The sequence below is a fragment of the Myotis myotis genome, unplaced genomic scaffold (genome assembly GCF_014108235.1).
Source record: "Myotis myotis isolate mMyoMyo1 unplaced genomic scaffold, mMyoMyo1.p scaffold_m19_p_3, whole genome shotgun sequence".
Taxonomy (NCBI): Eukaryota; Metazoa; Chordata; class Mammalia; order Chiroptera; family Vespertilionidae; genus Myotis; species Myotis myotis.
The window spans coordinates 11,413,273-11,557,451 of NW_023416335.1; the positions used below are offsets into that span (position 1 = coordinate 11,413,273).

Genomic DNA, 144,179 nt, shown 5'->3' on the forward strand with positions numbered 1-144,179 from the left:
GCCTGCTCTGAATATGGACCTCTAGCTCCTTACACACAAACCTTGGTAGAAACCCTAGCCAGTAAATGGATGACTCCTTATGATTGGTCACAGGTTTGTAAATCCTGTCTCTCAGGAGGCGATTACTTATTATGGAAAACTGAATATGAAGATCTTGCTAAGAAAGCTGTAGCCACTCGCGAAAAAACCAGAAAAGGAATAACCCTAGACATGATATTAGGAGAAGGTGATTTTAACACGGCTGAGGAGCAAATGAATATGCCCACAGAGGCACTTACCAAAGTAACCAGTTGTGCAGTAAGTGCCTGGAAATCCCTACCTTATACAGCAGGAGAAACAACCACCCTTACAGAGGTTAAACAGAAGGTCGAGGAACCATATCAGGATTTCCTTTCTCGCCTCATGCAGGCAGTCAAGAGAGTAATCAATAACAAAGAGGCAGCCGATATCCTAATCAAACAACTGGCTTTTGAAAATGCTAATAATACCTGTCAGGCTTTATTAAGGCCGATTCGCAGAACAGGAACTATAAATGATTTTATAAAACAGTGTGCTGATGTAAGTCCAGCATTTATACAGGGTGTAGCTATAGCTGCAGCTCTCAAAGGGGAGACATACCCTCAATATGTACAGGGTATAGGACAAGCCAGCAATAATACAGGTAATAAAAGAAATATGAACTGCTACTCTTGTGGCTTATCTGGGCACTTTAGCAGAGAATGCCCAAATAAAAATAATAATACTCAGGCCAGATGGCAAGCTCCTCGACAGCCTGGAAATACATTAGGGAATAATAATAATCCTCCAAAAACCGTTTGTCCCCGATGTCAGAAAGGATTCCATTGGGCAAAGGAATGTAGATCAAAATACCATAAAAATGGTCGGCCTTTAAACTCTACAAATAGCTCCCAAGGAGGTTATATCCCATCACCTCAATCGGGAAACTTGAGAAGGGGCCAGCCCCAGGCCCCTGCAATAATAGGGGCATCAACCTTCAACCCCTTTGCAAATTTCGATCAGTCAGTGACCTCTTCAGGGCAACCCCAGGCAGTGCAGGATTGGACCTCCACTCAACCACCCATGCAGTACTAACCCCAGACTCGCCAGTAGCAGCCATTCCTACAGGAGTGTCTGGGCCACTGCCTGAGGGAACCGTAGGTTTAATATTAGGACGGAGCTCCACCTCGTTACAGGGGATCTTAGTCATCCCAGGAGTTGTTGATGCAGACTACACAGGAGAAATACAGATTTTACTTTCCCCACCCACCACAACTATACAGATTCAGCCCAACCAGAGAATTGCCCAATTAATCCTGTTACCAATACATAAAATAGGGACAGCTGTTACCCAGGAAGCTAGAGGGGCCGGAGGCTTTGGATCTAGTGATGCAGCATTTTGGATACAAGAAATCCATGCTACTAGACCTACAAAAATTTTACAAATTCAGGGAAAACCAATTGAAGGTCTATTGGATACAGGAGCAGATGTTTCCTGCATAGCAGAGAAGGATTGGCCCTCTTCATGGCCCACGCACACCCCCTCCACTTCCCTAGTAGGACTAGGCAAGGCATCTAATGTAAAAAAGAGTTCTCAGATTCTAACTTGGACTGATGAAGATCAACATTCAGGAACATTCTGTCCCTATGTAATTACGACTATCCCCTTTACATTATGGGGAAGAGATATCTTGTCTCAAATGGGAGTTGTATTATATAGCCCCAGTGATAGAGTAACATCACAGATGCTAGACATGAGATTTAATCCAGGAAAGGGATTAGGAAAGGAAAGTAATACCTCACACTCCTCGACAGGATCTGTAATTGGGGCCATTGCCCTTAGGACTGCTGATCCCATAGTCTGGAAATCGTCACAACCAGTATGGGTTGAGCAATGGCCCTTAACATCTGAGAAAATATCAGCAGCCCGACAATTAATTGATCAGCAATTAGCAGAGGGACATATAGAGCCATCAAATAGTCCCTGGAACACACCCATATTTGTAATAAGAAAGAAATCAGGCAAGTGGAGACTTTTGCAAGATCTAAGAGCCATAAATGCCACCATGGAAGATATGGGCTCCTTACAACCTGGATTGCCCTCCCCTGTGGCAATTCCACAGGAGTATTGTGTTGTTGTTATTGACTTACAGGATTGTTTTTTCACTATACCTCTTCACCCAGCTGATTGTCAAAGATTCGCATTCAGCATACCATCAGAAAACTTTAAACAGCCTTATCAGAGATACCAGTGGAAGGTTCTCCCACAAGGGATGAAAAATAGTCCTACATTATGTCAAAAGTTTGTAGATCAGGCATTGCAAGTTATTAGAAAGAAATTTTCAGATCTATATCTTATTCATTATATGGATGATATTTTACTAGCTCATAAAGATCGGGCTACTTTACAGGAAATTCTTACTCAGACCATCCTTGCTTTAGAAGAACATGGTCTAAAAATAGCCCCAGAAAAGATTCAGACTGAACCTTCTTTTTCATACTTAGGCAGAATATTACATACCTCTACTATCACCCATCAGCCTCTACAATTAAGAAAAGATCATTTAAACACATTGAATGATTATCAGAAACTATTAGGTGATATCAACTGGGTCAGGCCATATCTAAAAATAACCACTCTTGACTTAAAACCTCTATTTGACATTTTAAAGGGAGATTCTAACCCTAAGTCTCCCCGACAATTAACTGTAGAAGGAGAAAAGGCTATAGCAAAAATAGAACAGGCCATCAATAAACAGCAACTACAGTATCTAGATTATTCCAAATCTTGGGCCTTAATTATTCTAGCCACTAAATATACTCCTACAGGATGCTTGTGGCAGGAAGGACCATTAGAATGGATACATTTACCTGTCACTCCTAGGAAGATTGTACCACCCTATCCCTCCCTAGTGGCCACTCATTATCAAAGGTAGACGACGCAGTATCGAACTCTTTGGAAGAGAAGTTACTGAGATAATAATACCTTATAAAAGAGAACAATTAGACACACTATTACAATTTGAAGAAGAGTGGCAAATAGCTATAGGTAACTTCCCAGGACAAATTTTACATCATTTGCCAAGATCACCTATATTGCAATTTCTCTCCCTACATCCGTTTATATTTCCTATTAAATGTTCAAAAGAACCATTATCACCTCCTGCCTCCTTAGTATTCACAGATGGTTCCTCTAATGGTAGGGCAGTAACAATCATTGACTCAATAACCCATGTTCAACAAACTCTAGAGACGTCAGCTCAGAGAACAGAGCTTTTAGCAGTCATTTATGCTTTTGAACAATTGCAACAGGTTCCCTTTAACTTGTACACTGACTCTCAATATATAGTTAAATTATTTCCTCATATTGAGACCGCCTCTCTCCCACAAGGAAGAACAGCCATTTTCTCTTTGTTAACTCAGCTACAAACTTGCATTCACAAACGAGAAAAGGCTTTCTATATTGGACATATTAGAGCTCATTCCTGCCTACCAGGACCCTTAAGCGAAGGAAATTATCAGGCGGATTTACTAACTCGCCCAGTAGTTTGTACAGCTCTAGAAGAAGCCCGGCGGTCTCATGCCATTCACCATCAAAATGCTTCTGCTCTCCGTCTATATTATCGCATATCTAGAGAAGCTGCTCGAAGTATTGTGCGTGACTGCGGCCATTGTCCTACTCATTTTCCTAGCCCTGCTACTGGAGTTAATCCAAGAGGACTTAGACCCTGTGACTTATGGCAGATGGATATTACTCATGTCCCATCTTTTGGCAAACTTTGCTATGTGCATGTTTGTATTGATACCTTTTCTCATGTTATCCTTGCTTCTGCACGTACAGGAGAAGCCTTTAAAGATGTAAGTCAACATCTATTCCAATGCTTTTCCTACCTAGGAATACCAAGGGCACTTAAAACTGACAATGGGCCTGCCTATACCTCTAGAGCTTTTAAAAACTTATGCTCTACATTCGGCATCGCACATACTACAGGAATACCCTACAATCCTCAAGGCCAAGCAATAGTAGAAAGGGCTCACCAAACTTTAAAAACACAAATTAAAAAATTACAAGAAAATGAGTTTAAATATTCCTCTCCTCATCATGTTCTACAACATGCTCAATTTGTAATTAATATACTAAATGTAGATTCTGAGGGAAATTCCCCGATGTACAGGCATTGGAACCCTGATCTAACTAAACCTAAAGCCCTCGTCAAATGGAGAGACTTGCTTACAGGATCCTGGAAGGGACCTGATGTACTTTTAACCCAGGGGAGAGGATATGCTTGTATATTTCCACAGGACGCAGACTCACCTGTGTGGATTCCAGACCGTCTAGTCCGACCTTATGTCTCACCGCCCGCCATCTCTGCCTCATCATAGCACACCTGACCAGTGCCCATCTGCAGCAGATGTGCAGACCTGAGCTGGAACAATCTGTCCATTGGGAGGATCACATGTGCCTCTGTTTTGTCTTTCCACATGTCCCAGCTTTGCCCCACATCTCCTTTCCTTTTTCCTTTTTTTAAAATCTAACTACTTGTTTGCTGGTTCTTTGGCCTTTCTCCTTCTTTCCTGAACACAGCCTTTTCTAGAATCTCCCTACCCTACTGTTCCAGGAAGGGCACCTCCATTTTATGCTGTGACTAGGGGTGTTTGGTATATGCCCCATACATGGAGTTGTCTTGTGCCAAGAGCCTTGGCTGAGAAAGCCCTGTTCCGGGACTCTCCTTTGTCCTGTATTGGCCCCTCTTAACTTTGTGCCAAGAGGGACCCTCTTCTTACAATCCAATTGCCCATAGCTGTTGCCTGAGCTCTCTGTTCATGCTGAGGTTGAAGCCTCATGGTGGCTGGTACCATGGATCTGTCTCTGGCCCAATGGCGTAAGCTGGGCCCCCTCTAGAGAAGAAACCTGAGTTCCCTATGATCAATGCCAGAGCCCCGCCAGCAGGCGAGGGAATCCAAAGGCAGTTGCTGGGCATGGAGGCCAGAGGGACATAGGCTATCAAGGAGACAAAACTGAACCTCACATCACCCTACTTGGCCCAGAGATGGCTGGTAGTCAACGACGGGTAAGACTCCACAGGGTGGGGCAACCTAAGACAGGCACAGTCGGGGGCCAGTAGGAGAAAACTTGGGGTGCAACAAAGGTGGGGCACAGACCCCCCTCCCCAATGGTGCAGGGGCTTGAACACTCGGCCCTTCTGAGGAAGGTCTCCTGTCCCCATGGCTGCTTCCTGCTTCCCATGCCCAGCTCAGATCGGGACCCAGGTAAAGACAGAGACTGGCTGACAGCAGCTGCCCTCTCACTGCAACAGGACTTGTTTCCCATTTCTACCTTGGACCACAGGGAAAGGGGCAGCTGAAGGAAAGGGCTGTGTCAGGATGCTGCATTCTTCCCTTTCTTCTCCCTCTTTTTTCTAAACACTTCCATGCCTTGTAGTTCTTTTGCTTTCTCTTCTTTTTCTACTACCCTCCATGTTCCATATCAGCTGGATCCAGAGGGCACAGCTTACTCCTCCTCGGACATCGACACCACCATCAACCACGGCCCTGATGGACCCTTTGATGCAGCCCTTCAACTTGCTGACGCTTCGGGAAGCCTGTTGCCAGTGACGCCACCCGCTAGCCAGACCAACAAAGACAACCAAACCAACGACTTGAGGACAGCTGAAATCCCTTGACTGAAGAGGCTGGCAACCTTCTACAGGAATAGGGCTCCTTCTGCGCCCCATCCACTATGTTTATAGCTATGCTCACTATCATTGCTTGCCACTCTTCTTCCGAGACTTAAATGGCCCAATCTGAGAGGTGGCCACTGATTTGCATGCGCTATCATTTAAAAAATAAAAAAGGGGGAATTTGCCGGAAGCCGGTCCATCCTTGCTGCTTGACACAGTCACTGCAGGAAAGAAACATCTGCACAGCATATGTTTCAAGGGACCTGGCGTATATAGCATACTGTTCTTAATATGTTTGCTCCCCTTAGCGCTGTGTGTTTTAACCAAGGTCACCTCTCCAAGAAAGGTTGTTTCCCCATGTAGGAATTTTTCCCTGAAGTCAGGGAGGGGATGAAACTCCTTAACTAAGTGCCAGGTGGGTAGTTAATCACTACAAACAATCATGCTTAAGCTACATAATCTTTACTCCCTGGAATGGAGATAAGAAACGCCCTAACCTTTGTAATAGAAATTGACAGGATTAAAATCAACTGGTATAAATACGGATGTAACAAGACAATAAACAGCAGAACTTCGCTGGAGATCCAGACCAGAACTTGGCTGGAGATCCTGGCTGGAGATCCTGGCTAGGCTGCCGATCAACTGAACACTGTCTCCGTGTCCTTCCTTCTTCGCCGACTCCGTCTACACCTTTGGGGACCCCTGGACCTGCTGGGGTTGGACTCCGGCAGATAACATCAAATATTTTTCTCTTTTTCTATTTAGGATCATCAAACAAAAGCTCTGCTAGGATGCAATTTTTCAATATAAATTTCAATGAGGTATGTTTTGATAGTTACATAGTGCTTTATATTCACATAGAGATGTGTCTGTTGCAACATTATTAAAATGTTTAACTCACTATCTAATTATTGCTTTGAATTCAGAGTATGAAAAAATATTATCTTTACAAATTTATCACATAAATACTTGGTATCATCTACCTTACTAGAGGCCCGGTGCATGAATTCGTGCACCAGTGGGGTCCCTCGGCCTGGCCTGCGGATTGGACTGAAACCAGCTCTCCGACATCCCCCATGGGGTCCCAGATTGCGAGAGGGCGCAGGCCAGGCTGAGGGATCCCGCTGGTGCATGATTTGGGCCGGCGAGGGACGTGGGAGGTTGGCCAGGGACCTTGGTAGGGCTCCAGGGAGTGTCTGGCCCGTCTCACTCAGTCCCCATTGGCCGGACCCCAACAGCAAGCTAACCTACAGGTCATAACGTCTGCCCCCTGTGGTCAGTGCACATCATAGTGACTGGTCGACTGGTCGACTGTCTGCCCCCTGGTGGTCAGTGCATGTCATAGGGAGCGGTTGAGTGGCCTTAGCATATCATTAGCATATTACACTTTAATTGGTTGAACAGATGACTAGACACTTGGCATATTAGGCTTTTATTTTATAAGATAACTAATGACCTGTTGCATTTGGGGGCATACAAAAGTATCTCTTAATGAGTGTAAAATATATCTTCCTTTGAGTTCAGAATGCATGACTTACCACAATGAGCCCTATGAGACCTTAGTCAGTTCTTCTAATCCATTTCTCTCTTTGATTGTAAAACTTTATCTGAACACCGGGGATAATGTTATATAGCCTTCACTCTAGACACATATGTCCACAGGCAACAGAAACAAAGTCATTGGAATCCCATGGCAGTAACTGATTGTAAAGCCACTATCCCAATGATCTGGAATATGTCCATGTTTGTAGTTTGTTTTCAATATAACATTTCTGATAGAGACCCTCTAATAATGCATACACTGATATTAGATTGAGAAAAATGTATATTTTTCCAAGATTTGAAATCAGACTTAACTGGGTTTGAATATTAGGTCTGATGACTCATAACTCTACTCTTGCCAAGTTTGCTTAATATCTCTAAGCCTCAATATCTTAATCAGAAAGATGACCTGGCAAAGTTTCTGTGAAATCAAATGAAACAATTAATACAAACTTCCAACTCCTTAGACATTCCCTCTGTTCTTCCAATTAATCATTAAGTTGACTTGAATATATTTTCTACATGGTTCCCTAATAAGGTATCTTACATATAGAAAAACCTAATGGAGAATACCATGTAATATATAATATAATACATTATGTATTACTTTTACACACATACACACACACACACACACACACACACACACACACACACACAAAGAGAGAGACGGGGCTTTTTAAATGCATAATTTCATTTTTGAAGAATGTGGAAGTAATCAAACAGAAGTGGTTAGCATGGTGAAAAGAAAGATATACACATAACAACATTACAGAGACATGCTAGAAATATAGCCTACTCTGACAAAATTAAACCTCATTAGGCTAGAAGTTTGGAAAGTTGGTGCCTTAGCTTATTCCCAGTCTGACTTTTTTAATAATGAAGTGTTGACAGGGGTATTCAAGTTTTAGGTTTTTCAAATTCCAGATTTTTTTTAAAGACCCAAAAAGGTTCATATTTTATATGTACATATAAAATAAGATTTATACACAAATAATTATAAAGGAAATAGAGTGAGTTTGATGTTAGTGTAAGTTGCTCCTCACTAAGAATTTCATGATAAACTTAGTGTGGTTAGGAATAGCCCAATAGCCTATCTGCAGGTCAGCCTTGATCCACCTCAGTGACCCTACTTCTTGTCTGAAGCTACCTGGCTAGACCTCTCTCTCACAGCTTACCTCAGTGTCTCTGTTATTATTACTATTAGCCTTTCACTTGAAACCTTTATAATTTTATTAACCAATGTCACCCCATAAATTTAACTTTTAAAAAGAAGAAAAAAGTGTATGGGACCTGAAGTTAAATGTTTGGATTTGAATTCTGGCCCAACAATTTATAAGGGCAAACCATTTAAACTCTGAGCCTCATTTTCCTCATTAATAAAATGAGGACACCAATAGTACCTATCTCAAAAAATTGTTGTAGCCATGGCTCGGTGGTTGAGCATTGACCTCTTAACCAGAAAGATACGGTTCAATTCCCAGTCAGGGCACATGCCCAGGTTGCGGCCTTCATCCCCAGTGTGAGGTGTGCAGGAGGCAGGCGATCAATGATTCTCTCTCAAAATTGTTGTAAAGATAAACAAAACTACAGGCAAACTTACTATGTGGTTCATGGGAATTCGGCAAATATTTTTTTAAAGAATTTACTATTAAAATGCCAGGTGGATTTGAAAACAAAACAAAACAAAACAAAAAACAGAGACATGGATACATGGGACAGACTGACAGCTGTCAGAGGGAAGAGAGTTTGGGGGACTGGATGAAAGAAAGTTAAAGCATTAAGAAAAATATATATATACATAACACATAAACACAACAGTTTGATGACAGCCAGAGGAAAATGGGGGGTGGGAGTAGGTGGAGGTGGGCAAAGTGGGGGGAATGGGACAAAAAGACTCTTTGCTTGGGGGGTGCACAATGCAGTACGCAGATGATATTTTATCAAGTTGTACACTTGAAACCTGTATGGTTTTGTTAATCAGTGTTATCCCAATAAATTCAATAAAAAAGGCCCTAACCAGTTTTGCTCAGTGGATAGAGTGTCCGCCTATGGATGAAGGTTCCTGTGTTCAGTTCCAATCAAGGGCATATACCTTGGTTGCAGGCTCCTCCCTGGCCTGCGCCCTGGCTAGGGTGCGTGCAGGAGGCAACCAATCAATGTGTTTCTCTCACATTGATATTTCCCTATCTTTCCCTCTCTCTTCACTCTCTCTAAAAGATCAATGGAAAAATATCCTCGGGTAGGGATTAGCCAAAGAAATAAAAAATAAAAAAGGAAGCAATTGAAATATTATCTAATCTTAGAAAAATAAGAATGGCTGTGTGATACTGTTACTTTCTCTCTCAAGCACAGTGCACTGTGCCTGCATTCTTTCTTGCAGGCATATTGTCTTTGGAGAAGATAGCGTTCTGTGGTACTCAAGGGCATGGCAAGATTATTTTGGCCATTTGTGGTAGAAAATATGATCTCTCCCTGTTTAGAGCACTAAGAAGTGCCTATGGAATATAAACTGAACACCTTTCCCCAGAAGAATTAGATCTAAAAATTAGCTTCATTAATGTAATGTATGCCTTTTATGTTTGTCACACTGGAACTTCTTAAATGTGATCAAGCAAATGAGATGAAAACTGCAAACTCAGACAGGGTGGTAGAAGGTGAAGGACATTTCTTTCCTCTGACTCAATGCTTGAGACCCCCTTTCCTGCTCTCTTCTTCTAGGGAAATAAATAATTGGTTAGGTGCTCAAAAGAGATCTGTAGATAATGCCAACATCAGTATAAACAGAGCCAAAGTGAGCATTGTTATATTATTACTTTTACTTGGTATCTGTTTCCTTTCCTCATGTGTTTTGTGTTTGAAGCAGGAGATAAGGATGTAGGGGTGGGAAAGGTTAAGAAAAACAAATCACTTGCCCAGCCCTCATGGCTCTGGTTGAGCATCGACCTATGAACCAGGAGATCATGGTTCGATTCCTGGTCAGGGCACATGCCTGGGTTGTGGGCTTGATCCCCAGTGTGGGTTGTGCAGGAGGCAGCCAATCAATGACTTTCTCATTGATATTTCTAACTCTCTCTCGCTCTCCCTTCCCCTCTGAAATCAATAAAAATATATATATTTAAAAAAAGAAAAATAAATCACTTAAACATGGAATTTTTCATCAAACTTACATTGTATGAAAAAGGATATGATGAGAATCCTATATAATAAAAGCCTAATATGCTAAGTGTCTAGTCATCCGGTCATTCGTTCAACCAATCAAAGCTTAATATGCTAATGATATACTGGGCCACTCAGCTGCTCACTATGACATGCACTGACCACTAGGGGGCAGATAGTCGACTGGTTGACCAGTTGTTATGACATTCACTGACCACCAGGGAGCAGACAGTCTACCAGTCATTATAACGTACACTGACCACCAGGAGGCAGACACCCCGACTGGTAGGTTAGCTTGCTGCTGGAGTCCAGCCAATCGGGACTGAGTGAAATGGGCTGGACATGCCCTGAAACCCTCCCACGGTCCCACCCTGGCTGGCCAACCTCCCGCGTCCCTCCCCACCTTGATTGTGCACCAGTGGGGTCCCTTGACCTGGCCTGCGCCCTCTCGCAATCTGGGACCCCTTGGGGGTTGTCAGAGAGCCAATTTCGGCTCAATCCCACAGGCCAGGCCGAGGGATCCCACTGATGCACGAATTCGTGCACTGGGCCTCTAGTAGAAGATAATAGAGAATAGGAATTTATAGAAGGCATACACATCATAAAAAGGGAGAATTAATCTTCCATATATTCTATTCCTTGTTATAATAACCCCTGTTTCTTTTTCATCTTACTTCTCTTTTTCTTTTGTAATGTCCTAGATGGGAAGACAGATTTAGATTTTGCAAACTTGTACTTTGGTGAGCGTATGATTGAAATGCATTGTTAAGAAAGATTTTCAACACTCAGTGTGTCATTTCCCTTCTTCATGTATCTGATGCTGAAATACTATGTGATAAAGATTTTACATTTCAATTGTAAAAAGTGGGAAGTGGATAAATCAGTTCAGTCGTCCTTAGGACAAACAGTAAAGTAAGTTTATTTTAATGTTTTTCCAAAATTCTATTAATTGTATGTGTCTCCTCTGTGTCTGGGTGTGTGTATAGGAGTGTGAGCTATATATATATATACACAAAATTAATCATTTCTAGTAGATTTTTTATTGTAGCACTAATAATTTGGTTTGGTTGTTTCAATGATAAAAAATAGAAATTTGTTCTAGGTGTTCCATAAATGGAAACTATATGTGTGTACATAGAGATATACATAATATACTAAATACTTTGCAGGTTAAACTGGTAAGAAATTTTGAGCATATAACTGTATATTTTGTTGAACAATATTGGCTTTATTCAAAATATGGTTAAATTCTTTAATTAGAAACATTTCCTTAATTTTCACATTATACTTGTGGCTTTAATTTAATATCTTTTATTAGCTTTACATGATAATGTAAGAACTGTTGGTTGTGTATCTATCTATGCACTTCTCTGGACTAGTCATAGGGAAATATACACTCAAAATATAAAATACAGTTACTATCTTCAGGAATTTTATTATTTAACTTGAGCACCTTAATATAATATGATTAATATAATATAATAAATATAATATAATATAATATAATATAATATAATATAATATAATATAATATAATATAATATAAAAACATATAATTTGGTACCTTGATTAGTGTGAAAGTGTACAGACAACTACTATGGAAATATAGGAGAGGCCAGAATTACTTCAAATAGAGAAAGGACTATTAAAAAAAATGTTCATGAATTTTTTAGAATTTAGATTCATCTTAAAGAATGGGTAAGATTTACACAGCATAAAATAGGGATTAGTGTTCTGAGATAAAAAAAAAAAGTTATAGAACTGAGATTATAAATGCTTTATGCAATAGTTAGAAAGCTGATTTTCTGGAAGTACACACAAATCTAAGCTTCCTCACTCCTTAGTTCTACAACATTAACTAGTTATTCAAACCTTTTAGGTCTTGGCTTTCTAGCCTTGTAAAATGGAGACAGTACTGGTCTATAACTAATGGAGCTGCTGTGAGGATAAAATAGAAAAGGAATTGTTATTTTAAAATAAAGGTGATTCATTTTTTGATGGTTGTCTGTGTACCAGGCAATTTACAAAAATTATTTTAAGTCTTCACAATAAATCTTTAAATTAAAATTATAATCATATTTTAAATATATATAGAAACTGCAATAAAATAAATTAAAATATTTGTCAAAGGTCACATAGTTCAGAAATTGCACAACCAATATTGAATCCTAGACTTTATACTAAAAAAAATGATGCTATTTTTCCTTCACTATCAAGGATGAACTTCAGTAGTACCCGGCACAATATAGTTATGTCCATTTCTTACCTTAATCCCTTCTATGAACACATTTCTTAAGTGTAGAACTATTGGTTTCTCAAATATGTTAGTTATTTTCATTTTATACACATTTTTTAAACTTTTTATGCAAAATCAAAGTTATTTTAATAATAAAAGTTACAAAGTTATTATTTACCCCAAATCTTAAGGATAAAGTTAACCTTAAGAGTTTGATGACAAATCTAAATAGGGATGAGGGAACATTGGGGGGATAAGAACACATTTGTAATATCTTATTCAATAAAGGGAAAAAAAGAAGTAAGTCTGCATAAAATATATATTGCATATAAAGAGTTTATTCATATCTATATAAAGATCTCCTGAGGATGTATAAGCAATTGATACGAATAAACAAAACCCAAGAAGAAAAATAGTTACATGGAAATATCTCTTACAAACTAATAACAAAAAATACAAATAAAAGCCACCCGTGAGGTATTAACTCTTATCAAAGTCAAAATGATTCTAAAGTAAATATTATTGCTGACTAGTGGTGAATTTGTCTTAATATTGTCATACTCATATTTGACTGTAATCTTTGTAAATTTGTATGATCTTTAAAAAGAGCAGTTAGGCAGTAGATACCAAGAAGTTTAAAATAGTTTTTCTGCTAACTGGTAGTTTTATCATATAGGGAATTATCTTAAAATAACATTTCAAAAGAAGACAGATATTATGAAAATATTTACATTATCTATATTAGTAAATATTGTCCTCCAAAGGAGAAGGGAAAAATTAAAATTAAAAATAATTACATTATAGAAAAATGACTATATAAATAAGATTCATATATTTAAAGAGTTATCATGTAGCCCATAATTATAAATTAAAAATTATTTGAAATATAAAATATTGATTTGATGTTAAGGGAAATATATAAGACCAAATGATAATGTCATTATGAATCAACTAAGTAACATGGATATTTTATATAAAAGACTCAAATTTTATATGAAAGTATGAAAGTATATTTTTCTTATATTAGGGCAAAGGATGATAGAAACTTTCCCCCAGTTTACCTCAAACATTGTTATCGTGTTTTTATAATAAGTAAACAAAAGGAAAAACGTAAAAGGCGTGTTTCCAAACAAGTTAGCATTGAAATTCTTTCACATGGATTTCCTGTCATAGCTTCTGTAAACTCTTCACCCACTTTACTAAAAGCTGATATTGCAGAGGAGATGTGTTTCACTTCTCATGAGAACACGCTTTTAATAGATAATACAAACTCAGAAGATTTCAGTCCTTTGTCAGTGCATTGACATTTGGTTGGACTTGTAACTTTATGTGAAGTTACTTTTTTCTCTTAACCCTGGAAATAACATTTAAAGGCACATTTGAATTGTGTAAATTGTTAACTGGCTGCTAACTTCATATGTGTATGTTCTTTAAAATTATTTAAAAATTGCAATAATAATGCAGTAAAGAACTGAAGTAATCTAGTAAATCTAATGAATGAATTTTAGGTAAAGTGGGAACTTTGAGGGTGAAATGTCTTGTTTCAGTTTCCTATTTACACACAATTCAGAGAAAACCTTTTCATTTTCCAGTATATAAAAGAAGAACTTTAAAAATTTTCACAATAGTGAAATACAAACTTTGCTTGAGGCATAACCCTATATATGAAACCTAGTCATCTTGCAAAAAAATATTCTTTCATTAATTTATGAAATTTCTTATAATGTATTTATGTACGTAATTGGACTCTACCAAATGTAAGGAACTTTCTGGTCATTGAACTAAAGAAATGAATCATGGATCTAACTTGGGTGAAAGGAGACAGACAATAGACATGATGAATAAGAAAAATGAATTTCATATCAGTTAGTGAACATTTTTTTGAAAACCAAAACAAAAATTAAGCCAGGAAGGACTTGAGGAAGTAAAAGAGATATGTTGTAATTTTACATACGAGACTCAAGAAATGTCAGTCTGTCTAAGAGAGTGAGGTTTTAATGGGGAGCTGAATGAGATGGGAAGGTGTTCACAGTGGAGAGACACGATGTGACTTGTTTTGTGAGAGGAACACTGTACAGGTAAATGGAGAATAAATAAGTATATAAAATGGAAATAGTAAGCGTGAAGCTGAGAGACCAGTTGAGAAAGATGATGAGGCTCCAACCAGGATGGCAGAAGGGAAAGCGACAATAGATTGGATGTGGAGTATGAGATGAGGAAGACCCCTAGATTTGGGCCATAAGGAAATCCAAGTTGTGATGCTTTAGACCATTGCATATGAGGTCTGGAGTTAAGAGGAGAGTTCTGGACAACAGACATCGGTGTAAGAGTCACCAACCAGCCTTTAAGTTTGTATCTGAAGCAGTGAGGCTAGTGAGAACATCAAGGGGGTGACTAATACAGAAAGAGGACAAGCACTGAGACCTGGCACAGCCAATAAAACTTCCCTCAATGTACTATCTCAGTGCAATCTTCAGTATCTCTTCTCAGTAGAAGAGCATGAACATGACCAGATTTCTGGTTCACACACTCAAGGCCTGTCATTTTTACACATTTACTGTTTCTTGATTTCTCAAGAATCTGCTTCTTTATTATACAAGCCAAACAGCTCAAATTCCATGTAGCAAGCAGCCTCTGGATGTCCTTGCATGCTTTGGAGTTCTTTGTCCTATTCCTTGACCCGGCTTTCTTCTAGCATAGTGTCAAAAGTTCTTCCTTACCTTTAATGCTGATTCTTCTTCCTTTACTTGCTCATTAAATATGTTTGTTCTCAAGTTTATGTTCTCCATATTATGTTCTCCATTTTTTCCTGAAACATATTTTCTGTTTTATTTTTTTCTCCTAGTATTTGTTAAAGTGCTATATTTTGATGCTTGCTCATCAAGTCTTAATTTCCTTCTCTTTTTAAGTATCTCTTGGATTCTCCCCATTTATTGCCAACTCCATTTCTACTACCCAAAGAGCCTAGCTGTGGTAGAGAAAAATGAGCTGAAATGGGAAAAAACACACAAAACTGGAATAGAGTGGAAGGAATGGAGGAGGAAGTCAGGAGTTGCCGTGCAATCAGATATGGGTCTGGTGGATTAGAGTGAACTAGAATAGACCCTGACCTCTGGTTGATGTGACTGTGCTTGGCTAGCATCTCTATTTACCTTTACATTCGACTTTGCCCTGTGTGTCTCTCTGCATAAAAATAGAAATAAATGATTATAATAAACAGATGATATAAATAGATATATGCCAACACCAATAAATCTGGGAAAAATAAAAATTAGGTTGATGTGGAAAACACACTGTTGTAGCTAATTGTATTATTTAAAGAAATGATTCTGAGCTGGATCAGAAATAAGATCAGAGCTGGAGATTATATATATATATATATATATATATATATATATATATATATAATTTATCTGGTGATAATTTACATATTTTAGTCTTTTATATTGGTGCATAAGATCTTTGGTGCTTGGTGTTCTATACACGTTGATCTTGGCTGCTAGTGACTTGCACGGTATGTGAGGTAATGATACATAATAGTAATTTGTTGGACTAGCCTACATGAAGGAATAGGTATTTCCGTCTTAAAGTTATTGATTGAAAAATATCCCATTACTATATATATATATATATAATGATGGAGCATCTAGCATTCTAGATCCACCTTTAAAAAGAAAGGGAGAAAAAAAAGGAATTCTTTCTTTCTCCCAATAAAAGTTCTTTAAACCAAAACAGACCTGTAGGTTCTAAATTGCAAATTTATGAAAACACACATGTGGGAATTCTGAGCAAGTATATGGATAAAAAATAACATTCATTTTGAATCATTGAGGCCAAAATTAGATCACTGTATTATCTTTCTGGACTTGCTACATTTCCCCCCCTTTAAAATACAACTAAGACCATCCTTTAAAAAAAAAAAAATTGTCCCAACGAAAATGTTAGTAACGTTCTCTTGAGAGCTGCAATGGGATATAGCCATAGCTAGATGCCAGGTGGGCTGACAAGAGGAAAGTGATGCTTGTTAGGAACAGGTGATTGGCAGTGCCTTCATAGTGCACCACAGTCACCCAGCCCTAACATTTGGTTCATGTTTAAGGAGGCCATAAAAAGAATAAGAGTGTAGAATAGGAAAAAAATCTGAATTAAGGTCAAAACCTATTTACCCAGAAATTCTCTATCAGCAGAAGCCCACTTTTCTGGTTCCCCTGTCTCCAAACTTCTATCTTGTTTAAAAAATAAAAACAAAACTAATATATGAGACTAATACCTGACCAAACACAAATCAGATCATTTATTTAACAAATATTTATTAAGAATACTTTATATTCTAAATTTATCAATCAAATGAACTGAACTGTTTCCAAGAAAAAGTAGTATAATTTATTTTCATGGAAAATGTTTTTAAAACGTGATCCTCAGATTGCAAGCTGTAGGATTACTAGAGAGAATTAGTTGGATTTGCAAATTCTTAACTCCTCCACCACAAACATTGGAAACTCTGGGGGTAAAGCCCATCCATCTGTTTTTAATCAAGCCTTTAAAATGATTCTGAAGCATCTTCAAGATACATAGGCACAGATTGTATCATAGAATATGGACTGTACTTTAAATGGTACAAGGATAGCCCTGCCAGTGTGGCTCGGTGGTTAAGCGTAGGCCCATGAACCAGAAAGTCATGGCATCAGTGTTCCTATCTCTCTATTCCTCACCCTTGCCCTCTCTCTGAAATCAATAATTTAAAAAAAAAAAGGTATAAGGACATATTTATGATACTTCCAATGTATATAATGAGGAGTCCTGAAAAATAAGTAAATAAATACAAGTAAGAAAAGAAAAAACAAAACAAAAACAAAACTAAGTTTTTTCTGTAATTCCTAATCTAGTGATTAGATTTTTTTTCTGCCCAAAGTGGTAAACAGATGCCTTGGCAAAAGAAAAACTGGCTCATCAAGTTCTGATGAAAGACTACAGGAAATATTTGCTTAAAATTTTGCACAGCTATTTTTTCTAAGGGATTTTTTGTTGTTCTTTTCAGCTAAACTACTGTTTTCTGTCACTTGGAAAAAATATGTTTTAGCTAAAAAAGAAAAGCTACCTCTCTCTCTCAAAAAACACACACCTACAAACACAGATGTACATGTGTGCGTATAAAGATACATGAGTAGGTCCTGTGCGAGTCTGTCTTACTGTTACAATTAAAACTTATGGGTAGGCATAATATATATATATATGGTAGATATGTAAATTTAGTTAATTGTATTTTCTTGCTCAAATTGAATTTTAATTCTAAAATTCAGTTGGAAACATTATGCCAAAGGGTCCTAACCATTTTGTATGTAATTAATGTTTTTCCATGTGTTTGACAGAGGTATGGCACGGTGGGATAGCTTTCCCGATCAAGATGGGGACACTGACAGCTGTTCAGAATCTGTGAAGTTTGATGCTCGATCAGTGACAGCTTTGTTACCTCTGAGTAAGTAGAGGAAGGGTGGGATGCCCGGGGAGGTTGTCCTTAGAGTTATTGACACTATGTAAAATTAGTCTTCTAACCTACCTTAAATATGTATGAATGTTAAAATAAGACTTATTGGATAAGCAGGTCTCTCCCTGTCTTGAGAGAGAATACAAAATAAATTTAAATTGAAGTAAGGAAACATTATAATAGATTAAATTAATCCACAAGATTGATTGAGTTATCTGATTTCCCAGCCACTGGACTAGGTCCTGGAGAGGTCTGTGATTGTAGCACCATGAGGGAAGGTAGGGTGGGTGAGAAGAGATTAACCAAAGAATTTATATGCATATATGCATAACCAATGGACACAGGCAATAGGGTGGTGAAGGCCTGGGGTGCAGGGAGGGGATGAGCTAGAAGGATCAATGGGGAGAAAAAGGGTACATCTGTATAACTTTCAACAATAAAGATAAATTAAAAAAGAAACTCATAGGTGGTTGGTACTTGTATCAGTTTCTTGTGGCTGCTGTAACAAGTTACCACAAAGTAGGTGCCTTAAAACAACAAGACATTTATTCTCTGACACCTCCAAAGGCCAAAAGTCTAAGTCAAGATCTCCACAAGGCCATAGGCCCTTTGAAGGCTTGAGGCTCAGAATACTTTCTTGCCTCTTTCTAGCTTCTAGTGCAGTGGTTCTCAACCTTCCTAATGCCGCGACCCTTTAATACAGTTCCTCATGTTGTGGTGACCCCCAACCATAAAATTATTTTCGTTGCTACTTCATAACTGTAATTTTGCTACTGTTCTGAATCATAATGTAAATATCTAATATGCAGGGTGTATTTTCATTGTTACAAATTGAACATAATTAAAGCATAGTGATTCATCACAAAAACAATATGTAATTATATATGTGTTTTCCGATGGTCTTAGGTGACCCCTTTGAATGGGTCGTTCGACCCCCAAAGGAGTCGCGACCCACAGGTTGAGAACCGCTGTTCTAGTGGCTCCTGGTTATCTTTAGCACTGCCCCTTTGTTTGTAACTTCAGCACTGCAATCTCTGCCTCCATCTACATGTGGTCTTCTCCCCTGGTGTCTCCATGTCCTCTTATCCTAAAGACATTAATCAGTGGATTAGGCCTCACCCTAATGCAGTATGGCCTCACTTTAACTTGATCATATCTACAAACACCCTATTTCCAAATAAGTTCACATTAGTTCTCAACAATATCTTTTTGAGAAACACAATTCTGAACATAACAGTGCTTTAACAGATGTTTGTACGGGGTACTAGAAGACTTCAAAAGAAGCAGTATTTGACTGTATTTGGAGAGGTCCATTTAAGGTGTGAGGACAGAGGTGCTTTAATTCTGCTAATCCTTAAGCATTTATCAGGAGTTGAGGTGGGTGGGGAAGGAGCCATAGAGATATTTCAGTTAGAGGAAGCAGCAAATGCAAAGTTATAGGATCTTATATAAATTCATACATAGAAAAACCTGAAATACAGACCACAAATGCAAGACATGATGGATCTTATATGGTGTGTTAACAGTAGATGGTGGATGAGACACCAATGAGACAAGGAAAAAAGATAACAGTAAAAGCTTTTAAAGGTGGAGATGTTAAGAGATTGAGGAAGGAGAACAGAGTCAATGGGAACAGAAAAAAGGCCAAAAAAAACCCCAAAACCCCACAAAACACACACACACACACACACACAATAACACATTTGAGGGTTTTTAAATTGCAGCCTACAGATAATTTGTGATTGTAAATTGGAGGTAAAGGAGAAGATGACTCCTGGGTTTCAGGCTTAGTCAATCTGGCAGATAGAATACCCCATCTTGCTTGTATTGTGGTTGTTCTTTTTCTTTTTCCTTAGATCTTTCCTTATTGTTTCCCTTTATTTTATTTTTCTTATATTTCTTTTTTTGCTTTGTTTTATTTTGTTTTGTTTTGTTAATCCTCACTTGAGGAAATCTTTCCATTGATTGTTTTTTAGAGAGAGTAGAAGAGAGGGGGAAAGACAGAGAGAAATACTGATGTGAGAGAATCACATGGATTGGTTGCCTCCTGCACAAGCCCCACCCAGGGCCTGGGCCTGGAGGAGCTGCAACCAATGTACATGCCCTTGACTGGAATCAAACCTAGGACCCTTTGGTCCGCAAGATGATGTTCTATCTACTGAGCCAAACCAGCTAGGGCTTATCTTTACCTCTTAATTTTTTTTCTCCTTTTACTTTCATTTCCTCATAGAACATTATTGAGCAACTAGAGGCCCGATGCACAAAATTCATGGCACAGGGAGGGAGGGGGTCCCTCAGCCTGGCCTGCACCCTCCTCCAATCCAGTGTCCCTACACCTTTTTCTTATCTAGCTAACCTCTTCACATTTAAAAAAAATTAACTGAAATGCCACCTACTTTAGGAAATCCTCTTTGAACAAATCTCTTTACAATCTGTATTAAGTATTTTCATAGTATACCATTCTTTTTCTTTAGCAGCAACTGAGAGTGGATGCAATCTGCTTCTCATTCTTGGCTCTGAATTCTTTCTTATTGCTCTTGTAATAGCAAAGCTTATGCAGTTTACATTTGCCCTTCAAGGGCTTATATTTGGTTCATTTTCTAGTGGCTCCCTGCTTTTTTTTTTTAAGCAATAAATTTGGGTTGTGATAGTAAACCTCACTTGCAATCAAGCCTGTAGGTCTCCCTGTCTGAATATTTCTATAATACCTATCACTTTAGCATACCAGAGATTGTGTTCATTTATAGAAAATAATAAATGTCACCTGATCACTTGATCTTCTAGTAATATTTTATAGCAAGATGTATTATTCTAGTAATTTAACTATTACAAAACTTAGGCATACAGAAATAAATCACACTGAACAATAAAGAATGTCTCAAATATCAAAGCATAATCCACTTAGGGCCTCCCTTGTTCTGTGTCTCAAATATCATAGCATAGTACACAGTTCACATGGAACTCAGCTTCCTTAAAATAGGAAGGGATCCCATACTCATGAAGCAGCTACTTCCACACATTTTTTAATTTAATTCATAGCACATATTCTTTGTACTAATTGTTGGAAAATCACCCTAGCATTTGCCTCTGTTCCTCTCTGTATTCTGATTCATTACTGCGCTTTTATCATCCAATCGCTCTAATAAGATTATGCATTATTTAAGGGCAGAGATCATGACTTGAGCTTGTGTTTCTCTGTCATGGTGCCTAGATAAATACTCAAATGCCATCCAGTCTGACTGTGATGAGAGAGGCCCACTGGATCAGTTGCTGGAGATCTCTAAGTTTTATTTAAGGTGCCTCACTTGTTCTTTGCCTTTACAGAGGGGTGAGTAGGGGCTGAGGGAATTCGGGGAAACCCAGACAGAATTCTCCTCCTGCAAGATTTTGCTAAGCTGGTGCCCGGAACCGGAGGCGGCTTCACCCAGGACCAGGGGTGGCTTTGCCTGGGCCGGCTGCAACTGCAGGTACCTGTGCCAGCTTTGTCAGGAAGGACGCCTGGAAGACGTCTGGTCTAATTAGCATATTACCCTTTTATTAGTACATAGTAGGTCCTCGGATTATGTCGGAGATCTGTTCCTAGGGCGCAACATAACGCGATTTTTGCCATAAGTGGGAACCCACCTAATAAGCACCTATGTCACTCACATGGAGCACATACACAGCAGTAATGAAGTGAAACAGTAAAAAAATTTAAAAGAAAGATAACAATTCCTGATGTTTACTTGTGGTAAATAAATAATAAAAAACATAAAGCACATATGTACGTACATCGAAATAACGGAACTTATATATTTTCTTTTTATAAATAAATGGGAGATGGCTATGTAACCACGAAACGACGTATGTCGAGTCCGACGTAACCTGAGGACTGTCTGTAGATGTCTGAACTTTTGTTTTTAATTTTGGAGTTTACAACCTGTAAACAAAATTTACTTTTTAAAAAAAAAAAATGAGCAACAAGAGCAATGGCCATAGGAAAAATATTTTAATAAGTGGTTTTATTAATCTGAGAAATTTCTTCTTCTTTTATTGAGATTCCTTGTACATCAATTTATCTTTTCCACAATGAGTATCCATTATGTGAATCACTGTTTATTATAAATTAATAATACTGAAATGTTAATATGTTCTAATATATACAGAGGATGGACTTCATTGATTCATTCCAAAATTTAGTCAAAATGAATTTTTTTTAATTTCTTATTTTACATTTTATTCACATCGTAAAAGGTATCCAAATACAAAGTTATAGAGATTGGTTATAAAAATAAAATTGTATAATCATAGAAAATAAATGTTTCTCTTATCTGACTTAATATAAGATAAAGATCACAATTACATAGTTACTTGAGGGTCTTTATTTTCACCCAGAATATATTCCCATATGAAACAGAAGAATAAAATTGTTTGCATATGTTGGTATGAATATTAAAATGTATCAACTAATGCCCCCAAATGAGACAAGTGCAAACTGTAGAAGATATATCTTATATAAATTAAACATAATTAAAGCATGTTTCCCACTATCTGAACTACCTTTACATTATATGTGATATAAATGCATGAACTTTTTCATGCATGCTTAGTTCATGGGTAAGTAAAACAAATGTCCACAGTGATGCCTATCTTGGCTTAGTCTGTGATTGCCCAAGTCAGGTCCTACTGAATAAACAAGGACCTATCCCCTCCCCCTTTTTTTATTTCAGTAGGCTTGGTACTTACAATATAACTGCAGATCATAACAATTGTGATTAAGTAAGATTAAGTTTTCTAACTGTAGTTTGGGCTTTTGTTTTTTAGGTTTTAAAAATGGCCCTGCCTTTCCAAAGAAACTGAAGTCCGTCAAAGCTGCCCTGATTGCCCTTTATCTCATTGTGTTTATAGTTCTCATACCCATCCTTGGAATAGTGGCAGGTACAGTATTCTAGAGTTCTGAAACCCAGCAGCTCAGCATGTGAATTAGTTACTGTAGAAGCAAAAAAGAAGCACTCAGTGTTTTGTATTTGGGAGATTCATAAGGTAAACTTCATATCACAAAGTGTTCCTCAAATTTATCAAATGAAAAAATAGATTCTTCAGACTTACTCAGTGAAAGAATGGAAACAATGAAATAGAATAGAAAATGAAATATTAAGATAAAATATAGCTGTAGGAAGGATTATTTCAAAAATATAGTATCCTCTGAAGTCCTATAGATGTCTAGTGGTGGGTCACAAATTTCAAGTAAGTATTCTAGTTGCCAATGTGAAAATATGAACATGATCATTTACATTAACAATGCCTAAAATATAAAAGCAAGCCAATTGTTCAGATAAAGATCTACTCCTAGTATTGAGAGCAGAAAGAAATATTCCTGTAAGTCTTAAAAAAATAATGGCCTATACTTCAGTAATATCTTTACAGTTTATATGGCCACATATTTCATAAGGCCATTATTTAAAACATCTCTAAAAATTAGAACAGTTTACTTGGGCTCAACATAATATTTTCCAGGTACATATTTCTTTGGAGAGTCTGACTTGAATTAGGGGATAGATCTGGGGGTTTCTACAGGGGTGGCTTGCATATAACTCAGTGAAATTTGTAAGTATTATTCACCTCAGCAGCATTTTTTTTATGTATTTGATTGGCATTTGCGTTTATATACCTTGTAGCTCTCCTTTCTCTATGACTGACAACATGTCTGGGCATATGATCTACTAAGAGATAGGCTGGGAGTAAGATACATTTTTTGTGCACAGACTAATCAGCTTAAAGAAAAAATGCTCCTAAATACAAGGCCAAACCTTCTCTGCTAAGAAGCAATCTAAAGGGATATTCCAAGACAGAGCCAAAATTATGCTAAGAAAGAAATGATAATAAAACAACAATTATAACTGTAGCTTTCAATTTTAGGCATTCACTATGTTCAGGAACTGGGCTATAAATTTTCCACAAATTGTCTAAATACACCTTTCCAGTTACCCCTGAGTAGACGTAAACTCACCCTCATTACCCACAAAAGGAGCTTGAGACTGTCCAGTAGTGGAGTTGCAGTTCCCACCCACAATACTTGACTCCTAACCTCTGTGGTCTACTGTCTTCCAGGGTAATTGGGTTTTTAGAATGAAATATGATTGACCAATAAAAACACAAAAAAGAGTTGCTGTAATTTCAGCCAGGAAAATATTTTTCCCAGATAAAGATTAACTCCTATTTTGGCCATTAGAAACAAAATAAAAAACAAAAACTAATAACAAACGAAACCAATCAGTCACTCAAACCAACCACAGCCATCTAAGAACCTGATTATCTCTCATGAAACTAACTTCCTGATGAACTCAGGTTATCTGTATGGTTTATGTACATGCTTATCTGTAGTTTGAAAGACACAACTGAAAGATATTTTATTGTTTGGGATTATTAACAATAAGCCAGTTATGATTGGGTTAATTTAATTGCCTTTATACAAAACATGGTCTGTAGCGCCAACCCAAGAGTACAACTACTTTCTAATAGGCCAGTGCAGAACGTGAACTGAAGTTTGAAAAGAGCTCAGGGTTCTCAGCAAGTTCAGGATCTCTGAATTATTAGAAAATACTACCGAGTCAACACATTTAGTTTAAGGTTTACAATGATTGATCTAAAGTGGTTTTGTTTATTAAAACTATAATAGTACCTATTAAGATTGACAAGAAGTTTAAAATGTTTAAATCAAATAAGTTCATGTTAGCACCCAAATTCATCAGAATAAGGAGATCTAGCCCTAACTGGTTTGGCTCAGTGGATAGAGCGTCAGCCTGCAGACCCAAGGGTCCCAGGTTCGATTCCGGTCAAGGGCATGTACCTTGGTTGCGGGCACGTCCCCGGTAGGGAGTGTGCAGGAGGCAGCTGATTGATGTTTCTTTCTCATCGATGTTTCTAACACTCTATCCCTCTCCCTTCTTCTCTGTAAAAAATCAATAAAATATATATCAAAAAAAAAAAGAATAGGGAGATCTTGCCATGTTTATCACTCTTGAATAATGAATAATTGATCATCCATTTATAACTTTAAGTTGTGGATCAGAATATATTACAAAAAAAGAACTAAAATGCAATACATATCTTTATTAATACCAAAAAATTGCAATTATAGGCCAAATATGTCCCTGCTAAAATAATAGTAATCACTTTGCTTTGGCAAATATGAGTTGGTGGGTGAAGTACAATGTTGTACATAAAACTCTGCTTAAATTTAAAGTGTCATATCCATGAAAAGATATTCCTTAATTTTAAAATCTATTCTATATGCTCTCTTTTCTTAAAGAACCTACTAGATCGCTGCCTTAGTAGAACAGCATAATGTCTGTGGACAATCCTATCTAATAAAAGAGTAATATGCAAATTCACCATCACTCCAACACACAAGATGGCCATGCCCATGTGGTCAAAGATGGCTGCTCCCATGTGGACACAAGATGGCCACCACGAGATGGCCATCGGGGGAGGGCAATTGTGGGCAATCAGGCCAGCAGGGGAGGGAAGTTGGGAGGGACCAGGCCTGCAGGGGAGGACAGTTGGGGCCAACTAGGCCTGTAAGGGAGGGCAAGTTAGGGGTGACCGAGCCGGCAGGGGAGGGAAGTTACGGGCAACCAGGCCTGCAGGGGAGGGCAATTGGGCCGGCAGGGGAGCAGTTAGGTGTCAATCAGGCTGGCAGGGGAGTGGTAGGAGGTGATCAGGCAGGCAGGCAGGTGAGTGGTTGGGAGCCTGCAGTCCCAGATTGTGAGAGGGATGCCGGACTGCCGGTTTAGGCCTGATCCCAGTGGGCCTAAATGGGAAGTCAGATATCCCTCGAGGGGTCCCAGATTGGAGAGGGTGCAGGCTGGGGTGAGGGACACACACACACACACACACCCATGCATGAATTTCATGCACCGGGCCTCTAGTCAAATATAATTCAATATTAATATATATAAACTGTCACTGAAATACTGCATATTCTTGAGCTCAGAATAATATAGAGTTTTGGTAGGAAAAGGTATTACCAACATGAAAGAGTAAATGTGATCCATGGAATCAAATATAACTCTCTCCCTAGGTCTTTACACAAGCCCTACTAGCGTGTCTCCTTTAGATATAAATAGAAAAGTAAAAAAATGCCATCTCTCCAATGATAGTGAGAGAAATGAAGATCTGAAAATAGGAACTCTTGGATTTATGATACAGAGATAAACATTCTTAAAAAAGTAGGGATCAAATTAGTTCTCATTCAGAATTTGGGGAAACAAGAACTGTTTTGTTTTTAAATCTATTAGTAAAATGTAACCTTTATTGTCAATCCATGTTGAATTTGATGTCAATTAAAAACCCTTGGTCATATGACATTTTGTTATATCAGGTGTCTCTTTTATATTGTGAACAAGAGTTTCTTTACCCATATAATATAGAAATTGTTTCCAGTATAACTAAAATTATATGGTTGAATAATTATATCCATATGCCTAGTAAAATAAAGCACAGAGATTACTGTACTTATTGCAATATGGAACTTCCTCCAATTTTTCATATTACACAATATTAATTGCTCCTAGCAATCAATGATGTGCATATAGATGCACAAATCACAGATAGTGAATCCAAAATATTAACAATAACAAAAAAAGCTGAAACTTACCAAATGCTTATTATGTGCCAGGATATATTCTAAGGACTTCACATAAAATAGCTCATTTAATTATTTGAACACTGACTATTAGTATCCCATTATCCCATTTATATAGAAGTGAAATAGAAGCATTGACACCTTAATTTGCCCAAGGTCACAATTTGTAAAGGAAAGAAAGAGCAAGAATTGTTAATCCAAGCAGTTCTAATCCAGAACCTGAATTCTTACCTTCTAACTAAAAACAACAACAACAAAAATCAAAAAAGCAATAATCACCATAAAAGGAAATAAGGGACACTTTGAATTTCAGTCTATCTTATTCCCAGTGTTTTATACTTAGTAGGTGCTTAATAAATAAATCATAGCATTGATGAATTCATAAATGAGGCTGTCAATCCAAAAAGTATTTCCCACACTTAATTTAATAAATGGGATACAATCTTAGTAAGAAATATACTTTTCTTATCCAATTTGTTGATAAATTAAGAAGTATAAAGTTATGCACACTTAAAATGGCCTCTGTTGTGGATCATATAAAAATGTAGTCAAATTTAGCTTAATTCTGTTAAGCTAAATGTAAAGAGAATGTAACTAGGAAAATAGGTTATAATGTGTGTTTTTAAAAATTGGGATTTAAGTGCATATATAATTTAATACCTAATATAATAATGGCTACAATAGCAAACATTATCAACAGCTTCTTTAAGTACTAGTAAAGGTGGTAAAATCTGTTTTCTCTATAAGTAACATAACATTTTTCATGGATAAGGCACTTAAATTTGAATAGAGTTTTCATGTGTGCCATCTGTGTGCTATGAGATTTATATGCCTTATCTCATTCATCCTTAGCACCACTGTTGAGATAGTTACTATTTCTAGATCTTTGTGAGGACTTAAGCAAAGAGAAGGTAAGTAACTTTCCCAGAGTAACCCAGCTAATGATGAGGAGTAGAGCCAGTTTCCAGAATCAGGCAGCTTGATGCTGTGTAAACACCAACGTCTTATTTATATAACAGGTACCCTGAGCTAAGGGTGGAAACTAAATGTTTTTTCATGTGTATTTCATTTAATTCTCAAAAACCTATAAAGATGGTACTATTGCTATATCATCTTTACTCAGAAAACTGACAGGTCAGGTATAGCTGATTATGTAGATATATTTTTAAACTATGGGAAGTTAATTATTGCTTAATAATGGTCAGATATGGAAAAACTTATATAATAAAACTAATATAAATAAGAGACATATACTAGTATATGTAGATAAAAGGTATAAATGATAGAGAAAAATATATAGAGATATGGAAAAATAAGAAAATCATAACCACCGATTAGTGGTAAAATACTATTTAATGTTTTCTTTATTTTGTATAAATATGTATTATTTTTATCTGCAAAGTTAATGATTTTGCTTTTCATTTTTTGAAACTGTAAACATATTATATTGTTCTAGATCATTTCAGAAGAATAATTAGCTTGTTTAGAGAATATATGTCTATTTGGAAGTACAAATCAGTAGCTCTGTATATCCCCAAAATATAGTCTTGCTTTTGTAATAATAATATGATAGTGAAAACAGAGAGTCAGATTTGATATACGTTCACCAAAATGTTAGCATTTAATTTGGAAGAGATTAATGGTAAGTAGTTTTTCCCTATTATTTATCTTCTCTAAATTTTTGCTATGAATATATATTTCATAGTAGACAAAGACCAATCTTATAAAAATAATACCTTTTAAAGTAAGAATATTATTTGCCCAATTTTTTGTTCCACCAACTATAAATTAGGCCTGTGTAAACTGAAAATGACAATTCTTTGCCAGATTAATGATAGAATGAGGAAGATGAACCAACAATTTATTCATACAGTGGATAACACTAATACTTCTATTTTACTACGTATTTTATTATTATCATCATCATTTATCGTGATGAGAACTAATATATTCAACATGCTAACTTCAGATACTCTGTTATCTCATTTTATCTTAACAACAGACCCAAGGAGAAGGGTACAGTGCACTTTATAATCTGTGGAATCTCTCTTACTGCAAAAGCCAAATGCAACGGTCCAGGAGATTCTTATACACAGCAATTCAGAAAGAATGGCTTAATCCTGGAATAAATTCTAAAGTAAAGTGGGAATAGGAGACTGTCACACTCTCAGCAACATGCTACTGTGGATCATACATTTTCTACTTAAATACCTAATTTGGGAGAGCATTCAGAATGTTAGACTGGGATGATATATGCATCTAAGGAGACAGGCCATGACTCTGCTTATTTTTGCTTAAATATGCAGCTCAACTCCTAAAATGGGAAAGGATGAATTGCACAGTTGGTTCAATTAATGCCGATGATTCATCTCAGAGTCTCATGGGAAAAGGAAATGACCGTGAAGAGGATATAAAATTTCGCGAAGTTGTCACAGGAAACCTGAGCAGCATGGAGAAAAGAATCCAGTATATTTCAGATACACAAGCCAATCTCATAGATTCAGAGCATTTCCAAAATGTCAGTATAATGACTGATCAAAGATTTGATGATGTTCTTTTCCAACTGAGAACCGTGGCTTCCTCAGTCCAGGAACATGGAAATGAAATAGACGAAATCTCCAAGTCATTAATAAGTCTGAACACCACATTACTTGCTTTGCAGCTCAGTATTGAAACACTGAATGGCAAAGTCCAAGAGAATACAATTAAACAACAAGAGGTAAGAACTTTCTTATTAGAAGGACACATGCTGCCACTGAATTCATTTAGCTCCTGTCTCCTCAGAGGAGCAGGAGAGCAAACATTGCAAACCCTGACTGAACATCATCCTACCTACCCAGATTCCTTTCAGAATATTACCAGGTCTCAGATAGATTTATCTAGTTCCTTTTCCAGATTCCCAGCAAAAAGGAAAATACTTTTCCATTGGATATAGCCTCTCAAGGTATTTTAGTATAATAAAACCTGGTATAGTATCTCTTGCGGCTGCCTAAACCAATCCTGAGTTTTAGATTACCTTAGCAGATCTGGGGAGGTGGGCACTCTGTAAATTTTACAATAGACCCCCCCCAATTTTTTTTTATCCTCATCCCTTACATGGATAACCTTAAGAATCTAGTTTAAAATAGTTAGTTTGTCACTCCCAGGAAGTATACATAACTTTTATGTGTAAGTTAAGTATAATTTAAAAATGAAAATTTGAATAATGTATTATATGTATTATCATAATAGCATCAAATATACAAGACAGAAGAGCAAGATATATTCTAGACCAGTTGTAAGCAAAAGTTTCTTTTAAAGGGTCAGGTAAATATTTACCTTTGGGACTACCTGGTCTATGTCGAAACTACTCAACTCAGATAAAAGTAGAGCAGAGAAACAAAACATTATCAAAATAGATAAGAAAGTTTGGTACATCTGAAAGAGAAAAGGCCAATGCACAACGGAAAAACCAAGAAAAGACTTGAAAGGAAAAGTAATAAAATATAAAAAAATTTATGATTTGGCACTTAACCTTATCATGGTTTGAAAAGCAAATTAAGTATCAAGAATTTATTGTGTCTATTTTACTCTGCCAAGTTAAATATATTGATAGTGCCAAGAATTTAGGTGCAAAAAGTAGGCACTAATGTACAATTAGTAAGATTTTAAGATGATATTAAGTATTTGGAGGACAGTGTGAAAATACTGAACAAAAAATTTAATATTTACACCCTTTGATCAGATTCACTTTCAGGACGCTGTCCTATAGAAACACACACACATATATAAAATGATGTTCAGCCCAGCCAGTGTGGTGCACTGGTTGAATGTTGACCTGTTGGCCTATGAACTAGGAAGTCAATGATTCTAATCCCAGTCAGGGCACATGTCCGGGTTGCAGGCTTGATCCCCAATAGGGGTTATGCAGGGGGCAGCTGATCAATGATTCTCTCTCTCCTTCTCCCTCTCTGAAATCAATAAAACAATTTTAAAAGATGTTCATTATAGCTTTATTTAAAATTATAAAATATGTGCAGCTCAAAACTCTAATAGGAATCAAATAAACTATGAAAAATATATGCAGTATATTTCCATTAAATTATTAAATATAAGGCAGCCTCTAAGTATTATAATAGGTAGATATATTATTGAGTAAAAATTTAAATATATTATTGAGTCAAAAATTAAAGCATGTCCCAGATCAAATAAGTACTATCGCTCTTGTTCACAATCTCTCTATATATGCATATATGCATGCAGGCATATAAATGCCATTAAAAACAAAATAATAATGAAATCTCAAATACAGAGGCAATAAAAATTAAAAATAAGATATTGTTAATATGCTAGTTGAGATTGTATTGAATATGAAAAGCGATCCTGAATATTCATTTCCACTGGAAAATATGGCATTAAACTTTGTTATTGATATAAAACAATTCTATATTCAACCGGTCACATTCACAGAATTGGAATACTAAATTTTACTATAAGTACAGTATAAAAAAGTTTTACTTCAGATAATTAAAAATATCACAAGTGTTTTAAAATTATTTTATTTGTGTTTTAACATCTATATATTTGGAAATAGAAGAATACCTTAGATATATTCAACTAAGGGGGGAGCAGGGCAGAGGGTGTGAATATTCAGCTGTTCAGTCAAAAGAGGAAATGCTTCAAAACCAAATAATTAATCTTTTAAAATAGTTCTCTAATTTTTGTAATCTTATTCCATAATATTCTTGTAATATTATATGTATTTTTTTTAAACCTGGCTTCCAGGGTTTCTTAAGCTTACATATTTTTTAAATAATGGTGTAACAAAAATTGTGGATGCTTGGTTGTGCTTCACAGGAGATGAGTAAATTAGAGGAGCGTGTGCACAATGCATCAGCAGAAATTATGTCTATGAGAGAAAAACAAGCACATTTGGAACAGGAAATAAAAGGAGAAGTGAAACTATTGAACAACATCACTAATGATCTCAGACTGAAAGATTGGGAACATTCTCAGACACTGAAAAATATCACTTTAATTCAAGGTAAAATACCTTCTTTTCTTCCAGAAAATGATATATTAAAATGTAATGATACACATGAGATTTGATCTTCAAAATCCTATGACTTAAAATAGTTTTTGAGCATACATTTACTACAAATATCTATAGAAAGAAATCTTCAGATCATATTAGGACATGGTCAGGTAACAGTCTCCTGGTATCCTTTAAATAGAAAGGGATAAAAAAAAGAAATCTTAAATTCTAATGAGTCATTGTTCCAAGTTTTCTGTAAGGCACAAAGTTCTCTATCTGTCTATAAATCAAGCTTGTTAATTCTCTTTTTCAAAACTTCCAGATTCTTTCTTATGTTTTACCCTATTGTATTATTAATTAGAAAAGTCTGTGAACTCTCCAAAATAAATGAATTTGTCCATTTCTTTTTCATTTGTTTATAAGGCAAGGTGAATTTGCAAATTAGTATTTTTATACTAGTTTCTAATTATTTACATTTTTAGTATTTTTCATATTTACTTTCAACCTTTTGTATTCTTTTGTTTAGGTTCGTCTCTCATAAAGAACAAGTCTCAGAAGACTATATAGAGTACATTTTTGTTTCCAATGCTTACAATTCAGAAAAAGTAAATAATGTTTATTTATAGATATATACATATGCAATAAGAAAGCTTATTTTTTAAATGTAGGGAAATGAGACACACAAACTTCATGTTATCTTTTTAACTATCTTTGAAAAGGAAGTAGATGAATGAGTCTGGTAGAATGTAGATTAGATACCTATTTCTTGGATTGCAGGGATGTTCTCTTTATTACTGTGCAGTATAGCTTACTTATAGAGAACACGTATATATTCTTTAATTATTACATTAAAATAGGTGATAAAGAAAATTTTCATTAATCAGCTTTCTCTCTAACTACACTTTAGATTTCAAATAAAGATCCTAAACTTTACAAATCTAAATCTAAATCGTTGATTCTTCAGCATCTCACTCTATCCACCCCCAAATCTGTTGCTTTCCCGGTCTTATTTGTTGGTTGTATCATTGTTCAATTTGTTACTCACTCAAACATCTTGGAGACTATCTTTGACATTTTCCTCTCACTCCCTACATCCAATCCATCTATGAGTCCTATTAACTCACAATATTTCAAATAAAATTCATTTTCACTATTTCATCTGCTACTATTCTAATTCAAGCAACTATACTCCAGTTCAATGTACTCCATCAGCTTCCCAATTGTTTAGCCTAACTGTACTCTTAATTCATTCTACATAATTTAGAGCAAAAGAGTGCTATCAAAAAATATCCTTAGCCTGGCTGGGGTGTCTCAGTGGTTGACAGTTGGCTCATGTACCAGGAATTTATGGTTCGATTCCAAGTCAGGGCACATTCCAGGTTGCTGGATTGATCCCCAGTAGGGGGCATTGCAGGGGGCCGCTGATCAGTATTTCTCTCATTGAAGTTTCTATCTATCTATCCTTCTCCCTTCCTTTCTCTCTAAAATCAATAAAAACATATCTATAATAATAAAAGCATATTATGCTAATTAGACCAGATAGCCGAGCGTCCTTCCAGACAATCTTCCGAACGAAGCCGGGGGCTGTGAGGGCTGAGGCAGCCGCCGCAGTTACCAGGGCTGAGCCCCTTGCATGAATTTCGTGCATCAGGCCTCTAGTTTAAAAATATCATTAGACTTTTCCTCTCTCAAGCTAAGATGCTCCAATATCTCCCTATTGGACATGTAAGAAAATCTAAACTACTTGGTCTGGCACCCATCTCCTTATCTGCCCTTATTTTCTAATTTTCCCTCTGTCTAGCTTAGAAACCTAGAAGAATGAAAATGCCATTAAAAGCTGTGAGTTAAGCCCTGACCCTGTGACTCAGTTGGTTGGAGGGTTCTCCCATACACCAAAAGGATTCCTCATCAGGGCACATACTTAGGTTGCAGATTCGGTCCCCAGTCAGAGTATGTGTGGGAGGAAATCAATCAATGTTTCTCTCTCACACCCATGTGTTCTCTCTCTCTCTCTCTCTCTCTCTCTCTCTCTCTCTCTCTCTCTCTCTCTCTCTCTCACCAAAAAGTGTAAGTTAATAAGGAGGAAGTGCTAGTTTCACTTGTTGCTATCTGCAATGAGCACTAGACTCTCTCTGTCTTGAAATGTCCTTCTCTTACCGCTCCACTCCTTGGCTCCACTCAAAATCACCTTTTTAGAGATGAGTTCTCCCTTCCTCATTCTCATTCTTCTCTCCATCTCTCTATCTTTATTTTCTTTAAGTTTCTCATAGTACCTATGGCTATATGAAATTGTTTTCCACTTTCATTTGCTATTTGTTTATTGTATATCTTTCAATAGAATGTGAGTCCAGGAAGTTGGGTCTTGTCTCTCTCACACTCTGTCTTTTCTAGCACCTGTTAGAGCGCCTGATATATAGTGGGTGAGCAACTCTGTGTATTGAATGACTACGTGAAACTAGAACTTTTATTTCTTTTTATTTTTAGTACTATCTTGTCAAGTTACACTTTGTAATGGCATTTGGCAATGGCATTCTTCCAAGGTTCCGAGATAGAACATTTAATTGTCTTTTATTCTTTCTCCCAAGGCAGTTGGTTCTTATGTTCTACCCTTTATATTCTCGTGTAAGCTGTTTTTATCACTGCTCTGCCAGACTAATGAAATAGTCTCCCAATCATTTCCTGCCTCAATCCTTCACACTATAATCCTTTCTACATTCTTGTTAGAATGCAGTGTTCCTGAAGGAAACCTAGATTACAAAAAGCCTTTCACTGCCTCCTCATTAGACATATAGTATATGTCTCTTTTTAGCATTTAAAGGATTGTGTAATGTGTTTCTTAACTATTTTTTAATGTTTCATGCTCTCCTTTTCTCGTTTTGATCCTAAATATTTCAATTGATTTTACTGTGATTATAACATACTCAATACTTTCATACATCCTGCCTCGGGTCTTTTCCTTCACTTGAAATAATATCTTTCCTCTTCTATTAGTATCTGAAAATAGCTACCATTCAATGTCCATCTAATACGTGAGCTCTTACATGAAGCCTTCTCTGGTTCCACCATAGTAATACTGCTGCTGACATTTATATTTTGCTTAATATTGAACAGTATTTTTTTCACAGGAGTATTCTTAATATGATTGTCATATATAAAAGTATCTCATATTACCTTGTAGTGAAATGTTAGATCTTCTTGGAAACAATAAGTTCCTTATAATGAAGGACTATTTCTATATTCTTTGTAGCATCTAGCCATAAAATACATTTATAAATAGATATTTATTAAACTGCAACCCAGAAATATACACTGAGTGGCCAAATTATTATGACCACCTGACGTTTGTAGGCAAATTAGCTATAATTTCACACTGACGTTGCCAGAGGGCCAGATCATTTTAAATAGGGAAGCAGGTTGTTTACCAGTAGAAGTAATTTTTTTCTGAATATATGGGTAAACAACGCGATTTAACAGTCTTTGAACCTGGAATATATTTGAACGTGAGTGGCCAGATTATTATGACCACCTGACATTTGTAGGCAGATTAGCCGTACACTGCATCATATGGGATATGGAAGCCGAAGGCCTGTTCGAACACCTTTGATGTCTGCAGTTACCAAGATAAAATGTCTCCAATTCACACAGGAACACAAGGATTGAACAGTCAAGCACTGGGAAAAAGTCATGTGGTCCGATGAATCACATTTCCAGCTGCATCATGCAGATGGCAGAGTGAGAATTTGGCAGAAACAGCATGAAAGCATGCACCCCACATGCATGATACAACTCTTCAAGCTGGTGGGGCAGTGTTATGGTTTGGGGCATGTTTTCCTGGCATGATTTGGGCCCTTTAATTCATGTGGAACAAAGTCTGAATGGCACAACATACCTAAGTATCATTGCTGATCAAGATCATCCTATCATGTTGATGGCGTATCCCAATGGAGATGGCTTCTTCCAGCAAGACAATGTGCCATGCCACGGTGCTCGTATGGTGCAGGAGTGCTTTCAAGAACATGAGGGAGACTTTACCTTGCTTAGGTGGCCCCCACAATCACCAGATCTCAATCCAGTTGAGCATTTGTGGGATGAAGTTAAAAGAGCCATCAGGAAGCTGGTTCCACAACCATCAAATCTCACAGAACTGGACAGGCATGGTGTCAGATTCCTCGCATCACTTTTCAACATCTCGTGGTGTCAGTGCCAAGAAGAATCGCTGCAGTATTGAAGGCAACAGGTGGCCCAATGAAGTACTGATGGGGTGGTCATAATAATATGGCCGCTCAGATTTATATATATCCTATGTTCAAAGGCTGTTAAATCGCATTGTTTACCCATATCTTCAGAAAAAAAAATTACTTCTGTCGTGGTAAAAAACCTGCTTCCCTATTTATAATGGTCTGGCCCTCTAGCAACTTCAGCGTGAAATTATAGCTAATTTGCCTACAAACGTCAGGTGGTCATAATAATCTGGCCACTCAGTGTATATTTTATAAATTAATGAGTTCTTTATCATTTGTGGATTGTAGGATCATATCATTACTTTCTGTCCTTTTCTTTATATTAACAATTGCTAAATAACTATAAAAATAAAAGAAATGAAAATGTTTTAATACATTTCTCAGCTAATTATAGTAATTAGAGTTTAAAGGACTAAATTATTAAAATGGTAAACAGTTTGGTAGGAGAGTGGGGGACAACATGACTTAAGTAGGTGAGCACTGAGGCAGGAAGCTAAGAGAAATAAAATATGTCTCAGTAGTGAAAAAAGATAACATAATGCTCACTTGGGAAAATGTTAATGTATTTTTCCAGCACCTAAAAGCAAAATCCAAATATATATATTTCATGGTATGGAAGAAGAATAAGCAATTGGTGGTATTTAAATTTGGATATTTGTGTGCAATTAATTATTGGAATTTGAAAATAGATTGATGTGTCTTTAGCCACTATAGAGGAAAAATTAATCTCAGAAATAATGGAAGATCAGATGTCAAAAATGAAGTCAATTAAATTTGGAATACTATAGCCTAGGCCAGTGGTCGGCAAACTGTGGCTCACGAGCCACATGCGGCTCTTTGACCCCTTGAGTGTGGCTCTTCCACAAAATACCACGTGCGGGTGCGCATGTACAGTGTGATTGAAACTTCATGGCCCATGCGCAGAAGTCAGTATTTTGTAGAAGAGTCACACTCAAGGGGCCAAAGAACCGCATGTGGCTCGCGAGCCGCAGTTTGCCGACCACTGGCCTATGATGTCAGGAAAGAAGGGTTCTAGTTTTGGTTTTACCCAATTAGCTTTAAGACCTTGAATAACTCACTCTCTCTGACCCTCTACAAGTATGTTTGACTAAACAATCTTTAAGGCTTTTCCAGATTAAATATATCTAACTTGGTGAGCATGAACACTGGAAGAATATAAAAAAGGGGGCAGGTGTAAGTAGTTAGAGCCTACTTAACATTTGATATCAATATGAGGCAAGATTGAGAACAAAGTAAATAACTTATTATCATAATGATTAGGACATGAAGCATAACTACAAATTTCAGCAGATATTGTTAGTGCTATTTTATCATCTAAGGATTTAAAATAATGATATGCCTGCATTGAGTGTCTACCCCCTGGTGGTCAGTGCATGTCATAGCGACCAGTCATTCCTGGTTGGTCTGCCTTTAGGGTCAATTTGCATATTACCCTTTTATTATATAGGACTAGAGGCCCTGTGCACATAAATTTGTGCATTCAGCAGGGAGAGGGGCATCCCTTAGCCCGGCCTGTGCCCTCTTTCAGTCTGGGATCCCTCGGGGGATGACCACCTGCTGGCTTAGGCCTGCTACCCGGGGGATTGGGCCTAAGCTGGCAATCAGATATCCCTCTGGCAGCCTGGCAGCCCTTGGGGGATGTCCACTTGCCAATGGGGAGCAGGCCTAAGCTGCAGTTGGACATCCTTAGTGCTGCTGAGGAGGCGGGAGAGGCTCCCACCACCACCGCTGTACTAGCAGCCATCAGCCTGGCTTGTGGCTGAGCAGAGCTCCCCCATGTGGGAGTGCCCTGACCACCAGAGGGCAGCTCCTGCATTGAGCGTCTGCCCCCTGGTGGTCAGTGTGTGTCATAGTGACCAGTCATTCCCAGTCTTTCTGCTGTTAGGGTCAGTTTGCATATTACCCTTTTACTATATAGGATAGAGGCCTGGTGCAGGGGTGGGGGCCGGCTGGTTTGCCCTGAAGGATGTCCCGGATCAGGGTGGGGGTCTTGCTGGGGTGCCTGGCCAGCCTGGGTGAGGGGCTGATGGCTGTTTTCAGACTGACCACACCGCCTTTAGGGTGGAGGTCCCCACTGGGGTGCCTGGCCAGTCTGGGTGAGATACTGAGGGCTGTTTTCAGGCTGGCTGGCAACTAAAGCTCCCAGCCTCTCCTTTTTTCCTTTTTTGTTTTTATTCTGGGATTTATTTACCTTCTATAATTGAAACTTTGTTGCTGTCACTGGAGCTGAGAGCCAGGCTCCTGCTTGCTCCAGCTCTGTGGCCACAGCCTGCTGAAAGCAGGTATCTGGGGTTTGTTTACCTTCTATAATTGAAACTTTGTTGCTTTCGGAGCTCAGAGCCAGGCCACGGCAGGCAGGGAACCTGGGCTTCCTCCATCACTGGAGCAAGCAAGCCTCCTGCTTGCTTCAGCTGCGTGGCTGCCGGCTGCCATCTTGGTTGTGTTAATTTGCATATCTCACTGATTAGCCAATGGGAGGCATAGCGAAGGTACGGTCAATTACCGTATTTGTCTATTATTAGATAGGATGATGCATCTGGTTTGTTTCTTCCTCTTGGAGCTGAAAAAATTGCTTAGTGTTTTGCTTTAAAGGTAGGGAATGGTATTTTTGCCCTGTGCACTCTGTATAGAAGAGATAATACTAGTTAGTATACCTTTAGGTTCTAAAGACATGCTCAGTACCATCATTCTAAAGAAGTGATCACCACATATCGTATATCTGTTTTACTGGGCACAAAAAATTCAAATGACTGTATAAGTGTTGCTCTAACTCAGTACTGAGGGATACCTTGGTAATTGTGAGGCCAACTAGTCATTAATATTCCCTGCAGCCCCTCCAATTATATATATATATATATATATATATGGATCATACTTAATATTTTACTTGAAAAACTATTCCTTTATTCATTTTCACCTGCCTGCCATTCCCCACATCTCTCCCACTTACCCAGAATTCTCTTTCATGTCATTCTATTCAGTGTTCAAAATATCCTGCAAATCCCACTCCCTCAATAAAGCCTTTTCAAATATTGCTACCCATGCTGATCTGAACCTACCAAATATCTGAGTTTGTCACTTTCAACATTGTTTAGGTTGTCTAGTATGTGTGGTTTTGTTTCCCTTGAGGGTATCTGTCATGAGTTATAAGTCCTTACTTATACATTTCCCACACAGTATGGAACTCAATACAGTGAATTATGCCAAGCATGTGCATAATACTACTGTGGGTTTGCGCCATCATTGATTCATTGTCTCTTCTCTGCCCCCTGCTTCTGAGAACCTGGAAAAGTGCTAGGCACACATAAATATTTATACATAATTAGGTTGTCTAATTTAGGGCTGGCTCATTTTTACCATAATAGGGCATTGCATTACTCAATATGGGTGTGCTTCATTCTTATTTATTCTTCATTATTGTGTAACAAATAACAGACTCTGGATTTACTTATACAATTGTCTTAACAAATAAGTTCATTTTGCCTGTTTAAAAACTATGATCAGTAATTGTAATTTCTTTTTTAAAGGGCCACCTGGACCCCCAGGTGAAAAAGGAGATAGAGGCTTCATTGGAGAAACTGGTCCACCAGGCCTTCCAGGTCCAATAGGTATGATAATAGAAACTACTTAGTCATATACATGTCCATGTATGTGTGCAGTGTGTGTATGCATTGAAGGGCACATTACCTGTTCCAGCAGCCTAATCACTATAATGTACTGAATGGCAAACACTGATTCGGAAGAAAGTTAAACGCTTTAGCCAGAGCAACCACATGGGGTGGTTCATAAACCTCATAAATGAAGGGAGTCTCTGTACCATGGGCTGAAGACAGTATATGGCAGTGATCTAGGTTTAGATCACATGTGAAAGAGCACATGAAAATCATCTTCACTTTAAATATATTTGCAAGTTATCTGCTTTTTGAGATACAAAAATATTCATTAATACAAGTCAAAAGCAAGTTCGCTTACATATCTTGTGTAGCCCTTAAGTGGAATATATCTGCATAAACCTATGAAATCCAAATGTAAATATTGACTAGAATGCAGGTGATTTTTTCCTGTGCTGACAGACATTCTCTGTATTTTAGTTAGAGCAAGACTGTTTCAAATGATTTTTCTCTGTCTATGTTATAATATCAAAAGCAATATTTTGAAAGAAGATAGTAGAAGACACAAAAGGCGAAAGAGCATAAACTTTCTTTGATCTCAAGAAAATAAAGAAGACAGTAACAATAACATGATTGTCATGTTATTCTTGGCTAGAAATCAAACACCCACATGTTTTTTGAAAGTGGGGAGTATATTGCATGGTCTAATTATAACGAGATGGTTTGTGCTGACAAAAGTGTCTAAATATCATATACTTCATCTTATTTTTCTGTCTTCTGATTATATGAAATACTATTTTTTCCAATCAATGTATTGACCACCCCAGGTGACATCAGAAAAATAATTTTTAAAAATGAAAAGCATGGATTTTACACCTGCCTGACCTTTACATCATTGTGTTAAAAAAGTCGCTGTATGAGGTTTATGTGAGAAAAATCATTTCAAAGAAATAAATACCTATTATATATATATATATAATGGGTTGTTTGTGTGCATTTGAAAGTACTGTCAGGGAAGATTCTTTATTCAGAAAAGTCTTTCTACTTGACTAGCATTAAGCAGATCTTAATAATGGTGCATTAATGGCCTAAGCAGGTGAAATAACCAGTAGTAGTCAGCTGCCAGAGCTGCTATTGTCAGAGGCCTGTCAGCTCCTCCATCACAGAGTACAACTGTCACAGCTTTATAATTCAGCCATAAAAGTGGAGAATGGGTTACAACTTGCCCTGCAAAGCCTCATCTGGGAGCATCTTCTGCAGCTCTTTCTGAACTATGGATGCATGAAACACAAAGAAGGATTTACAAGCCTTAGCTCTAGTTAATACCATAAACAAATGCCATGGCAAAGCTGCTTTGATTCTTGTAGTGAGAGCTTAGTCTATTGCTGTTGGTACTGCTCATTTACCGGTACACAGATAGGCATTATCCAGGCCCTCATAACAGAAAGATTTCATTTGTTGGGGTGATAAGTGGACTCTTTTAGATGGTTAGGTCACCACTTGGTTTGGTGTACTGTTGCAGAAGTACCCAAGTCATCAAGCATCTCTCTTAATGAATTCCTCCTTCCGTAATTGCCGCATTCTGTTTTGTCCTCTGCCAAATTGCCTAACTGGCCATAGTTGGTACTGGAATAAAGAAGTTAAGAATATATAATGGACTGTCAGGATAATTCTACTTCCTGATTTGAGCAAGTTTATTAAAATTCCACCTATACATCTAATGAAACCCACTAAACTCAGCTTGACAACGTCAAAGTCACTTAGACTCACACCAATAATATGAAAATCTGAGAAACTTAAGTGGTTGTGCTGGTGGTCTTAAGTAATCAATACCATCACAATTTTACTCATGTACAGGGTGGATATTATGCTAAAATATGCTTTACCTCAAAATAATATGATAGAAATTTATTTCAGAGTGTCATTTCCTCGGAGTTATTCCAGGGAGAAGGACCTATTATTGCCTTTTACTTGAGATACTGTTCTTTCCCTGTGCCTGGTGCTTCATAGGCCTCTGTGGATCCCATGCACAGAAATGCAGTTTCTGCCTTCACAGAACTTACAGTATGATAAGTAATTACATAAGGGTGATGAGTGTCATGATCAAGGATTCCTGATCTCACATGAGATTTGGGGGGGCCACTTTTAGAGTGATTTCATCACATTGGGAATGCTTTGAAGAACACCTCCTAGTTCCTAAAGAAACCTCTTGGTAGCCTTTCTTCCCATTATGAGATCACAGGGGAGCCTGACCTGTAGGCACAGGAGGTATGACCTTCATAAAATGCCTTGAGGGAGAACCAAAGACTCATTGGCTGCAAAATTCTCCTCCACTGGGGCTGTTGACTTTCCTTATGTGGTCTGTATTTTCCACCACGGAATCATGCCTCTGGAGGATAAATGAACCCTAGCCTCATGTTGTATATTGGAGTATGGGAACCATGTGGTATCAGACTTTATTTCCAGGCCTGTCTTTATTCCAGCCCACTCCTACTGCCGGACTGATCTAGAGGCCCCGCCTCAGGCTTCCTCGGGACAGTGCTTGCTAAATATACATGTTGTGCCAATGAATTAAAAAAAATGGCACTGCTAACTATGTACATATCATTAAATAAAACTAAATTTAGCAGTCTTCACAAAAGGCTGGTGAAGTAATAATTATATTACTATAAAGAAGGAGGAGGAGAAGGAGGGCGAAGAAAGCATTTATCATAAGGCAGGCACTTTTTCTAAGTGTTTTACATTAATTAGCTCTTTTAATAATCACATCAACCTTGTGATATAGGGACAAATAATATACCATTTTATAGATGCCAGGAAGGTTAAGTGGCCTGCCAGAAATCAAGCAGCAGCTAAGAGGCAGAGCCAGTATTTGAACCCAGATGGATAGGACTACAGGTTCCGTGTTCTTAACCAGTCAGCTAGACCACAGAAAGAAGCCACAATGGAGAGCTAGGGACCCAGGATGTGTGAATCATGGTCAGACCAGCGTTATATAAATAATTGGATCTCTCTGTCTTCTGTTCCTGCCTCTATAAAATGACAGACGTGAATCAAATGAGGTGTAAGGCCCCTTAAAAGATTTCATAGCTGAGATTCTGTGTAAAATGTACTTGTGTTGCCTGTGGATTAGAGGCAGGTGCCAGATCCTTTCCTCTTGCCACAGATTATTGCAGAGAATTAGTTAATTGCTACCTAAAAGGATCAGAGAATCTGATCTCTTGGAATAAAATTCAATAGTGGTACTTTTATGTAGGGGTCACATTTTCAGACATCATTAAACAAACCATTGGGCTATATGGAGTCGGCATAAACATCCCATAATAGAGGCCTGTCAGTTGAGTAATTTCTAGTATCACATGTGCTTTTTTATGGATTCATTTGTTCACTTATTGAGAAGGTAACATACTCTCTGGTTGAACAGCTGTATTCTTTTTTTTTTTTTTTTTTTTTTTTTTTTTTTTTTTTTTTTTTAATTAAATCTTTATTGTTCAGATTATTACATTTGTTCCTCTTTTTTTTCCCCCCATAACTCCCCTCCTCCCAGTTCCCGCCCCACCCTCCGTCCTCACTCCCCACCCACTGTCCTCATCTATAGGTGCACAATTTTTGTCCAGTCTCTTCCCGAATCTCCCACACCCCTTTCCCCCCAGGAATAGTCAGTCCATTCCCTTTCTATGTCCCTGATTCTATTATAATCAACAGTTCATTCTGTTCATCAGATTATTTATTCACTTGATTCTTAGATTCACTTGTTGATAGATGCATATTTGTTGTTCATAATTTGTATCTTTACCTTTTTCTTCCTCTTCCTCTTCTTAAAGGATACCTTTCAGCATTTCATATAATCCTGGTTTGGTGGTGATGAACTCCTTTAGCTTTTCCTTATCTGTGAAGCTCTTTATCTGACCTTCAATTCTGAATGATAGCTTTGCTGGATAAAGTAATCTTGGTTGTAGGTTCTTGGTATTCATCACTTTGAATATTTCTTGCCACTGCCTTCTGGCCTGCAAAGTTTCTGTTGAGAAATCAGCTGACAGTCGTATGGGTATTCCCTTGTAGGTAACTGGGTTTCTTTCTCTTGCTGTTTTTAAGATTCTCTCTTTATCTTTTGCTCTTGGCATTTTAATTATGATGTGTCTTGGTGTGGTCCTCTTTGGATTCCTTTTGTTTGGGGTTCTCCGCGCTTCTTGGACCTGTAAGTCCATTTCTTTCACCAGGTGGGGGAAGTTTTCTGTCATTATTTCTTCAAATAGGTTTTCAATATCTTGCTCTCTCTCATCTTCTGGCACCCCTATAATTCTGATGTTGGTACGCTTGAAGCTGTCCCAGAGGCTCCTTACACTATCCTCGCATTTTTGGATTCTTTTTTCATTTTGCTTTTCCGGTTGGGTGTTTTTTGCTTCCTCACATTTCAAATTATTGACTTGATTCTTGCGCTCTTCTGGTCTGCTGTCGGGAGTCTGTATAATATTCGTTATTTCAGTTCGTGTATGCTTAATTTCTAGTTGGTTCCCCAATATAAGATCGAGGGTCTCATTAGTTTTCTTGTAGATCTCATTAAGTTTATCGGCGGCTTCTAAACAGTTCTTGAGAGACCTTAAAAGTGTGGTTCTGAACTCTATATCTTCCATTGACAATTTTGTCCTGTTTCTTTGTCTCCGCATTTTGTTATGCTTCCTTGGTGCACCCCCTAGTGGTCTTTGTTCGCAGTCTTATAGTTAAATCTTGATTGTTGTAGCTAATTCCAGGGAGGGTTTGACCTCCAGGCCAAGTGGCTATGAGAATCAGCTGTGTCAGCAGTGAGAGAACTTCTGTCCTCTAGGGAGGTGCTAATCTGGCGTTTGCCTGAGGCTATCCGGCAAATGCCTGTGTGCAGGGCTTGGGCGGGGCGGGTCGAACAGGATCAACAGGGTGGGCCGGAGAGAGCAGTTATGGCGGCTCTCAGTCCTGTCCCCAGGGGCTCTGCCTCTCTGAGTCCCAGCACCCGCTGCAAAGCTCGGAGAGAAAGCTGCACTCGCTCTGACCGAAGCCAGACAGTCCCGCTTCTCCCGTTTGAGTCTGGGTCCCCAAAGACTCGCCCGGATCTGGAGCTCAGAGTCTGCGACTCCCTCCCGATTGAAAACGCCAACTGCGCCCTCCGCCGCCAGCCCGCTCCGAGCACTCCGCACCTCAGAATTTGACTTCAGCACTGCGCCTCCTCTGAGTGTCCGTATGCGTTTCTCTTTCCTCCTAGTTGTAGGACTTCCACTCAGCCAGCGTTCCTGTGGTTCTGGGTGCTGTCCCTTCCGTTTTTTGGTTTCACTTTTGAAGTAGTTGTTCAAAGCAGCAAACTCCGGCGTTAACCTATGCCGCCATCTTGGTTCTCCCCTGAACAGCTGTATTCTGAAGGTCACTCTGATGTACTCAGTGGGCCGTCATTGGAGAGGCTCTTTCTGATCCCCAGAGGCATTCTCTATTACATTTCTTTGTTTTCCTAAAATTTTAATCTCCAAAATTACCTCCTATGTTTATCTGTTAACTTTGGTACCATCTGTCTCCACACTGGAAGATCTGTTTGGATAAGAGCCTTTGTAACTCCAGAATGGGCAGGGACTGGAACAATGTGCATGCTCGTATGTTATGGTTGGATTAATGGAGAAAATGGTCAACATGGGAGTCACCAGTGAGTGGCACGCTATAAAAAGTGGAGAATGTTCTAAGATAAAGAAAAAAAGAAAGTTCAGAGTCAGTTTTTATTTGTAAATTTGAGAGACAGATCTTAATACTTGCAAGTGCAAAGGTCTGACTGCCTTGCTTGGAGAATGAAGAAAGGTATAAATATTAACCTATCAGCCTGTTTTAAGAACTGATATCAGGTCTTTTTTAGGCTGTATGCTATGTATACAACTGTATATATGCATACTGTGTATACACCATATATATATATACAGATATATATCATTATAGTTATCATTAATAGTTACAGCAAATCCTGCCATTTGAAGATTCCTGATTAGGTAACATAAACCCTCTGGTTAAAACGCCAAGACTTTTTCCCCCTGATATGTTTTTATTTGTAATAACAATGTTATTTATTGAAAACCTACAATGTACTAATAATGTTACTACCTACTATTTAGATGTAAAATGAATGTTTCTACTTACTGTATAGATATAGTATATGGAATTTTAGGAAAGATACTATTACTTGGAGAGTTAGCTATATCATATTCACTAATGAAACTATATTGTTTCGTTATACTCTGGAGTCTAAATGAAAAATAAATTATTATTTATTTATTTTTTATTCATTAACCATGCAGGTCCTCCAGGTCTTAAAGGTGATCGTGGATCGATTGGCTTTCCTGGAAGTCGAGGATTCATAGGACCAGCAGGAAAGACTGGGAGGCCAGGTATTACGATAATGTATTTTCTTCATAGAATATGTAAAATAAATACTGGATCATAGGTATTTTTTCAGCTTCTTACATAACAATGGTCATCACAGTATGAATAGTAGCCCTCAAATGCAGTATATTTAGTGGTCTGATACATTTTGAAATTATTATTCTCCTGAGGAAAGTTTCTATGTCCCAAAGGAAAATGTTAAACAACAACAACAGAGGATTTATAAACTCCACACAACCATAAATCACCATGAAGAATGGTATCTATTTTAGAACAAAGAGAGGGAAAAGACTGGCAAAGACAAACAAGCAAAGTGTAAATATTTCTTTAACCAAAACCAGCCAAACCCTCTCAAGGTATATTTAGAAAAACACAGATGAGCCTGAAATCCTATCCTATGCAAGATAAACTGCCTGCTATTACATATTACTACTTAATAATCAACATTATTCCTGTCATTTAAGATTTATATACATGATATTATTTCTATTCCTTACACTAGTCAGTAGCTTAAACTTGAATTATGAACTTTGCACAGACATTTAGACTTGAACAGGTTTATTTTTTCCTAATTTAAAGTAAATTATGACCAAGAGAATATGATCTTTATCATTTTTAAAAAATAGAGTATGTTTTTTAGAATAGTTTTAGGTTTCTAGAATAATTGCACAAAAAATATATACTTTCCATATGCCACCTATCCACGTACAGTTACCACAATTATTTTTATTTTTTAAATATATTTTTGTTGATTTCAGAGAGGAAGGAAAGGAGGAGGGAGAAACAGAAAAATCAGTGATGAGAGGATCATTGATCGGCTGCCTCCTGCACACCCACTACTGGGGATTGAGTCCGCAACCTGGGCATGTACCCTGACTGGGAATCTAACTGTGACCTCTGGGTTCATAGGTCAAAACTCAAAAACTGGCCAGGCCAGTTACCACTATTATTCATAACTTGCCTTAGTGTGGTGCATTTGTTACAAATGACAAACCAGTATTGATACATTATTACTAATTAAAGTTCACAGTTTACATTAGGGTTCACTCTTGGTGATGTTCATCCTATGGGTTTAGAGCAGCCGTGGGCAAACTACGGCCCGCGGGCCGGATCCGGCCCATTTGAAATGAATAAAACTATTGAAAAAAAAAGACCGTACCCTTTTATGTAATGATGTTTACTTTGAATTTATATTAGTTCACACAAACACTCCATCCATGCTTTTGTTCCGGCCCTCCGGTCCAGTTTAAGAACCCATTGTGGCCCTCGAGTCAAAAAGTTTGCCCACCCCTGGGAGGCTGGGGACTGAGGGGACTGGGGACCTCCAGAGGTAGGCCTACTGCCCTGACGAGGCTGAGGGGACTGGGTACCGCCATCTTGTGGCTGTGGGCACCACCACATTTGAAGGTGTAGCAGTCAATTAGCATATTCCCTCCTTATTGGCTGTGGGCGCCGCCATCTTTGAGGGCATGGCAGTCAATTAGCATATTCCCTTATTGGCTGTGGGCACTGCCATCTTTACAACGGTGTGAGGGTCAATTAGCATATTCCCCCTTTATTAGATAGGATCCTGGGCAAATCATGGTAATATTTTGTTTGGGACTCTTTCTGGTGCAGTTTATAATGATTAATTTTATGATGAACTAATTTGTCTTTCTAGAAATTTATACAAAAAGAGGAAATGACACAGAAATTTTAGGAATGTTAAAGAGAGCCAGACTGTTCTCCCAACAGTCTGTTAACTTTGCACAACTTTCCTGTGTAAGTGGTCAGGGAAGAAGTTAGGAATAAACCCCAGAATAACTATAGCACAAATTGCCCTATTAGAGGAGAAATAGCTTACCTCATTAACTGAGTGCCTACATGGCCTCATATACTGTGCTTGCAGGCGAGGACACAAGACAAGCTAGTTTCCCACCCTTGAGGAGTTATCTTCCAGAAATTTCCTCACAATGACTACACTTTTTAAAGTTTGTTTAGCCCTGGCTGATTTGGCTCAGTGAATAGAGTGTCGGCCTGTGGACTAAGGGGTCCCGAGTTTGATTCCAGTCAAGGGCACATGCCCAGGTTGTGGGCTCGATCCCCAGTAGGGGACATGCAGGAGACAGCCAATCAGTGATTCTCTCTCATCATTGATGTTTCCATCTCTCTCCCTTTCCCTTCCTCTCTGAAATAAATACAAGAAATATATATATTTTTAAAAAGTTTAATTAAAATGATTATTCTGTAAAGTTTATGTGAAATATCTAATCTTAGATTGTTCATTTGGGGGGTTAAACATTTGTCAAAGTGGCTTGGTCTTGAATTGCATGGGGGCACATAGTTATTCCATGTATAATATTTTCTTTGCCCTTTTGGGAAAAACAGGGGTAGTATAGTATATATTTGTATCTTACAGAGATAGTACATATTTGAATCCTATAACTGAATCCTACCTCTCCACACACTTAGCCTCTCTGTGCCTCAGTTTTCTTATCTACAAAACAGTGCTAATAAGAGGACCCCATGTTTTAGACTTTCTATAAAAAACAAATCATGGTAAGATTTTGTTTGGGTCTCTTTCTGGTACAGTTTATTTGTAACTTCCTATTAACATTAAATCATAATGATTAATTTTATAAATGAATATATACTATGAACTATAAGTAATAAATAGATTCCTTAAAGTGCTTCAAACAATTTCTTTCATAAAGCAAGCTGTGTATACATGTTGGTTTTTAGCTATAGCTTTTACAAGTTTTAGGCATTTTTCTACTTTTAGAGCCCTAAAGTTAAACAAATGCCCACTAGCACAAGTACTTGGAAGGGCATTCATTCATTCATGCACCCAGTCAACACAATTTTGTGAGAGTTTACTGTGTGTTCAGGATAAATATAGCATAGTCGCTTCCGTCAAGGATCAGGTGACAGAGAAATGCAGAAGCAGTTAGCTCTGATGCAATGTGCTAAGTCATAAGCCTGTAGGAAGCAGGACAAAATGCTATGGGAATAGAGAGTAGAGAATGATTGATTCTGTACAGCAAAACATGTTAGTGTTAGCACAGACCTGAAATATGCATGGAATTTCTTTGGGTTTGTGGTTCTCAAACTTGAGCAGACAGCAGAATCATCTGTAGGGCCTGTTAAAACAGCTTGCCAGGCTTGACCCCCAGCATTTCTGATTCAATAGGTCAGGGATTGCACTCCCAGAAATTCATTCACAGCCCAGTCTTTGGGATGTACCAGTCTAAGGAGATAGAAAACAAGACAGATAAATTCTAATGGGAATAGAACAACACAGTTTAGACTGAGGTGGAAGATTCCAGGATTCCTGGGGTAGGGAGGAAGGCAAAGTCAAGAGAACAACTACGATGAATACCACCAGCCAGCATGGCTCAGTAGTTCAATGTGGACCTATGAACCAGGAGGTCACGGTTTGATTCCCAGTCAGTGCACATGACTGGGTTACAGGCTCGATCCCCAATCGGGGCATGCAGGAGGCAGCCAATCCATGATTTTCTCTCACCATTGATGTTTGTTTTTCTCTCTACCTCTTCCTTTCTGAAATCAGTCCTATATAATAAAAGCCTAATATGCAAATCGACCTAATGGAGGAACAACCAGTAGAATGACCAGTCACTATGATGCGCACTGGCCACCAGGGGGCAGATGCTCAACGGAGGAGCTACCCCAGCCCGCAGGCCCCAGGCCAGCCAAGGAGGGTGCCAACAGGGCCCCCAACCCCCGGTTGCCCTGTCAGTCACCCCACAGAGGGAGGAGACTGGCAGCTGCTGTGGGGGGATAGTCTGGCAAGCGGGTGGTGCCAGGCTGGCCAGGGCGAGTGCCAGCAGAGGCCCCCCAATCGCCCCCTGGTTGCCCCACAGATCGACCCTGATTGCCGGCCAGGCCTAGGGACCCTACCCGTGCAAGAATTTCATGCATTGGCCCTCTAGTAAAAATATATTTTAAAAAAAGAAACAGGAATATTTATTTTTTAAAAAAAGATGAATAAGCCCAAACCCAGTTGATTATACCTTAGTTTTGCCTGCTTTTAGGAAAATGGACATTTAATGCCCTTGTACATTATTTAAGATAATGTGTGCAAAGGTTATACCCAGAACAGTGCCAGGTTTGTAATAGGGCTTCTCAAATAATATCATCATCATCATCAACATTAGCATTATATTTGAATTCTCTAGGTTGTTATAAAGTGATATTTTAGATTGCTCTGTAATGTTCTGTCTCCATTTAAAGCAAGCATTGTGAATTGTTAGAATTTTTAAAGTGTTTTTTTATTTTGTTTGTTTGTTTGTTTTCTTTTTCTATTTTCCCCCAAGGAAATCCTGGACAAAAAGGCCAGAAAGGGGAAAAAGGGAGTAGAAGCATGGCATGTAAGTTTATAGTTTCTTGTTTTTCTGTTTTTTTTTCTGCGCACCTCTGTAATAAACAAGCGTTGATAGTAGTGGTCTGGGCTTGAGGCAGTGCTGAGGAAGAGCTTCAGCTCTGATCCGTGGAGCGTCTGTGGAAGTCAGCCCCCGTTTTCTACAGTCACACTGTGCTAATTGGAGTAAAACAAGTAGATTAAAATTGTACAACACGTTGAATCTCATTACCCATTTGTGTTTTGGTTTTGTGATGAGCACAATTTTCTAAAAATTCCATGTAGAAAATTGTTCAATTTTCAAGCCAATTCCTATCCGTTGAAGGAACAATTACAGCCACCTTACCTGTTACCTGAGCTAACAGAAATATTAATATAGGAATCTGGACAATCTAAGAACCCTGACAGACTAACTCTCAGGTGGCTGGGGGTTTTGTGTTTTGTTTTATTTAACTAAAAATGTGAAAGGTGGTATTCTATGTAAGAGTCCTTCAAAACTACAAAAGAAGAGATTTCACAAAAGGAATCTCTGTTCGATGGAGGCTAACCTCATATTGCAATGTAGAGAATCTGTAAATTGGGCCTTCCAAACTAATATTAGACGAGATGTCTTCCATATGCCATAGGCAATCATTGCCTTCGCCAAATCTACACAGATATAATAAAAGGATTATGGAAAGGAATAAGGAATCCCTACTTCTCAGAATTCACGGATTGCTCCCATGTATTCCCAATAGGAGCTACTTGCGATGTGTGTGTATATGTCTGTGGGAATAGCTGGTACACATACACATGGATCATAATCTTTACCCATGTCAGTAGTATATATGACTACATTTTTACTCTCAGTGGCTACACATTATTCCATTGTACAGCTATACAACAATTACTATAATATGTTATTCAATCCACTAGTCATGAGCACTTGAAGATTTTTGCTTGCTTTGATTTGGGTTTAATAAACTATGCTACATAGAGCATTCTCATACATGATTTTGTGGGAATATTTTTAATAGAGAATTTTCCAGAAGTAGACTCAATACACAGATTATGACAAATCCTTTAACATACAAACAGAGCTAGCTAGCACTTTTCCATAATAATTTTAATTTAAAAATTCAGTACCAGTTTCTCTGCATTAACAAAAGTAATTATTTTAACCTAATTCTGTGTGTAGATGCCACCTTTAGACAATTTAGAATCATTATTGTGAATGCCAGGCATTAAAGTATGTGTAACAATATGGCCTTTCCATCAATGTTGCATTTTTGATCTCTTTGCCCTTGAATTAAGTAACACTAGCATTGTGTGTCTCCTCACAGTGCTTTAGTGTTATTCAATAATTATTGGTGGTGTTATTATATTAAGATAGTGAAAACATTAGTATATCTTTTTTCCTTTGATCACTTTGATCTACTGTATACTTTCTTCCACATTTTCCCCTTTCTCCTTGTCATCCATTTATTTTCAGTTGAGCTCCTTGTATAACTCATTCTTCCCTATCTTTATGTTTTTCTCTATCATTATCTCTACCTTTGTCTTTGGTTCTTTTTTATATCCTTTTCTCCTTTCCTTGAGACTTTCTCTGAGCTACTTAACTATGACTGGTTAATCTTGGCAAATACAGGACTTCTTTATTTTGTAGTCTGTAAATCAAACACATTCACACAGTGTTCTTTCTGTTGCCTCCGGTTATCAAATGCTTTTTAGATGTGTTCAGAAATGTTTTCAATTTTAGATATTTTCCTGGATGTTTGAAGTTCATGTGCATTCTTTCTTTGAGAAAGCATTAAGAGAGATATTTCTGTGTATAAGTATATATAGCCTTCAGACTCCACAGAGAGTATATAACTCTATGATGTTTCAAAAAGAAAGAATCATATACACAAACATCTATACAGTATGTTCTGCTTTTCACTTAAAGTTAATATGGCAGTCATCTGCCCATGTCAGTACATATGGCTCTACCTTTTTGTTCTCAATGGCTATACATCATTCCATTGTACAGCTGTACCATAATTATCATAATATTCAATCCACTAGCCATGAACACTTGAAGATTTTGTTTGCTTTGAATTGGCTTTAATAAACAATGCTACATACAGCATTCTTATACATGATCTTGTGGGAATATTTTTTAATAGAGAGAATTTTCCAGAAGTAGAATCAATAGTTCAAAAATGACATGCATTTTGCAATTTGATGGATTCTTGAAAATGGCTCCTAAAAGATTGTACCAATTTATTCTATATGAAAGTGCCTGATTCCCCACATCTTCAATTAATTCTGATATATAAAAATGTATATTAAATTATTTTAATATACAGTCTTATGTTTTTTCAGGCATGATTTAAATATAATACAAATAATAATTGATTTCCTCTTTTATATACGTGTCAGGACCGGTATCACTCCCTGATCATATTAGGGCAGGACCCTTTTAAGATCAGGTGGGTTGACGGGACACCTTCTGCTACCATCTCCTTAAAAGGCCCTTCACCTCTGGACAAGTCACCACTACAGCTGACTCCAAGATCCCTTTGTGGCTCCTCCAAACGACTTTGGTTCCCGCGTGGTGCCCAGCTTCCTCACGGCTTCCTCTCCTGGTCCTGGGTGCTGTTTGGGCCTCTTTTATGAGCATAAGCTCATACCTCTCCCCACTCTAGTATCCCACCATCGCTAGCATCCCCTAGTATCCCTAACTGGTATCCCTTCCATTGTACTGACTGGCATGTTTTCCAACCGGCCCTCAGCGCCAGGCAAGGAATCCTCTGCCACCCACTCATCAAGTGCTTGCCGAACCAATTTAGCCCATTGGGTTCTAAGAGAAATCCCGTGGGTATGGACTAAATGTGGGTTCTTTACTTTCAAAAACATGCCTCAGCCAGTAATAGGGATAACATAAAAGAAAATCCATTCATTCATTCATTCATTCATTCATTCATTCATTCATTCAACGTATGTTTATCCTATACCTCCTGGAGCTGAACTTCACAGCTAATAAGTTTGCTGTTGTAGCTGGCCTTACTCAGCTAATTATTCCTGAAAGACATAGACATGTAAATAGGCAATTATAAAATACAGTGGAACTGTATTGGAGGAAGAACAGGGCTCTATCGGAGTTTAGAGGAGATCAGGATTTTTTAATTCCTTAGGATATTAAAAAGATAAATTGATTTTGATTTGCTTAGTGTACCTTCTTGTCTTCTTACCAAATTACAGCATTTTTTTTTCAAGTTTTATAGTGAGGTAACAGTTCATTCAACACATTTGAATAAAAACCAAAACTTGTTTTCTTAAATTACCTGGCCATTTCAAGTAAGAATTTTTTTGTCATTAAAAAATAATGCTGATAATTTTTTTTTTTAATTCTAAAAAGCTCTTTATATCTTGTGCTATAAATATCCAATATAGATCCTGGAGAAAAGAAATATTTCAGTAGAACTGGAAATATTTTGTGTAGGTGAAAAAAGGGCTAAAAATGAGAAAGGAGAAAAGGTTAGAAAAGGATGATCAAGAAAAAAGAATAGGAAATATGTGAGATTCCATGTCATTCTTGACTCTCTATTAACAGGTCACATTTTCACAACTCCTCCTTCCTTCAAGATTTAACACATAGTCCCAGGATTCACAGCATTAGGATCTAGAATTCTGAGTAGTGTGCCTGTATGTATCTCACCACTTCCACTCCCTTCCCTGTGAAATGGACGTCTGGACACCTACCTCACAGGGTTGTTGTGAGGATCACATGAGACACTGTGTGTGTGTAGGTGCTCTATATAATGATAAAGTGCTTTAAATACATAAGGTATAGTTCACAGTGTTCTCTTCTGAACTGATTGCTATTCCTTGTTGGTATAATGTAGACATCTCAAATCTGTAATTAGAAGGAGTGAAAGCAAAATGAAAATTCAAGAAGCCAAAGAAATGTCATGGACAGAAAGAGAGATGCTAAAAAATAAGATAAGATTTCACATTAGATAGAGCAATGCAGGTGTGACCAGATCACAAATCAAGGAGTTTGAGCCAAGCAGAAGACCATAAATTATAAATAAAAACAGCAACTAACCTGAGTGCATGCAGGGGGCCAGAGGCTGTCAGTAGAGGTCAGAAAAAAAATGTCAGGCTCATAAAACAATAGTCCAGGCTCTGAAAGACAAAGCATGAGCTCAAGACACTGCTGATGAGGAAGCTGCTGAAGTGTTGAAATAAATCAGGGTTGTCAGTGGTGCTCTGAGTCTGGGCCTACATGACACCAAAGTCTCAGAGGGTAGGAGTGGGAGAAGGAAGACGAGGGGAGAAATTCGCCAATTGTCAGGATAGTCCTAAATATTACTACTAGCCAGTTAGTACAAACATCTGAAACTAGTTGGATCTCTTTGTCCATGCTTTAATTGGACAGGACCTCCTCCCCTGCTCTGCACTGGGGAGCAGGTAGAGCCCAGGCAGCCTATTTACTAGCCAGCAGGCCTTGGTCCATATTGGCCACAGAATGGCTCAGATCCCAGAGATCCCGGGAGACAATCCCAGGGGGTTCCATTCATAAGTTATCTGACACCTCCAACTACAAATAGATTCTTAGTGTGTGTAATACTCACCTGAATCTTCCAAATTAAGGGAGAAGGGCTTCTCTTTTTCAGACAAAAATAGATGCTAAATGCCCAGTTCAAATGCACAAATTATACCAACTTTAACAATGTCTAATGAAAAGAAAGCAAATCTGAACCAAGCTCTAATGCTAGTCACATGGTTTGTCTGCTATGTTCTCACCCTGACTTGGAAGGCTATGTGTTTCAGGCAAGCAGAAGAATTCCTGCCATAAAATTAAACACTGTGTGAGGCTCTGTCCTAAACATACCTATTACTAAGATGTGGGTTGATAGTATGTTTTGCTGTGCTTCACTCATGCCCATGAGACTATAACTGGGATGTGATTTTGGATTATCTTATTTTGAAACTCATACAATGATATGAATCATCAACTTGTCTTTCACTTGATGTCTACTGAGGACTCAATTCAAACATAAATGAATTCTGGTCTTTCTCAAAGTATTCAAGTGACCAAAGTAAACCTTCTTCTCCAATCACTAAATAATTATAATAATGAGCATTTAGAGAACATTTGCTGTGCACCAGGAGCTTTTGGTACATTATCTCACTTAACCCTCAGAAGGGTGTTTGAGGTAAGTACTATTATTATTCCCATTTTATAGATTAGCAGCTGAAGCTTCCACTGCTAATAAGTGGAAGGGCAGAAACTCAAAGCCAAGTCTATCAATCTCCAAAGTCCCTGTTTGTCACTACGACTCCATTCAACACTCCCACACTGGTTTTATGTATCTTTTAATGTCAATACCACACATGTATTATGGAGGGTATGGAGAGAGGAAGGAGGAAGAGAGACAGGTTTGTCATGAGTGTAGTTTTCCAGAATGGGCTTAATAATTTGAAGACCTGAAGGGGATAAAAATTCATACAGCATGACTTCCATTAGGTCCACTTCCAACAAGCACCCTCAGTGAATCTTTATTTGTGTATGTTTCCATCTTCATCTACTCCTCCACCCATTGTCTGCAGTTTCTCCCCCAAGAATATTACCGAGAAATACAGTCTCCTGGGATGCGCACAGAGCTTCCATTGTCAGCAGTGAGAGTTACTTATGTGCTGGGGAAGGAGCCACCTGTTACTATTCTATATTTCAGTTACTGGCTCAATTTTAACATTTTCCAATATAATTTGGCTGCTTTGATGTCCCTGTTTTATTGAGTCTCCTTTCCATCTCCTCACTTTTCTCAGTAGCCACAGTTATGACTTAGCACAGCAGAGTGTACCTGAATAGCAATGGCGCCAGGTCACTCAGACAGGTGCTGCCCATTCTCCACAGTGATGGAATGTTTAAAGCTTTATGTGATTCCACAGATTGTTGCTAAACACATAAGTGTTCCATTAGCACAATAGACGCGTTTCCGGATGGTGTGTGTAACTAATCCGTTTTGTAAGGGGAAATAGAGATTTCAATCAGTAACAGATCCAGCAGTTAGCACTTGTCCTGTTTAGTCCTTAGCCCGGCTGAATCTCACAGCGGCTCTCAACAGAGCCACTTAGAAGGGGGAAATTCATTCCAGCTCCAGCCAGGTCTTTTACACCAGCAAAATCTGAAATTCATCCAGTTATGTGCCGGGATGCAGTTGGAGTAGAGAGATCCAATATGCTACTTCCCATTCCTCCACAACCTCAGAGGACCAGCGGGTCTCCTGCCCTTCAGAGAACGGGGTCCTGCTTCCGATTCTGCATAAACATGTCTCAGACTAGCACAGGGTCATTCAGTTCATTCCAAGTAAAGCACAACCTGCATAGAGGTTCACAGCCTATCACTCGCCCCCTCACCCTGGCCTCTGGAAATGCACTGCCCTGCAACATGAATCTTAAGAACAAATTCCCTAGAACAACACGGTTACTTCTTTGCACATGAAGTGTCCAATAAACACCACCCACCTGTGGACTCCTGACCCTTTCCTGGGGTGCTACAGTTATCCCCATTCCTGGTTCCCCAAAATTCTTAACTTCCGGCTTCATCCCTTGCAAAGTAAAGTAGGAGCATCCCAGCGACCTTTCAGATGCTCATTCCAGGGAACTATTTAGATCAGTGGTTCTCAACCTTCCTAATGCCACGACCCTTTAATACAGTTCCTCATGTTGTGGTGACCCCCAACCATAAAATTATTTTCGTTGCTACTTCATAACTGTAATTTTGCTACTGTTACAAATCGTAATGTAAATATCTGATATGCAGGATGTATTTTCATTGTTACAAATTGAACATAATTAAAGCATAGTGATTAATCACAAAAACAATATGTAATTATATATGTGTTTTCCGATGGTCTTAGGCGACCCCTGTGAAAGGGTCATTCAACCCCCAAAGGGGTCGCGACCCACAGGTTGGCGACCCACAGGTTGAGAACCGCTGATTTAAAGGAATCCTCATGTGAATCTGTAGCAAAAGGAAAAACACCGGCATTTTTAATGATGTTTTGCATAATTTAAACATTTTATTTTTAAAATAAAAATTGCTATGCTTCTTGCTATGCTTCTTTACACACCTACCCTTGTCTGGGAAATAATGCCACCTCTTTTCCTTCCAAAGAATTCTTCTTCTTTCTGCTTGGATCCTGAGTTTTTCCTTGACTAACAATTTTAGTGTCTAAAGAAGGGCACACTCATTGTCCTATCAGATGAGGTAAATGCCAAGTGATAGGATAGACAGGAACACCTCTTCTGAATCTCAGGGTGCAGGCAAAAGGACCCTGAAAACATGGATTAACCTCGTTGTGTTGTCCAATAATATTTAGTAATACTCCTGCTAATTGCTATTGGACAGCAATATACTAGGTGAATTTTTCCATAATGTGAAAGACTTAGAACTAAGTAACCATTCTATGTTCTAGTATTGTTCTAGCAGCTATTCGCAGGCTATGGAGATCATCTAAATGACCTCTACAGCTTTTGTCATATGCAGATGGCTGGAATTACCAGTAACATTCAGAAATTCTGATTTTAGAGATTTAGGTTGTGGTCAGATATACTTAATTTCCAAAATCTCTCCTTAGGATTCCGAAGGGCAAAGTCATTAAGAAACTGTTTTTAATGTCTGATTCTTTTGTGCTGCTATCACCCATCCCAATCATTAGGCCAGAAATCTAATTTATATTATTAATAACAATAACGCTTATAACACAGAGGGTAACCCCTGTGTGCCAGATACTTTGTATACCTCCTTCACTTAAACTTCACAGAAAACTATCACTTAGTTTTACCCATGCGGATTTAGTCAGTTGAGCAACCTGTGCAAAATCACACACCTAATACTATATATGTGGCGGGTCTGCAGTTTGAATCTTGGTTAATCTGATTTTAAATTATATCTCTTGGTTCAGTATCGTATTTCACCATAGCCTAACTTTCCCTCTCAAGCCTCTTCAAAGTACATTTGTGAACTAAAGCAATTCTCACAAAAGTCCTGAGAGGGAATTATAGGAGGTATCATAAGAATGAAAGAAATAAAAGTGAAAAAAAAAGGCAAAATAGTATGGCCAGAGTCATACGGGAAGTTTGTCGCTCAGCTGGGACTTGGGCCCCGGTCTCCTGATTCTAGTCTAGAGAAGCATGCCATTTTCTGATAAGGAGCCTGCCCCTTCTCTGAAGAATAAACCCTGAGACCCTCCCTTTTGAAATAAAGTAGTAGCTCAACCTCACTAAGAACCCACAGGTTGAGAAATTCCATATTTTACAGGTTTTATTTTTCCTTCTGTTATTACCCAAAACAAGATATGTCATCCATGTTTTCTTTTGAGTTTCTAAGAGTATCTAAAAAAAAAAAAAAAACAGTCAAGATTTAAGCTAAGCAAATGGAAGCGATGTTTGCTGGAGCATTCTTTGCTGAATTTCTGTTGGGTTTTTGAGGCATCAAGTGATCTGTCCTTAAATACCTCTGGGCACAGCTGCTAGACACAAGTTATGGCCTCTCCTGTCCAATGCAGAGGTAATAAAGACCACGCACACTATTGTCTTCTCACAATTCCAATAAGTCAACCTGGTAACAGCTCGCAGAACTCTGGACAGTTACGAGCATAAACAAAACATAGCGCACAGTGCCGAGGAGAGTAGGTACTGTCTTTTCATTTACTTTCCAGTCCAATTCAACGTACAAACACTGAGTTCCTTTGGAAAATTATTTTCTCTTCATAAAAAGTCAGAAAATCTGTACTGAGTAGTCAGTCCTGCCAAGAACCGGACAGATTTAATGTTAGTGGGCCAAATTGGGACATTTTTCTCCACAAGATCCACAGCTCAAATCCCCTACAGTCTATGCTTTCACAGGTTCCTACAATCACTTTCAGAATTAAACGTAATGAATAATTCTATCACTACCATTTACATAGTACTTTACAGTTTAAAATACAGTTTTATACATATCGTCATATTTGAAACCTCAATCTTAGGAAGTAGGCGTTATGTTTGTTTTTATAAATGAGCAAATGAAACCACAAAGAGTTAGGTCACTTACATCTCAACAGCTTATAAAGAGGAACATGAATTCTTCCATGAGGTCTAGCTGAGGCCGACGGTTTCAGAAATCAGAAAGAATAATGATGTAATTTATGCTTTTTTATGATGTGGGTTTTCTAAATTAGCATTGTTTCACATATTGATGGATGGCTTGATTATTTTTATGACCTAGGGTTTTAAGTGGAGAGCAAAAATTTAAATACCCTACAAATGAGTAAATAAAATTCCCCTTTATAAAGTTTTCAATATTTTCCTCCGTAACTCCAGAAACTAAGACTCACTTAGAAATGACATATTACAAATAATAAGATTGATTTAAAATTATGGCAAATATTCCAGTAAATGAACACTGTCCCTTGAAGAAAGCAATGCGCTTTTTGAAATGCAGACCTTTTGATTTCATTGGCATTTTGAAAATCCAGTGGTAGGAGCAGCTTATAGCTCATGACACTCCGAGGAGAACTTACACCAATGACCATGCTCTGCTTTTCTGGTCTCCCTCGATCTTTCAGTTTTGTTTGTTTTCCACACATAAGCTTATTCTTAAACATCACATTCCTATGAGAATCTGTCCAACTAGAGAGGTCTTCTTAAACACCAAGTTCTTCTTTCATCTTAAATATTTACCACTTTTTTTAGTAATATTTTGAAGTCCTATCTGATGATTCAATTCAAAAACTGACAAATTAATATTGAAAATAATAGCCCTCTGCTATGTTTGAACTGTCATACATTGAAGTAATACACTCTTATTCATGATTAAGTTCGATTTACTCAGTGTCATGAGTTTAGTACAGTTTAATTTGAAGCCACAAATTCTCAAACTTTCGTTTAGTTATTCAGCAGTTGAACTATGGGTGTTCAGTATAATCATGGCTGACTTTGCTAACTAATTTGCAGTGTAACCAAAATATGTACTACCCAGCTATTCTGCAGTCTCAACTCTTAGGGGTCAGTTTGTGCTTTAATATTGAAATGAAAGTGTTTGAGCACCAGCCTCATGCTCTAAAGCAATTTGAGTGATTTCCTGTCTAAAATAGTTTGATGAAAACATAGAAAACTTATATTCCTCCATATATCCTCATTCAAATCCCTGCCACCTATGTGACAGTGGGTGTATTCGTGCTTCTAAAAACTCATGGGCACCTAAAACCTCAGAATGTGACCTTCTTTGGAAAGAGGGTTTTGCAGATACAGTTAAGTTAATATGAAGTCACTTGGATTCAGGTGAGCCCTAAATCTAATGACTGACATCTTTATAAAAGAAGGACACACAGAGACACAGTGATGATCCTGTGAAGACAGAGGCCGAGATTGGAGAGTTGCAATTGCAAACCGAGAAGCCACTAGGAGCTGGGAAACGGCAAGGAAGGATATGATTTCAGACTCTGGCCTCCAGCACTGTGAGAGAATGCATTTCTGTTGTTTTAAGCCGCACAACTGTGAGCATTTGTTACCACAGCCCTAGTTCCTCCGTTTTATTCTGTCCTAGGATTTCCAGAATGTTTGTCTCTCTTAACATCCAGAGTCAGATTCAAAATCTGTTACTTTCCTTTTCCAGAGAAATGTAACTTGTTTCTCCAAACCTCTGATATCTGGGTTGTGGCTTTCATAGCTAAGTCGCTCATTCAGATAATGATCTTAAAAAGAAAAATCAGCCGAAACTGGTTTGGCTCAGTGGATAGAGCGTCGGCCTGCGGACTGAGGGGTCCCAGGTTCGATTCCGGTCAGGGGCATGTACCTGGGTTGCGGGCATATCCCCAGTGGGAGATGTGCAGGAGGCAGCTGATTGATGTTTCTCTCTCATCGATGTTTCTAACTCTCTATTTCTTGCCATATTGCAAGGACGTCCAGGTCAACCTGCAACCATTGTTTTAAATGCCTGTTGCTTTTGGAGCTCAAATATAAAAATTACCATTGTAATATATTTAACTCTAAATCCCAATTTAAATAAATGATATAAAAAGGACCACAAGGTTAACAATATCATTATTGAAAATGAATTCCACTCCTCAAGTCATTTTTAACCTCAGTTCTTCACCCAAGCAGCAGTGATAGACACATGCAAAAAGCCCCAGAATTCACATTCTTACCAACTTCTCTTTTCAAATTAGAATGTTATCTGTCTAATAGAGGTTAGCAGATCCCTAATAACCTTTTCCTAACTTATAAGGAGAGCCCTACCTTTATAATTTATTTAGGGTTCATGTATGACTCTATCAACATCTCTGTGAATGTGTTGTCTTCTTTAAATAAAATATATTTCACACATAAAGGAAAGAAGGAGGAACATTCATAACAAATAGCTAATAAATAGTCATTTACCTGGGTTTTAGAGATACTGAAATTTTACCACACAAACTGTAGGTATTTTTTTTTTAAGATACATAATTTTAACTCACATAGTTGAAGCTCTAGTTATGCCTGCCTCCCTTGCTTTTCCAAGATAAAATGTTATCTTGGAGTTCATATGTTTCTTTCCATTCAGGTTTTCATACATTTACTACATATGTATGTATGCATAAACAATAGATGGTTTTGTGTTGTGCATTATCTTACATAAATAGAATTATCTGTCATTCTGGCATTGTTCTTTCCCCTCAATTTTATGAATTTCAGCTTTGAGTCATAGACCTGTTATAATAGTAAGCATTAATGAATATCCAGTCACTACTTATGTTATCAAATTAATCTTAGTTTTTTGGTGTTTTTTTTTAAATATATTTTATTGATTTTTTACTGAGAGGAAGGGAGAGAGATAGAGAGTTAGAAACATCGATGAGAGAGAAACATTGATCAGCTGCCTCCTGCACACCTCCCACTGGGGATGTGCCCACAACCCAGGTACATGCCCTTGACCGGAATCGAACCTGGGACCCTTCAGTCCTCAGGCTGACGCTCTATCCACCGAGCCAAACCGGTTTCGGCTAATCTTAGTGTTTAAAATAATATAATTATATACAATTAGACAAAGATTACATATTCAATTTCTGTCCCAGAATTACTGTTAATATGCTTAGATACTTTCTTCCAGTCTTTTTATATATAAATATTTTGCATAATTGAAATAAATTTTAAATATTAATATAGTCATTTAATATTATATCATCATCTTTTCCCCCATTCTACATGATCTTTTTGAGAGTTGTGCTTAATGTTTCCAAACTATCCATCTACTGTATAACTGTCTCCCTATTTTGAGATATTTAATATATTTCTGTTTTACTTCCCCTTTAAAAATAAATCTGCAATAATAAAATAAAAATAACCCCTGAACTTGTTAACTTTTATTATATTTGGTGTAATTTCCTCAGATTAAGTTATAAACCATTTTATAAAATATCTGCTCTATTACATATTTTTATTTGGTATCATATGGTCATAGAAATATGAATGTACTATTTAAATAAATATTGTATATATTGTTTTTTAATATATTGTTTTTATTTTATATACAGACTTTAGAAATTATCATACTACATTCTTCCCTCCAGATCTAGGAAGTAGGAATAGTAAGATTGCCTTTAACAAGTTAAATTGCAATGAATCAGAGCAGAGATAAATGTCAAATCACCTCACTTGATTGAATGTATTAACATATATAAAGGAAAATGTGTTAACCAAAGCGCTTGCTGTCCAGTCCCAGAGGCAAAATCTCACTGCTATGTCTCATTGTAAATTAATAAATTAATTAAACGAAGAATTCACTTATTGTAGTTTGACTTCCTATAAAGATTGCCCATGGGGAGAAAATGGCCTTGTCAAGCAGATACAAATATTTCAGTTTTTGAGGCAATTACATTTCTCTTTATAAATTGAATTGACATTTAGTCCCAAGATTCTGTTTAACATTAGTCTGCCACTGAGAGATAAATCCTCTAACCCTACAAAATCAGGTTTTGGAATACGTAAGGCTTTTGATCAGACCTTCCCACCAGACCCTCCTGCCTTGGGGACTTCCAGTAGACAGCCATGTCGTTTTTCTCCATAAAAAAACCTCATGATTAATTCAGTTAAATCAATCTTTTCCTTCACAATTTCCCTTATTGCTTCTACATATAGAGACTATATTCCCTCTAGAGACTTGTAAAATACTAAATTTTATTGCTTCTATTGTTTGATATTTTAAGCATTTACCAATTTAATTCATTCAGTTAATGCAGTTTGCATATCAAGAAGAGCTCACCATTCATTCATTCATTCATCCATTCATATCATAACTCTTTATCAACTAACTACTAAGTGAAAATCTAGACTTTGTCAGGTGCTAAAAAGATAATGGCAAGGATTTCTGTCTAGTATAAAATAAACTAGTTTACAGTGTTTTGATAGGTCAGCTGTGCTGTGGGAGTTAGAAGTTGGAATCTTGTCCAAACTGGGGGGTTGAGGGGAGAATTGAGAGTGTAGAAATGGGAGGTTTGTGTGTGGGGGGGAGGGGAAGGTACAGGGAGGTGGTGAGGGGGGATTGAGGGAACATAACAGAAAGGGACAAAAGCTCCAGAAATTAAGGAGAATAAGGCTTATTTGGGCAAATTGAAAAAATATATATACATATATACACACACACACACACACACACACACACACACACACACACACACACACACACATATATATATATATATATATATATATATATATATATATATATGTATGTATATATATGCCTAATACACAAACTGTCCCCACAGGAGTTTGACCAGGAGACCGATCACTTGCTATGACATGTGCTGACCACCAGGGGGTGGCTCGGAATGAAGGGAGGCCCCAGTTGGCAACCAGAAGGCCTTGATCAACCCTGATCGCCAGCCAGGCCTAGGGACCATACCCCTGTACAAATTTTGTGCAACAAGCCTCTAGTTATATTATAAAATAAAAAAGCAGAAGTGAGGGGCTGAAAGGTTATCAAAGGGTTCTATTAGAGAGGAAAGCAGAGATGAATCATAACCTTTATTATTTCAGGGATCACTTGGCAGGAGTATCCCTACTGAAATCTTTGTCTATTGTGTTTTTAACTATAAGAGGGGTTGCCAAACTTTTTTATAAAGGGCCAAAAAGGGCCAGATAGCAAATAAGCCAGAAGGTCTCTGTCACAGCTATTCAACTGTGCTGTTTTAGCCTGAAAGGAGTCCTAAACAACATATAAATGGGTATGGTGCATTCCAATAAAACTTTATTAGTATAGCAGACAACAGGCTGAAATTGGCCCATGGGCCATAATTTATTCTTCACTGTAGAGAAGACTTTCTTCAAAATAATAGATAATCATGTTTGTAAGTAACAAAGATCAAATAAACTTACATCTGAAACCATGGGGTAGGTTTTGTCTCTTTACAGAAGCTTATCCTAGTTGATTAAGAACTCCTCTTTGAGGAGCATACTCATTAAACAGGGAATTAGTAAAAAAAAAAATTAATGAATAAGGTGATTAATATCACATACAACATATTTATTCCAATGCTTTCACCAGAAAATGATAACCTCAAAATTTTCAAATCTTGTAAAAATAAAAACTTTGCACTTGTATACCATTTTAAAGAATGCACTATTTCTTCCAACTTTCATAATGATCTCAAAAATACATGAATCTTGAAGGCAGGATTTGTATATTATTCAAATTTTTCCAGGAACCCATTAAAATGCCTGGTACAGAAAAATTATGTGAAGACACATTTAACTAAGAGCAAATATCATTTTCCCTTTTAAGCAGCTGAAAAATTTGGTCTTAGGTTAAATGTTCCAATAAGGCCCATAAACAAACAATGTCAGAGGCAGAACAAGTGTCTAGTAACCTGCCTCCTGGATTTTAATTTCAGTTACACTCTACAGTCACAGATATGAAAAAGAACACAGGGCTAAATAGGCAGTATAATTAATATTGCATAAATACACAAAGATTATTAAAATGACTTTTATGGAATGAACTTACTGTCTTTGCTCAAAACTCCCCTTCAACTAGGAAATGCCTCTGACCCTCACTCCAGAAATACCATGTAAATACAAGTGACACTGTCTTTGGCCCAAGCTATTAAGACTATAGATGGGCAATATAACTCAAACTAAATCAGAGGAGGACTTCCCTGGACATTTAGAACTGTCACTGAGAAGGAGACTGTAAAATAGAAACCTGGGCATTATTAACACACGTTTTAATATGTGGACTGGGGAACAGAGATATCTGTATTGCAACAAAAGAAAAGAATGAAGCAATTTACAGAGAGGCTTTTGTATAAAACTTGGAGAGAGATTATTGAGCAGAGTCGAGTTAGTGCAGCTGTTCTAGATGCCTACATATATATATTCTTATCCCTGGGATCATAGGAAATCCTGTGGTTCCTACATACATTATCATTTCCACTTTGGTTTGTGTTTCTGTTTTTAGCCAATTACCAAGTATGACTAAATACAAAGAGTCATTAAAGGGACACATGGTCAGTATTTATCTGTGTTTACCTGATTTGAATCTGGAGAAAATCTACATTGAAAAAAAACAAAAAACAAACATTACTCTTTTCTGAAATCTTTAGATGCAAGGTAAATATTCCCCAGTGGAGAAAATCTGTCTGACTAAATATGTTAGCTTGATAGCAAAGAAACCATAGCCATTATTTACATCCATATAATGAGCTGGCTAAATTCTAAGGAAATTCTGACCTGCAGTCTGACAAAGAAAATGCTGATTGTGGATGTTCAGAATGACAAAATGGACTTTTCTCCATCAGCAAAGCAGAGTAGTTGAAAGAGCCTGTTGGCCTGCCACTTTTCTCTGTATTAGTGCATAGATGATCAAGGATTGGCAAAATATGGTAACACTTCTGTAATTGATTTATAATTGAAAAATATTTAGTTGACAGATAGGCATCCCAAACATATTTAGCCCAAAAATATTCATTAGAGGACTTACGCCCCTTCAAAATCACACAAGCATAGGGAATTTGGAAGTAATATGCAGCCATTCTATCTACACTAATAAAAGACAAACATGCAAATTGACCATACCTTTGCTATGCCTTAAGCCACGCCCACCAGCCAATCAGAACAACTATATGCAAATTAACCCAACCAAGATGGCGGCCGACAGCCACAGAGCTGGGGCAAGCAGGCGGCTTGGTTGTCCCAATGATGGAGGAAGCCAAGCTTCCCAACTGCCACGTTGGCTCATAGCTCCACTCAAAGCAACAAAGTTTCAATTATAGAAGGTAAATAAACCCCAGATACCTGCTTTCAGCCTGCTGTGGCCACGGAGCTGGAGCAAGCAGTAGTGGGTTGCCCCTGGCGATGGAGGAAGCCAAGCTTCCCTCCTGCCGCTCCTCTCAAGGCTACAAAGTTTCAATTATAGAAGGTAAATAAATCCCAGAAGAAGAAAAAAAGGAGAGGCTGGGAGCTTCCATCGCTGGGGGGGGGGGGGGGGGGCCCACGGGGGGGCTTGGCCAGCCTGAAAACGGCCCTCAGCCCCTCACCCAGACTGGCCAGGCACCCAGGTGGGGACCCCCACCCTAAAGGGGGTGTGACCAGCTGCAAACACCCATCAGTCCCTCACCCAGGCTGGCCAGGCACCACAGCAGGACCCCCACCCTGATCCGGGACACCCTTCATGGCAAACCAGCTGGCCCCCACCCATGCACCAGGCCTCTATCCTATATAATAAAAGGGTAATATGCAAAGTGACCCTAACAGCAGAAAGACTGGGAATGACTGGTCACTATGACACACACTGAACACCAGGGGGCAGATGCTCAATGCAGGAGCTGCCCCCTGGTAGTCAGTTCACTCCCACAGGGGGAGTTCTGCTCAGCCACAAGCCAGGCTGATGGCTGCCAGTACAGCGATGGTGGTGGGAGCCTCTCCTGCCTCCTCAGCAGCGCTAAGGATGTTTGACTGCAGCTTAGGCCTGCTCCCCGCTGGCAAGTGGACATCTCCCAAGGGCTGCTGGGCTGCCAGAGGGATGTCTGACTGCCAGCTTGGGCTCGATCCCCCAGGGAGCGGGCCTAAGCCAGCAGGTGGACATCCTCTGAGGGGACCCACACTGCAAGAGGGCATAGGCTGGGCTGAGGGACCTCCCCCCCCCCACCCCAGTGCACAAATTTTTGTGCACCGGGGCTCTAATTTGGAATAAATATACATTCTAAAGGATTCTATAAAAGCATCAGCAGGTGTGTCTGATTAACATGTCTCCTCATTTAAATATGTAATGTGATCTTGTAGGTTAGTGGTTCTCAAAGTATGGTCCCAGAAATAACAGCTTCAGCATCATGTGGGAACTTGTCCCACTCAAGACCTACTGAGTCTTGTGGGGACAGCCATCTGTGAATCTAATGCATACTGCTATGAACTGAATTATGTTCATTCATCCTCCTCTCCCTATGTTGAAGCCAAAAAACACCATTGTGATGATATTTAGAGGTGGAGTTTTTAGGAGATAATTAGGTTTAGATGCTATTATGAGGATAGGGTCCTCATGATGGAATTAATACCCTTAAGAGATCCGAAAGCTTATTGTCTCCTTTCAAAAATTGTCTGCTTTGTATCTCATTCAAAGAAAGAAAAACATGTTGGGACAAAATCCAGTAGCCTTATAATAAGAAATATCCAAGTTATCTTGTACCTCCTACTAGGAGATAGGATGTTTGGTCATCTATTTTTGTGTTTCTGATATTATAAAATATCTTCTCCACCTCCTATATCATTGAAAGTCACTGGATTGTGTTTTCCAATTTGTGTGTTAGTGTGTCAAGAAAATAATAAATCGTTTTGTTATAAAATTTTCTAAATAGTATGAAAAATCTATATAACATTAAAAAACTCGTAGCTGTTGAGTTTTAAAATCATTGAGATATAATCTTTGAAGTGTTCTCATATACACAACTTACATAAATGTTAAAACAGAATAGATTTTAATCTTCACCTTTGACTAATGCCATGCTTGTAAACTAAACTCTTAAGTGCATGATACTAGAAAGTTTAAAATGTATTCCAATAGTTGAGCTTATTTTTAAAAAGTGCTAAAATGATTTTTTAAAATATATTTTATTGATTTTTTACAGAGAGGAAGGAAGAGGGATAGAGAGTTAGAAACATCGATGAGAGAGAAACATCCATCAGTTGCCTCCTGCACACCCCCCAGTGGGGATGTGCCCGCAACCAAGGTACATGCCCTTGACTGGAATCGAACCTGGGACCCTTCAGTCTATAGGCCGACGCTCTATCCACTGAGCCAAACTGGTCAGGGCAGATTTTTAAAGCATTATGAAATGGTGTTAATATATAACTAACCCCTGCTGACTTTTGTTACAGCCCCACCTCGGACAGTACGACTGGTCGGCGGTAGTGGCCTTCATGAAGGCAGAGTGGAGATTTTCCATGATGACCAGTGGGGCACAGTTTGTGATGACCACTGGGAACTACGCGGTGGACTGGTCATCTGCAGGAGTTTGGGATACCGAGGTGTTCTTAATGTGCACAAGGGAGCTCGTTTTGGACAAGGTAATTTTTTAAAAAATATATTTTATTGATTTCATAGAGGAAGGGACAGGGCGAGAGAGACACATCAATGATGAGAGAAAATCATCGATAGGCTGCCTCCTGCATGCCCCCTCCTGTGGATGCAGCCCGGGCATGTGCCTTATTGCATGTGCCCTGACCAGGAATCTAACCCTGACCTGCTGGTTCATAGGTCAATGCTCAACCACTGAACCACACAGGCTGGGCAGACAAGGTACTTTTTTAAAAAAAAATTATCATTATTGTTACAGATATTTAAAATGTTTTTTTTTTTTAAATGAAGCATAGGCATTCTCTAATATGTAGAAGCAAGTAGAGATAGAAACTTACAGCATAGGAAGAAAAATTGTGTGTAGGATTTTTTAAAATGGCCTTTCCTAGAAAGTAGAAATGAAGAGAAAGGGACATTTAATTTAAAATGACATATGCTCTCAACCTTTAATATGTAAATTTTATTTAGATTTAATTGGTTAGTTGCAGAGTACTAACATAGAGGAAAACAGAGTGATTGACAAAGTAGGACAAGCGAATTAATAAGGTGACTTAGAATCTATAAAGTGGACAGCTCATTTCTAATAGAAGGCATACAGCTGTCATCTATGCTGATTACTCACCTCGTAAGTGATAGCTAAAAACTCTGCAGTTTTGGAAATACCAGTATGTGATAAAGATCTGAATTCTTAGGATGTGTCTTTGTTGAAAAAATGAAATATAGTTTGCCAATTGTCTAGATAATTCAATCAATATGTACTGGCTGAATAGCTCAATCCAAAAAGAGAAAAATACTCTAAAATAGCTCTTATCAAGATGACTTACACTTTACGTTATCCAAAGAGTTGACAACTCTGCATTTAGCTTTGTATCTCTAAGGAACAAGCCTGGTGGTACAATTTATTAATTTCTTCTATCCCAGATGGTAAAATCACCACTGTTTGAACATTGCATTCATCTTAAGGCCTAGTCTCACAAGTAGAATATTCTTTGCCCCACAGCTTTTATTCATTCCTGCTTATATCTCGAGGGAGTTCTGGTCTAATGCACTGGCAAAAAAAAAATATATATATATATATACACATATATAGTATAGAATACTGGCAAGAAAATGTTTTCTATTTAAATAAGTAATGAAACAATAGAGTTTAGTCTCATGTGAAATTATTATTATTATTATTATTTTTGGCTACATGGAGGCAATTTCCTTCAGATAGCTGGCCACTTCTCTAAGATGAATGTTCATTTTTACTGAGGCTGTGCATTTAGGGTAGTCGGTGGTGCTATATGTTATACTAGAGTGTTATTGATAAAACAGCAAAGTATGCCAGAATTTTGTTTCCTGTTTACATTTTCAAGCACCTGATGAAGTGAATCAGAAAGAACAGGCATTTGATAACGAAGGAGATATGAGTTGAAACTTTAGTGCTGATACTTATGTCTCAGATTTCAATCTCTTATTTCAATAAAATGGGAATAATAATAATAATAATAATACCAAGCCAGGTTTATTTTGAATCTTAAAAGAGCTGGCATATAAAAAGTGCCAAGCCCTAACCGGTTTTGCTCGGTGGATAGAGCATGACCCTGCGGACTGAAGGGTCCGGGGTTCAGTTCCAGTCAGGGGCATACACCTCGGTTGCAGACTTAATCCCTCACCCTGGTCGGGGTGCAGGAAGCAACCAGTCGATGTTTCTCTCTGTCTCTCCCCCTCCCTACCACTCTCTCTAAAAATCAATGGAAAAATACCCTCAGGTGAGGATTAACAACAACAAAAAGTGTCCAGTACAAAGCCTGCCTGGTGGCATTGCGCAACAGAGGCAGAGAGCACCATCAGCTGTATAATTATAGGTTAGTTTCCATCCTCTGGAAGTTAGAAGGGCCAGACCTGTGTTGTATGGTACAGTGGCAGAGTGATGCTCCAAAGCTCAGAGTTGAATGTGACTTCTTATTGAGCAGAGAGCGTGACTGCATGTACTAGATAGGAACCCAGATCATCTCCCCGCTCCACCCAAGGAGACCCAGCTCTAGTCTCTGCTCACTGAGTGGAATCCAGCACCAAACAAGTGAGGAGTGATGGATTATGAGAAATTTAAAATCGCAAAGCAAGATGAGCTGGGAGAGGTAATAAAACTCAGGTTATTTGTTCTGAAGAACAAGAGTCTGAGAAATAAATTTCACGATCTGCTTCGTTGTATGTTTTATTTTAAGAAACAGGCTTACTTTGTAAGCTGATTTGGGATTAGACACAGCAAACAACCTTTTTATGTAAAGCTGCTTACACTCCCCCTTACTTTTCCACTCCACCTTAAATTTACAGTTTAACTGGGGGGCGGAGGGGGAGAAAAAGCAATTTTGAATGCAGCATAGAGACAAAAGCAGAAATATGAGTGGAAGGGTTGGGGAGAGAAAAGGATGCATTAGAATTTTAATTATTTGTCATTTTTTAGTAAAGTAAGAAAAATTAGATTAATACTTTATGTATATATACCAGTACATTACTACCAACATTCAAACAGGAAGGAAAAACACTTGCATTTGTCTTCTTTGTATAATTCCCCATTAAAGAAAGAATACAATTTTCTCCATGCAGTTTCTCCCTTCTCTCTCTCTCTCTCTCTCTCTCTCTCTCTCTCTCTCTCTCTCTCTCTCTCTCTCTCTCTCTCAGTTTTGAAATGGCAAACATGGCTTACCAGAGAGAATCCTTGTTAGCGTTAAGAAGAATTAGTTTTGCAGCTGCAAGGAAAATGACTTATAGGAATAAAGCTTAAAGCATTCTCCTTTAAATAGGTTCCTCCATTTGAATGTGTCTTTTGCTAAAGTGGAATGTTCTCTCTCCACACCCCCGCCCTCCCTCCCCCCCCCCCCCCCCCCCGCCCCCGCCCCAGTGGACCAAAAGGTTAACTTAAGGAAGCACTGAGAAGCATTTTGCCTGTCACTGCATGGGGTCAGGGAAGGGGGAGTGAGTCACTCACTCCCTGTGCAGGCTCTCCAATCCCTTGTCCCAGTGGCCTCCCTGCAGCAGCCTGGATGAGCTTTGTCAATGGCTGTACTCTGGAAATTTGTTCCAGCCTGTCTGAGCCCGTGTGCTAATGCGGGAAGCATAAACTGGGCCTGGAGCAGCCAGCTATCTCCTCTTCTCTTCCGGTTTTACAGAAGTTTGTGCCGAAGCCCCAAACTTGAGAGCAGAAACAAAAGACAATTCTAAGATAAATGTCATCTTCTATTCATTACCCCTTCCCCATTTCATAATCAAATTTCTAAGTGGAATTTAAAACAAATACAAGAATAAACTGAAGGCGATCAAAGATATAACTATACCTCTGAATTAAGCTTCAATAAATAGGAGTAAAAATAATCTCAAAGATAAATAAAATATCTCAATGGATAGGAGCTCAAATTCTTGCCTACTGTACCTTGCATGTAAAAGACGTTTACATGTTGGATCTTATGGAACCTGATATGGAGCCTATAGAGTTCTTAGCACATCTATTTTGTTACTATGGTTAACAAAGACAGGGTGAAGTAGGAATAATATTGTTTAGCAAGTGCTGATTATATGATCTCATTTAGTGCACATTGTACCTGTGAAGAATAGATATTATAGTCCCAATTTTTCACAGAGAAAGTAAATAAAACTGTCAGCTGTCACAAATTTGCCCAAGTTTATACTGCTATTATGATGGGTTTTTTGGGGGGTCTAGATTATTGTCATAATCTGTCTCTGTACTAGACAGAATGTTCTAAGTTCTTTATGCTTAAGAACTTCGTGTCAGAAGAGCTTGCTTCTTCAAAATCTTAGAATCCTAGATTTTGAGAGGTAAATGAAATTTTAGAGGTACTTTAGCCATATCCCTTTATTTTGCATGTATAATAAAGTAGGGAAAAGGAGTGGCTTCTTTAGGACCACAAAGCTAGAATCCAGAACTTTAGTCTGTTTCACCATTCTCTATTCTGATTCCCATTCCATTTCAACTTTGATCTGAAAACACAATGATTTTCTTGAGAGGCTGTTGACAAAGCACTTCCAAAGGCTTAAAAGGGATACAAATTCATGTCACTCAGCCGTAACTGGATTTAATTCACCTTCATGCAGAGATTGCTAACTGTGATTTTTACTTCCACAGAGATCTATTCAGCAGCTAGTTGAAAAATCTCATCACTTTGCTATGTATCTGGCTAATGTATAAAATCTGATTCCCTTTTTCCCCATAAAAGTCGTGGGTTAGTGGTAATTAGATTAAAGAAACTCAGAGTCCCTCAAAGAACAACACTGTCTGATTTCTTTTAAAAGAAGAGATGAAGGGAAAATGGTATAATCTGTCAAACATACTCTCAAGCATCACAAACTAAGCTCATGAACCCCAGAAGCCATGGACAGTGCCTTGATCATGTCTGCTTTGGGAACACCAAGTCGGTTAGTCCCGACACAGCCCTAAAATGTTAAAGGAATTGAAGCTGTGTAGATGATTAGGTAGATGACAGGCAGACAGATAGATAGATGATAGATAGGATCAGAGAATGAAAACATCTAAAACATACTCATCAATTTTGCATAAGTTTCCACTAAGTAGAAAGGATAGTTTGGAGGCAAAAAAATAAAAATGACAGCATCAGCAACAAAATCCTCGAGTAACAGTTATTACCTGAAGAAATAAAAACAAATTTTCTTTTTTATCTTTGAGGTTCACATGAAGATAAAATTGTATTAATTTTTTGCCACCTTAGCATTAATTTTTAATGCAGAAACCAATTTGGAAGGATATGGGAAATGTGTATTAAGTAAATTTTTCCCTTAGGCTCAATAGTCCTGACTATATTAACATAAAAATAAAATGACAAATCTTTGAACATTACTTTTATAACTCTATTTGGGCTCCTATGTAGTCAATAAATATCTCCAAGCTGTAAAGGGCCTTATGTTCTGTTGCTGGCTCTGTTCTCTTTGAGAAAGCCATACATGCTTTCTGAGTCTCAGTTTATCTACGCATGAAATGGAGATAATTGCCATTATTCTACAAGATTATTAGAAGAGTAAATTTTAAAATCATATGTGAAAAGACTTAGTATGTTCACTGTGTCTGAGTCATTCCTACATAGGAAAGACCAAAGTTACCAGTAGCACAATCTGCTTTGCACAATAGTGGGGTCAGAGTTAGGACTTCCAGATGCAGGTGCCAGCCCTGCCGCTGATTACGTATGTGAGCTCAGTTGTTCCATTTGCCTAAAGCAGAGGTCCTTCCTGGGAAGTCAGTGCAAGAGAAAATGGATTTTGATTTTGTTCACTCATGTAGACGCCCAAAACATCTGCTGAACAACCCAACTGAATAATGCAGAGCACTGCAGTGAATCACTGATTAAAGCCTGGCTCTAGGCGGATGCAAGGGAATGCGCCACCATGCATTAGCTATGTGACCTTGAGCAACGTTACTTATTGTCTCCGATTTTTACTTTACAGTAAAATGGCATATAGAAGCACTTAACATTTAAGGTTATTTGAGGATTCAGTGAGATAACAGATCAAAAGTACTTTAAGTGTTTCTGCCTACATTGTAAATTCTTCAAAGAGTGGGCTGAGATATTCATTATTATGACTCCAGAATGGTATTCTAACATTCATGGATTCCGCTACTGTGGTTTCTAAGAACAGACAATCCCGGTATGAACATTTCAAGCTCATGTGAGCTCTCCAGTTCCTCATCTTACAATTGATCAGTCCAGGATAGCTTTAGCTTTTCCAATAGATTGTTTGAATCCTAATGATTTAATTTCTGTTATATTAAATGAAAAATACAATGTTCCTAGTTACCTTGGTGATGTAAACCAAAATATAAATTTGTCTTATATTTGGATCTTTCTAGCGAAGGCACAAATTATACAAAAATTAAGTGATTGCACTAATTTATTTTCCATGTGGAAATCAAAATTTCTTGTCTAATTCAAAAAGTAAATAAAAACATCAGTCATCACAGAAAATGTCTACATCAACATCCTATTAACTTACAGACTCTTCAGTTTAACTTTCACATTTCTACTAGACACGATTCTAAAATGTACTTCTGATTATGTCATTTCTTGTTGTGACTCACAATATAAAATTCAAAGTATTTTAGAGTGTGGTCCAAGCTTCCTATCAGTCTTCCTTCTTGCTCATTAATATGCTTTGTGTTTGGATGCCAGGAGACTACTCACTACCCTAATACCTCCAACATGTTCATGCTGCCCCCACTATATGGAATGACTTCTATTTTATGCATGGAAACCTCTATCCACTTTTTAAGATTGGGTCAAATTTTATCTACATTGTGATTACAAAATTCCCAACATCTGCTAATTTATTCTTATATTATACATATATATGACTATATATTTATACATAAATAATCATGCACGTATTGTTAACTTATGAAGCTAACAGAATATTTGAAAAATCAGGAAGAGCGATGTCATTGTATGTGCTTTACATATGCCTCTGAAAAACAAGGTTTTATTTAACTCTGTTTTACAGTGACCCAAAGATCTCGTATTTCAAAATATGTTTCATATAGCTCTTGTGACAGAAAGAGGACCTTTTAACATATTGATCCAAATGAAAAAGCCCTCCACCACTTTGCAAAGGTGTTTGCTGAAATTTAGATGCTAAATCAACAATTTCCTGGTGGCATGAAATGTTCTTGAAAATTCATTAGGGGGTTTGCCATATTGTACTAGTATGTTTAACAAAACCCAATGAAATCATTCATTTAGAAGTTTTCAAAGGTTCTATTTCTAGCTGTCATAAGCGTAAAAGAAAGGAGAACTTTAATAAATGAAACACTTAGGAAAATTTTTAGAAAATATTCTAAAGACATTTCCAAACCTTTTTTAAAGTTATCTTTTCTTGCAATGAATTCCTTCCAAAAAAGCAGTTGTTTTCTTATTCATGATTAAAATAACATCCTTATCTTAAAAGTGGCAGTTTAGTTTGTTTATTTAGATGAATATCTTCAAGGCAGCCTACTGCTGACAGCCATTGTTTTTCCTTCTAATGTGTTTGAGGAAGAATCAGAAAAGGGTGTGAGCTTTGCCATTTTCTTGTTACAGTATTTGCCTGCCCTTGCAAAGAATGCAGCCTGGTGCAGCCACTGTGGAGGACAGTATGGAGCTTCCTCAAAAAACTAAAAGTGGAAGTCCCATTTGACCCAGTGATCCCACTTCTACGAATATATCCCAAGAAACTAGAAACACCAATCAGAAAGGATATATTCACCCCTGTGGCAGGCCAGCACAGCCAAGGGTTCAGTGGGCCTGAGGAGGAGCATCAAAGGATTAAAGAAAAGACAAAGAGAATAAGCTGGGTCTAGGTGGATCTCCTGTGCCTGGCTAAGGCCACAGAGAAAGATGGGAAGCTGAGCCTTTATTTTATAGCCAGAGGTAAACAAGGTAGTGGTCACCATAGTTAAAATGTTCTTATGAGTTTTACTTGTTTTGGCAGCACTTGCAGCACCTCCCACAGCCATTAGCTACCCAGATAGGATCTGGGAGCCTCATAAGGTCAAGCCTAATTATGCTAATATGGCTGTGTCCTCTAAGCTGGGACTTGTTTGTGGCTTTGCCAACAGGTCAGTCTGAGGCTTAACTCTATAGTCGCTCCCTACACACCCCTATGATCATAGCAGCACAATTTACAATAGCTAAGTGCCCATCAGCAGATGAGTGGATTAAAAAACTGTGGTACATCTATACAATGGAATACTATGCTGCTGTAAAAAGGAAGGAACTCCTACCATTTGAAACAGCATGGATGGACCTGGAGAGCATTATGCTAAGCAAAATAAGTTAGTCAGAGAAGGATAAATATCACATGATCTCACTCATTTGTGGATTATAATGAACAAAATGAACTGATGAACAAAAACAGATCCAGAGACAGAGAAGCATGGATCAGACCATCAAACCTCAGAGGGAAGGTAGGGGAGGGTGGGGTAAGGGGGAGAGATCAACCAAAGGGCTTGTATGCATGCATATAAGCCTAACCAATGGACACAGACACCAGGGGAGTGAGGGCATGAGTGGGGGTTTGGAGGGACAAGGGAGGAACAAGGACACAAATATAATACCTTAATCAATTAAAAAAAATAATCGATGGTCTTCTTACAGGACAGTTTGTAAGACCTTCACTGGTAGTAGTGGTTTTAGGTTAATTAAAAATAGATAATATATTTGGGAAACCGGGCCCATGTAAATTAAAATACTAGAGGCTAAGAACTCCAGGATACCTTATGATCCAGGTCTACCCCATATCCATACACTTGAATCATCAGGTCATTGCCTATATCATTACTACTGAATCTTATTTCTTTCCTTATTTTTAAAAATAAAAATAATTTTCTAAATGCTTAGAGGAAACCAACCATTCTTTAATCTGTAATTTTGTAGAACTGTGCACCTTTGTTACAGCTCTTACACTTTGGATTTCAGTATTTTACACATCGACAAAATATAAAGTTTTCTGGGGCTGGGGATTGATTTTTGAATCCTAATAAAGAGCACAGAACTTGTATATAGACAATGATCAACACGTTCTGTTAAGTTAGTGAGTAAATAAATGGCTTTGTTCCACTCAAATATAAAAACTAAACTATACTTCCTAATAATGCAATTGTATCTGATTTCTGTAGGTACGGGTCCAATATGGCTGAATGAAGTATTTTGCTTTGGGAGAGAATCATCTATCGAGGACTGTAAAATCAAACAGTGGGGTGTGAGAGCCTGTACGCATGCTGAAGATGCTGGAGTCACTTGCGTTTTATAACGTACTAGTGACCCGTTGCATGAAATCGTGCAAGACCCGGGAGCCCTCCCCACTCCCACCTCCTGCACCTTGGGACCACCCCAAGTCCCAGAGTCCCACCCTGCATGGCCGGCACACCACGGGACGGCCCCAAGTCCTGGAGTGCTACCCCGATGCCCCACTCCGGGCCATGCGGAGAGGCTTCCAGGCCCCACCCCTGCGGCGCACATGCAGGGCTGAGGAAACCCTGACAGAAGCCGAGTGAAGTGGCCCCCGGGACCCCCGCCCCCCCACAGGGCTGCAGGAACCCTGGAAGAAGCCCTGTGGAGCGGCTGCCGCCCCCACCCCCCACTGTGCTCACATCCATCTTGTGACGGTGTTACTGTGTGAGGGTCAATTTGTATATTAACTCTATTACATAGGATTATATTTCCCTCACATTTATGTAATTGCTGCAAAATGATTTTTATTACTTTTATCCATTAAAATCAGTTTAATGAATATTTAAGAGATTAAGAATATTGCCCCCAAATAAGGAATATTTAAAAGTCACTGGATAAGCATATTAACAACCTTCATACTTACTATATGTTTGTTTTTGAACCATTTTAACATCTAAGTTGTCAAATGGAATTTTATGATTTATACATTGAATTAAATATACTGAAGTTTAAGCCTTCTAGATTACAAATGTCAGTAATATGGAAACAATTTCCATCAATGGTTCCAATTATATCTTCACCATGAGATTGCAATTTTTGTCATTTTTTTTGTCTTCTTTGAAATCTATTTAGTTGATTTTAATTGAATTCCTTTCTGAATAATGAGAAGGTTGAGAAAACTTCTTTGGTGCCAAGTTTGCAAAAGCTTTAATTCCTGCATATTTTTAAAAAAAGAATCTTATCCAGCTGTCACGATGTTAGATGAGCAATAACTTGGCTGTAAATGGTAAGTTTCAGTCATGTACAATTTTTATCAGAAGGTTTTACAAGCTCATGTGTTAACATGAGAAATGACACGGTTAATAGCATAGTTATCCTATATAATAAAAGGGTAATATGCAAATTGACCAAACAGCGGAATGACCAGTCCCTGTGACGTGTACTGACCACCAGGGGGCAGATGCTCAATGCAGGAGCTGCCCCCTGGTGGCAGCACTAAGGATGGCTGACTGTGGCTACTCCCACCCCCCACAGGGAGCTGGCTTAAGCCATGAGTCAGACATCCCCCAAGGGCTCCAGGCTGAGGGACCCACCCCCCACCCTGAGTGCACAATTTTTTGTGCACTGGGCCTCTAGTTAACAATAATAATGTGGTTGTTTTACATGGGAATGTATTGACAGTTTTTTTTTTTAAAGTATATTTTTATTGATTTCAGGGAGGAAGGGAGAAGGAAAGAGAAACAAACATCAATGATGCGAGAGAATCATTGATTGCCTGCCTCCTGCACACCCCTGACTGGAGATAGACCCCTCAACCCTGGCGTGTGTCTTGACCTGGAATCAAACTGTGACCCCATGATTCATAGGTCGACACTCAACCACTGAGCCACGTGGGCCGGCTGTATTGACAGTTTTTACTGAATCATAAAGTTAGTTGAAAGCAGGACGTAGGACAGTGATGGCGAACCTTTTGAGCTCAGTGTGTCAGCATTTTGAAAAACCCTAACTTAACTCTGGTGCCGTGTCACATATATAAATTTTTTTGATATTTGCAATCATAGTAAAACAAAGACTTATATTTTTGATATTTATTTTATATATTTAAATGCCATTTAACAAAGAAAAATCAACCAAAAAAATGAGTTCGTGTGTCACCTCTGACACGCGTGTCATAGGTTCACCATAACTGACGTAGGAGAATAGGCCCACCTTTGCCAGATTGTGTGTAAGTAACTGATGAATCAAAAGTGTCGTTTTTAACATGGAGCTCAGGTTGTTATGCATTTAACTTAAGTTGAATAATTACCTGTTGCAATTCTAATGCACTGTGTTTAAAATGTAAATGCATCTCCTTACTCCATCTAAACCAACAGCATGCTAATGTCTGAAGTGCAGAAAGAAGTGTCAACTATCCTGTGTCTTTCCATGAAGTCCCTGCCTCCCACCACTATGCTGGGTTTATATTACATCCACTTAGCTATGCTAGAGCTACATTTTTCCAACATTCCCTTTCCTGCATCATTCTTGCTGTCATGGACCACAGAAGACCTGTTGCGTGGGATTGAGAAACCGTGTGTAGCCACAGCCATCGGTATCTTTATGCTCAGAATGTCGGGCAGGGGCCGCAGCGCACCCACAGCACACACAGGTTGTCCCTGCTCTGCTGGCTGACCTGGTTTACCGGACAGAAGTGCCTGTAGCTCCCCAAGTCCCCCAGGTGCCTCCTTCCGTGTCCCATACTCCTAGGCCCGGTGCATCTTTAGCTCACTGGTGAATTCGCTGCCTTCTCCTGCGGCCACTGGAACCAGCAAAGCTGGAGGCAGTGAGAAACTAATGCAGGTTCCAGCGCATCCTCATAGCTTCCATTTTGTCCCGGCTGTCTCCACGTTCATGTCCATCTTCCTTGCTAAACTCCCACCCTGCTGAACTCAGACGACCCAGCAGCAGGCATCAAACCAGCAAACATTTCTCAGACTGCTTAGTCAGCAACCAACATGCACAATTGCACAAGACCTGATGTGTTGAAGAGAATAAAGGAAGCGCTGCTCTGCACCGGGAGACATGAGGGGCCTTAGACAGGAAAGTGGACAAAAGAACATGGGGCATCCAATAACTGCATGAGCCTGATATTGAGAATCTTCTAGTTTATAAAGAAATGAGATTATTTTTAATTATTTTGGCGGTTTAACTGTGCTTTCTGAGGTTGAAACACAGGGCCCAGGTTTTTAGAATTACATCAAGTATCAAACTCTTCTACTGTAGGTTTTTCTATAAAAATGTCAAGTACACAAGTGATTTTTAAAAAGGAAAGATACCATATTATTGTTAATAACTCTAGAATTGAATGTGACCCTTAAAGCTCTTTGAAGTTCCCTGAATGAAAAACTCTATTACACTCCTAGCTAGAGTAATTTTAGGTAACGGAGGAAAAAAACAGACTGAAATACATTTGTTAATCACCCATTAAGAATCTCCCTAGGGCCAAGTAAGTTCAATCAAACCTGTGAAACATTCCAATTACTTTCAGAAAAGTCTTTGATGCTTCATACTTACCATAATTCCCTAAAAAGACTGATGCAGTTAATGACATAAATTATTCTTCTATTTTCTTTTGTTAAATTCATAAAACAGTCCTGTTCTAAAGGTTCAACGAATAAAGTGAAAACAGCTACTATTCTGAATTAGGGCTTATAAGGGAAGGCAAGCTGGCTTTCAGAGAACCAATTTGTCTGATATCCAGGTCAGCTGCCAGAGTGATCAGAGGGTGAAAAGGAATAACCTGAGAGAGTTCAGATTAAAAATAAAAAATAAAAAAACAGGAAGGGGGCGAGAAGGGAGACGGGAGAGGAGGAAGGCGGGAGGAAGGAGGAGAGGAAGAAAGAAGGACTGGAAAATGGAAGAAAGGAGATTCAAGGAATAACCAATTTGCTAATTGTCACTTAACCATGCGTCACAGGTTCTGCATTAAAAGGTAGGCCAGTCTGCGATATTTTTAAACATCTATACTGAAGAAGTGTGGTAGCAAATCAATTGGGGGAAAGTGACTTGGGATTGTAGTAGGGTTACCAGGGGTGGGCAAACTTTTTGACTCGAGGGCCACAATGGGTTCTTAAACTGGACCGGAGGGCCGGAACAAAAGCATGGATGGAGTGTTTGTGTGAACTAATATAAATTCAAAGTAAACATCATTACATAGAGGGGTATGGTCTTTTTTTTTTTTTTTAGTTTTATTCATTTCAAATGGGCCGGATCCGGCCCGCAGGCCGTAGTTGCCCACGGCTGGGTTAGACAGTTCTTTCTATGTTAATAATTCAAATTCTAAAGTTGACTTCCTACTCAAAGCAGAGTTTTATTTTGTATCACAGGTGGTAAAGGAATCCAGGCATTTAAGAGAACCAGTTTGTCGTTTAACCGGTGGCTGTGTACTCAAATTGTAACTGAAGATCACCGCCTGTAGACTTGACTTACGTTTACGTAGAGACAACAGACCAAACATTCCCTGTGCTAGGACACGTCTGCTCTATTTTTCATTTTCAAATAGAATCACAATGTTATCAGTTAATCATTAACATTGAGAAAAGTTATATTAAGATAAAGCAAATGTATAACATTCTGTCTGTGGATTATGCTTTTCCTACAGAGACAAAAAAAACCCCACAAAAAAAACTTAATTCATTCTTATTTCCTTTTTTTAAATATATTGTATTGATTTTTTTTTTTTTTTTTTACAGAGTGGAAGGGAGAGGGATAGAGAGTTAGAAGCATCAGCTGCCTCCTGCACACCCGCTACTGGGGATGTGCCTGCAACCAAGGTACATGCCCTTGGCCTGAATCGAACCTGGGACCCTTTAGTCCGCAGGCTGACACTCTATCCACTGAGCCAAACCGGTTAGGGCTCATTCTTATTTTCTATGTATCTTCTCCATGGACGGGAGAGCAGCGTCATTTCACAAAAAGGCTAATGTTGATCAGACAGCCATGGGAGGCGGTCAGTGTTCTGCGCAGGCAGCGGGAGACCCGGGTTTCTGTCCTGTGTGTGCCTCTCGCTTGCTGCGTGTGCTTGAGGGAAGTCATTTTACCTCTAACCCTCAAACCCAGGCAAACAACATAGGAGCGTGACTTAGCAACCCAGGCGTGATGGCGAGGACCAGAGGTGAACGTCAAGAACCAAACAGAAGTCAATTCATTTTCTCGTACCTGTAATGTTTACTAGCCACCCCCACATTGGGTAGTGTCAATGCAAGTAAAGACACTGAATTACGCTGAAGTGACTTTTGTTTCCTAGGCCGTGTTCTTTTCCTTTTGATGTGACTTTGAGGCCCTCACACATTAGAGCTTTATTGGGGCTAAAAATGATAGTGCTCTCTGAATTACGACGGGAAGGTAGTTGTGTATCCAGAACTTTTCATTGACCCGGGTCCTTCGGCAGGGAGCATGCTGTGTGACTCGGGGTAGTCTAAGTCAGTGAGGAGATGATTACCTTGTAAGCAAAAAACAAACAACCCCAAAAACATAAAGAAACAGTAAGGGGGACATTCCCAAGGCTGCCCGGGGCACGTGGCTTGTCCGGTGCGGACAGCAGCTCTCGGCCTCCCTGGGCGTTCAGAGAAAGGGAAGAGGAACGTTCACAGACGGATCCTGAGTGGAGCCGCAGCGGAAATCTCAGGTCAGGAAGCAGCGGCGGCCCGGGTGAATCGGCTTCCCTCCGCCTCCCAAAGCTCCAGTCCTTTACTCGGTGCTTCTCTCTCTCCCTCCATCAACGCTCTCCTGTCTCCACTGAGTTTTGTTTTGTTTTCCTCTCCCCCCTCACTTCCCAAAGGGCCTGGGGTTTCATTTAGACGCTGTTAGGTAACACCTGTTAGGTAACACCTGTTTGGTGAAACCTGTTAGGTAAAACCGGCTGGTCCTGGAGAATGCCAGCCAGGACCTGATGCAAACCCCTTGCTGGTGCAGCCCGTCAGCCATACCTGCCACAGCACCATCCCGATCGGTCAGGCTGCGGAGTGTTACTGACAAGCAGGAAACCAGGAAGAAAGAAGAGGATCCTGGGCCCTTCCTGGGAAGTGGTTATGACCCAGAGAAAGAACGTGGTTTGGCCCCGAGGGGCTTTTTATGTCAGTGCCACAGAAGGATGAAACCAACAGTTTGCTGGAAGAACAGAAACTCCAAGTTAGGAGGTTTTAATTGGATTTAAGAGGCACCCTAACACCATAGAAGGGAAAGTAGTATCTAGTGAGGAGGGTGGCTAGAGAAAAGGTGGTGATCTGCAGGCTGGAGGGACCGGCGATGCCTAATACCAGGCAGCCGTTTAGCTGGAGAAAGGGCCCCTTTCAGCTGAAAGGGATACTTCTCTTGATCCATAGCAATTTAGAGCAGGTCACAGAGTGAGGACTGAAGGGTCAGGATGCCCCTAATGAAATTAAGCAAGCCAGGAACACTGTCTGTGCTTGACGATGTCATCTTTAAACAAGATCTTTACATCTCGACACTCTTAGTTCACAGAGTCACTGTTGTGATAAAATTAGATTGATCGGAAAATCTGTGTAAGCTGCATAATCTACTGTTTAAACTAGCCGTATTATTATTGCTATCTAGGAAGAAAAGGTGAGAGAGAGGCTGAGGAAATGTCTCTAGTTTCTACTCAAGGAATGAGTCTGGCTTAGTGTAATTTTGAGTATGGAATTAGACGTGTGTAGGATGAATTTTAATATATGGTAATATTATAAGTTTCTTAGTAGTTTTGATTAATCATTTGGGCATAATTGCCTTGCTTTATTGTATAATTCATGTTATGACATTGCCAGGTGCCAGCATAGTTAGTAATAGAGTCTCTGCTTTAATTTCCATATTTTTTTAAAAGGTTTATGCAAGGTGCACCTTGGCGTATAAGAGGCTCAGTGTTCCGAGGAACATTTTAGGGAAAGAATTTGGGGCACAGGCTGTACTCCCCCCTCACTTATCGGTCACTCCTGTTCTTAGGTCTCCTGGTCAGGTGTGTTTGGTGCTGGTTCCACCACATAGAAGTTTAAATTCCATAAGCATCAATCAATGACCATCAATTTTCTCATCCGTGTATGTGGGAATAACAAAAGTACTTACAGGTTTGTTACTAAAATTAGTAAAATAATTCGAGGACAATTGGAGGTATGCTGGTGTTATATAAGAATCATTCAGAAGGGAGGTTTTCTCAACATTGAATGACAATACTTAGGGGAGCTGTATTATAAGCTTTAGTGACAAGGACAATGAGCAGAGTTCTTTCTGTTTGTTCACTTTAAATCTTGGATGTTGACATTCTAGCTCCCCACCCCTGGAATCTTAAAAATAGACTTTTAGCTCTGGCCAGTGTGGTTCAGTGCTTAGAGCATGCCCCATGCACTGAAGGATCTCAGTTCAATTCCTGGTCAATTCTGGGTTGGGGCACATGGGGGAGGCAACCAGTAAATATGTCTCTCTCACATCAATGTTTCTCCCTCCGCTCCCTTCCACACTCTCTAAAAAGCAATGGAGAAAAATATCCTCTGGTGAGGATTAACAATAAAAACAAACAAGTACTTTTGTAATATGAAAGTCCACAATAGAATGCTAATTTAAGAAGTTCGTCACTTTGAAGGATTATAAATGTATTTTTGTAGTAATCAGAAGTTTTTTTTTAAAATATATTTTATTGATTTTTTACAGAGAGGAGAGGAGAGGGCTAGAGAGTTAGAAACATGGATGAGAGAGAAACATCGATCAGCTGCCTCTTGCACACCCCCTACTGGGGATGTGCCCGCAACCAAGGTACATGCCCTTGACCGGAATCGAACCTGGGACCCTTGAGTCTGCAGGCCAACGCTCTATCCACTGAGCCAAACCGGTTAGGGCAGTAATCAGAAATTTTTAAAGATCCAGATATATATACACATATTAATGCCAGATCCATACTGAATAACAAAGTGGAAAGATAAGCTGTGTAGAGAATTAGAGAATTGTTTTCCCTTATGGACTAGAACAGGGAAGTCTTGTAAAATTAACAGATACCTTAAATTTAAATTAAACAGATTATTTCTGTCTCCCCTCCACAGAAGGAGGCCTAAGTCCCTTCCAGTCTCTCCAAGAACTTCCCTGGAGTGAACAGTCAGAACAAAGGATTTAACCTGGTCAATCTGAGACTCCTGTTCCTCCTCCTCTAAGTTAGTTAAATTTAGGGTTCATACTCATGTCCCAAGTACGAACCCTAAACGTAAGTTTCTTTTCCTGCACTGCCTCTTGGGCACTGCTGAAATTCCATTATGCCCAAAATATCACAGACACAAACCGGAGAGTTCAGAGAACCATGAGATTCCCAATAGCATGAGCATCTCAGGACCAAGTATTAAATGTCCTGTTGTCTACCACGGGAACAATCTCATTGGTTGATTTTGCTTCCCCTTTGCTTCTCAGTTCCCTACCTCTCCTCAACCCTTTTCCTATCTTCTCGGGCTGTCAGTTAGCATCCAGTGCCTAGTAATTGCTTGAGCATCACAGGTCTTCATTTTATGCTTTTCACTATGTCCATGACTCAGGAGTCTTACTTTCCTCCTTCAAATCTGCCAACAGACGGTGACCTAATAGTTATTATTCTCTCTAAGAAGATCTGTTATGCGCAATTAAAACAATATGTCCCCCCATCTTATGGGCTGGTTTCAAAAGGAGAGCATTATCATACATTCACTAAGAAGTCACAATAGGCAGGCATATAGCTACATACTGTGGGAAAAACAAAAGTGAATAAGATATAACTGGTAAATAAGAGGTGAACAGAAAGAACCACCATGGATAAAGAGCTATTGAGTTTATGATTCATAATCTGCAGAAGGCTCTGGCAAATAAATAGTCTCTGTTACTTAATGACTCATTCTGGTCAGTTCTTGAAATAAGAGTGAACACGTGTAAGAGACCCAATCCCCACCAAGCAGGTGTGATCTCAAATCATGAGCACAGCTGTAATCCTGGTATCCATCCTGTTTCCTGAGAATGCTGCGTCCCTGCGGCTGGCAAAGCTGTCTTCTTATTACTCCTGCTGCACAGGTAGCCAAAGCACCAGCTGTTTGCCTCAGTGCCGATTGTCACAGGGCTTCCTGCCTGCCTGGAGGGCTTCCTGGGGCCCTGCCCAGCTTGCTAGGGTCTTATGGTCCCAAGTAGCCCATGCCAACTGGGTTCTCTGGTCCAGTAAACCCCAATGTATCTCTGCTCATATCAAGAGAGACCAAGAAAAACTATGCCCCCTTCTGGTGTTGTGACTTATTATTTCACCCAATTAAAGTACCAGCCCTGCTTATGTGCCCTAGTCAGCAATCAGAAGGGGTGGAAGTGGTGGAGCTCTCTTTACCCGCTGCCTGTCTCTCTTACGCGGCCAACTCATCGATCCCATAGCATCTCTCCAGCTATCATTCCAAAATAGTTCAATTCCTTTATCACTTTATTCCACTGGTAATGTGAGGCATATTATTACAGCCCAGTGCCTCTGAACAATGCTCCATTTAGAAGGTAATGCGAATAACTGCTACTTCACGCACAGAATTGTCAATAGACCATAAAAAGGTATTTGTTCATATAAAGTATCAGTCATTGCTTTCCTATTGTACCCTTTAAGTACCATGTTGCTATCCCTGAACAGTAATAATTTCATTTTTGAACTTTAAAATAAGTCTTTAAGTGACTTGCGCATCTGCTTAGCTGAGGAAGCATGACCTTCCCTGAGTCTTGATGCCAGGGCATGTCAGCTGAGCTCTCCGGACATTTTTCTGACCTTTCAAGACACATTTTAGAAATTAAAGCTAATGGAAAACAATTTCCAACTTAAGTAGTTGAGAGAAAATATAATAATGTAGTTATAAAACTTTTCTGTAGCTAAATAGTCTCTCAAATAAGAATGATGGCATCCCTGAATCAGTAGCTTTTATAGACTGCAAATAGAAGAAACTGGAAATTTTAAAAAATGTTATAAAATAGAGAAAACTGTTGATTTCCCATCATTTGTAATATTCGAGGATTTATCAAGAAGGCAGAGTAGGAGAAGGTGAAGGACACCTCCCCTCCCGACTCTGGACAGGGCACAAGGGACATAGAATGGGGCTGGCTGAGAGATTTGTCAATATTTAGTTACACACTGTGCTGAGACATCTGAAATAATGCAGTAAGATGACCCAGCTTGCAGATTGAACATGGAAATGAGAATTTAAGTGCATGGCATGCTAGGTGAAAAGGCACAATGGGAGGAACAGAGCATCTGGGTTCAAATCCTGCCTCTGCATTCAGTGAGTTTACTACTTGTAATCTTAGGTAAATCGGTCAACCTTCTTGGACTCACTAGTCTTGTCTATCATATTAATGTAATAATTATCAAGAAGAAACATGGCAGTCTTCTAACTCATTGGCAGCCTCGCTAAGTGTTGTACAGAGCAGCCCAGTGATCAGCATATGTTCTCATCAATAATAGGATTGAGGCCTCCAGACCAAAGGGAAAGCAGAGAGGGGACTAGCAAGAGGATAGACCTGTTGAAACCGGTGTTAACAGTGCACTAAAACAGATGACTCTGGTCCACCTTCTTAAAAGGACTGACTCTTATAGGAAAGGAGTAAGTTCTGAAATAAATAGGAACTTATGTCAGGAAATTATTCAGGCAGAATCCAAGTGGAATGAGCTAAATCACCCCAAGTGTGGGGAGCCACCTGGGGTGCTAGCCTTCAGCCTTGGGACAGGATGAGATACAGAGCTCTGCAGTAATGGGGACTGGAAGCACAGCGCCCCACAGGAGCCAGGAGTTGGAGCTGCTGCCGTGTCCCAGCTTAACTAACAGAGGCGGCAATCGAATTCTAAGAGATTTTTCTATTCTTCTGCCTGGAGGTTAGATTGGTGCTCCAACTAAAAACTGTTCTGTCAGCAGGAAGAAGAGATACTCATTCTTGATTCCCCTCATAGATAGATGAACAAACTCATCCGATAGTTCACCACATCCTTAGAAAAGCGTCTCCATGCTTAGGGGCCAGTTGTTAGGAGGTGTCTCCTAGACTCTGTTACCTGCAGTGGTTTCCTGTTCAGACAGCTGGTTGTGCTGAAGCGCCACCTCCTGAATTTCAGAGATGTCATTCAAAGGCTCCGGCTCACTATGATAACACTCAAAACAAGGCTAATATGTTGAGAAGCTGAGAGACTGGCTCTCAAACTATGGTTTTTTAATTCCAGGTTTACTAGATTCATATGCCATCTCTGAGCTCAGTGGTTCTATTCAATTCATTCCTGAGTCTCTCTCTCTGCAGGCAGGAGTCTAGAGTCCTGCTATTTTCCATTTATTATCTCTCCCACCTGAACCTTAGCAATGGAGGTTGATAGAAGATGGCCAGTGTGGTTCCCTATATCCACAGGGAGTCTAACCCAGCATGGTCATGATACTCACTCTTTCTGCAGCTTTTCTATGTATATATTACATAGGAAATAGCATGAACAATTAGATCCTGGAGTAGTCCAACATGAATATGAAAGTGTGATATATGGTAGAAAGTTAGAAAAGATATTCTCTGTTATACTGAGAAGACATGGTAAAAAATGAAATCAGTTCCTGGTGTATACCAAGCACAAAAATCAATTCCTAGTAAATTAAAGGTCAAATGTTTAATGCCAACCTGTAAAACTAGGAGGAAAAAAAAATAACACAGGAGGATTTCCTTCTAACTTCCTTATAAGGAAATATTTCTTGAATGGGACTAAATACATAAACTACAATGAAAATATTGATGAATTTGCTACATTAAAAAACTTTATAGGAATCTAAATACATAAAACACAGAAAAGAAGACAAGGTAAAAATTGAGATAGGATATTGCAATACACATAATAAGAAAATAATTGGTTTTCATAAAACAAGATCGAAATAAAATGAAAATAGAAAAATAGACTTAATAGAAAAATGGGCAAAATATATGACTTAGCAACTGACAGAAAGCAAGCCAAGTAGTAACTAAGAAAGCTAAACCACAGTAAGGTATCATTTAACTGTTTCCTGCCTTGTATGACTCACCTTAAAATGCCCCATTTCTCCCAGCCCCATTTCTAAAACTCCATAAATATCCTTCCTTACTTTCTGCCTTCTAAAACACTTTGAAAACTGTCAGTGCTGTGTTCTTTTTTACTGCAGTAAGTTAATAAACTCTACTTGATTAGCAAGTTATTCAGGTGATCTTTTGTGCAGTCAACTAAAGTATATTTCATTTATTTTTTATATATTTATTTTTCTTTCAAAATTGAGATTTTATTGGTTGTTCTGAGGATAAGTACAGATATTTCAATTTGTACACAATTCTTAACAATGAATATACTATATTTAGACTAAGAAGAAATACCCTATTGCCATATATACCAATATAAATAAATCTCTGACAAAAATATGATTGACTTGAAAACAGTAATACTAAACAAAAACTACTATAGAGAAATACAGTTTACCTCCATTTATTTAAAATTTAAAGAATGCAAATCAATAGAAGTTATTTAAGAATTTGAAAAATGGGGATTGAGAGAAATGGGATTGCAATTAGAAAACATTAAGGAAGTTGGAACTATGTTTTTAATGTTTTCACTTGGAAGATAGATGATGGCCTCATAGGTGCTCATCACATTATTTAACTTTTTTGCAATTTTAATTATTTTCTACATTTTAAAGATAAAAGTAATATAGGGGTACACTATTTGAAGACAGTTGTTTTCAGAGGGGATGATAGTGTCAAATGGTGCAGAGTGTTCAAAATTTAAAAAATAACATGAGTCCTTTGCATTTTAGGACCTAGTAAATTTTTGTAGACGTGGAGACAGGAGAGTGGAGTGGTAGGAATGGAGGTTGAGAATAGATCGGAAATCGTGGAGGTAGAGACAGGGATTATAGACAATGTTTATGAAAGATATGTTTATGCCAACTGAACATTGTTAAACTGTGCCCAGTCCAAAAGCAACACACCATGAGAAGTTTATCTTGTATACTTTTCTTTGTGTATTCTCCTGTCACACTTCAAGCCAACAGACACTGTAATCAGTTCCTCTGCTGGGAAGCAGTGAAAGCACAGAAATTTGTAGTCATGCAGTTTGCATTTTTAGAGACCTTAATTGCCTTGACTACAGACCACTTTACATAACTACCAAACAGCCAGAAAAGGTCAACAGGATGGGTTGCCATGGAATACATTTACCAATGAGTTCCCATTTGTTGACTCAGCTTTAGGGATAAGAGGCAAAGGAGAGCTGGAGAGAGAAAGATCTAGGAATCAAAAAGAGACAAGAGAAAAACGGGAAATAAAACCATACGAGAAGAGAGGATTAGGGAAAGCCTTCCTCAATTTGCAAATACTGACTCATGAGAACACATTTAATACTTCCATTGCCTTCAATAAGTACATTCACAATTAAAAATGCCTTATCTGTGAAACAACACATTGTAAAACTACATGCTCTCTTCTTGAAGCAGCCAAGCTCCAGTATATAACTTAATGCTGATGTTACTGGCCATGTTGGCTCTCAGTTCTTGAGTTCCTTATATATTTTGGATATCAGTGACAGGTGATTAATGGAATTAGTGGGGTGATCACATTTTATGGTATAAAAATTTGGAACCACTATATTGTACACCTGAAACTAATATAACTAATATGATATTGTATACCAATTATATTTAAATTTTTTAAAAATTAGAAAGTGGGGGGGGGACAGAGATTGAGTGTTCTTCATGAATTTGCTCATGAGTACTCTATATGAGTTTTATGGAATAACAAATGAAATGTTAGGTATGACATAGGTAATCAATCTATATCCACCACCCCATAAAGACAATAAGAGATCCCTTTTGGCCAGGTTCCCTTGGGTGTAAATCTGTATCAAAGGTTGTGTCCTATTTATGTGTGTACTAAGGGAGGGTGAGAATCCTTATCAGCCAAACCTCCCACCTGCACTCTTAACAGCTTAGGACTGAAGAGTCTCTATATTAGTATCTCTAAGGACAATATAAACAACACATCCTCAGTACTTGGGCAGAATATTAAAGTCTGCAGGTTCAATGAAATCTTAAAGCATCACCTTGATATACTGTTCTGATGTCTGAGTCGATTAGTGCCAATATTGGCTGCTGCCCCAGATGCAAAAATAATGGTAGGGTCCAATGTCTTATTTCTAGGGAGTCTTGTCAACTTATAAATCTTTGTACACTGGTTTGTGCATGGGAAGAATGCAATCAATGTTTGGCAATTAAATGAAAACCATGAGTGAGAATTATTTCTGGAATTCAACTTTTAACACAATATCAATTTATATGAGCGTATGATTTTGGATGCGAATTGGTATTTTTGCTGGCAGTTTCTTAAATTTTAGAAGCTTGTTGCTTTCCTACACTCTACGTTATTCTTTAAAAAAATCAATTTCCCTCCCTTAAGTTATGCTAATATTTTAGCTGGAAATAAGGTCCAGAACAATGGACCATGTTCTGCAAATTTTATAAAGTGAGAGAATACTAGCTATTGAAAGAGCTAAAATTTACCTGACTGGTTTGAATGATATTGAAACACTTTCCTTATTCTTCTGTAACTTGGAAAACATGTTTTCAACTTTTTATAGTTGAAAAACATTGATATTATTTAGAAGAGAATTTTAAAGGTATTCCTCTCAGAAATAATACCAGTTCCTTTTCAATATACATATTTAAATATGTTTTTATTGGTTTCAGAGAGAGGAAGGGAGGAGAAGAGTCAGAAACATCAATGAAAGATAATCATTGGTCAGCTGCCTCTTGCACGCCCCCTACTGGGGATAAAGCCCACAACCCTGGCAGCATGTGCCCTGACTGGGAATCACACCATGACCTCCTGGTTCAAAGGTCAACGCTCAACCATTGAGCCACTCTATATATATATATATATATATATATATATATATATATATATATATATATACATACATACACATATACATACATACATACATATACACACACACACAGCCAGGCTCAATATATATTTTTGTCTTACCTGTATGCTTTTCTTATTTCTCAAGCATCCCTGATTGATTTACAAGGTTTTATTTATAAGTACTATTTTTTTAGTTCTAGGGTTAAGGAGGTAAATTTTTTCTTCTTTAGAAAGAACACATTTGTTTGTTTCTATCTCTGCATAATCAAAGCTCATTTTTAAATTTCCTCTAATTTCTTTCAGAACTTACTCCTTTCCTATGAGTCAATCCTTGAATTCTTTCAAACTTCTCTCGTCAGAATGAATTGGTTTTTTTTCTTTCTCTTTCCTTCTTCCTTTCTATGCTGTTTTGCTTTACTTTTAATAGCATTCATATCTTCTCTCACCTATGCTTCTGTGTATTTCCCTATATTGCATTATAGTGACTATTTTAAATATAGCCCTCTTTGGGGGAAGATCACCATTTATATACTGGAAAATATGATTTATGTTTTAATCTACTTTCCCATTGTTTCAGGGAGCTATTTAGCTACTCCTATCACATAAAATTGAAAAGTTTCATAGCAAATGAGAATAGAAATTACAAGAGAAATAAGGAAATAAGATAGGTAAGCTTATAAGAAAATCTACTTTTCTGGGTTATATATTAAATGTATTAGAGTATAAACAAATTTCTTATCAAAATACTTAACCTTGATGGGACATTTTTAATAATGAATATACCAAGTAATATCTGAGGGCTTGGGGAACTAGAAAAGAACAGCATACATTTCATGCTTCCTGAGTGCTTACAGTTTATTGTGAGAAGACCTACAACACAAATAATTGCACCAGAATATAAGATATAATGCAAGGTCATATTTGATTAAGAGGCAAATAAGTAGAGTAAATTATCACAATTCTAAGTCTGGAGAGGAGAATGGAGTTTTATTACAAAGATTATAGCCTTCATACTATTGCATTAATATATTGTAAAAACTCTCAACATAATAGTGCAAACGGACCTATAGGTTAAAAAATGTATGTAAATTTTGGAGCCAATAGCTCTTATTGATTATTAAAAACCAGTCATCTGATACAAAGGGAGATTGGAATGTTTGCAAGAAAAGTTTGAAATGTTTGCAATTTAATCGAAGACAAAACAATCACAAAATATGTGTGTAAAATGGCAGTCTTTTTTTAAACTTTCATTGTTGAAAGTATTACATAAGTCTCTTCCCTCCCACCCCCATTGACCTCTCCCTGTCTGCTCCCCACCCCCAGCACATGTCCCCACCCTCCTACTCTCTGTGTCCTTTGGTTATGCTTATATGCATATATGCTTATATGCAGTACTTTGGTTGATCTCTTACCCTCCCTCTCTCACCCTCCCCTGCCTTCCCTCCCAGGCTCTACAGTTTGTTCAATGCTTCTGTGACTCTGGATCTGTTTTAGTTCACTAGTTTATGTTGTTCATTATATCCACAAATGAGTGAGATCATGTGATATTTATCTTTCACTTAGCATAATGCTCTCCAGGTCCATCCATGCTGTTGTAAATGGTAAGAGTTCTTTCTTTTTTTTGCAGCAGCATAGTATTCCATTGTGTAAATGTACCACTGTATTTTAATCTACTCATCTGCTGATGGGCACTTAAGCTGTTTCCAAATTTTAGCTATTGTAAATTGTGCTGCTATGAACGTATGTGTGCATACATTCTTTCTCATTGGTGTTTCTGGTTTCTTGAGATATATTCCTAGAAGTGGTATTACTAGGTCAAATGGGAGTTCTATTTTTAATTTTTTGAGGAAACTCCATACTATTTTCCAGTGTAGCTGTACCAGTCTGCATTCCCACCAGCAGTGCATGAGGGTTCCTTTTTCTCTATATCCTAGCCAGCACTTGTCCTTTGTTGATTTGTTGATAATAGCCATTCTGACAGGTGTGAGATGGTATCTCATTGTCGTTTTGATTTGCATCTCTCAGGTAATTAGTGACTGAGAATGTCTCTTGGCCTTCAGTATGTCAATTTTAAAAAGTGTCTATTTAGGTCCTTTGCCCATTTTTTGATTGGATTGTTTATCTTCCTTTTGTTAAGTTGTTTGAGTTCCCTATAAATTTTGGAGGTTAAACCCTTATTGAATGTAACATTGGCAAATATGTTCTCCCATGCAGTGGGCTCTCTTGTTGTTTTGTTGATGGTCTCTTTTGTTGTGCAGAAGCTTTTTATTTTTATGTAGTCCCATTTGTTTATTTCCTCCTTAATTTCCATTGTCCTAGGAGCTGTATCGGTAAAGGTATTGCTCCGACATATCTGATATTTTGCTGCCTATAGATTCTTTTAAGATTTTTATGGTTTCCCGTCTTACATTTAAGTCCTTTATCCATTTTGAGTTTATTTTTGTGTATGGGGTAAGTTGGTGGTCTAGTTTCATTTTTTTGCATGTATCTATCCAATTTTCCCAACACTATTTATTGAAGAGACTGTCTTGACTCCATTATATATCCTTAAAAATGGTAGTCTATAATAACTATTTATCACCATTTAGAGCTAGACATTTGAATATGTACCTAACTGCTCAGTACCTGGTAATCAGGGGTGAGTAAATACTCAGTTGGGATGCCAGATGCAAGGGGCCAGTCTTCACGGAAGGAAGAAAATCGAAAACAGAATTTAAGCCAATGACTAAAATTATAGATTAGCAGAATTTGAGGCAAAGGTCATCAGTAAGGGTAAACCATTTCTACTGTTTTCTTTTTTTACAATTTTCTGCAATTTTCCACTTTTTCTACTAAAGCTGCCAAAGAGATGACTGCAATTTTGTATGTTATGTGCCACAGTTTTTGTAGGGAATTGATTAAAACTTAATGGCAAATATTCTGAGCTGCCCCACGTCCACTTGAAAATGGACCACAATCACAACAGAATAACTGAGATCTTCCTCAAGAAGCAGTGGGATGCCCTTAGGAAGCATGCACAGATTCAATGCCTTCATTCTGATATTATTTTGGATCCCCCCACTTGCCATAACAGGTTTTGATAACAAAAATTGGATGTACTCAAAATATATGCTGAAGAGAGGTGACTGGACCTTTGAGCAGATCCTTGCTAGAGGCTCAGGACCAGCTGTGACTGGATCCTCACAGACCACCCATCTCCTCCTTGATCAGCGCTGGGCACACAGCCTGCCTCCAAGGGGGAAGCAGTCAGCACCCCCCTGGCAGGAGATGCTCCTGGGTTCACAGTTTCAGGCTAATTGCTTATGAAATTATTTGAGAAGGGATCATAGATAAGAGTTTCTGTTGATAAATTTCCTTGAAGGGTCTGTAATCCACTTCTATGATAAATGATTTTTGGAAATAGAGTAAGCCACTCTGCTTACTCTCTTGAAAACCCTGTATGGAGTTCATTGACTATAAGATAAAATTCACAGTGCCTACCATGGAATGGAGGGCCTTTAAAAATCTTTCCGTACACCTGCTGCTTGCCTGTCACTTCCTCTCTTTCTACTCATGGTTCTATGAACACCCTGAGCATTTTCATATCTCTGTACACATTTTTATTTTCCCTCCTGCTTGAAATGTCCTCCTCATTTCTCTGACAGACTCCTAAAAAATTAATACTTGAAAATGTTCCCAGTTCTTCCCCTCAGTCCCTTACCCTCCGCGGAACTGCCCCCTTCTTTCTTTGGGTTTTCCCGTAGCACCTGTACACATTCTGCTATTGCCTTATCAGAGCAGCACTGTTTTAGTTTGACCTTCTCATGAAAGAACTGTGCTTGTGCTACTGGAACCAAGAGTGACTGACACAGAGTGGAAACTTACTCAATAATTATAAGAAGAAGCAACCTAAAGAAAGGATAATAGAAGGGTGGGAACGAGAGGAGGAAATAGAGAAATGAGGAAAAGAGAGATGAAAGAAGAGAGGGAGTGAGAGAGGAAAGAAGTGAGGAAAGGAAGAGAAGGAATAGGGGAACTGCAAATTAGAAAATAACTCACCAGCCATCTGAGTGAAATAAACATGTGATGACTCATCAGAAAATAAAAAACCCAAGCTCAAAATGTGTTGACTTATGAAGTAGAGAAATCAGAAAGTAGTTGGTAAATACCTACAAGAGATGTCAGGGCAGGTGATACCTAGTCAATAAATGTGAGATTGATTTTATGAAATTTGAATCCAAATTTTCCTGTAGTCAAAGGGACCAATTAGTAATTAGTTAAGCTTTTTCCAACATTAATCTACTTTTATTAGAATCCAAAGTAAAAATTGGGTCACTGTCACCACTGAGAGACAAAGAAAAAACATGAATCCAACTAATTCTGAAATAAACAACCTTGAGAAATATCTTGACAACTTGTATCCTTGACTGTCTTGTAAGAACCAATAATGTATATTCTATGCCAACCACTTTTTAGAATTTGCTGGCAAACATGGAGTGATGAAAATGAAATAATAGGGTATAAAAAAGGAATAGAAAAGGAAAAAGGCAAAGATACATTACCCTAATATATGTACATCTGTAAGTTGTTTATTTAAAGTACTATATATATGAAACCTGTATTGGTGCATATCAGGAAAGAAAAATATGTCAAGTCCATTTGGTGGATGCAAACAATTTGCATCAGCATGGTATATTTATTGTATTCCAGTAAGTTTTATTGTATTCCAGTAGCTTTTATTTTCATTGCCTTGGGCTGAGGGCTTTATAGAACTACTAGAGGCCCGGTGCACAAAACTTTAGGCCTGTGGGATTGGGCCTAAACCATCAGTCAGACATCCCTCTTGCGATCCAGGACCACTGGCTCTTAACTGCTCGACTGCCTGCCTTATCACCCCTAACCCCTCTGCCTGCCTGCCTGCCTCATCACCCCTAACCACTCTGCCTGCCTGATTGCCCCTAACCACTCACCTGCCTGCCTGATCACCCTTAACCACTTCTGCCTCAGCCCCCACTGCTGTGGCTTCATCTGGAAGGAGGTCCGGAATGATGGAAGGTTGTTCAGCTATCCAGTCTAATTAGCATATTATGCTTTTATTATTATAGATAGTGTCAGATTAACAGAAGAAATCTATTTGTCTATCACTACAGATGATTACTTATGGGTTAATTTTGTTAAAATAGATTTATTTTTTATTGATTCTTTTAATCTCTAATCTCCAGCCCCCTTCTCAATTTTTACCTTATGTACCAAAGTGACACACTTTATAGAGCTTGATTCACCAGGGTGTGTACATCTTTAACCTTCTGTCTGTGGTTTATGTGGTGTCAGTCCAGTTCCCTGCAATAGGTCTGGTCATATTTTCACACTCTATCAAAGTATAATGACATTTTTGCTCAGTTGTGGTCATATTTAAGAAAGGAAAACAATGAAAGGTGAGTGATAATGCTTGTTTTCCTTCTTTCTTCTCGTTCAGTTCTTCAGCCTTTCAGTAGGTTGGGTTGGGAACAGGCAAGACTGAGCCAGCTGGAAGAAAGAAGCTTGACAGGCAATCTGAATTACGCAAGGGGAGGGAATTACTTCTAAAACACCTTGCTGCAATTTTCTGCCCGGCCAACACAAACTTCTGTTTAGAAGCCTATTTAGGAACCACATTCTGTTTCCAACATTTTCAAACAGCTGCCTTCTTCTTTAAAGAAGCCAATCGCCTACAACCAGTTCTGGAAACTGTAATAGCTTATGACTGTCACTGGAATCACTGTTAGTGGGCCGTTGATGGCAGGTTTTAGACAATTCTCAGGAACCAAACAAAGCAATACCTTAAGTATTATTTATAACACTTCTGTGGATATCTCGAAATTCAATCTGTTCTTTGTGACAGATGTTGCAAATAGTTTTATCAAATTATACTGTGAAAAACATGTTCCACACCAGCAAGGTCTCCTGGGAATTAATTATTTTAATAACAATCTCGTTTTTTAAGTTATATTTTACAGTGAACTGCAGATTCTTTTATTAGAAGCCAGTTATAAGCAGTATGCACTTGAATTTGTTTGCTTGATGCCTTCATTTATGGTTTAAAAAATAATCTACTCATTTGTTGAGTGTTTCCTCTCCAGGAACTAGAAGCAGAGCCACACACAAATGAATGAGAAGACAAGAGATAATTTGGGAATATTGGGGGGCCAGGCAGGCAAGTCCAACTCAAGGGGAAGGACTTCCACCCGTGCTCAGGCCTCAGCAAGCTTTTATTGATTCTGGGATGCACCCATAGCACCATAGCATAGCCCTTAGTCTGCAACAGGCAGACTAGCCCATCAGCAAGGATTTACATAATAATAAATGGGGGAGTAGTTTCAGCCACCACTGCCTGGACAAACAGAAGTGGCACCCAGCTCCTACCTCTGCTAGGGCTTCAAAGGCACCCAGCCTTGGGGGGGGGGGGGGGGTGTTCTCTGTCTATGCTTATCAGATAGTGAAGACAATAAGCTGTTTCCCACACACATTCAATTCTGATAATGGTTTTTTGTTGTTGTTGTTTTCCATCTTAAAATATCTGGGTTAGCAGACCTCAGGTTGATGGCAGGTCTATCATTTCTGGAATTTTTACTTTGTCTCTACCACTCACTCTCCCATTAACTTAAAACCAACCAACCAAACAAACAATGTTTTTAACATGGAAACAATTCAGTATATTTGGGAAGGCCTTTACAATTTTTAACATAAAAGAATAGAAAAACATAAAATCCAAGGCAAGTTGTCATGTGCCCATGAGAATCCTCCAACTTTATTACCCAGGGCAATGGTTGGGGGGGAGAGGGAGGAAGGGAAGTTGGGCTGAATGATCATCAAATGACTCCATCACCTCATTTTTCAGTAGGCTAGCTGCTTCCTCACCAATCTTACTCACGGGCTACTAAAAAGTAGAAAAATTGAGGGACTTGAGTTTCATCTTTTTAATTTCCCTGTCCTCTCCTTGATGCTGCTGCTAATAATCAGTGAGAAGGTTCTAAGGAACAAACATGTGGGTTGTACAGGTGAGGGAATCTCATCAAACTACAAAGCTAGGTAATTAGACCCTGAATAAATGGGCTTTCCGGCCTCCCAGTGAGGTCTCCACACCCCTTGGAGCTGAATTTAATGCTTTTATTATTCATTTCTTCTTATCAGTGGCAGTTAAAGGCTGGGGAAGAAAATGCCTTTTGGACACAGTATTAGCAGAAAAAGGACCTCATGGTCTCTGAGCTGCTCAGGGAAAAGACTGCCTCTTGTTAACTAGTGCCTGACTTTCCAGGTACTAGAATGAGTGATAAGTGAATAAATTATTGATTAGGGCAGCGGTCCTCAACCTGTGGGTCGTGAACCCTTTGGCGGTCGAACGACCCTTTCACAGGGGTCGCCTAAGACCGTCCTGCATATCAGATATTTACATTACGATTCATAACAGTAGCAAAATTACAGTTATGAAGTAGCAACGAAAATAATTTTATGGTTGGGTCACAACATGAGGAACTGTATTTAAAAAGACAGAAGGTTGAGAACCACTGCACTAGGGCAATGAGCAGCAATAAGAATTGTACTTTCTCTGCATGGCCTTGGATTCTCTCGGTGAACATGAACCTGCCATTTCACTTACTTGATACCAGTCTTCTTATCTAAGAAATAGTAGCAGACATATGAGTTCTGGTTATTTAACAGTTTTTCTGAGCATCACATGACATGATGGATGTGCTTTAGCACTTTTTAACCCAACCATTACTATAAGAATGTAAAAAAATATGTACCCTTTCCCTCAGGACCTGCTTACATTATTTACATAGATATTCTTCTCTCCATAAACCTTTCATTTACCTTGAGCCCAGCGGCCAAGCAGGATCAGCTTGGCCCTTATTGAAGCTACAGTAAAGTCCTGCAAAGCCAGTCTAGAATGCCCTCACCGTCTCCTAATCTGTATAGGTCTGTTATAAATGGCCTGATACACCAATTGATCAGAGTTTTGATGACTGTGTCTCATTCCCCTCTGCTCTGATAGTTGCATCCTCAACCTCTGAGCAAATCTCTGACAAGTAACTTTGGGGTCCTGCCGTAGAGCTGCTCTAACTGGGGATCGTCCCTCTATCTTTGCCCTCAAACCCGACTCACATCTCCGACCTTTTTTTATACCTACAGTGTTGGGCTGGCCACCACCTACAGCATTAGTGCCCACAAACGGGACCTCCAGAACCTGGGTCTCAGAGCCTTCCTATGGCAATCTCTCTGTAGTGGGGAACTTCAGATCCCAGAAGCCATTCCCATTGGATCTGAAGTGGAAAGCCCTGGGCTGCCTCTTCTTTAAGAAAAAACAACTTACTTTTTTGTGTAAAGCCAAAACTGCATTAAAATATACACACAAAAATCAAATTTTATGCCTCATACCCACCATCTTCCTCTGTCCATAAATAAATATTTGTTTGTTTACCTTTCCAGTGTTTCCACTCAAATACAAGCAAATATGAAGCTCCAACACATATTCTTGTTTCACTCACATTCTGATATGAAAGTCACATACTCTTAACTTTTCTTCCCCATGAATTTTCACTCAATAATGCATACATATCAGCATATGACTATCAATACATAGAAACCTCCAAAACTTTTTCAACTGTTTGATCCATCAATTTCCAAAAAGTAGGACTTAAAAATCCCAAAATACATTGGGATTCATTTTTCTTTCCTGCTGGAATTTGGTCAGGAGTTCCTTTTTATGTTATCAGACTATATTTTCTGGTGCAAAATTTATGACTAATTTCTTCTTCATGGAATATCACATTTTTTCTGTATGGAGCTTTCCTTTTTGTTCCTTAGGATTTTTTTCTATTAGTTCTATTTCACGGGCTACTTAAACAGCTGCTCGGTTTGCTTTTCATATAAATGTCCACATACATGCACAGGGACTCCAAGGAATCAGGACAACATCCGCTGTAGCATTAGAACGGATCCTGGTGTCATCTCTGTGTCAGGAGGTCCCCAATGAGACGGTGTAGCTGGGGTAGTAGGAAAAGGTGATTTCCTTTTTTGTTTGCCTTTAAATTATTTGTTTAAATTGTTTATTTTGGGGCCTTTCTCTTATGGTCCTTATGCTTCTCAGGGACTTTTAGCTATGTAGTCCCTTGAATTCATATTCTGTAATGTGTTATTGGAGGGAGGGAGGTAGAGAGATAGGATGAGGTGAAACCCCAGGTCCTACCTTCTGCTCTTTCTGAGTATTTGGAGATTGTGGTAGAGTTTGTTTTAGGGCAGAAAGTTTCTAATATTTAATATATTCCTAACACTTTCCCCATTACACTTTCTCTTCCACTGACCAAGCTTGTCTTTCAGGGCATCTGTTAATATCTCAGTTCTAGGCAATGCTCTTTGCAAAGGGTTGATTCACCTAGCAGTGGTAGATGAAGACGAATTCATAGTCACCCGCCTATGAACACAATGTGGCATTCTCTTATAATCCACTCATTAGTCAGCACGTTGCTGATGCTACCCCAGTGACTCCAGTCAGCACTGAACTGCTCCTGATGATGTTCTGCCCCATGCAGAGCTGGGACAGTAATCGGTCCAACCAGGCACAATCAGAAGAGCTGCCAAGGGATTCTAGTTAGTACCCATTCCTTTCTACCCAGACCATTATTTCCTTAACTTACACAAGGACTAGCTGATCAGCAGATTCTTGCCATTTAAATATTAGGTTCTGAGGTAAGCCAAGTGCTCTCTTGCTTCAAGATACCAGCAGGGTCATGTTTGGGGGTGGTAATCGGCAACTGTTAGTTCACCCTCTTATCATGAAGTGGACTTTTCATATCCTCTCACCTTTCCTAATAAATGCATATAGCAGTTTTCAATTAACTTCACAGTATCCACCCTGAAATCATGGTAGAACATATTTTTTAAAATCTCGAAGTCTTTACTGCATTTCTATTTTATAAATAATTCAAACACATAGGCCTCTTGAAAATTGAGGCCATATATGATTGATTATTGCATGTTTCCAAATATCCACCGAAGTGCTTTGAGACCAATAAGTTCACTATAAAAGCTATTTGACTTAATGAGCACTTTCAATGTAACTGAAATCTAGAAGGATAGCTTTCACACAAGAATAAGAGGTATGGGAATGTATGGCATCTTAGATAATTTTGCATATTCGGATATTGCCCATCATGTGGCTTCGGAATGAAATGTTTCCATGGAGATTACAGCTTGAATTAACTCCATTTCATTAGTTTTAAAAGCCCAAAGCAGAAATCTGGTATAAATATTCTTCACTGCTTACGAGCTGTATTCTCTGTTTCCTTTGTGATCTGAAACATAACCTAAGCACATATTGAGCCCGGAAAATGCAGGTTATAAACTTGGCTTTTGGAGAAGAGGTTATATTACATAATGTTAAAATCATGAGTTTTAAGACAGCTATTCTGTGATTGTATGTTTTCTTTAAGAAAAACCCGTGGAGGGAATTTCAGCTGCTAGGGGGAAACCCAAGATAATGGATGATCATGGATTAAAAAGGGGATGTGAGAGAAAAAGCAGAGTTCAGGATAATTCAAAGGTTTGGGGCCATTTGTAGTATTAAATTTTTAAAAAATTTTTGACCACACCTGTGTCACTGGGAAACCTCCAGATCATAGAAGGTGAACAGCAAACAGAATTGCTGGTGGAACCCTAACACTTAGCATTACTGGGAAATCAAACCTTTATTGACAAATATGATCATTTCTTGCCAATAATTTAAAGTCCCCCAATACTTAATCCTTTATTCAGGTCTGGCCATAACACATTTATAATAATAAAAGCTTAATATACTAATTAGACTGGACAGCCGAACGACCTTTTGGACGTCCTTCTGGACAACCTTCCAGATGAAGCTGGGGCTGTGAGGGCCGAGCCCCTTGCACAAATTTCATGCATTGGGCCTCTAGTTATTGTATAAAATCATTGCATACATCTTGGTTGCAGTGTCTGGGTAGCTAAATACAACTAGAAAAAATTATAAAAGATGAATTAATACCATTATAAATGCATAATCATTAGCTCTCAAAACTGCTTACTATGTTTATCTGGTTAACTCAATCTTATGCTACTTGCTATGACAATTAGAAAACTTTTTATAATTTCCTCTAAGTGGGTTACCTACCATTCTGGGCTACCTCCATTCACATTTACAAGCCAGGAAGAGAGCTCTCACCAGCAAAAAAATCAACTAGCACATTTATCTCGTATTTTTCAGCCTCCAGAACTGTGAAAACTAAATTTCTGTTGTTTGAACTACTCAATCTATGTTATTTTGTTATGGCAACCTGAAGAGTTTTGTGAAGTACTGTGCCTTTAACTTGTGGGGTCTTAGCTATTTCTGGGTAGTGTCAGAATTTAATTGAACTGTAAGATATCCGGTTGATATCAGAGAATTGGTGTTGGAATACAGCATCAAAGGTGACAATCTTAAATTTTCTTTTTCTAATAGTTTTGAAGTAAAAAATAATACAGTCAATAATATTGGACCTCTAGACTTCCTATCTGCTAAAGTATAAATATCACATGGGTAACATTTCAGGCTGCTTTAAATTCCATTGTTTGCATCAGTAGCTGTATCCCTGGCACCTAGGACAATGCTGGCACATAGTAGATGCTCAATAAATACTTGTGAAAGAAATGAATGAATAAACTAATAGTTCTTCCCCAGAAAATAAACACCAGTGCTATCAGAGGCTTTAAACATTATTTTTTTGCCTACACATTTTTCTAAAGTAGATTGCATGCTTGCTAGTTAAGTTTAACCAAGATGTAATATGGGGTCTTCTCAGTTCATTAAATCTAGATAGGATTACCTCAAACCCCAATTTCATAGTCTGGCAAAGCTCTAAACTCCTTTTCCCCCTAAATTGTACTAATTTATAAAAGTATGCCCATAGTTCCCTTTAATTTCTGTCTCATTTTCTATATCCACCTTTTCTGTTTTTTGCTGATCCTTCCACAAAGCTTAGTCCTGTTTATCAGGATACACGCACACCCATACCACACATCTTGTAGGGCAGAGGTCAGAGGTGGTCACATGACACAGCAGGATATGCTTTGCCTTGTGCTACTGCTCCCCTAGGTCCTCCATCTCCGAAGTCCTAATGCCAGGTCATGTCCATGCCTTGCAGACACTCATTTACCCAAGTGGCCCAATCAAGGCTTGCTCCAAACCAAGGCAGCTTGATCCCTAAGTCGTTTTTTCCTACCAGCTATGAAAACTCAATTTTCTCCCTCATTACATTCTCCTGTGAGCAAAACAGTTATAGCTCCTTCCAAATTTATTTCATAAATTCTCTCTTCAAACCTTAGGTGAGTAAAAGAAAATAAGTACGGGGACAAACAGTCCCACTGTCTTCATCCAGCCTTTCTTGTTTCTTTCTAATCTAGGTTTCTGCAGGGCTCTTCTTTGAGGTCTCAGTAGAGTATTACTCCCAGCATTTTCCTGTTGCTCACTAGCTTCCTCTTTGGGCATTAACTACCCACAATGAACCTCCTCTTTACTGAAGCCCAGCAACAGTTCCCCTCTCCCTCAGCAGCAGCCTGGTGGCCTGTAGGCTGCTGCAATCTGAGAATTGTGCAGATGTCTTTCATTCGAACAAGAGAGAGAGCACCTTTAGATTTAATTAAGAAAGAAAAAAAGATAGATTCCCATTTAGAGTCTTTATTCCTAAAGCAAGGCCCCAAAACCCCTGTGTCCAACCCCCAGATGTGAGGAAAGTATATCAGGAATGGGATCCTCCAGCCAATAGGAACAACAAAGACCAGCTTTCCCTGACCCATCTTCTGTCTCCAACCCCGCCATCTAGATCTCACGATGGAGATTTACCACGGGAGCCCCTCCTCTCTGTAACCAGGGCCCCTGGTCTGTGCTTTTCCTTGTATCTGCCCCATACGGACTGTAGCCTGCTGGATGCCAGGACATGTGTATCTATTGTTCCTGAAGATTCTGTGCCTCATGGTATTCTCCATAGGAAGGCTAATCAATGGGCATAATCTCAGACCAGGTCCCGGGGCTCATTCTAGAGAGTTCTCTGGTTGAAGGTGGAGAGCTCCTTACTTTCACTACCTGGATCTTGCTGGTTGTCAATTGAACCTCAAGAGGATGAATGTATCCATCACGTCCAACTCCCGTGTCTGAGTGAAGTCACCGCAGTCCCAACTCTACTCGGGCTCTTTCCCTGTGTGGAAGTTAATGTTGCTTTTCTTCCTTCTGCCTCCTCAGCTAATTTCACTAATGGGTGACTCTGCATATGATTTATTGCAAAAGTTTAATTTAACCACATGCAGATATCTTTTCTCATAGAAGAGAGTGGTTAGAACCAAAGTGTCTACCAGGTAAGTCCCTGGGAGCTTCTATAATTGATACCAGTGGTAGCTGGCCAGATATTCTGCTCAGAAAGAGCTGGACACATTTCTAATTTGTGACCGATCACATGACTCGTAAGCATACTTTCTACCAGCTATCTTTATTCTCCAACTCTGAAGCCTGACAATCCGGTAATATTTTAGTAGTATATTCTTCCCAACTCAAAATCTCTCTCTCCAATCTTTGAAATAGTGTGAATGTCCCCGGTTTCTCATAGAGAAATGTTGTAAAGAATGCTGAATAAACAGAACCATGGTAGGTAACAGTATTCCAGGGGATTCTTTCTTGTCTTTAGAGCTGAAAAGGGACCATTTGAGAATCTTATATAACAGCCATAGGCCGTCTTTCTTGAACAATAAATACATATTTTCCAAAGAAATAATTATGTATCTCTCGATGCACAATGCTTCTTTACCTGCTTCTTCATGGGAAAACTTTATGAATTTTATCACTCTTGTAAGTTTGTGTAATACTGACCTACTTTATATATCCCATGTTCAAAGGCTGTTAAATCGCATTGTTTACCCCATCTTCAGAAAAAAATCACATCTGTTGTGGTAAACAACCTGCTTCCCTATTTGTAATGGTCTGGCCCTCTAGCACGAACTTTAGCACGAAATTATAGCTAATTTGCCTACAAACATCAGGTGGTCATAAAAATCTGGCTACTCAGTGTATATCTATAAATCCATCTCAAAGCCTGCAGATCCAATAGGCAGTATTCTCAGAGCCATAATAGCCTATTAAGCACAGATATTCCTCTGTTTTGGAGTCGTGTTGACAGTGTTCTTCTGCTGAGCTGGGATTTCATCTGATGCAAATCAGGAAAGTGTACTTGAAGTTTATATTTCCTGGAAGAGCTTCCAAGCACATGTAGGGGTGGCTGAGGCCCCTTCAATCTTGAGCAGAAGAGAGTGTCTTGAGCCACTAATTCTATAATGTGGGGAGATTCTAATCTTCCCCACCATTCTGCTCCATCCTTGTTCTTGTGGGTCTCCTTCAGCCTTGGCTCTGGAACCCTCATATGTTGCTTCAGGTTCACCCTATGGAAATCCAAATGCACAACTTTTCCTTCTTCAGCCGTTTCTACACACTCGTAAACCCACAAAGAATTCTACCATCTTGATGGTGTGTTTCAACTTCTGAGAATTCACAAGGAGCTTCATACTATCGCATATGCAATCTTCTGAGACAATGCAAACCAATTCCTCCTCTTCCCTCACTCCCGAGGCATCCCTTTTATACCCTTCCTCCTACTCCTACAAGCAAACAAGTGACTGTCATTTCCTTAAACCAAGTCATTTTGTTCTCTTGTGTGACCACCATGATCAACACGTATTCTCAACACAGCATTTTCCAAAGTCAATTCACCCCTTAAATTTAAAAAATATTAATCATCTATTATAGGTAGAAAATACATTTATTTATTATCTGCAGAAAAGAACAATGAAGAAAGTAATTATTAATAAAAATCCCACCAATCAGCATTAGCTGAAGTTAACATTTTGGCAAATATATTTTGGGATTTTTGAAAAAATACATCTTTCCACTATAAATTCCACTATATGTTTTTAATTTAATTAACAAATACTTAATTTTTGCACACTTATTTTTTAATTCTAAATTGCTATAAGCGATGCTATGGAAAATAATGACCCCATAATTATAATCTTCACATGCAAAGACACTTTGATGGTGATTTTTAGGTTTAAGCTGAAAAATCAGCCCATTTGGTTTACTTTAAGCAAGAATAGATAATTCAAAAAGTAACGTTAGAAGAAAATATTTACAAGTTGAATATCTTCAGTATGGACTTAGGGAATGCCTATGTATTTTTAAGAAGCCTTATTTTTTTTTCTAAGTACAGCCGAGAAAGAATCAGAAAACATGATGGATTCACTGACAAATTTTATTTGAAGCGTGACAACTAAACCATCTATAGATATTCACTGCAAACCAGTGGCAGAATTTCATGATCCTTGTTTTAATAAAACAGGAGACAAGATTCCCAGAAGCAGTTCTTTTCTGAACTAAAAGAGGTTCAAGGAAAAGAGGTTCTTTCTAAAACAACCAGAGAATTCACCCTTTTAGAGAATCTAAACATTAAAATCTTGGAGAATCTAAGGATTGAAAGAATAGGGCATCCATACTCTCTGTTTATATCCACAAAAATGTCGCCACCCAAAACACCTTTAGAAAAACCATTGAAAAATAGTTCACTAGTTACTTCGGGGATCTTCCGCTATCTTACTATAATTGACTGATATAAATTACTTTCTTCAGTGTGGCAAGACAAAATACAATGTGTGTGTGTGTGTGTGTATGTGTACTGCCCACATTAGAGGCAGATATTAAATATTCACAGACATAAGTATGATTGTGAAAGAGCAATGTAGAAAACTTGAAGTATCTATTCTTATATAATAGGTTTTCAGACAATAAATTCATGGACAATTGAAAAGTATATTTATAATATAAAATATATGGAATGATATTTTGTAAGCATTTTGTACATAAATATGCACAAAATATCTTATTTTTCTATATTAAAAGAAAATACTGAAGATCAATAATATATATTAAAATTTTAAACTATTTAATTTTTACCAAGGAAGAAATAACATTTTAAGATAATTTTAGGAAAGTTTAACATTTCTCTAAGGATTTGGTTTGCTTTTTCTCTCTCCCTAATTGAGAACTTTAAAACAAATCAGGTTTCCCTTTGTGTAATAATTTTGAGGAAGCTCAGATCCAAATTTAAAATTATTTTGAATTTCATGGCTAGCATTTGTATCCCCATAGTCCTAGGTTCCGATTTTCTATTTCTATTGCATTATTACTTGTATGTATCTTTTATTACAAGCCATTTAAGAAAACTTTGTAATTAAGAATTGGAATCCTATATAATAAAAGCCTAATATGCTAAGTGTCTGGTCAACTGGTTGGCCGTTCAACCAATCAAAGCATAATATATGCTAATGATATGCTAAGGCCTAAGAACGCTCAGCTGCTCACTATGAAATGCTCTGACCACCTGGGGGCAGACGCTCCGACTGGTAGGTTAGCTTCCTGCTGGGGTCTGGCTGATCGGGACTGGGCGAGATGGGCTGGACATGCCCTGGAGCCCGCAGGTGGTCCCTCCCCAGCTGGCCTACATCCCGCGTCTCTTCCCGGCCCCAATTGTGCACTGGTGGGGTCCCAAGCCTGGCCTGCGTCCTCTTGCAATCTGGGACCCCTTGGGGGATGTCAGAGAGCCAGTTTCAGCCTGATCCCACAGGCCAGGATGAGGGACCCCACTGGTATACAGATTCCTGCACTGGGCCTCTAAGTATAAAAATAATTTCTTTAAACAACTAAAAAAAATTGTAACTATGTGAATATGTATTTATATATATCTATAATAATAAAGGCATAATATGCTAATTAGACCGGACAGCCTTCCAGACAAAAGCTGCCATGGCTGGCGGGGGCCCAGGCAGAGGCAGCTGCTGTGGCAGTGGGGGCTGATCCCCTTGCATGGATTTTGTGCATAGGGCCTCTAATATATATATATATATAAAACATAAAATTTCAGTCATGCAAATAAAATTTATTAATCTTCTATTTTGGAAATGATACTATGAATAAAATAATTATTAATAAGAGAAAATCTATGATAACCCTCCACCTCTTCTCCTTACCTTTATCATATAATCTAGAATAGAAGCATTTAAATTAGCAAATGGTATTATTTTTCTTCAATCTATTAATGTCTGAAAATTCTACATGATTTTCACAGAACACTTTTATATATTTTATATTATGAATATAGGCCTCATTTGTCAACAAATTTGTAATCTGAAAACCTGCTTCAATAAGAATTTACACTTGAAGTTTTCTACATCACTCTCACTGCAGTCATGCTCGCTCCTGTGGTTATATAATACCTACATCTAGTCTAGTGATGGCAGGAACTGCATCTACCTTGTTCACCATCAGTTTTTATGTTCCTGTAGAGTAGGGGTCAGTGAACATTTTTTTGTATAAGGTTACATGGTAAATATTGTAGGCTTTGCAGGCATAAGGTCTCTGTCACAATAACGCAACTCTAGTGTTCTGGTGTGAAAACAGCCACAAGTACTCAACTCTAGTGTGAATGAACGGGTGTGACTGTGTTTCGATAAAATATACTTTACAAGTGCTAGTGAATGGCAGGCCATAGTTTGCAGACCGCTGCTATTGAGTACAGTAGGCACTCAATGTTTTTCAAACCGAATGAATGAAAATCAAAATCAACATGATAAGATCTGGAGAGAGGATAGATTTCATGTTTAACAGTACTAATGGTGGAATAGCTATTTTTATTGCATATTTTTCTTGAGTAGAAAACAATATTAAATATTCCAACAGAAATTAGGGCCAAGGTTAATATGCTCATTGTTGGCTAACTCTGGATGGCAATATAATCTGAAGAAATATTATTTCTGTTATTTGTAATGTAATTTCGGTGGTTTGTCATGCTTTTTTCCTAAAAGAACAGAAAATCAAATTGTGTATTATTAAATATTTTCAAATTTCAAAATTTTGATTTATTTTTGCTTTCAATTATACCTCAAGCTATAAACATCATATTTATTTATTTATTTATTTATTTAAAAAATATATTTTATTGATTTTTTACAGAGAGGAAGGGAGAGAGATAGAGAGTTAGAAACATCGATGAGAGAGAAACATCGATCAGCTGCCTTCTGCACATCTCCTACTGGGGATGTGCCCGCAACCAAGGTACATGCCCTTGACCGGAATCGAACCTGGGACCTTTCAGTCTGCAGGCCGACGCTCTATCCACTGAGCCAAACCGGTTTCGGCTAAACATCATATTTAAAAATAGATTTAGCAAGCTTTAAATAAATAGTACTTCTCTTAAATTATCTTTTCTCTTCTAGTTCATTTGTCTAAAACAAAATCTATAGTTGCAAAGATATAAAAACAAATAGTGGAGCTAACGCTGTAATCCCAATAATTTAACCCAAAACAGCACCTCGTCATTTTGTGAGAAAATATTGGTTGGCCTGATTTATCAATGTAATAAAGTTGATGACTATCTTTTTTCTGCTATATTCAGAGATAGTTATAAAACATATACATATTGATATGCAGGCTTGGGTAAAATAAAACTAGGTCTATAGTTGCTTGTATGGAAACTAAGTCAATACTTAATATATAATAATATAGGAATAAACTCTGTGTACTTACAAGTGAAAACCTATTTTGGCCCCACCCTGTATGTAAAGAGTGTCATCAAATCAAGAAATCACTGTAGTTAAATGAATTTTAACAGTGAAACTTCTTGAAGTACTAGCTATACTACTGAGCTGTGTTTCCAAAGGGGGAAATGGATTTCCTGAAAGCGTAAAAGACATTTCAGACAGGCCTAGTGGATAATGGATGCATGGTGGGACAAGCCTTAATTGTCCACTAAATTTTGCTAACTTAGGCCTAGCCTAAATAAAGAAGTATTAAATGAGTACTTCCAAGTCATTTAGCTCTTAAAAGTAAGGCTAATTTGTCCTCAGACACACAGCTTTCCAATAATTCTCCTAAAAGTAATTTCTGCTCCTCTCACACGGACCATAACATACTATTGATTTTTGTAAGCTTTGCAATTTCTGTTGTTTCTGTCAACCATCTCTTTCATGCTCTGGTTTGGAACTTTTCTTATCTGCTGGGCACACTGCTGGTGGAAACATTTAATCTAAATTTCAGCCATTTTCCATCGAGATCTCAGAGAGGAAACAAATTGTTCGATCTCTGTTTTATTTATTTACTGGAAAAAAATGTTAACTCATTGCAGAAAGAATTAACTTAAACTGAATTTGGTGATATAGCAAAACAGATCTTGATGAGGTACCTACCGTGGTGCTGCCTTCAGATGCTTTAAGGACTGTGTGCACAAATTTGTTCCTTTGCAAATGGTCCCATTGGACTTAGAAACTGAAGGAAAAAATTGAGATTTTTGAGAGTTAAACAACACTTACTTTCAAAAAAAGGAAATTTTAAAGAACTAGAAAATAATTAGTAAAACAGTTAAAAAATCAGAAAATGAACTTCGATATTGACCTAATTTCTGAAGGTTGTGGTATGATGCAACAGTGAAAAGAATCACCTAAATTTTTTTTCATATTAAAGTAAGCAGACTTCCCTGGCCAGGTAGTTCAGTTGGTTAGAGCATTGTCCCAATATGCTAAGGTTTTGGGTTTGATCTGTGGTCGGGGCATATATAAGAATCAACCAATGAATGCATCAATAAGTGGAACAACAAATCTATGTTTTAGTTTCTAAAAAAAAAAAAAGAAAGGAAGGAGGGAAGGAAGGAAAGAAGGAAGGAAGGAAGGAAGGAAGGAAGGAAGGAAGAAAGAAAGAAAGAAAGAAAGAAAGAAAGAAAAGAAAGAAAGGGACTGGAAAATACCCTTGTAGATAAAACAAAAGTAAATGCATTTATTGTGTTCTTTTTTTAAAAAAAAATCTTGGTTATCAACCAAAGGACTTGTATGCATGCATATAAGTCTAACCAATGGACACAGACAACAGGGGGGTGAGGGCATGAGTGGGGGGGGGGTAGGGGGCGAATGGGGGGATAAGGACACATATGTAATACCTTAATCAATAAAGAAATTTTAAAAAATCTTGGTTATTGAAAGTATTAGATATGTCCCCATTTTCCCCCCATTGACCCCTTCTAGTCCATCCCTGCCCCCTACCCCAGGCATTTATCCTGTTCAATGAGAAGTTATCTGTAGAGAGAGAGAACCATGTAAGAACCAATATATAAACAAAAAGAAAGGAAATTCATGAACAGAAAATGTACAGAAGACAAATAAAACTTGATAGCAAATATAAGGACACATTTCAACACTGGAAAACTAAGAACAAAGATTGCCATGTGGAATCATTTGGTCAAACTTATTTATTCATTTTATGGGCACTCCCCAATGTTGGTAAAGGTGGACTGAAGCTGGTTGGGACTGAACATTGCTGGTGGCACATAACCTTTCTGGAAGCAAAACGATATTTGGTACTGTCAAGAGGAGAAGAGATGCTAACACCTGTGATAAGTTACGTCTCTTCAGGACACTCATGCTAGAAACGTAATCTAAATGAAGAAGGAACTCTAAAGAGTTCCATAGCATTTAAAAAATAATAAAGAGCTATAAAGAACCTAATGTGAATAATGATGGCACACATTTAAATAGCAGTTATCAGTACCATATACTGCAAGAAAATGCTTTTGATAATATTAAATAAAATCTGGATACTAAATTATATGCACACTAGAGGCCTGGTGCACGAATCCGTGCACCAGTGGGGTCCCTCAGTCTGGCCTGTGGGATTGGGCCAAAACTGGTTCTCTGACATCCCCTGAGGGGTCCCGGATTGCAAGAGGGTGCAGGCCAGGCCAAGGGACCCCACCGGTGCACAATCAGGGCCAAGGAGGGACGTGGGAGGGCTCCAGGGCATGTCCGGCCCATCTCATTCAGTCCTGATTGGCTGGACTCCAGCAGCAAGCTAACTTACTGGTCGGAGCGTCTGCCCCATGGTGGTCAGTGCACATCATAGCAAGTGGTTGAGTGGCTTTAGCATATCATTAGAATATTATGCTTTGATTAGTTGAACAGATGACCAGACGACCAGACAGTTAGCATATTAGGCTTTTATTATATAGGATGATTATACATCATATATAGCTCAATCAATAATATGTAGTAGGGTGGGAAATGAGTGATTTAAAAATTTTCTCACTTTATTCAATAATAGAAAAATACAATAAAAATTTAAACTTCAATTAAGATTATTCTAAGAACTAGTAATTTTCAATATAATAACAAAAGCGTTTAATTGAAACAAAACTATTGAATAATCTTTTTTCCCCTAAACTCACATTTTTAAAAGTTGGAAAAGAAAGCATCTCTTATTGGTATAATTGCTTTTATTTCTCCAGGGTTTATTTGGAGTTGCCTCATCTGACAAATTCCAAATAAGCCCAGTTCTGCTTTGGGTTGATGACAATAACATGGGAAAAGTATTTTGGTGAAATTAAGATAATGTGGATTTCTATGCCCCAAACGACCTTGACTCCTTTCCGGAGAGCACTAATGAATGTGGAGCGTGTGAAAACATTGTATGAATGTGGTAGCTTGGCCTGTTTACATTTTTCAAGATTCTTGTATTAAATGAGATATACTTAGCTCCAGTAACATACGTTTATTTCTTTCGCTATTTTAAGTAATAAAGAAAGATATCCTGAAAGTATATGATAAAATTCCCTGCCCTGAGAAACAAGAGACTTGATTCTTACTTCAGGTTGGTTAGAATATTCTAAATGTGTGCCTCCTAGCTATTTAACCAGTTCCAACCTTAGTTATGTGATGTATAAAATGGACCTGGTCTGGATGATTTATTGAGGTTCTGTCTAACTGTATTGCCCTCTAAAATGGAAAGTTATGCAACTACATGCATAATTAGACATTTCCCCCATATTTCATCTTGATGAAAGTTTTACTTTTAGACACTAAAATATTTGTCTCCATTAGAAATATTCTCAACCTCCAGATTTATACATTTTTAAAGACCCAGATAGCCAGTTAAAAATTAAAAATAGTCCCTGCCTAGATATAGTTTAACTTTCATTTGTTTATTGGACATGAGTTATGAACTCTGCTGAGTCAGCTCAGACTGTGCTGAGTCTGCATGGACTCACAGGTGGAGATTCATGTGAGGAATCCCTCCAAATTTTCCAACTCCATCAAAATTGGGTTCTTTATTTAAAACCATTAATTTACCATATGTTACAAATGATATGTTTGCATCATTGTTCCCATTATATTAGGAAATCCTCTACATGACCATGTTAGTGCCTTCGAAGTCTCCATGGCTTTAAGCACTTTGTCCTGGATTTGAAGACAGGCCGTTTTATCTGGCTGTAAACACGGGAAAGTTTTAAACTGAAAACAGGAAAAAACTAAAAGGAAAGCAAAACCCAATTTTATAAGAGACTCAGCAACTTGGACAGTAAACACTCCAGCTCCACTTGAACGTCAAGCTTTCTCTCCTCGTGGGAAAAACGGAGATCTGAAGAGGGAATGAAATGTAAAGAGAAAGCTGAGGACTCACTCAGATGCCAACATCATGGAAGGAGACAGGGGCAGAGAGCACCATCCCGGCTGACCTGAGCTCTGAGTGACCATGTGGTCACAGCCTTACTCCAGAGCCCACAAAGAAGGCTGTGTGTTATAAAGGAGGATAAAGATTAAAAACCCGTGGAAGCTTTAAGAACACTTTCCATGTTATTGAGGATGAAATTAAAAAGTAGGACTGACGAGAATGTGCAGAGTGGAATGGGAAAAGGGAATAATCCATGCTTTTTTTTTTTTTTTTTTTAACGCAACCCTCTTTTCGGGCACATCTTCGTGGATCAGCAGTCTTGCAACAGGAGACCTATCAGTGCCAGGTCTCCCGGAGTGCACAATATTATGCTTTTATGGTTTCCTTTTTGACAGCAGATATTACCTAATTAGGAAAAGAGATTTTATTTTATTCTAAAAGTCAAATGAATATAGCATTTTCCCAAGGTGCTTGGCTACATGAGAGTCTAAAAAAAAAAAAGACAACTGGCAAAATCTTCCCCTTTCCTGTGAATGATTGGTGAAAAGGAAAATAATGGAATCATCTTCTGGCTGAAAACATAAGTACCTGTTAATGTAGATTAAATCTCTGGTATTAGAAGTTGTGTGTTACAATTATCAACCTTGACAGGAAGGGAAGATTTGAACTTATACCTTCATTCAATCTTGATTATCTGTGATGCACAGCATCATGCTGGATGTGACCACAGATTCAAGGTGGCTCTACTAACACTACCCCTTATTCCATTTCAGTTCTGAACCCAGTAAGAAATAGACATATACCCCGAAAAGACATATCCCAGGAAACTGATCCATTAAGATATCCCATCAAGATTCCTTGCTCAGCCGAAACCGGTTTGGCTCAGTGGATGGAGCGTCGGCCTGCAGACTGAGGGGGTCCCAGGTTCGATTCCCAGGTTGGGGGCATGTACCTGGGTTGCAGGCACATCCCCAGTGGGAGATGTGCAGGAGGCAGCTGATTGATGTTTCTATCTCATCAATGTTTCTAGCTCTCTGTCTCTCTCCCTTCCTCTCTGTGAAAAATCAATAAAATATATTAAAAAAAAAGATTCCTTGCTCAATTCATCGACATTTATCCTCAGGAGACTACCAAGAGAAGTTCTAGTACCAAGTGTAGACCATATTTTTTAAAATAAAGATATTATAAAAGGAAAGATTAGTGATTATTATAATTAATACAATAGGAAGGATTACAGAGAAGGGAAAAGAAGATTATGGTAGAAAAAGTCTCAAACTTCAGGGAAGCTCTTCAAGAGTTCCTGCTGGGTTGATCAGCATTCTTTCCTGCCCATTAGAAGTCAAAGAAATGGGCTATATTGGTATGCCCACCATGCTCAGTCACTGGCTTGCATCAGCCTGGGTAGGAGCAAAGCCTCAAGGAAAACAAACATAATGTCATCCAGAGGGCACATTGGGGCTGACAGTCAACTGTGACCCCTGTAGCAGGAGATCAGGGTTATGGATTTTCATGGCCAACATGCATAGTTTGGTGATAATAATATTTTTTTCTTCCTGACTATGGCCTAATGAGTATCCTATCTAATAAAGAGGGAATATGCTAATTGATTGTCATGCCCTCACAAGATGATGGCACCCACAGCCAATAAAGAGGGAATATGCTAATTGACTGCCATGCCCTCACAAGATGGCGGCACCCAGTCCCCTCAGCCTCGTCTCATCCAGCCTCAGTCCCTCAGTCCCCTCAGCCCTGTATGGGGGCAGCAGGCACTGCGTGCCTCATCCAGCCAGAGTCCCTCAGTCCGGTTGGGGGCAACCGGGCCAGCAGGAGAGGGCAGTTGGGGATGATCATGCCGGTAGGGGAGCAGTTAGATGTCAATCTGGCCAGAAGGGGAGCAGTTAAGGGGCTATCAGGCTGGCAGGTGAGTGGTTAGGAGCCAGCAGTCCTGAATTGTGAGAGGGATCCCAGATTGGAGAGGGTGCAGGCTGGGCTGAGGGATATCCTCCCCCACCGATGCACAAATTTCATGCACCGGGCCTCTAGTAGTTATATATATATTGGTTGAAAACTCTCACAGGTTTTTATCTGTATCTTTGTTTCACCTTCATGCTTTAAGTATATTCACTGTGTAACTCTATTGACAGATATTACTTCTCGGTCCTTTGAAAATATTATTGCATAGTTTTCTGGCTTTTATTTTGTAGCAAGAAGTGAGCTTTTCATCTAATTCCCTATTTTCAAGTAAATTATTTTCTTTCTGGTTGCTTTTAAGGTTATTGTCTTTGGTATGCTGCAGTTTCACTACAATGTGCCAAGGTATTGATTTGATTTATTTTACTAACTGAAGTTTGCTCACATGTCTGAATCTGGGCATTTATTTCTCCTACAAATTCTGGGGATTTTCTTTTTCCACTTCTATCTCTTTCTGCAATTCAAGTTAGACCCATCCTCAACCTTCTCCCTTCGATTTTTTGGGAGGTAACTGGGTAAAGATTTTTCTCAAACAATAAAGAGCTGATTAAAAATTGGATATTTCTAAAGATATCCTACATTGCCTTAAGGAAATAGTGAGGATTTTGTTTTTAGTACTAGAAATGTATGCATTGAGTCTGGGATGCATGAAGAATATTTTATTGATGATATTTAAATATGATAAGGGTGAATTTTTAAGATGATCTTTAAGTTCTTCCAAATCTTGAAGTTCTATTATTATTTCAAAGAAATAACATTTAAATAATTTTACATCTAATGCCTCAAGGGTTATTAAATGTAGTATTTTAACCTAAATACCATAGTAATATGTACAAAAAGGGTCTAACTCGCCATTCTTTCCAGAATCCTGAAATTAACTTAAAATGTTCTAGACAGTTGACCTTGATGTTCAGTCAGCATGGATTAATGTCAGCATGAATAGTAAGTTACCTGTCAGAATTATTTTAGATTGCCTCTGTGTTCTTATGAAGCTTTAATAATTTTAAAAGCACATATTAAAAAAAAACATTTCCTCTTTGGCTACAGTTTACATTTATTGTTCTGTAATTTTATTTTTTAATTCTTGCCTATAGTGTCTTTGAAAAAAAAAGATACCAAAAAACAAACAAGAAAAGAAAACAGTTGGGATAATATAAATGAACTATTAAGTAAATAGGAAGAACAAAAGCTACTCTGTTTGTCCAAATGCTTGCCTCCAGGAAGCATTTCTACCACCACCTCCCCAGATTTATTGTGAATTACTTATGAATCTAAGGATTGCATCAGCCTACTTTCCCCCATACTACTAAATTGTCTTTCTTATCAATCAAACAAAACAAGTAAATAAATCTATATATATAAAAGCCTACGTGACCATTATGACCAGTTGACCACTTGACTGGTTGCTATGATGTGCACTGACCACCAGGGACAGAGGCTCATTGCAGGAGCTGCCCCCTAGTGTTCAGAGCACTCCCGCAGCCAACCTCCCATGGCTGGACAACTTCCGGTGGTCCCACCCCCTGGCCGGCTGGCCCCAATCAGCCCCATTGCAGGCCAGGCCCAGGGACCCCACCTGTGCACGAATTTGTGCACTGGGCCTCTAGTTAATATATATGTAGAACATTTAAAACAATGTCTGCAGCATAATAAGAGTTTAATAAATGTTATCATTCTACTTTAATAGAGCCACAGTGTCACCAGACTCCTGGCGTAGCATGGTAAAAATGGCATCCCATGGTTACGTAGTACACAGGCCATGGCTGCAGAGATTGGCTCTGCGCTTTAATGGATTTGGCAAAAAGCTATCACATTTTTTTGGTAGAGATGAAAAAAAAGTTCTCATTGTACTGGTCATAAAGAAACTCAATACCCATTATGACCACTCTGAAGCACTTCCCAGGAACACTAATTATTATTATACATCCATTCAAATCAATATGATCTTATTGATATCTGTGTGTATAGCGATTTATAACTTTAAAACTATGAGTCAAATGCAAATACAGAATAACAGAAGTTAGCAATTTTATTCAATTCAGAAATTAATGAGCAAACTAATAAGATGCAAAAATTGATTTAAGAGAATTTGAAGACCATATATGCACCTGTGTGTATGCTGAAATGAATGTTAATTGATACTAAACAGATTCCTATCCTTTAGGGCAATAAAATTAGATATTTGTGGTTGTCTTTTCTCCACAACAGAAATTACTTGTATCTCGCTGAACAAAATTCATGTGTATTACTATGGACAAATATTGCTTGCATTACCAATTGTTCTGTACAAATTAATTTCTAACCCACAAAATTCCAAAATAGCCTACAAATAGAAAATCAATTAAATGTGCACTCTCATATACAATGAGATAATTGCTGGAGAGATTCCTAGACAATGTGCTCATTTCCAAGTCCCAACTCAGAGAACTGCCTTTTTCATATTAGGGATATGAAAAAGAAGAATATGGTTAAAGATACATGAATTGTAGTGGCTTGGAGCTGTTTTTTTTTCTGAACATATAAATGAAGGCCAACTCTGCTTTATTACTTATTTATATGGTTATATTTATCTTAGAGTTAAGTATAGTATTTATTCTTAAGGAACAATTTTGTTTTCTTATATCTTTGAGTTAATACTTTATGGGATTTTTTTGTGTGTTTACTTGTATCTTTAATATATTGCATGTAAAAAATTTAAGATGTAAGATCAGTGGATATAAGTAAGAAGTCTTTCCCATAGAGTCCAAAGTTATGTTTACTTTAGAAGCATCTCCAAATAAGCTTATTCTCCATTAGTCCCATCTGCTGTGATAGTTTATGTAATGACTTCCGTGACTATTATCTCATCATTGGGAATTTTTTTCAGACATTTAGGGAGTAAATTTATTTGCACATTTTACCCATAGAGTTTAGACATGATTCATACTAGTATATGTCCTTCCTGCTGATTGAGCTTGAATTCTTTTAAAGCTGTTGTAAAATTTTGATCTTGTTGTAGGATGAGATGCTCTCTGTTCCTTTTACCTATCACTTCTTTCATTCCCTGATTATATTCAAAGGCATTGCTTGGCTTGTTTTATTAATGGGCAGAGTCACTGCATGTCGAAGTGCCCACCATTGTTGTACCCTCATTCCGGCTTCCTCTCACCTCCAGGTGAAATTAGTAAGCCAACCATTTCCCCCTTCATGCACTCTTTCCTTTGTACACATAGCTAACGCAGACTGGTTATCACTTTGCATTGTGCAGCCAGGTAGAAGGAAGTAAATCCATAGCACTAGCATTTATGCTTATGGGAAGTGACCTGTTCCCTTCTGAAGGTTGTAACTCCAAGTGTGTTTTACGAGGACGCTGAACTCGAGGTACTCCACACTAACCCAGCTAATAACGGGGTGGCTGCTTTTTGCCCAGCAGTGTTGCTCTGTTTCTTCCTGTACTTAGCTCCCCTGGGAAGCCTGTGCAGAGAAACAGTGATTGCTAACTTCTCTCATACACCTAACAGTTGTCACTATTGATTCTTACTGCAAAATGTGTATATTGGTTAATACTTGGTAAAGGCAGTGCATGTGACTATGTTGCTATAAAAATATCCGTGCACTGAAAACATTATAAATAAGATTAAAAAACAAACATCAAATTGAGAAATATGCCACATGGAAAAGACCCCGCCTGTTGTTGCTGACCTCGAAGGTGCGGGAAGGGAGTACACATCAGCCAAGGGTACAGGAGGCCCCTGGAGCTGGAGAGAGAAGGAAAAGGATCCTCTCCTAGAAACTCCAGAAGGAATACAGGGCTGTAAACACATGGTTTTAATCCAGTAACGTCCATTCCAAACTCGTGATACAAAGGACTGGAACCTAATAATGTGTGTTGTTTGAAGTCACTAAATTTGTAGCGATTTTTAATAGCAGCAATAGAAAACTAATATACCAGCCTAACTAAATGCATTTACTATTTTGATCTCATCCCTAAAAGTAAAAAACACATGCTCTAAAGAGAAAAAAATACAGAAAAGAAAGAGTGCTAGCATATCTCTGACATAACCTTTGAGGCGGAGACCACAGAATGCCATCTGAAGGGTGTCCCTCATTAATACCACTGGAGTTCAAGGAAGAGTCTATCCATGGGGAGACGGCTATGAGGGAGAAGCGAGAAAAACATCTTTCTGAATCTCAAACTCATTGGACTTTTATTTCAGTACTAAATTTAAGCCTTTATTTCTGTATAGTTATCTTTTAATTGCCCCTTTTGCTATACCTCAGCAGGGGAGATATAATGATAAGGTGTGATGTGAGCATTTTTGTTTTTCTTTTTATTTATTCAGTGACAGAGAATGGTTGAAAATTGGTCTCTTATTTTTCTGGTATAGTTTTCAGATATTTAATATGATTTGAATAAGACTGCAAAAGGGTTTCTGAGCAATTACTTGCCTCACATGTTGAAATCACAGTCCTCATTAAAATATAATCATCAAGTTCTATTTTATAGAAGAAAGGAAAAACACAACGCATTTGTTGTCAATTTACTCTCTAAGAAAAAAATAAATTTATGGGGAAAAACTTGCATTTTAAGAACAAATTATTTTTGCCTCCTAAATGTATGTATGACAGTACCCTAACAGCTATTGTAGACTGAAAAGCTTTAAATTGACAAAATTACAAATGACTCAGATTTACTTTCAAAACATACCTTTTGCCTGCTTAACATTCATAGGCATATACATTCTTGCGAAAGATAATGTTTTGAGCATTATTGATGTGGGTAATATAATAAATATGGCCCATTTCATTTGCTGAAGTTTGCCAATATAGTTCATTGATTGCTTATTTCAGGTAATATGTTAGACAATTCTAAGAACTCATAGCACTGTGATGAAAGATGTCAAGCAAACATGTAAGTGTTCTGACATCCTTGCTGTCAAAATCATAGGTTCTCACCAGATTCCTTCAGTTGCTTCAAACAATAGGCATTAATATATATATATATATATATATATATATATATATATATATATATATATATATTATGCAATTGTCCTCAAGGGAGTTCAACTGGGAGACTGATGGCTCACTATGACGTGAGCTGACCACCAGGAGGAGGTGCAGAATGAAGGAAGGCCCTGGCCAGCAGCCAGGAAGGCCTCAACTGGCCCTGATCACTGGCTAGGCCTAGGGACCCTACCCATGCACGAATTTCGTGCACCAGTCCTCTAGTGAATATATAACTGCATTTAGTCAAATTTAACATTTTTAACTGAAAATTTCACTTCAGTAAAGACCATTGAACATACAAATTTATGTGTTTACATGTGCACATATATATATGTGTACACACACACCACACCACATTTACACACAAATTCCTCACTTAAGATGAAATGTGCTCTGAATGGGTTTCTCAGTGGTTGGAGCATCTTCCTTGTACACAGAAAGTTTGCGGAGGTGGGACTGTGAGGGTGGAGGAGCAGGTACAGGAGGCAACCAGTGGATGATTCTCTTTCTCTCTCTCTGTGTCTCTCCCTTTCCCTTCCTTTCTAAGATCAATAAAAACATATTCTTGAGTGAGGATTAAGAAAAAAAGATGAAATGTAATTAAAATAGTTTTAAATAAAAATGTATTCTTGTCATTAAAGTTCTATAGTTGGAGGGCAATAAGATTATACTACAGATAACATTCTCATTCTACAAAAAGAAATCTCAGAAACCAAAATGTTAAGAAACCAAACTGTACAAATCAGAGCTAAAACTCAGGATTCCTCATGCTTATGCCTGCATTTTTTTTCTCTTTGCTTTATTCTCCTCGCTCTACAAATCCTATCTAATAAAAGGGCAATATGCAAATTAACCATCACTCCATCACAAAGATTGTGGTGCCCAGTCCTCTCAGCCCCGCAGGAGTCCCCCAGTCCCAGGGTGGTGGGCACTGAGAGTGGGCAGCCTGAGCGGCCTGGCAGAATGCTTGCTTTGCTGCCACCGCAACGAGGCAAGTGTTCTGTGCCTGGCTGCGAATGGGCCTCTGGGCTCTGGAGAGCCTCTGGGCAGTAGGCACGGAGTGGTAAGGCCCCGCAGAGAGCCACTGGCACACGGATTCGTGTGCAGGGCTACTAGTAATATATAATATGCCTGGATTTTATAAGTATGTACATGTTTTTTGTTTTTTTGTTTTTATAGAAAGACATCTGGCTCATAATCTTTCATATCTGTCACCATTCCTCCTGTCTTTACTTTCTGTTCCTTCCTCCCTTCCTTCCTCCCTCCCTCCCTCCCTCCCTCCCTCCCTCCCCCCTCCCTCCCTCCCTTCTCTTTTTCACACTCTCTTTCTTCTTTTTCCTTCATCCACATGTTAAATAAAATTTAACAAATTCACACAATTGTAGAACTTATACAAATTAATGTTTAAAATATTCTTTTATCTGTTTAAGTCTTTTAAACAAATCTCATCTAAGGCACATAAAAAATTGGATATTTTCTAGTGTGCTTTAAAAAGCAAGGCAAAACCAATCTTCCCTGATTTTTTTTTTTTTTTTAGAGATAGTACACCATGGTGGATAAGTTCCTATGCTCCAGAGGGAAAGACACAATATGCTTTTCTGAACCTCTTTCAAAACTTTTCTTCTGGTCTTTCTGTACCTTCAGAATCCTTTTGATTCTCTCCATGTAAAGCCCAATCTCTAGAAGCATGATTTTGTTCCCTAAATACCATAGTAGACACATATAACTACAGATATGTGCCTTGCTAAATTAATGTTCATTAAGGCTGTCTATGTCTCAAATGGTTTGAAATTTTCAAAATCAAATCTGTGATTTAATAATGTCACTATGAAAGTTTCTTATTAGCACTAGTTGATTACATATATAAATAAAATGTCTTCTTAGTTTTACAATTAAAATTATATACAAACTACATAAAACAGTCAAATCAGTTTAATTTCAGCTTTAGGAGCCTCCTGAAGCTGAAATCCATGAGGAATGTTGTTGAGACAAAGAAACAAGAACCTCAAGAAATCTCAACATTGTTCAGGTGCTTTTTGACATTTCTTCCTTACATATTCTCCACAGCAGCATCCCTTAGTCACTCTTTCCACTTCTGTCTTTTTCTCTCACTCTCCCACAGCTGCTCTGCCCTTTTCTTCCCAAACTCTCCTCATTCCTTAGTTCATCAAACTTTCCAAAATATTTATGGAACACATACTATGTGCCAAGCGCTGGAGAGAGAGCCCTGAACCACACAAAGTCTTGGCTCTCAGGGGCCTTTTATTCTGGTGAGGGGATAATATACATCTAAATGAGTGACTTAATAAAAATAAAGCAAAATATAAGATTATAGAGCAATTAGTGAGCCAAATGACTTCTGAGGGCTAAGAGAGATCTGGGTACTTTTGGGGTTCAAATAATGAGGACTCCCTTACCTTTGTAGAGAACTGATCTTCTTCACCCTAAAAGGTCCACGAAGAAGCTGGAGAGGTGGATTGCTAATTAGGTTGTTCTCAAGGCCTGAAGATACAGGGAAATCCATATTCACTCGAATTAGCCCCAGGGGCCTTTGCAGGACATGACAGTCGTCTGCTTCTCTACTGTCCCTTCTAGGGTAGAGATGGTGTGGACTTCTACTTGTGGGACTGTTCCCATTAGTGCCTGAACCTCAGCATTCAATAAAAGAAATTTAGCAACCTGTCTGAAAAAGAACAACATTCAAAGAATGAATGGCCAGAAGAAGCAGAATGCATATCCAGAGAAGTAACGCTACTGAGAGATAAGATGATAATTTGATGTCAAATAGCAAGAATATGTAAAGAGATTCCAGTATAGCAAGCACCGTATAAGAGGATCTTTATAGATTAACAACATAATTTATCAACCAAACAATTCAGGAGATGAGTTGAAAGAGAAGATGTTTATTACTCAAATGTGTGTTCTGGAAAATGAAGTGCAAGAAATAGTCCAAAGCACAGAGAAAAAGTAACAAAGAAATAAAAACAAAATCATGAGAAAAAGAAAAGAATCTTGGAGGATCTAAGAGGAGACTTAATATACGATTATAATAAGTACTAGGAAGAGGAAAAAGACAAATGGTGGGGAGTCAATAGAAAGACAAATGATAGGAATTTTTTCCCAGGAACTAAACCCTGATGCCACAGATTAAATGGGCTTTTCGAGCTCCAGGCCAGAGTGATGAGAAAAGGCACCTAAAGACATCCTGTAAATTTCTGAACTCTCAGGGAGAAAAAGGAAAAAAAAAACCAAAAACCAAAAAAGTAGGATTCAGGGCAAACAAAAAGAGAAAAGGGACAAAAAGTCAGGATCCTCCTCTACAGCAGTGAAAGCCAGAAGAGCAGCTACCAACCACTGAGAAAATGGTGCTATACTCTGTGAAGATTCCATTTCATTTCAGGGTTAAAGAAACATATTTGAGACACTACGAGGGAAACTGTCATCCAAGTACTCTAACTGAAAAACAAACAAAAAAACACCCCACAAAGTGTTTTAACTAAACAAATCTGAATAGAAACCTAAAGATGACAGACCAGGAAGAGCCAGTGGAAAATAATCAGGACACCCTTATGTGTAGACATAGACACATACACATAGAAATACGTGCATGGATGAATGATACTAGGTCAAATGTGTGATAGCTATTTTCCTCTTTTTAATGCTATCTTGAACCTAGTTTTGAGGCCCTAGCTCAGTGATGGCGAACCTTTTGAGCTCGGCGTGTCAGCATTTTGAAAAACCCTAACTTAACTCTGGTGCCATGTCACATATAGAAATTTTTTGATATTTGCAACCATAGTAAAACAAAGACTCATATTTTTGATATTTATTTTATATATTGAAATGCCATTTAACAAAGAAAAATCAACCAAAAAAATGAGTTCGCGTGTCACAGGTTCGCCATCACTGCCCTAGCTAGTTCCTCTTCTTCAGCCGCTGATTAAGTCTATAAGCCAAACACTTTCCTTATCTGGCTCTCACAGTCTGGACCACTATACACACCTGCCCTAATTTCCCCAGGGCCAGGTACTAGGCAATTAGGGACAGCCCCTATGCCCCAGAGCCCAGATAAATGTTCCAAGTGGCCAGGTTCCACAGGTACAGCACAATCTGGGTAACCACTTGCCATATATAGACTTCTGCGTGTTGTTCCCCTGGCCCTGATGCACCCCCCGAATGGCACTGCCTCATAGCTTTCTTCCAACTGGAGCTGCAGGTAACAAAGGGTCCTGCCTGCCTTCTGGGTGTCATGGTGTCCTGTCCTATCACCAAAGGAATCTTTCAATCTTGTAGAGCAAAGGATGAAAGTACAATATATTTCTGAATAAGAAATCCTTAAGTGAAAATGATGCACAGCATAGAAAATTCTGATAATATTCTAGAACTAAAAATCTGAAACTACCTAAAACCTTCAAGTTGAGCATGGTGAAGGAGTGGAGATTTTGTCAAGTGACGGTTGTAGCCATGAGGGGAAATCAAGGGTTCTATTTTAGGTATATCGAGTTTAACCTACTTATTGGACATCCTACTACATATGTCAAATAAGCAGGTGGATTTTTTAGTCTGGAGCTCACACACTCTAAGTCTGGGGAGTCATCATTAAGGAGCTGTAAGACCTGAGATTACCCAAAGCTACCACGTGAAAGCATGACCCTAGTCATGGTCAGCAAACCACAGCCCGCGAGCCACATGAGGCTCTTTGGCCCCTTGAGTGTGGCTCTTCCACAAAATACCATGTGCAGGCGTGCACATACAGTGTGATTGAAACTTCGTGGCCTGTGCACAGAAGTCGGTATTTTGTGGAAGAGCCACGCTCAAGAGGCCAAAGAGTTGCATGTGGCTCATGAGCCACGGTTTGCCGAGCTGCAGTTTGCCAACCACTGCCTAGGGCATGCCAACATTTAAAGGTAGAAGAAGGAAGAGACAGACTATCTAATTAAAAAGAGCAATGGGAAGAACACTGAGAGATAGGGAGAAGCTTGGAGAATATGGTCTCTCTAGCCAGGCAGAGAAGTATTTAAAGGATGAAAGAGAGATTAACTTTACCAAATGCTGCAGAAAATTGAGGAGGGCAAACACTAAGAATTAAGCAATGCATTGGAAAGTATAGAGGTCTTCAGTGACCTTGGCAGAAGTTGTTCCAGTACGGTATGGACAAAATCCAATAGGGAAAGTTTCTAGAGAGAACAAACAGTGAAAATGGGAAGCGAAAGAGGCAGTAAACATAGATAATGTTTTCAAAGGGTTTTTCCCTGAGAGAGCAATGAAATCAGGCAGTAGCTAGCTGGCAATGTAGGCGCTAGGCAGAGGTTCTGTTTTAAGATGAGAAATAGTTCATCGTCTTCTGATTTAAGTGATTCTAGGTGGGGTGTAGGAAGAGATGCTGAATGAGAGAGAGGATTTTTGTAGGAAGAAAACCTTGAGTGGGAAACAATAGCGTTCTATACATAAATAGAAGGGTCAATACAGACAAACAGAAGCCATTCATTCTAACCCGAGGAAAGACAGACTATCTGTGTCCAGATACAAGTAGGTAGTTTGGTAGAGGAAAAATGAAAACATTCTTTTTTAAATAAGAAGCATGTTCATCTGTTGAGAGTGAGGCTGTGAAGAGACTGTTGATGGTTTGAAAAATAGGGGAAGATGTTAGCACAGGTAGCTAGCTAGTTATTAATAAAGGAAGGGTGCATCTGAAATCAGACAGTAAGCCTAATAAACTAGGGAGCTGAATCAGACATTAAGCCTGATTCCCTAGGAAGTTGCAGCATTTACAGGCTCTCTTGGGGACTGCTGAAGGGACTTAATCCCCGAGCAATCCCCAATCCTGCAGGAGGAATCAGTCTCCCCAGGGGACAACTGGCCTGGTAGCAAGATTATGGGGAGAGGAATAAAACAGTGGGGGGAATTCCTTTGCTGGGCACATGCACAGTAGAAGCCAAGATGGCACCTGGGGAGGTTAAGTGGTTATGCAGTAAAACCAGATAAGGAGGCAAAAATTTAGAAGAACACACAGTAGGAGCCAAAAATGGCAACACAAAGGGGTGGAGTGAAGGCAGAGAAAACCTGGGAAAAGGTTCCGATTGGATAAGGTTCAGGAACCTTAGAAGATCCAGGGGGAGGACCCAGCACAAGCCCTGGGAGAGTGAGTCTGTGTGGATCCCTGAAATGCTTTTCTCAGTGTAAATCCTATTCCACCAGCAACAAAGACATGAGAGTGGATGAGTTTTCTGACTGGGGAAATGAGTTTTTGAAGGGCAGTGCTGAGGCCCAACTGGAGATTTGTGGTAACCACTGAAAACGAGATCGGTAATTATGACTGTTTTTCTTCAGCACAGATTGCCTTAGTCAGAGTGGGGTGTGGCCAGGCCACCACAGTGAGGGAGATTCAGGAGTCTGTGCTGGGGAGGATGAGAATGGAAGGCACCCCCAAAGCTGCCCTTGGGATCTTTTGTCCTTATGTTGCCCCTCCTTTCCCCCAACTTCCCCAAATTCTATCTCACAAGAGTTTAAAAACTGCCAACATTTTCCACGAAAGGTAGAAAACAATAGGAAACTGCCAGACAAAGCCAGAAGCCTTTTGAACAGACAATTGAGGAAAAAGTCTGGAACAGTATATATAGCTTAATAATTTTTCTTCTAAAATCTCTTTATTAATATAGGAGACTAGACTATTTGTCTCGACCATGTTACAATCCATTGATTGCTTATCGTGATTTGGCCAACCTGACTACCTGGCAAAGAAGTTTTCACCTTCTGCTGTGTTCTTTGTCTAGGAAAATGAGCTGTCCAAAAAGATAGGACAGCCTTTTCCAGCAGTGTGCTGTAGCTAATGGCTCTTCAGTCATAATCTCCAAACACCCCAAAGTAACCAACGAACAGTGCAATGAGATGTCAACACTGAAAAAATTCTTGCCGGGGAATGAAACTCAAAATTAAATAATAACAAAATAAGATATGTAACGATAAGAGGGAAAGATACACTGAGATATTGTGATTTGGGTTAATTTAAATTGTTCTTGAGAAGAGAAAGAAAAACAGGAACCTGTCCAAATCCATTTCTGTGGTCATAAACACAGCATGAAAAATGTTCCACCTTCAAGAAAACATCTTGTGCTGAACTTTTCACCAAAATAGAAAGGAGCCTGCATGGCGTGCTCCTCCTCTTCCCCACATTGTGTATTCACAGCCCGTCGTGTGCTGGGTGTGATTGATGCCTCCATTAAGGTGCCTTGTGCTGGCACTGTGTGTTCCCACTCGCACCTAGACACACAGTAGATTTCTTTTAATACAGAAAAGCAGAAGGAATAGAGCATGTAAATGATAGAATCTTCCTTAAACTAGAGTCCTTCCATGTGTAGACAAGCTGGATGCTTTGGCAACGCCCTCCCTAATTTTGTGTGGGTGGGGAAAAGAGAGAAGGGAACAGACAACGCCAAAGCCCTTGGGAACCATGCCGTAGGTCCTGTGTTTTACAAACACATGGAGCAGTCGAGTTCTTTGCGGCCTTCAGAATTCATCCCTCTCAAAGGAGCTGCTTGGGCAGGTATGACTCTCTGTGCCACTTAGACAAGCCCTCGTGTCCTTCCCAGTCTGGGGCTTCAATGCAACCCCCTCAGCGTCTCCCCATCACCAAATCTCCTCTGACTTTGTACGAGCCCAGCTTACGCACTGAAATCAGTTCCAAAACAACAAAGCCTCTTTAGGGGTTTTCTTCTGGGAAATCTATGTACCCTAAACTTTCTCTTTTCTGACAACAAATGCACAAAAAGACGTGTGTGTGTGTGTGTGTGTGTGTGTGTGTGTGTGTACTACATAAGTAATTTATTTTTAAAAAATCTTTATTGTTGCAAGTATTACATATGTCCCCTCCCCCCCATTCACCTCTCCCAGCCCCCCCCCCCCGACCCCCAACACACACACGCCTTCACCTCCTATACTCCTGGAATTAGAGACTTTCAAGATGAAATGTCCTGGGGAAGAAGGGCAAAGCAGGGGAGATGTGGTTTCCTGAAATGAGTCACCCTGTTGCATTAGTATTATGAAATGTGATCACAGGGTAAACATGAGTCAGAAGTTAACTTCAGAGCTCTGCGTTACAGAAGAAGAGTAGGTTAGGGAAGATGCTCTTACCCATTGCTAGTTGAGTGTGAGTCTCACACACAGAGCCATGGTCATGAACCAGCTATGATTTCTGAAACATCACGTGTTGGGGTTTAGGTGTCGTGGTACCACACACAGTGCAATAGAATACATCTTCCTGTTATACTCAATTCCACACCGATTTGAAGACCAACTTTATTCTGTGCAATGTGAAAGATAATCATTATTTGCCATAACAGGACTTGTAGTAAATTAGATGGATAAGAAAAGTAAAGGAGTTTTGTTAAGAAAAAGGCAGAGGATGATAAATACCCTAAGAGAGATAGCATGTGCTTCTGCAGAGAGAATCCCAGCAGTTTGAGAAGAATGAGAAAAGGCAAGATTTGTCATCAGTTTTAAGTGAATTTCAAACTCTAAGTCTTGACCCTTTTGTGGGAGAGAAATCAATTAATGGAATATGTGCAGTATTTTAAAGAATCAAATTGAAAGAATATAAAATGTCAGAGGGTATTACCAATAGGAAGTATATAATCGGATAAAAGTGAGGTATTTCAGCCCTGGCCAGCTTGGCTCAGCGGATAGAGTGTCAGCCTATGGACTGAAGGGTCCCAGGTTCATTTCTGGCCAGGGGCATATGCCTGGGTTGCAGGCTCAATCCCCAGTAGGGGGTGTGCAGGAGGCAGCTGATCAGTGATTCTCTCTCATCATTGATGTTTCTATCTCTCTCACCTTCTCCCTTCCTCTCAGAAATCAATAAAGAAATATATTTTTAAAATATTTTAAAAAATAAAAAAATGAGGTATTTCAAACAAGTAATGTCTTAAAGCACACACAGAAAAAAAGGTTTAGGTTGGGCTACACTGGTCGTGAGTTGTCAAATTTATTGAAATCATTGAACAACCAAGAACAAAGAAAGTTAAAAGCATGTAGCTATCTTGAGAAAATAAAATAAGCATCTAAACCTTAAAATGTCCAAAAAATAGACACTTCCTTCCAGCCTCCAATCTTCTCTTCTTTAGTCTTATAATCTTGAATAATCAACACTCCCCACTCATTTGCACAAACTAAAACACTAAGAGTCATTTTTGGGTCAGTGTGGTCTTTCATTCTTCCCCCATATGAATTCACCAACAAGTCCTGTCAGCTACTTCCACCAGGACCCAGGCTTCCACTGATTTTTTTGCCGAGACTGTGTCAGTAGTTTCCTAATTGGCATCTCTGTATCCATTTTTGTGCTTTTACCTCTGCCCACAATTTATTCTTCACCTATCAGCCAGAAAGCTCTTTCTAAAGCTCTGCTGCCCAATATGGTCGCAACAAGTCACATATGGCTATTTAAATTAAAATATTTTAAAATGAAATAAAATAAAAAATTCAATAACTTAGGCACACTGGCCACATTTCAAGTGCTCAATAGCTACATATTGTGTCCACTTTGGCGACCACACGGGGCAGTGCAGAGAAGAACATTCTGGTCATGGTGCAGTGTTATTGGATCAGGCCGGATCAGGCCATCTCCCTGCGCAGACGACACCACTGATTTCTCATTAGAGCCAGAATAAATCCACAGATTCATCCATCATTCCGACTGTGGCCCACAAAAAGAGAGAGAGTGAGAGGCACTTTGTTTCTGCAATTAGTGTCACAGAACGACCAGAGCCTTATGTAACCGAAACTCAATGTTCATATCCGAACTCAGTCTCTGAAGGCAACCAGGAACACTACCAAAAACAAGATAATAAACAACAGGGAGAACATGCAGCCTTGTTTTGTGCTGGTGGCCATAGCAAATGTGTTTGGTGTGTTACCTGCATCTGTAATGCTCTCCATCCATCCCATGGGTCCTTCAAGGGGGTTCAGAGACATTTCTGCAGAGCTAGATTTGATAGGCTTGCATCCACACCAGATTTTTAATATACACAGACACCTTTTAGAATTGACTCTTGTGTAGGCACTTCAGTCTATCTTGCTTTATGCTTATAAAAGAGGTCTATGAAACCATGTTTTGTTAGTCAAAATATATTTCCGGTGGATTGTTGAGTTACTTTCAAGAGTCAAACTGTAAGAGAAACTGGTAAATGAAGAAAATCCCAGTGAAATGAAGAATCTCTTCTTAATTCCTCTTTTGTGCAAATGTAGATTTGTGTATTTTAAACTTTTTTTATGTTCAGTTAGATGGAATTTAGCTGTCCTGTACAGTATAAAGAGCCTGTGTTCGTGATCATTATACCATGCTAGAGGCCCGATGCATGAAATTCATGCAAGAGTAGGCTTTCCTTCCCCTGGCTGCCGGCACCAGCTTCCCTCCTGGACCTGGGCTTCCCTCCAGCCTCCGGCAGGCACCCAGGCTCAGAGCTTCCCTCACAGCCCTGTCTTCATCTGGAAAGTCATCTGGAAGGATGCCTGGTCTAATTAGCATATTATACTTTTATTATTATAGATCAAATATTCTTTCTCCTGATGTTTTTTAAGTTGCTTCATTCAGAGTAATTAGAAGGCTTTTTTATTATTATAGATTGCTCCATCTATAATAATAAAAGCATAATATGCTAATTAGACCAGAAGTCCTTCCAGATGATCTTCCTGGATGAAGCCAGGGCTGCAGCTGTGGGATCAAGGCAGCCACCATGGCTGTGAGGGAGGGATCCAGGCAGCCGCCGTGGCTGTGAAGGCCTACTCTTGCATGAATTTTGTGAATCAGGCCTCTAGTGTTAAAATAATTTCCTGTGTAAAATAACCTGTTATCAGGTATGTAAAGTTAAATTCTAAAGATAAAAATATATGAAAACTTTTGAAAATTCAATTAAATTTTTTGAAGTTCAAATTAATCTGTGGGTCTACATTTCCATAAAGTAGATTTTTATGAAAAATTAATATAAATTTTTACTTTTCCTATTTATAAAGCAAAACTATGCAATTTTAAATATAAGAAGATTAGCCAAAAGTGCAAATGCATTTGGATATTCTTTCTCCTAATGTTTTTTAAGTTGCTTAGTTCAGAGTGCTTAGAAGGCTTTCCTGTTTAGTATAAAAATCATAGTCCCACTGATTGCAACAACCCTAACCTAACCTGTGTTATAAGGAGTAATAGTTTGCAATTGTGTTAGTTAACCACTTCAAGGCTGAATGTGGACAGCTTTAAATTAGTTAAAAGATAATAATCTCAAAATATTCATCTGAATAAATGGCCCACTCCATCTTCTAATTCAATCATGAATGTAATCACTAGCCACATACCTGTAACAGAAAACATATGGGTAAATGTAAAGGGAGTCAGAAAACAAAGCCATGAGAAAATTGCAGTATCTTAACTCTCGGATGAGGTGTTTTTGAAACTAGAGAAGAATTCAAAATTTGAGACTTTGTTTTCTGCTTTTGTATATGCTGGGGTCCAGCCCCAGCAGGTCCAGGGGTCCCCAAAGGTGTGGACGGAGTCGGCAAAGAAGGAATGACACGGAGACAGCGTTCAGTTGATCAGCAGCCTAGCCTGGATCTCCAGCCAGGATCTCCAGCCAAGTTCTGGTCTGGATCTCCAGAGAGGTTCTGCTTCAGATCTCCAGCCAGGTTCTGTGTCCATGTTCTCTTGCTAGGTTCTCCAGCCAGGTTCTGTCCAGGTTCTCCAGCCAGGTTCAGTCACCAGGTTCTAGTCAGGTTCTCTTGCCCATTTCTGTAGTCAGGTTCAGTCCAGGATCTTTTGCCATGTTCTCTCCAGCGAAGTTCTTCTGTCTCTAGTTCTGTGTAGGTTCTGTGCCTAGGTTCCGTCTCTCTTGGTTCCGTATTCTAAGTTCTGTCTCTTGCTGTCTTATTACATCTGTATTTATACCAGTTGACTCAATCCTATCAATCTCTATTACAAAGGTTAGGGCGTTTCTTATCTTCATTCCAGGGAGTAAAGATTATGTAGCTTAAGCATGATTGTTCGTAGTTAAAGTGATTAATTACCCGCCTGGCACTTAGTTAAGAGGTTTTATTCCCTCCCTAACTTCAGGGAAAATCCCTACCTGGGGAAACAACCTTTCTCAGAGACCTTGGTTAAAACACATAGTGCCAAGAAGGTGAGCAAACATATTAAGAACAGTATGCCATATATGCCAGGTCCCTTGAAACAGCAAGCATGGACCGGCTCCCGGCATGTATATATAAGGGAGATTATTTGCATCTGCTTAGGTCCAGGGACACCCAAAAGATAACCATTTACTCAGGCATAACCTGTCAGCTGTATAGAATGTTAGTGCTGAAAGCACCTGACCAGTGGAATTCAGACGATAGACTCACCTAGAGAGACAACACTCAGACCTCATCGTGCCCGGTATTCTGTTCCATCACAAAAGTAATGTTTCCTACAATGACCCCAAGACACCCTTCTATAAGATATTAACAAGTGTTTTGCAAGGAAAGGATCCATGGACAAATAATCAATTTGAGGAAGGGCTGGGTCAAAGTGAACTAATTTTCTTTTCTACGGCAGCTACAGGGACTTTAATTTGCTCCTGTAGACTGTGGGCATGCACATTGGCCATGTATGTATTAGAATGAATTGTTTTACAGACTTAATTGACCTCAAGTTCAGTGTTTTCTTCTTTTTTTTTTTTTTTACATGTTTGCTTAGTAGTGTTTTGGGGTTGTTTATTATTTTTTTATATCAAAACACAATAATAATATTTCATGGAAGAGCATACAGTGCTATTTGTATCACTTAGATTTTTATGTGCTTCACATTAAAGAAAAATGCATAAATAAAGGAGGCTTACACAATATAGAATTTTATTTTTCTCTCAGGCAAAGGAACCTGGAAGATGTTGTCAAAACTGTGAGGTTCCAGAGTCCTCAGGACTCATGCTCCTTCCATCTTTCTGTTCTATCTCCTCACCTGTGGCTTCTGTCCTGAAGGTCAGTTCATAGACCAAACTGGCTGCCACGATTTATTCCATTTTGGTCCCAGTCCAGGAAGCAATTGAGTCAGCACTTTTTTTTTCAGCAGCATTTCCAGAAAGCTCACACGACTCATTTGTTAGTAATCACCCAGAACTACTTGAAAATGATTTCTACTTTAGATGAGTACGTTATAACCCCAAATAAAATTTGGACTGTGCAACTAAGGAAGGAGTGAAAATATATAGGCCGTGAGCAGGCAGTCTTTTCTACACAGTTCTGGGGCAAAGGAGAAAAAGGAAGAGGGGGAGTTGGAGGGGGAGGAGGAAGAGTAGGAAACAGGAAATAGGAAGAAGATGGAGAAGGAAAAGTAGTTGTTACCTTCAGTGATTCTAAAAGTACACACTATTAACGCAACACGTATCTGCAGGTAAAGCAGCACTTTGCTCACTGCAGAGATGGCTTATCATTCCCGTCAGAGCTCAGATGTCGGCTTACACAGATCCCAGATTTTGACTGATGTCTTCCAAAGGCTGAAATGCAGGACACATCAAATTGTCCTCCTAACAGTCCCTAACCTTGCTTGCTACACTTTGCATACCTTTACCAACTGCATTCATTATCATAATGAATAAAACAAGTAGGTGACAGTTCAATTATGCGATGTAATAGGGCCAGCGAGGGGTAATTTGTGATCACATTGGGAAGTTTGGTTTTTGACAGTTCATAACATCCTGAACCAACATGCTTGCTGATTGCCAACTACTTTTCTAACTTCTGCCAGGTTACTTTCAATAAGTAGTAGAGAAAATGAAAATATCAAGGGAGAATTACACTTTGGTTATTGCAAAGGTTTTCTGTCAGTTCTCATAAGCATCCAAAAAGAGAAGCAAATTTTGACCAATCTCTCGTTTTCTTGGAGATAAGACCTGTGCTGTTCAGAAGTGCTTTAAGTGCATCTCTGTGGAATAAGTACTTATGTATAATTTTTAAACATATTAGTATACTTTTGTTTGATAAAAGCAGATCGATTGAGTTAATTGGGGGCAGAAGTCATAGCATTAATCACCAGAGCATATTTGGAAGAAGGTGATTAATATCGACACCGGGATGGTTTCATAGTTTATGATCAGATACTGGGGCTCCCACCTGTCAGTTATGTTAAAATTTCTGGTACCTTTTCTATTTTGAGCTCAGTGTAAGTGGTCTGAGGATGGGGCGGGGAGGGAAGTGGGATAAGAAAACAAGGGAATAAAACATTGCCTGAGCATGCTATGCGTTAGGTACCATATGAAATGTTCCATGTATATTTTTGTATTTATCTTCCATAACTAATTTATGAGCATGTGTATGAGTCCCATTTCCTGGATGAGAAAAGTTAAATGTGGACAGAATAAGGTCTTTCATAATCAGTGAAGACGCAGGCTGTGCTGCTCAACTCAGCCTCTTCCAAAGACTTTTCTCTTCCTGCTCCAACAGACCTGGCATGTCTGTTTAGGGGTTTTACTTCCTCGGAGTCATGCATTTACTTATTTGGAGCCAGAGCTCTTAAAACCAAACAGGGTAGGGGCTGCAGGAGGAAAGAGGACGTTTCTCATCTCTCAGTACGGTTTTAAGAGCCACGTTTACTTCCGTGTGGAAAGTGAAATGGAAAATGCAGAGTTTGGTAGCTTTGGAGCCAACATGACTGAAACTGACCCCAGTGCAGCTCCAGGGGCTTCCTGGGGGATATTTTAAAAATGAGAGTTCTTCACCCTAAAAAATAAATGAGTAGTTGACTGAAGCAGAGCGAGAGAGAACTCTCGGTAGACTTGCTTTTGGGGTGGCGGTGAGGAGGTAGGAATTTCAGAAATTTGGATAGTGGAAGAAAGCTGGGAGAATTCTTGGAGTAGCATAAATAGTAAAAACGACTGAGCCCTGAGCAGAAAAGCCAGGAGAACGAATTTTGTCACAGGGTGGACTTGCCAGACAGCCATCGTGAACTAGGCGCAACCATGGGGCATAGCTTCTCGGGGCATCCCTGAGTCTTGGGCCCTTTGATGAAAGGTACTAGTATCTACTTAGAAGTAGTCTGAGCACGCTGTCTACACTGATGGACCTGGAGGTACATCAGTGGGATGTGGAGCAGAAAGCTGTGAGTGAATCACTCCCATGCTGAACCCCCTCACCCAGTTGAAGTATTTAGATGGGTTCTGAATTGCAGGAAACCTGAAACCTGAGATAAGGTGCCAAACATAAGAAGTACTGCTTCGTTAGTGGATACACACAAACCCAGACACACACACACACACACACACACACCTTTCCTTCCTCCTATCTAAAAGAAGTTTGCTTTCTAACTTCCAGTTTCCTGGAGGAAAGGAAGAAAAAGAGAATGGAACCAATCCCTGTTGAAGAAAAAGCATTGCTGATCTCCAGTTTGTCCTTGCTGCCCAAATGGGCTACTTATGAGGAGATGAGACTAAGGAGGAAAGAGGCCAAACACGGCCAGGTCACTTGCTTTGGAATTTACTGCTTATCATGCTGCCTTCTGAATTCTAATTCTTTAAGAAGCCACTGTATTACTGAAGGCGCTAAATTGGCCGTTTTGACATTTCCTTTCCAAGTAATTCAAAGCAAACTCATTTCTCATTATATCTTTCAGGATTTGTCCCCTGTTTATCCAGGTTTAATTTGATTCAGGAAGCCCAGGAAGAAATAACTGAAATGTGTAAGGAAATGTTTAAGGGTAATTGTCTCTATGCTTCTGTATGTTCAGTGTTTTGCTCGGCCTGCAGGGAGAGGTTAGGGGAGCAGCACTGCTTTCTGAGCTTGGTCACCATTCCCCATAAGTAATAATTCTAAATAAAAGGGAGCAGAACATAATATAATCAACAGCCACCTTTAGTGACTGCCTTTCCTCCCATTGTATTGAACCCAGGAAGTACTGTGTGTGGAACTACAATGCATAAATGCCACCGAGAGCAGCGGAACATTACAGTTGAATATTTTTAATTTACAGGAATACAAACTTTTTATTTTCAGAATAAGCTAAGTAAATTTAATAGTTAAGCTGTTTTCTTCAAGGCACAATAAGACTCTTATTGTCAGCAGAAACAAAATTGACTCCCAGGAAATTGTAAAGCCTCGCACACGTTCTGGGAAAATAAATGGCAGAGCCATACTTCATAATGCCACCAGCTCCCTGTTGGCACTGCCATTCCGCAGTCGCGACCACTTACAGACCCACTGTGCAGCGGATGTAAAAGCAAAAGGCAACACGCATCTATTTCCATTTCCTGTAACAAAGAAAAGTTGGGTGTCTGATTTGGGAAATAGAAATCTTGTTGGTGGATCTAGAGCTCGGACTTGGTGATTGGCTAGAGTACTGTACATTTCCATCAGTCAAATGAGCTTTCTTCAAAAATAAGAACAATGAAGCAATCAGTCTGTAGGCTGAATTTTATTGAGGTGCTATAAACAGAGTCTAACAGGTGACAATAAATGCTTAACTTCATATATAAAGACCTGCCCTCAGCCCCCGCCCCTCGCCATCGGCCCGATCTCCGGCCAGGTTGAGGGATCCCACCCATGCACAAATGCGTGTACTGGGCCTCTAATATATATATATCCACCAGCTAGAAACACATTCTGTAAAGGAATAATTAAAGAACATGAAACTGGTATAAGAATAAAGTGTTCCAACAAACAAAACAGAAAGTCTAGGAACATTCATTATCATATGAAATATTGTAGGTTAAGATGAAGGTGACATTTTAAAGCAGTAATTAGAAGGTAAATTATTCAACAAATGCTGTTGTGACATTTGTTTATTAGGGTGAAAAGTAGAGTAGGACTCTGTATGTAAGTTCACAATATAAAATACAAATAAGTTAGGTTTAATTTCTATAAAATAAAACCATAACTGAATTATAAGAAAACTGGTGACCCAGTGCACGGATTCATGCACATTGAAAGGAAATTAATTAGAAGGTGGCCGGCAGGGCGGGACTGGGTGAGACAGGCAGGACACGCCCTGGAGCCAATCTTCCACAGTCCCTCCCTGGCCAGCCACACCTAGGGTGGTGCCATGGCTCTAAGGGCATCTGCGGAGTGAGCAGGGTCCCTCTGGCAGGTGGGGTCCCTTGGCCTGGCCTGTGGGATTGAACTTAACCGGCTCTCTGACATCCCCTGAGGGGTTCCGGAGTGTAAGAGGGCATCTGCAAAGTTGCTGTCATACAGGGTGTGGAACGCAATGTAAGTGTGCAATAAAGCAGATTCAGGGCTTACAGTGCCCCAGCAACAACATAACCTAGGGCCGAAGGTGAATCCGAAGGTGAATCACGCTGTCCGTCAAGGAATTGGGCTCCCTCCTCTCTGGTTTCAGGGTGTGTTACCCGAGAACTGCTGTTGCCAAGTCACTGCAGCTCGGCAGCTCCTGTATTGAGTATCTGCCCTCTGGTGGTCAGTGCACATCATAGCGACCGGTTGGATGGTCAGACACTTAGCATATTAGCCTTTTATATATATATAAATAAGCATACATATTTCAGAATGAAGTATATTTTCAAAATAAATGTGTAATATTAGCAATATTAGTTGGAAGAATAGATAATATACAAACCAATAAGTATAAAATAACTATCCTGATTAACTTGGAAAAGGACTTAGACAAAACAATCAGGCCTTGCCAGTACAAAACTCCATGAAACCACTTTTGAGAAGTTCGACAATGATGTCTACTTTTCTAAATCTAATGGTCAACATTCAGTCTTTACCTTAACTTGAACTACCACAGTGCGGACCCAGGTGATCTCTTTCTCATCCTTGTTACACTTCCTTCACTTGGCTTTCAGGATACATTTTCTTCCAAACTCACTGCCTTCCTATTCTCAGTACCCTTTGCTGATCCCTCCTCCTGTTCATGCAAGCCCACTGCTCTATTCATCTTCTTCCCAATTCATTTACTCTAACATCCTTGGTGATCTAAGAAGTCTTATAACTTTAAATACCATACACAAGCCCACAACATGCAAGTATATACGTGTATCCTAGACCTTCAGAATCACATATCCAACTGTTAAAATCCACACAACTAATTCAATATCAAAAAGTAACACCTCAAAACAACAAATCTAAAACAGGACTCTTGGTATTATCTCCTCCAAGTCTACTCTTCTCATATTTTATTCTCATTCATTCATTTTTTTCTCACTCTTCACCTCTAATTCCACAAAATAAATGTAGCTGGCTCTATCTTAAAATACATCCAAAATCCAATGATTTCTCATATGATTCACCACCTACCACCATGTGTTTCCTGAGTTACTGTAATAGCCCAGGAACTAGTCTCACTGACTCCTCCATTGCTTCCCAAGAACCTGTTATCAACATAGCCATCAGACGACCTTACTCTTGCAACCTATTTCACTTAGTAAAACTGAAGTCCTCCCAATGCATGCAAGTCTCCATCTGATCTCTCCATCCCTCATTCTCACCCCATTATTTCTTGAGCTTGTCTCTTCTTCCTCTCCCTCTACCTCACTCTGCTCCACTGTGTTGAAACCTGCAATGCATGCTCCCATGTCAGAGCCTTTGCACTGCTGCTCCCCTCTCCTTACATACTCTTTTAGAAATAATCACTCACTAACTATCTCTCTTTTATTATGGTTTTACTGAAATTTTATCTTGTCAAACCTGAAAGCTCAATTTAAAAGCACGACCTGTTTCCCAACACCAATTCTCTGGTCCCTTTAACCTCTACAAGTTTTTTCCCATAACTGGGATAGCATGACTGTGCTTAAATCCAGGCAAGAGAGGTCCCTGACCTGGGCTCCATAGTCAGAAGATACCACCCTGGCCCTTCTCCAGCTGAGCTCTCCTTATGGGGTGAGGAGGAGTCCATGGGCCCAAGGGCCATGCCACATAGAAGCACCGGCCTTTCTTTGAGACCAAGATCCAAATAGCAGGAACCCCAAAATTTCTTATCCCCATCCCCTGAGAGCCTCTGCTGTGTGTGTACCCCTAGAATATCCCACATCACTGGTGCTGCATCCTTGGGAGAGGATGGCCAAGGAGAAGCCGTTGAGGGAGTGGTGGGGAAGGAGTTAGGAACATGCATACGTAGACTGGATTGTGCATAAAGCTCTCTCAGTGTGAGATGAAAGGGTGGGGAAATGGGGCTGGGCAAGGAACCAGTCTCTACTTCTTCCACTGTCTTGCCTCGGAACTCTGAAATAGCTGAGAATCATAAATTGACTTTTCAAAAATAAACGTTACATAGCAAGTCTGAAAGGCATCCCCTTCCCTTGAGAAAGCTGCTGTTAGACAATTCTTAGTAAGAAAACGTAAGCTGACTCATTCCCCAACTCACACCTGTGATTTGCTTTCATTTAGAGTTTTCTTTTTCTTTTGTTCTGAGCCGACAGTAACAGTCAAATACATACAGATGCACCTTGACAAGGAAGGAATTGTCATATGCTGTTGTTGAGAATATAAAACTTCCCTGGAAGATAATGCATCAATATGTATCAAAATCTTAAAAGTGAAGATATTTTTTTTTATTCTAAAATACCCCTTCTAGAAATGTATCTAAAGAGAAGATGCACAGATGACACTAGTAATTTCTAAAAAGGAAACTCGTGCCACTGTGTATCTCATAGAAATATTAAATACCACATAGGAATCAATGAGGAAAATTGTTAAATAGTACATTACACATTGAAATTTTTGTGTACCGGGCCTCTAGTATTGTAGAATTACACTGCATGCCACAGAAGTATATTTGTGTTATATTTTAAGTGGAAAAGGCTAAGTAAAAACAAATTGAATATAATCCTTTTTCAAAAGAAGATAGTAGTAGAAATACTTGTGCATCTCTAGGAATATTTGTTGAATATATACTTTATAGTTAACAGTGGTTGCCTCTAAATGTGACAATACAATGCATGTTTTGGTTTCTTTAAATAGATCTGTTTTGTTTTAATAAATTGAATTAAAATAGTGAATATTTGTAAAAAAGCATCTTAACATTTATCATTTTTAGCCAGATAAATTATATTTTAAGTAATTCATAAGATTTCAGATGATTCAAGTCTCTTTAGTTGACCTGTGCCTACTCTAGTGCCTTTAAACATAATTTTAACAGTGTCTTGTTATTTACTTTGACCTTGCTTTTGCATTATATTGTTAGTTTTTATGAAAAAAAATCCATGTTTTTTTTCTCATCTATAAAATATGGGCAATAATAATTTGGTTTTATAGGTATTTTGATGTTTCTAAAAGTAAATTAAATATCTTAAATATTTCTTTAATTGTTCAATGTCTTGGCATTTAATATTCATGCTATTTTAGTTATTTTGCCACAAACATCACGTTTTTTAAAACTTTGTTTCTTGCCTCAATTTTGAAATAATCATAGCATTACTAAACATTTTTAGACTCAGTTCATCAAGAAATTGAGTAGGTAATATTTAATCGCCAAGAAAAGAGATATTTTCTTTTAAAATATTTTGCAACAAATTAGAATATTTTACTAATTTAGGAACAAGATCTTAAGCCAAAAATCACAATCAAATGTTCAGATTCCAAGACATTTTTTCAGAATCAGTATAAATAATTTGTGACTTTTTTTAAAAGCAAAATTTTGCTCTGTGGTAATTATACAAATAAATGTCCTAATGTATATGTAAGAATTTTTTTTTATCATTTCATAGGTGGATTAGAACAGTTTGGCTGTGTCTCTTATTCAGTATGAAGGCTATTTTCTCTCTGTAAGAAATACTGCCATGATCATAGGAGGCACCTATCAAGTGGAACTTAACAATACTGTCCTGACCAGTATCATTTCCCCACAGAACACTCAAAGCTGTTTCTTACATTGGGTCCTCTGCAGTTACTATTCTCTCTGTCTAGAACTTTCTTCCACCCAATATGTAGCAGTTTAATGAAAAGTCATTGCTCACATATGTATAAGAACAAGATTCACTTGAGCCTCAAAAGTCAATTGAAAATTCCAGGTTCTGAACACCCTTTCAATTTCCTCTAAACAGTGAAAAATAGATGTAATTTAATTTAAAAATAGTTCAATTTAGTAGTTGACTTTTATAGTTCAGTAAGATTATTAAAAATCTCAGCCATTGTGTCTCAAGTCACCTTGGCCCTCCTATCTAGAATGGTTGCCCATTGCTACCACTGCCCCAGTAACTGCTTGTTCTTACCCATGATCCTATACTGTATTCATGACATTTAGGATTCTCAAACTAATATCATTTATCTGGTTTTGCTTTTTTTTTTTTTTTGCCTGAATGCATCACCTCTCCATCCCCTAAAATAAGAACAAACTGGTTCTATGATGAAAAAGCTAGTTCTTTGTACCTATGCTTTATTCCTCTGGTCAAGATGCATAGTATTTTAACTTCAAGTATAGGTTCTAAATATTAATAATGTGATCATGATTTAAAGTGATTTACTGCTGAATGCATCAATTTGCAAAGGAAGAGACCCCCAACTCTATAAGGATCCCCAAAGTAGAGCACCAGGGATGAAGTGCTTGGATACAGAAAGGTGAGACCATTGTCAACCTGGTGACTGTTGGGAATTCTGAAATGGCAGCCATTTTTGAGTTCTACCAAACAAGGGTAAAAGATCTAAGAAAATATCATGATAAAATATCTGGTTAAGGATTAAGAAATGCATGAAAATGTCCTCAAATGGGAAAAAAATTTGCATCATTTATATTCCGGACATTATGATAAAAAACACTTGAAAAAGAAAGCGATTTGATATTTAAAATAGAAATTTAAATGCTATTTAAAAAGCAGGGGGAAGGTGGAAAATTTATTTTTGCATAACCAATTTCACACTAGGGCTTTGTAGGGAAATAAAACATAAAATTCTTTGTTGTGCGTAGCTTTATTATTTAGATATTTCCACTATAATATGTTTTGCAGTGATTTAATGAACTACCTCAATTTAAATAGCTGCTTTCTTCTCCCTTGAAGACATCCTTCTTGTGTGATTAATGCTCGAAGAACATTAAAACAATATCTACATTAATCTATGGAGTGCTAGAGATCAGCAACCAGGAAAGCATGATGCAATTTTTTTAATTAGTTCAAAGTTCAGCTATCTCAGGGACTGTTAGGCAATCAACAAGAGATTGTTATGAAACACAATCAAGAAAGTCTCACGAAGTGCTCTTTTTAAAGATCTATTAATGTTCTGTGGTTGTCCGACTGTACAACACAGCCTATCATATCAGTGGATGAAGGGGAACAATTCTACAGAGACACAAAATAATATTACTGAGCCTTCATTACATGATTATTAGCTCAATAAAGCCATCAACACCTTATTCTGAAGTAATTGACATGACTGTGTTACTGCTTTAAAGTAAAATGCTTTTTAACTACCCATTTGGCTATAATAATCTCACAAAGTAATGTACCAGAAGGTAATAGAATGCTAAG

General features: G+C 38.5%; 1 protein-coding gene across 2 annotated transcripts; it reads left to right on the top strand.

The window, feature by feature from the left end:
• Positions 1-11,158: 11,158 nt before the first annotated feature.
• Positions 11,159-78,437, top strand: MSR1 (macrophage scavenger receptor 1). Of its 2 annotated transcripts, XM_036300124.1 has the most exons (10): positions 11,159-11,291; positions 17,985-18,091; positions 22,904-23,017; positions 29,033-29,445; positions 31,563-31,749; positions 39,530-39,610; positions 45,919-46,008; positions 50,320-50,373; positions 68,727-68,915; positions 77,585-78,437. In XM_036300124.1, exons 1-10 carry the CDS (start codon positions 11,188-11,190, stop codon positions 77,716-77,718), a joined length of 1,473 nt encoding a protein of 490 aa, XP_036156017.1. In that variant the 5' UTR covers positions 11,159-11,187; the 3' UTR covers positions 77,719-78,437. The 2 variants fall into 2 exon arrangements, with proteins under 2 accessions (XP_036156017.1, XP_036156018.1); XM_036300125.1 differs by lacking the exons at positions 68,727-68,915; positions 77,585-78,437 and adding an exon at positions 52,764-54,186.
• The last annotated feature ends 65,742 nt before the right edge of the window (positions 78,438-144,179 follow it).

Coding starts and splice junctions, on each gene's coding strand:
- MSR1 (XM_036300124.1), top strand. CDS start 11,188: ATGTATCTGATGCTGAAATACTATGTGATAAAGATTTTACATTTCAAT. Junction 29,446..31,562: donor ATACAATTAAACAACAAGAG/GTAAGAACTTTC, acceptor TGTGCTTCACAG/GAGATGAGTAAATTAGAGGA. Junction 46,009..50,319: donor AGGAAAGACTGGGAGGCCAG/GTATTACGATAA, acceptor TTTTCCCCCAAG/GAAATCCTGGACAAAAAGGC.